Genomic DNA, 142,614 nt, shown 5'->3' with positions numbered 1-142,614 from the left:
AGCCCCCATTTTGTCACAGCCCAGGCTCAATGGACTTGACAAAAAGGGGAGACCACACGTTTCAAAATAATGCAACAAAATATTTATTATAACCTAAATAAGTAAATTATCCAAAATGAGAATAAGGGTGTAAGTCTGTAACGTCAGTAGTGAATGCATTGCCTGGGTGAGTGTGAAGTGTGGTGTGGGGGTGTTGTATGGTGAAGGAAAAGAACCAGAAAGGGGAGCATAAGCTCAAACCATCCAAAAGGGTGGAGAGGAGAAAGAGAATGAGGGAGAAAGAGCAGCCGTCTTAAATAACCTGGGATCCACCCATCCCAGGTGCCCCACATCAACATCAGGGACACTCCCAACTCTGCCTGTCAATCACCTGCAACAGAAACACAACCAGGAAGCACACAACAGAGTGGGAGGGCTGTCACAGCTATGCTCATCATATTTGCTGTACACCCATCCAGCTTGCTGGTTCCTGGCACCGTGCTCCATTACAGCGGTCCGTTCACTGACTTTGGCCGATTGTGTCGAGGTCAGACCCGGACGTCTGTTATATGTTTTAACAACGTGTAATTTACATGATAATCCTGATATACTCATAACCACTTTTGGCCAGGGACTGATGTTTGCTGGGTTATTTATATACACACATACTAAACAATCATGCAACAACTCATCGCCATTAATGCATAAACCTTAATTGTTAAGACGTCCCACCCCGACGCCAAGATCCACTTTAAAATCAGTCCCAAAATGATCCAATTAACGTCCTAGTCAGAACTGGGCGTCTATATAACGTCTTAACAATGTATCCTCTGGACCTGGGACTACTGGAATCATGACGTTTTTCTTATAATAAAAAACAAAAACATTAATCCTGACTTTTGGACAATATTTTATTTTTAATACAAACTTGCCAACAACAGCAACAACTATGAACACAGTACCAAAATATAAATAAAATAAAATAAATTCTGGTCAATGGTGAACATGTTTTATCTAATGCTCAGTATACAGTTCACACTGTTTTCACAAACTCCTTTTATGCCCACCACCCCCAGCTCTTCCTGGAGCATGTTTGAGGTGTTCCCCAATGGCTGCATCTATGTCATGCTCTGTGGCACTGGAGCTCCACCTCTTCACAGCATCTGAAGGAAGAGAAAATAAACATGTTAATACAAAACAAAAGTGAAAAAGCAAAAACACACAAAAAAAAGTGGTTATTTGCATTTGTGAGAGGTCAATTGATATTTACAAAATTGTTTATGTTTATTATTTTGGGTATTTCCTACTGTTAACTGTTTTGTGTTGTTTATCAGACCCAAAATTTATTTTTGTATAATTCTATATAATTAATAATATATAATTTAACAGGTTAATTTACAATTGCATACATATTCATTTTTATGCAGGTAATGTCTAGCCAAACATTTGGCTAGTTAGTTCAAGTCTGCATATTCGTTTTTTTCGGAAACCAATTAGAGTCAATGATAGCAAATTTTGATTGAAAACACAATACGTTAAAAGTAATCTATGCGTAATGAAGACAAACATCCACTGCATGTGCATAGATCTGACAGAGTCTTTCAAAACGACTGCTAACGGAGCATTAGCCTGCAAGCTAATGTTAGCCAAATTCAAATCCCTGTTAAGTTGCATGGTGGAAATGTTACACCGTGAAAGTTAACTAACGTTACAACTCTGGCATGTACATCAAAAATTTACCGGCCGACAGCTGTCGTGTCAGCCAATGCCTGCAGAATTTCTGTTGAGTCGGTTGAATCTCACAAAATCATACACACACACCTACGCGCCCACCATGTTCTCTCTCGTCTTCTTCAGTCTTGAGCACGAGACGAGGTGACACAAGAGGTCTCGCGAGATATGATGGTCATATCGTGTGTGTACGGTGTGTATCGCGAGATCAAAGACAGCTTGGATAAAGACTTGGCTCTTACAAACACCACAGGCTTAAAACGATGAGACAGGAATATACTTTACATGTATATACACATAAATGGCATAAACGTGTTTTTTATATTTAAAAAATGGGCGTCAAGTAATACTAGTCTTTGTATGTGGAGTGGACGTCACAGTGTGGCCGTCTGATCACAACCATTTCATAACCAAATAAATTGTCAATCAAATGTCGTATTCAACAAAAAAACAAAGACACATGCATTTGCTTTTTTCAGAGCAATAATATGATCAATATTTCTTGGTTTGTAAGAGAGGGTCTGACTGGACCATTATTGGACGTGGAAACAACGTCACCATCTGGCCGTCCGCCTCATAACCACGTTGCAGTTTTTGGTGTCCGACCGGAACCATTTTTGGCCATCATTCAAATGATGATTTACGAAACACAAGTTGAGAGGTGTTTGCGTGTGGATGGCAAAAACACATTTATGGATTATACCTACGAACACAAATTGAGAGGTTGAGAGGGTGTTTGCGTGTGGATGGTAAAAATAATTGTGGATTATACTTTTGTGTTTGTTTTTTTTGATAGAAATCTACCTCCATAAGCCTGCGACACTTGGAAGAACGAGCAAAGTTGATACTGGTAAGGAAAAAAGAATAAAGTTTGCATACTGGTCATGGATGTATTATGATACCGGTAACGTTAACGTTAGTCCAAGTATATCTGCCCTTGACTCTGGCCATAATTTCAGCACTCACGCTTGATAGCCTGCTAGCGCTAACGTTAGCATTCATCATTCAAATAACATTACGTTAACTAACGTTAGCCGTCTTGAGGTCATGGATGGGTAATGCTATCACAGTTCGCTAGCTTAGTTAACTAAGAAATGCAAGCTATCATTTCTAAAGTTATTTTGTTGGGGGAATTGACGTTAGCTACCATAAGTAACGATACAGCTAATGTTATGTTAGCATGTAATGCTATGTTAGCATGCATGCGTTAAAATGCATTTGCTCTGCTGAGTGTTTTTAACGTTAAAGTTATCTTCAACAATGGCCGCGAGGAGCCTAGCAAACATTTGTTAATGATGGCGCCTAGGGTTAGGTACCGTTTGTTAATGGTGCACGTGGCGCCTACATTACTATGCCTAGCTAACATTTGTTAATGGTGCCTCCATTATTTGGTAACGTGAAGCGTTTTGGTAACGTGGTAAGGTGTAGCCTGGCTGTTCACACCAGAAGCGCATTTCTCCGCACCAGTCAACAAGCGATTCTGCTCCTCTGCTCTTTTCTAATCACACGTAGAGCTGATGTCTGCGTGTGTGTGTGTGTGTGTGTGTGTGTGTCTGCTCGTCTCACTCACTCTCTATTTAGACACAACTGACAAATATGTGGAATAAGTACGTAATTTAAAAAAACACAATCACAAACAGCAGTGATACTATTTCTAACAAGAAATTGATATTTCAAAACATTTGTTTGTGTGGGGCATTAAATGGATGATAAAATATTGATTAACCAGTAAAATAGTTAGACGCAAGGTTGAATTTTATACATTTGTAACAGATAACATAATAAATTGTATTAAATAATCTCAACATTTGTTTGGATGATCAATTCGTGAACTAATGATAAGTATATGCCATAAAAATGTGTTAGTTAGGCCTAACTGTTTTGTGGTCCGTTTTGACCGGTGCTACATTCGTCCCCCAGTGCTACTTTTCGTTGTTGCTAAGTGGGGTCCTCCAGCATCTGGAAGCCGACCAATCTGGGGGGAACAAGGTGGCTCCAGCATGTGGAGAGAGCTCTTCCATCCCTTGTGAAGGACTACGCTGTGCAGTGTTTCCCCTAGAATTTTTTTAGCCCTGGTGGTACGCACCGAAAAAACCCTAACAGACGAGGCGTGCGGGATGGCATATTGGCGCGGTCTGCTTCGGTCAGATGGCGCAGCAGGCGATCTGCAATTTATAATTGCGTTCAAATGTTTGTTTGCTTGGTATTCAAGACTTATAACAAAGTGATCACAAGGAGAGGATGACTTAATAAGCTGCATTTATTGCATAAAAATAAGCTGTGTAACCTATGACCGGCGCGGCCGGTCTGAACGGTCAAATCGGTTAACATGGGCGCCGAAAGGAAACTGGCTGCGCTTCGCGGCGCTTCTGCATGCGGTCTGAACCCGGTGTTTAGGACGCGGTGTGATAGCAGTGGCACGCGCATCGCGTCAAGAGTTTCCAAGGCAATGATACAGAGGTTGACTCACATTTCGGAACAGCGCCGCACAGAGGCTCCCAAACGCAAATGATTATTGATTTCCGAATGAATGGGTATTTGGCGTTATTTTTGGCATTAAAAAAAATATTTTTTTGGCCTGGCGGGGGTTCTCGTTGGCCTGGCAGACCGCCAGGCCTGTACAATTATAGGGGAAACACTGCTGTGGTGTTGGCACATATGGAGAACACCATTGAAACCAGGCAAGTCATTGTTGTGGCGAAGATTCACCTGTTTTTCAATTTGCATTTGCATTACTGGGTTATATTCTCATTATTGAACAACTTTGATGTGTGTGCTTTTTCCAGATCTGCCAGCGCAGGCATGATCGGGAGAGCCAGGCAGTGTGTCTAGATCTTGAAGGACTACAGCCGCCTCCTGTTTGTGGTCCTGGTACAGGATATCCTGAAAGTTTTGAGCTGGTCAGTTTTTTTTATGTTTTTTTCCTCTGTATTATTTTGAGTGATTAGTATAGTGTAGTGTTAGTAAGTCTAATAGCAGTCTAAGTCTGAAGCTTCAGGAGGACAGTGTTACACTCCCCAAGGCCTTACAGGCCTTTGAGACCGCACTGCTCATGTTAGTGATGGGAATTCCGGCTCTTTTTGTGAGCCAGATCATTTGGCTCAGCTCAGCAATAAGAGCCGGCTCTTTCGGCTCCCAAATGGCTCTTCATTTAGTACCACTTCTGGCTTTATAATTCAGCCAAATTTAGCAATGTTTTGACCTATGATTGGTATGTGTGCACATATATCACTTAAATTATTCAATGTAATTATACTAAACCTTATAATTTCCATAATTTCCATTATGTTTGGTATAAAAACCTTAAATAATGTAAAAACATCAAACACTATTACACATGTGTATTGAACGATTTATTTATATTGAACTATCCAAAACACAAACCATTCCAAACAAATGACACTCAAAACAGAACACAGTGTGTGTGATATTTTTACCTTACAAATTCTACATTCTGCCTTTAGGTTGTCTATGTTATTAAAATGCATCCAAATGCTACTTCGTTTGCGACTGTCACTCATCTTGTTTTCTGCTGTTCTGTCTGTCATCACACGTAATTGGTCGCACACACATACACATCAACACAACCTTCAGTCAGTGATGGAGTGCGCATGGCCGAGCAGTGTGGCGAAAAGATCATCCTATTATTCTGTCTTGTATTAATTTACAAAAAAAAAAGAAAGAAAAAAAGAAATCAGCTCTCAGATGGGAGCCGGCTCCCATCGTTCACTTAAAGGAGCCGGCTCATAGAGCCGACTCGTTCGCGACCGACACATCAGCTCATGCTCACAAGCATGCACTCAACAGCTGGAGAGAGCCTTGAAGGCTCCACCAGGCTTCAGGTCTCCGCAGACGGCCAGTTCCATGCAGTGCAGCTCCAGAGCTTTAGCCAGGAGAGCAGGGATAGATTCGACAGGTAGCAAATGAAAAAGGGAAAATAAGAACATTTGTTGATATAGTTCAATTAGCTGTTGTTCATAAAAGGGCTCACTCAATCGTGTTCACTGTGTGACATGTTTTAATTGCACATTGTCCCTGCCTTTAAAACAAACTATTTAAAATTAAATTTTATGTTGATAGATTGAAGAGCCAACTCCTTGATGCAGTCATCAAAAGCATGAGGAGCCGTTTCAAGGACCTGGAGAGTGACGAGATTCTTCAGGCGGCTGCGAGGTTGGTGGACCCGAGGGAGTGGCCCGCAGAGGAGGCAGACCTGGCCAGTTACGGAGCAGACCATCTCCGTGTCATCACAGACCACTTTGCTGACATACTGGATAGGGTGGGCTGTGACAGGGGTCAGGCAAGGCACCAGGAGTGGCCAAGCACAAAAGTGGTGATCAAAGCGCTGCCCCAGGTCCAACAAAGCAAGGTATGGGCAGACTTTTTAACAGACCCTGAAAGGCTGCAGAGCTTCCCAAACCTGATGGTGGTTGAGCTGATCCTCGTGCTCCCACTATCCACCGCTGCCTGTGAGCGTGGCTTCAGTGCCATGAAGTGCATTAAAACGGATTGGCGGAGCAACCTTTCAGTTGAAATGCTGTGGAAACTGCTATACATTAGCATTGAGGGGCCAGCAGTTGCCAATTTCGATGCTGAGCGTGTTGTACAAAGATGGCTGTCAGCAGGGCAGAGAGCACATCGGGTGTAATTAAGATTTGTATTTGTATGGTTTCATTAGGTTTTTAGATGCAAAGCATCTGCTATAGCCTGTACTTTCACTCACTCACTCACTCACACATGGTTAAGCTCACTCACTCACTCACTCACTCACAGTTAACGAGTCCAACTCTGGGGAGAAGGAGGGGGGATGGGTCATACCATTTTCAATATGCAAGAATGTTTGTTGCTTCGCATCTATGACACTCTGTGTCCTTGTTCTGTTTATAAAGATTAAACATGACCATTAACTTTAGTCTTTGTTGTTATTTGATAACCGCTAATAAATAAAACAATTTGTATAGGGGCAAGTAAAAAAAAACATTAACATTGAACCCTGCATACTAAGGAAAGTTGAACACCGACCCAACCCTCTTCCCTGTCACCCAAGCAAGTCCTTTATTTGTAGAGCACATTTCATAAACGTAATAGCAGCATAAAATGCTTCATAACAAAATTTTTTTTTATTTATTTATTAGTTTATTTGTCAGGGACAATGCAAAACAAACGTTGTAACAGGTTACAATAACATGATATAGATGTGTTGCATATGGGATTTCTAGCCAAGGCTAATTTGCGACCCCTGTCCCTGGTTAGGCTTTTCTACTTAAAAATGGTCATAACATATCATCATTACCAATAGAATAGAATAGAAATAGAAATATAGAATCAGACGTGCCAAATAACATATTGTCTTCAACATTAGTACAGTCAAACAGAAATGTGCATGTGCATGGCGCATCACATCCAAAACAATCCCAGAACCAACTGGAAGGGTACTCGGAGAGCGCAGACTTCCGCCAAGGCTTGTTTGTGAGTCAGATCTGGATCCACTCCAAAATTTAATGGGTTCTTCCTTGGCCCATGCTACACCCTTCCACGAAGTTTCATGAAAATCGGGCCAGTAGTTTTTCCATAATCCTGCTGTCAAACAAACAAACAAACGGCACCGAATACATAACCTCCTTGGCGGAGGTAATAAATGTAGTGGATGGGCAGATTTAGAAATTTCATCATGTGGGGGGAAAAAAATCGGGGGAATCATTTATATCATATATAATATATCATTTATATCGTTCATAATAGATTATCAGTGTGTTTTCTTGCCAGATTCGCTCGCGGCGAGCGGAGAAAATATATGGAGGCAGATTTCTATAAAAAATAAACAAACACAAAAGTATAATCCACAATTATTTTTACCATCCACACGCAAACACCTCTCAATTTGTGTTCGTAGGTATAATCCATAAATGTGTTTTTGCCATCCACACACAAACACCTCTCAACTTGTGTTTCGTAAATCATCATTTGAATGAATGCAAAAATTATACTCACAAATGCAAATAACATTTTCAGATATGTTTCCAATGTTCACATTTACAAATCAAAAGCTTGGCTTGCGAACTGGCGAATCTACATTTGTGGATCGAAGGACACACTTGATCTGCTTGGATTTACGTACGGATTTTTGATAGGATATGAGGATAAAGTGGTAGGCTTCAGGCTAGATTTTTTTTTTATTGACCATGTGTTACATGCTAGTTAGAAGTTGATGTTAATGCTTGTTGATGCTAACTTCTTATCATATTAGCCAAGGCTAGGCTATTCATGGGTTTCAGTCACGTGACGTTTTTGTTGTGGCTGCCATCTTGAGGACCGGACGCAGCACAGCGCCGCTATCGTTTTCCCCGTGAAAATGGCTAGCAAGATCGCACATCTCACGGAACAAGAGAGGCAGCGATACCTCACAAAAATCAACACTATTGGTTGTGACCCTTATCTACTTCCTCCTGAGTTGTTCACACCGGTTAGACACGCTAAAAACCTCCCTGCCTTGTCTTTTGCTGACATTTACATTTACCTTGTGGAGAATCCCTCTCGCTACTCCGGGCAGTCTCTCAAGGCTTTCAAGAGCGCCGTTGTTGAGTGTCGTTGTTTCAAAGCAGGATGGGTTAACGACCCCAAAGTTTACCATCTCGAAATGAAAAATATGTTCCTGATTACGGGAAGGGTGAGTGAATGATAATCTTTTACAGTAGCCAGTAACATTCACAGCGAATTAGGTTAGCTAACATTAGCGTTAGCTTGTTTTATTCACTGCTTTATTTATGTTAGCATTAACGTTACCTTGTTACCCGAGTTACTTTCTTTGACAGCTAACGTTAGCTATCATTATCAGTATTGGTAATGTGACAATTAAATCATAAGGTAATTTACTGAGTATAAAATGGGTTTTAGTATCACTTTCTCAAGATTTGTAGGTAATACTGATTTGTTTATTCTGTATCTAATTAATACACCACAGTAGGCCCCATGTAGGGTCCACTAATCTCATTCTCTTCTTGGTGTTTTACAGGTGAATCACTCACAGAGCCTCAGTGTGTCCCCAACACACCCCAGGATAACTGTACAGGAGGATGGGACAGTACTTATGGCTCATTGCACCTGTATGGCAGGCTTGGGAGAAGTATGTTCTCATGCAGCAGCTCTAATGTATGCTGTATTGGCCGCTGTGGAGATTAAAGATGGACAGACTTGTACCCAGAGAGCCTGTGCTTGGGCCCAGCCAAGTACGCATTGTGTTCGGGGAGTGCCCTATGCAGAGATAAGTGACATTGATTTTCACCATGAGCCGCAGAAGGTCCGTAATGCCCCTTCTGTTCCCGACTTTACACCGTCAGAGGAAGAGTGCAAGACATTTTTTGAGATGCTGCATCAGAGTGAAGCTCTGGAGTCCAAGCCCAAGAAAAGTGCCATCCTTTCTGTTATTGAGGGTCACTCACAAAGGTATACTCCATTGATGACACGGCTCGACTTCCCATCTCCACTGTCAGCGTTGTACTCCAGCAGCAGGCTGAAGATGGACCTCCCGCCACTGCTGGTTGAACACTTGAAAGCCAAGCATATTATCATGGATGCATTCTTGTGCCGCAAATATGACTTAACCAATTCAATTTGAAGGAAGTAATAGCACCATTAAAATAAAAAACTTACTTGAGGTCCTTGACTTTGGCGGTCCATATTGGCCAGTGATCCGCAAGACTCCCGCTCCTGAGTCATGAAGGTGACGTCGTTTTCTCCTCTAGCACACCGACGGGAGGCCGGTGTGCTACACGGCTACTATTTTATGTAGCTATTATAGTAAAAGAAAAAGTACGGGTGCTGGTATATACATTAACTGTCCTTTTATTCCAAAAGTCGTATTTAATAAAGCCCCGGAGGGCGGGAGTGGATGAACCCGGTTAAACAGTAACCGCCCGTACGGGACGCTCTAAGAAGTAAAGCGAACGCGCCCGCAACGAGGCAGGGATCATTTCATTGGTCAACACTACACCTGGCATTCTATTGGTTGGGGAATTTTGACAGGGTTGTTGCACAAAAAAATCCAAGAGCAGAGCAGAAATCCGAGAGCAGAGCAGAAATCCGAGAGCAGAAGTTTCACGAGCGCACGGAAGCAGGCTGAGTGCGAGGAGAAGGGCTGAAGCTGGAGCGCAGGAAATCTGTGTGCAAGCAACATTATCTGAGTGCAAGCATACAATTTGAGCAGAAGCAGAGCAAATCTAAGTGCAAGCAGGACATATTTGAGTGCGAGGGCAAGGTTTGAAGGAAAGCATTACAAAATCTGAACGTGAAATCAATAAGTCATGCTCTCAAATTGAAAGACCACGCTCTTGCATAAAGATAGGAAAAAATCTCCATAGCCTAGGCAATTATAAAGATGTTGACGTGCACCTTTTAATGTCACAAACGAATGCTTTACATCTATGACACTTTCTGTCCTTATCTGAGGGTGGTCTTTCAAAAAATCTGAGGAGGCAGCCCTCATATTGATGGATTGCTTAATATTAATTTGACATTCATAAAAGCTGATCTTGGAGCAGTATGATCAAACCTTTGGCTCTTCTCGGAAGCTAGGTCATTTATTATAAATTCTCAAACTTCTTTCTGTATGCTCTGCTGTTTTTATTTTCTAGATCAATGCCGAGTTCCTGCGAATTACAACAATTCCCTTGGAGACAAAGTTCTTGGTGCAGTTGGACAAGCACTCCACCAAACTGCTGGAGGTCATCAGGAGCAAGGGAGGAGTTGTGAAAGAGAAAACCACCAGGACCTTGCAGGTTTTAGATGAGGTATCTATGAACAATAATAATAATAATAATAATAACCTTTATTTGTATAGCACCTTTCATACACAACATGCAGCTCAAAGTGCTTTACATCAATAGAAGGCAGATAAAAGACAGATAAAAAGATAAAATTCATATAAAAGAACAAGCAAAATGCATTGCATTAAAAGAATGAAATCAAGTAAAATAGAAAGATATTTTTACCCCCTTAAAGGAAACACAGAATCAAGCGGCATTACTTCTTGGTATTGAGTAGTCACTCTCACACTGGTGACACTGTCAACCAGTATACGATTAAGTGTGCCTTACCTCTTCAAAGATAATCACAACTTAAAAGACCTTTTGTCGGCCTCACTTTTGTCGGCCTCACTGTGTATATATAACTTTTCGGAGAGTGAACTCCCTCAATTCTTCCTTTCAAAAGGAAATCAATTTAGATGAGATCATGAAGGATTCTTAGAAGGAGCATAGATTCTTTCCGGTGGTCTTACCCCGCCGCATAGGCAGGCCCCACAGCCCTTATAGGACTTGTCAAATGTTCCTTTAGAACAATACACAGATCAGCTAAGCAATTACAATTATAAACTTCAAGCAATCCTTCAATTCTTAATATAGGTTTGTGGATCCCGTCAGAGCGGAGAAACTACTCACCAGAGTTCCTCTCAACTCCAGTTCGTGACGCCAATTGATGAATAATTTTGTAATAAAGACAAGTTCGCCGTCCGTAAACAGTTAAAGTGAAGGCTGAAACTGCAATAAATCTTTGAATTTGTGCAAAAAGTCCTGATGGAGCTTGATGGAAAAAAGATGACCCCAAAAATTAATAGACTGAGCACCCAGCTGTACAGCCCAGAGTAGGCAGAGTTGAATTGCACTGACTCACTTTATTCAACCAAGACTTTGGACCCTTTAAGAGGTTGGTGTTTGGAGGTTGCACTTACATGACTGCATGTATCACTGCAGTATTTACAAATATGTCTGCCCAAGTTCAGAGACCAGCCTCACAGGCCGAAGTAGGCCGAGTGTGCTGAAAAACTGGAGAGAATGATTGCATTTGCACTGCAGCGTTTGCACAGATTTTGTACGGCAGATAGGTTAGATTTTCAGACAAAGGGAGAGGGCCAGGAGCTTTCTCTCTTGAGAACTGAAGAGATTCATACAAGTCATCTTAAAACCCTTGAGGAAAATTCTTTGGATAACTGTTGGTGTTAAGAGAAAATGTGTTTGGTCAGAAAAACGTTCCTAATTCAGTGTTCCTAATTTGTGATTTCATCAAGTGACACTTTAAGTCACCAACTTTGTGGGCTCAAAGATTTTTTGTTTGAGCTATTGCATCCAAATTAGTTGTATTTAAATGTAGGGCTTTACAGCTCTGAATCAGAAACACTGTCATAGTGTCTTAGGAGTTGTTCCACTATTCACTGTCTATGGAGCAGCTCCAGGATTCCATTTTAGGGTGTTAAGAGGAAATGTGTTCTGTCAGAAAAACCTTCCTAATTCAATGTTACTACAAATTTGTGATGTCATCAAGTGACAATCTTTAAATACAACTCATTTGGATGTAATGGCTCAACATTTCCTGATTCAGAGGTGTGAGCCCTACGATCAACTAAACACAAGGTTCTTTTGCTGCCCTAGTGGTTGATATTTTCACCCTGCTGCACACACTGCCCCACCCCAATCTGTGATGTCGGAGTACCTTTTTTTCCATAGACAGAGTTTGTTAGTACCTCCAAAGAGACATCACAGATTGGGGTGGGGCAGTGTGTGCAGCAGGGTGAAAATATCAACCACTAGGGCAGCAAATGGACCATGTGTTTAGTTGATCGTAGGGCTCACACCTCTGAATCAGGAAATGTACCCATATCCCAGTAAAATCGCCATAGGTACTGCATGATGTCTTAGGAGTTCCACTATTCACTGTCTATGGAGCAGCTCCAGGATTTGTCTCTGGATGACATCAATAGTCTTGTCTCTGGTGTTCAGCTGAAGGAGACTGTTCATCTTTATAAATTTGAAACAGATGTACAATGTTATCAGTTTATGGAACGATAAATATGAATGTGTTCTAAAGGAATGTGTTCTGAGTAGTCATTGATCAAAATGTATTTAAAGCTTTTTTTTTTTAATTCGATTTGCTATACATACAAATAATGACAACTGTTATTTTTTATTTGAGACAACTTAAAATAATCAGTTTGCTCCAACCTTCAAAAAATGGTTTGCATGGAGTTAAAAAATACAGGTTAAACTAAATAAATTATTTACATTGAGTCAACGTCAAATATTTTGTGTGATCGATTACTTAAATTTTTTAAAGTTGATCCAATGTTTTATTTTTTTCAGTGTGGTTGAGCTCAGGTCTTTGGAGCACAAGGATGTGAGTTCATCCCTGATGAACTGTGGTCATTTTAAAGTTTCATGAAAAGTAAAAGAACACTAAATCACATAAAACTCAAAGCAGGTGTTTGACATCATCTGTCAATGGCAAAATAATGTTACCTGGCATCACTGATTGGGGTGTGGCCAGAAGTTTCAACCCATAGAGAGCAGTGCAGCAGCAGTTTTCTGGCCCATGTGATTTAGTATTGATTTATTCATTAATGGAGAGCACTACAAAGCACTATAAAGTGGTTAGCACTGTCAATCATAGCTGTGTATCACAATACTTCTCCCTTATTTAGTTTCTCCTCAGTAAACCTGTAGTAGGAGTTTGGCTCAGTAGGTAAAGCAGCAGCCTTTCATGTGGAAGGTTGTGGATTCAAATCCACGTTTGTCAGTTCCAAAGTCTTAAACCGTCAAAAACTTCAACAATGTAGTTGCAATGACATGATACACTTCACAGAAATCATGGCCCAACACAAAATTAGCCCGTAACTACTGATCTTCACAACTTGTGTTGTGTGTCTACCATCTGAAAAATTTTGTCTATCTGTGTTTTCAAATTGTCCTTGGACCCCACAATTGGTGCTTGTTTTGTTTTGGGGGGTTTTCCAGATGGGACAAAAGTAGAACACCTTTAAAAATTTGTATGGCCTAAACTCCAATATTAATGCTTCTAAAAAAATTAACTACATCATTCAGTTATAAATTAAACACAACATTGTGGGTTTTTGTGATACTCTTTGATCCTCCAAAGAAGAAATTCCTCACTCACCACCATGCTGTTCAATATTTGAATATATTAGAAGTTTATCAGAATTTATTGTAAGTCAGAATACAGAAGATTATTTACTCCTTTGTCTACTTATACCAAGCCCCTGTATCTATGGATTTATGGTCTATGGAGATTAGGGATGGGCATTTTAAGTAATTTCAATATTCGAGTACTCACATTAAATTATTATAGAGTACTCGAGTACTCACAAAAACGTAAGAATATGGTCCAAAATTAACACCCAAGCGAAAATGCGGGTAGGGGTCCGTGTCCGACTGGAAACACACAAGCAGAACCAAAGTGTGGCTAACGCTAAACAGTTAATTTCATAGGCTATAGGCCTGTAAGAATATCTATTACTATCTAATGCTTTCACATTTATGTAAATTGGCCAACAACGGAAAACAAGTGCAATTTGAAATTCATTTATTGAACAACCAGGCTACCTTGTCGGCACTTTGCAGATCAGCCCTCAATTTCACTGCGCTTTCCTCATACATCTTCTCCACTCTCGTAGCTGTTGTTCGCCGCGATGGTAGCTTGTACTCCGGCTCAACAAACGCCATCAGCTCGCGGAAGCCTTCTCCTTCCACAAAGCTTAACGGGAGCATATCTCCAGTCACCATTTTCGTGATGAGCTGGCTAATCTTCTCTGCCCTGGTGGCATCACAACCACAACGGCGTGTGCTAACACTGCTAGCAAATGAGGTGATGCGAGACTGCCTGTTATCTGTCTCCGCTGTTTTCTCCTTGTGCTTAATGCGCAAATGGTTATCATCGAACTAGTTGTTCTATGATACGCAAGTTTAACGTTACATAGTTTGCACTGCACATTCATTTCGTCTATTTTGTCGAAATATTTCCAATCATCACTCTTATGCCTGGTCGCCATTCTGCCTGTAAGTTACAGGCAGAATGGCGACCAGGCACGTTACAGGCTGTAACATTAGATCCTGTAACAATGCGTGCACAGATCTATCATTTTTGCTAGCAGTCCCGTCCAAAAAATGTAAACTTTTAATATAGAACAGGGTCAATTTACGTTTATATTTATTATATACATACATGGGTTTTTTTACAAAGCAAAAAAAAAAAATGCGAGTACTCTATATGTTGAACCGTTGAACAAATACTGACGTCCAAATCGAGTACTCTAGTACTCGAGTACTCATGCCCATCTAATGGAGATCTGCACTAGCATTGCAAATACAAAAATGGCTTTTTTGTGAAAACATGCCTAATGTGCAATCATTTGTATATATACCTTAATATACCAGTTTAATATGAGCTGTGTTCAAGACAAGTAATATGGGAGTGCAGGGGTGCTGTCAGGAATACCTACTGCTCCTACAGTATGTAGGGAGCTTCATGTCACATTCACCTATACCCATTCTAACACCAAACAAATTCAATTAGGTTGAATGTTTTCTGTTTGTAATGAGATGCCCTGTATTGTTGCGGGTCAAATTGACCTGTTTCAATTTTTTAACAAACTGGAAAAGTAGATATTTCTTTCAGTTTAATGCTCTCTCTGTTTGCCTCAATTACTGTAATGAACATGTTAAAAGGAAAAAAAGTCTCAGAGATAATGTTTGGATCAATTTGACCCGGTTAAGTGTATGGAGACTTAATAGGAGTAAAAGGGTCAAAATTAGGCCAAAACTTATTACATCTTTGCAAATGTTAGAGACAAAGTTGATTGCCCACTTCCTCCCTCCCACCCGCACACACACACACACCCTACCCACCACCTCCCACCCCTCCATTATGTAATTGCTATCGTCAGTGATTGTGAATGTTTCAACCTCTGTGTGGAAAAATCAGCTTCTTTATCATCAGACACACGTGTTTCCATAATGCCTACTACAGTACTACAGTACAGAACATTGCAGTCCTTTACCGAGCTAAGGCTGTTATGCACACAGCCTTGTACCCATGTTTTTTTCTCGCTTTTCTCAAATTTCAAAATGCAAATCCAATTTAGTTAACCATTACTCTTTCACTGTAAATCCTCTGAGCGATTGAGTGAGTGAAACCATGAGGGTCCAGCTATTTTGAAATCTGAGTGCTACAAATGAACGGCCAACACATTTCTGGAACCTTGATGATTACCTTGTGACTAGCAGCTCTATGCTTGTAGTCCATTCTGGGATTTGTAGTTCATTATCTATGTATTTATACATCAATATACAGTATATGGTGAGGTCAGTGAGATACAAATGGACAGTGAGAATGCTTGGACTGAAGAACAAAATCAGTGATGGTCTTTAAGTTTAGCCGTATCACATTTGGCAAACTATACCACTCAATAAGGCTCAATATAAACATCGACTCACATTTGTATGTGTATAATTTAGACATTTGCAACCCTCTTGACACGTCTTGAACAAAGCACAGCATCTTTTTTCATCACCTCTAATCCTGTGTACAAGGACATTGGGGAAGGCTGTCATCATGTAACTGCTTTTAAGGGTAAAAACTACTACAAAGAACATTTCAAAGTTGTGGAGCCAACAGAATCTATCTTGGATGCTGAAGAAAGAAGGACGCTGCAGTATGTTCCACTGTTGAAGTTTTGCAGCAGCTTTTAAGTCAAACACATTCTTGACAAGGCTTTAGATACTCAGCTCATATCAGAGATGGGAGAAGAACAGCTAATATACAAATCCTTTCAGGTTGGTGTGTATTTCAAGGACAACAGTTTTGTGTTGAACCCAGACTGAGAACCAAAGTCTTAGTGGAACATTTAAGTTGAACTTTAAATTTTGCAATTAAGCTGCACTTTGGCGATCACACCGAGAAGCATCGCTAGAAACACGTCGCCACCAAAACCATTGTTTTCCTATGGTACGGCACGCCTGTCGTGCGTTCTTCGTTTTTCTGGCGGTTTTTAGGCGCGCATAAAAGTTAAAATATTCTCAACTTTTCAGCGCAAGGCGCGGAGTCGCACCGCTCGTCAATGTCACATTTGGGCCAGGCAGCCAATCAAATCAAGCAGAAGGCGGGCTTTCCTTCCTGTTTTGATGTGGTTTGATGTGGTAGGATCGGTGGGACAATGGCAAACAAGTGGAAAGTGGAAAACTCTAATCACAGTATCAGTTTGACTGGCAGTATCTTCTAGGAGTGTTAGAAAATATTGATAAGCTGTGCTGATTCTGTTTTACAATACAACCTTTGACTTTTTATTTCTTTGAATGATATAGTTAAATCCATGCACTATACTGTAGAGTTTATAGAGTAGCAATTAGGGGAGTAATGTTTCAAATCTTGTAATTGATAAACAGAAAAAAAGTAAAGATGCTGGACGCGCTCAGATGAAGGTCAACTGTAACGCAGGTGCAAGAATCAAAGTATTGTTAACTAGAAAAATGGGAAAATAATTCTGCACACTGAAAATAAAAGGCAAGGACAAAAAAGCTTTTTTTAGTTCAGAAGAACTAATTTATTGCTTAAAGTGCCTAACTTAAAGGAATAGTTAGGTATTTTGAACCCTGAGCCCAAATGACATGTTTTCTGTCATGATCCCTATTAGTAGAAACCAGAACTTTGCTAGCCGCCTGCTCCGCCCATCCGGTAACACCGGGCGGCCCCCTCCTACTCTACTGCAATAGAAACCTAGGGGCATACGCGACAGTCTTTGAAAACTATGATAAACGTTGTTTTGCAAAGCACGATGCTCACAGTATAACATCAGTATGTTATCTTGAAAAAATTGAAAAAAAAAGCAAGTTTGCTGTCGGCAGCTATTTTTGGATTCTTCTGGCTCTCATGGAGCTTACACCAGCTTAGAAGGTAGTGCGTCTTTGAGTAAAAATAGTTCCTATCTAAAAAGAACACAACTACTGACAGAAAGCTGTCAGATAACATACTGACACCGGTATGATTATACTGTGTGCGTTGTGTTTTGCCATTGCAGTAGAGTGGGAGGGGGCTGCCCGGTGTTACTGGACGGGCGGAGCAGGCGGCTAGCGAAGTTATGGTTTCACTAAAAGGGATCATGACCGAAAACATGTTATTTGGGCTCAGGGTTCAAAATAGCGAACTATTCCTTTCAAGGCACAAGTGAAAAAAGAAGTATATGTACAAAAGAAGTAAGGAGCAAACGGCTGGTGGTGGTGCAAACAGCTCCTGACTCCTGTTCCTGCTACAGAGGTGCAGGGTCCCCCTCACCTGCACCACTAGAGGAAAAGAGGACAAAGAAGACGGGGCATTAACTCAATACTCTCTCACTCACAAGTTTGCTTGAAGACTCAAACAGGCCAGTTCATTGATTCCTCCTAAGCAGTGAGGGCAAAAGCCTTACCTGAGGACATAGAACAGGAGGTAAGCGGTGTCCTCTCTGTCCTTCAGGACCGTGGCCTCGTCCGTCCTCGTCACCCGGGAGTCATCTAGGGTCAGCCATTCCCCGCCGTGTCCCTCTGCGACGTCACTGATGTAGTGGCCTGTGTGGGACACAGGAAACACAATGCAGATTAAGCTTTATTTGGTGTGGTAGTGTATATATGTGTGTCTGTCCCAGATCCATATTTATGTCTGATGTGTGTGACATTAATTACCGCTGTCGATGCTCTCCCCCAGGTGAGAGACGATTGCAGAGAGGTGGTAGCTGCTCTGGACACCGTGATCCCACTGTAAAGAAACATGGTGAGTGATGAGGGGTTCATTTCCTTTTTCATAAGGCTCTTAAACTACTCTATCCATGAGTAACTTTCTTTCTCCATCTCTGCTGTCTCTCCCTATTTCTCTCTCACCACAGAAGCTCCGTGCTGAGATCTGTCTCTGTCTCCAGAGCTCTCCAGCTGATCGACTGATGCTGAGAGACACACCACAGAATCTTGTTTTACTTGGAAACTTACAAACTGAAGTTGGGTGTTTCTAGTTAGCTTAGCACTGAACAGGTTTAAAACTGCACAATTTCTCTTACCTGTGCTTGGGAGGGGTTTTGCCTGGGGTGACACGTTGCTGCCTCCTGGTGAGCTTTGAATGAAAGAGCATCCATTTTGATCAATGTGATATTCAAGACATAATGTATAGAAACTGTTTTCAGACATGACCTAAGTGTACAGTAATAGGCAGGTGCTCATTCATGCTAGTAAAGACTATAGTTTCTTAAATCCATAAGTCCTATATTAGCCAGTTGACAGACAGTCATGAGCTAATTAAAAAGAACAGCTTTTCAATCAGAGAGGTGAGTATAACCAATATAACTCCATTACATTGTTGAGAGTTGTTTTGGGTGGTATAACATGCATTTATGATTAAATCATTTCATGGTGCTATTTCTGGTTTGTTAAATTACTCAATAAATATATATATAGTATGTTTGAGGTTATTATGCGGTTGTTCCAGATGAGGTGTAATGTTTACCTCAGTACATCCTGCTGCTCTTCCAAGAGGGAGGCCAGACACAGAACTGGAGGGATGCAGACAGCATCATCCACTCTCCTCAGCTCTTCCCCATCATGGCAGAATCGCTTCATGTGAAGCACTAGCACTCTATTAAAAGAGAGAGTACCATTAAGACATACTATAGAAAGACAGTGTAGTTTACAACATCATGGGCAGGTTCATGTATGGGACTTACCTGGGTAGAGTGAAGAAAGCTCTGGACACTGTCGCCTGGTGGCCAAGGCACTGCCGGCAGGTACACTCCAGTTCTGATGCCTAAGGAACAAGACACAGAGTCAATACATTAGATGTGTGTGTGTGTGTGTGTGTGTGTGTGTGTGTGTGTGTGTGTGTGTGTGTGTGTGTGTGTGTGTGTATGGAGAACTGAACTGATCCTCTGTATACTGACTTTGAAGTAGAGTGCCAGGCTGTCGGTCAGGCAGGAGGAGAGGTCCAGAGACAGGTTGTTGTGCCCCTCCTCCTGGTAGACTTTGTCACCACAGCTTAAAAAACAAACATGGAGGACAAAAATACTTGAACTCAGATCACTGGACAGTTCTGTGATCCTCAGTGATAAGTGATGTGCTTTGTTGTTTCATGTTTAATTCTGTGATTGTTCAGATAAAACATCATGAATATAGTAAATGCAGTTTGCTGTTGAGTTACCTGGAGCAGGTGCGGACACTCTGCAGCTTGAACTCGAAGTTCAGAGTGGGACATGCGTAGTCCGGTGTTGTGGAAGCATAAGTATTTATGACTTGCTTTTAATACCAAGGGGACAATCAGTAAAGCAATGAATCACTCAGTCAACCTGTAGCCTAGTGTGTGGGGTGAAGATCTCTTGCTCTACTGTACCTCTGCAGCTTCAGGCTGGTTTTGGTCTTGGGGCTCCACAGCGCCTCCTGCCCCATGATGTCAGCACAGAAGCTGGGGAGGCTGTACAGGGCCTGGAGAGTGGTATTCAAGAAGCAGGTGTTGCCAACGTTTGGCAACCTGAGACAAAAAGCACATCAATAAAAACAGAATAACTTTATAATATGTTCTGTTACCCAAGCTGCTTTTAATGAACCTAGAACAATTCTTTGTGAAAACCAATGTGACTGAAACTATGCACAACACCTGATGAAAATTCATGGTTTGTAATGGCAGTGATATGACTGACTTATCTGAACCTCAGATATCCAAACTGTCCAGTCTACCAAATGGGCATAATGAACTAAATAGGCAGTGATGAGAAAATAAACTCTGCCAAGTCTTAGAGATGACCTCAGTCTAAAACTTTTTCCAATATGCTAATACTACCAAGTGCAATTAGAATTTGCACTGCAATTAGATTTTCCTGCTTGGATTTCGTTTTGCCTTATACTAATTGAACGGGAATTGAATGAAGAGTCAAGGTAGATCAATTTCATTTTTGTCACATACCCCAGCTTCTTCTTCAGGTCTCTCTGGGTCTTGCTTCTCCTGAACCAGCTGAAGAACGACAGCAGGCTCCTGGACTTGGAGGACTTGCCCTCTGCCTGCACTGGCCTAAAAGATGGAGAGAGAGAGAGAAGGAGAGAGAGAGGGGCTGGGTAAGAGAGAGGCAGACTAGCAGGGATGTGATCTGAGCAACACAAAAAAAGAATGGAGCCAAAGGCAGGAAAACAGGAATATTCACTGGAAATGTATCTGTAAGCAACATATCTGATCTCTAAACTGTCCTAGGTTTCCACTGCTGTATGAGAAACCTGTTTCATGGAGAAAAACAGTAATACCTCTCCAGAGATCCAGAGCAAGGCAGCTCCAAGGAGACTTATGAGGAGAAAAACATGAACTAATGAGAGAGCAGTTTTGGAGTGGCATATGGACAATAAATCTATATATATCATACATACAAACATACATATCATGACATATCTGTTATTAAATGTACCTGCTGTGGCAGCGATACCAGGAGACTCAGTCGGTGCTTCCTGGCCAAGCGCCTCAGGAACTGCTGGAATCCTAAAAAACAGTGTACCTCGTTTAGGACAAAGCAGCTACACAGGCACACTGACCATGATACTGAGGCATACATGATGCTTACAGTTTAATCTCAAAATGTTAATATCACCCCACAACATGTCTCAGCATTGCAGGAACCACTTCCATTCACTTAAAACAAGACACTTAAAGGGATACCTTGATTTTTTGACTTAAAGTGTTATTTTTCTTCTTCAGCCAATGGACTATGGAGTTTCCATAATGAATGACTGAAAGCAATGCTAACAAGCAGTATTTAGTGGGAACAAATATAGAATTCAAAACATCACAGTGTCCCTTTAAGTTGGTTTGACCAGACAAATTGAATAATGGAAGAGAATGGAGCTCTCAGTGATGGTCGGATTCCTGCTGAACAGCCACAGTAAAAAATATATCATTAGCTTTAATTAGCCTGCGTCATATTCTACCTGTCGATGGCGCTGTTCTCCACACTCAGGTCCTGGCTGTCTGGATCTGATGAGGAGTTCAAGGGGCGGATGGTGGAAGAGGGAGAAACAGTGGTGAAGAGGGAGGAGGAGGAGAGAGAAACAGTGGTGAAGAGGGAGGAGGAGGAGGGAGAAACAGTGGTGGAGGGGGAGGAGGAGGGGGAAACAGTGGTGGAGGGGGAGGAGGAGGAGGAGGAGGGAGAAACAGTGGTGGAGGGGGAGGAGGAGGGGGAAGAGGAGGGGGAAACAGTGGTGGAGGAGGAGGGGGAAACAGTGGTGGAGGGGGAGGAGGAGGGGGAAACAGTGGTGGAGGGGGAGGAGGAGGAGGGAGAAACAGTGGTGGAGGGGGAGGAGGAGGGGGAAACAGTGGTGGAGGGGGGAGAGGAGGAGGGAGAAACAGTGGTGGAGGGGGAGGAGGAGGGGGAAACAGTGGTGGAGGGGGGAGGAGGAGGAGGGAGAAATAGCGGTGGAGAAAGGAGAGATGGCAGTTTCGAGGGAAGAGACACAGGCAGAGAGGGAAGAGATAGTGGCAGAGAGGGAAGAGATGGAGGCAGAGAGGGAAGAGATGGTGGTGGAGAGGGGAGAGGAGGGAGAAAAAGTGGAGGAGGGGGAGGAGGAAGGAGAGGAGAGAGGAGAAAGGCGGAGAGAAGAGCGTCTCTTCACCACAGTGGCTGAGGCGCAGCTAGGAGTAGGCCTGCCATTGTCAACAGCCTGTTAGAAAGAACAAGGTGAATTTCAAAATACTGTAATGTATGGAGGACCGGAACTGCCAAAATCAAAAATAAATAAAGAAATAAATAAATGACTCAATAAATAAATAAATTCCCCTATTTATTTATATTTCTGTTTTAATTTGCTTCTGTATTTATTTACCTTTGTATTAATTCCCCTATTTATTTATACTTCTGTTTTAATTTGCTTTTGTATTTATATACCTTTGTATTAATTCCCCTATTTATTTATACTTCTGTTTTAATTTGCTTCTGTATTTATTTCCCCAAACGTATTTATTTCTGTGTTCTATTTTTACATTTACATTTCTTTATGCGTTTCTGCTTTTCGCCTATTGGTTGATCGACATCAGAGTGCCTAGATCGACTATACATGCCTTGCTCCCACACCGGTGGCCAGGCTCACTCACTACAGAAATGGCTACCTCCAGTCAGGAGATCGCTAGAGAAAGGAAAGTTTTTTGCTTGCGGGTTTGTCTATCGGTGACATTGCAAGGCTTTTTGGGGTTGGTGAAAGAACAATTCACCGTCGGATGGCAGAGTATGGCATAAGGTGAGTGTGCATGTGAGGTCTCGGGGTGGATTGCTGTTGCGGTAAGTTACAGGATTTTATGTATTTGTCTGTAAGAATTTAAAATTATAGCAACTGGTGTTACACTGAAATCTGTGTGCCGTCAAAACGTGTCTGCTAACGTAGCATGAGAATGAGAAATGGATACGGTAGTTTATGGTATTTCAGTCCGATTAGCATCGGGTAACGTTAGCGATTTAGCTGCAGTCCCAGTGAGAAAGTGTTTGATGTGGGCCTGTGAATACGAGGAAGCCTGTTGGCCACAACGACAACAGTTAGCAATCGTCTAGTTAACCAGGTCCCGAAAGGACAAACCTACTATGATCGAGGTTAGGGGCTAAATTAGTGCCGTTAGTGGCATGCTAATCTAGCGTTAGCGTTAGCTAAGGTTAGCTCCTCTGGCTCACTTTGCGGACACATCTCTAACGTGGCAAAACTCGAACAGTACTTTGTTTATCGGGGACTCTGCTCACCGCAAACATTTAACTTCTAACGCCAAATGAATGGAAGGGAGTTACTGGCTGATGACATGTAACATTTCATGTTCTGTCTTTGCACCTAGTCTGGTAACTCTAGTCTTGTAATCAGCTGGGGTTGTGGCAAAAAATAACTAGAAAACCTGAACAACGAGACTACAATAAACGCTACCTTTCTCGAGGTTGTAATGTCCTATTTTTTCTTGAGACTGTGTTTAGAATCAACTACATAGTAATTATTGAGGCTGTAGTTTGTGGTAATGTTACTGGATTGCAGTATATTGTAAGGCGTAGGTATTACTCATGATGCAATATCCTAAAAATTTTTTGACATAATTGGTTGCATTAAACATTGCTATTCCCTGCTATGAGGCCAGCACATCTCAGACAGTCATTAAATAAATATGCAAATGTTATAACAAAGTATAAACTATAGTATAAAATAATTTATGAATCAGAATTGCACATTTTGCTACATACCAATGTATATTCTTTTGTAATGGAACAACTGATGACTTCTGTGTTTCTGTTACTCCACAGATTACATCGATGAGTTGATGGACCTCATCTTTGATCACGTCTTCCAGGACCCTGCACCTTATGTGAGCCAGGTTTTGAAGATCCCCATCCCAGAAGACCCGTGCGCCCAGTCTGACAGGCCGTCATTGCAGCCACGTGTCTCGGTTCAATCAAGAGGCAGCCTGAACCTGACGTAGCTGGCAGCATCACGGAGCTCACAGCATTTGCACAGCACCACACACACTGGTATCACTACTCTGACCCTGCGACCTAGAAAGCCCCAGCACTAGCTGACAAAGGATCTGTAGGCTAGACACTGAGAAGAGGGTACACATACCGTCAATATATTTCATTTGAATACTTAGTCTCTTCTTTTGTTGTTTTGGTTATCTGGCATGAGGTCAGGTTGTAGTTGGGTGTTTTCCACGAATACATAACAGATAACTAAAAACATCAAATTATAAATCATTTTGGTCATTGATACTGCACTACTTTACTACACTGCAATAACTGCTACAGTGGAACACTCCCGTGTGTACACTCACAGATGTAGATTTTGTAACATAACAGCACTCCATTATGGTCCTGCATAAGCAGTGTTATGTTTTTACATGTGCCTTTTTTATGCTTTTTCTAAAATAAAATAATTGTATTCTGTATGAACAGTCAGTGTTGTGGTTACTTATTGGTTTCACATTTACTTTACATGGGTGTGTAAAGGGAAAAACGTATATAAGTCTACACTTATATGGTGCTTTATTACATTTCAATGACTGAAATGTAATAAAGCACCATGCAAGTGTAGACAGTGTGTGGGATTATATTACTTATTCAGTAACTTTTGTCCTATGCCCCTGTCACTAAAAGACTTTTAAGTGCTGAAGTTTTTTCTACATGGATGTGTAATAAAGTATAACAACACAGTCATTTTACTCAAATTTATTGTCATGTAAAGTATTATCCAAAGTCACATGTTCAAATCAATTCATGCACAGAATGCATAAAAGAAACTTACTGCTCTATACCTCTAAGCTGTAAGGGCCCATAGTCTGCTTTATAAATGTCCATTGCATTATGTAGTGAGAACACATTCAAACATACAGGCTGCAGACCAGGATGATCCACCATGCATGTAGGTGGATCCTGAAGCTGATTCATTCTTCTGGTAACCTAAGGAATGAGAAAGGGTAACTTATTGAATTTTGTAAGCTTTATAGGAACATTACACTGATAATTACGTTTATCTATATTATATGTTTATTATTTAGCACAGACAATTTAGAGTAGATGTGAGTACTGTACAAACTAATGTACAGGACAAACAAAGGTGTCAACTCTAAAAGAGGTAAGATGTTATGTACAGGGGGAATGACCAGCAGGCCTCCATGAGATGCAATGGTTGAATATTACAGCTATAGTTCTAAAACTGTTGAGCTAGCGTTATAGCTGAATAACACTGGCATAAATTACGACAGTCATATGTCCAAATGGTAGAAAGCATGGGGCATAACCATATGTTTGCCGGTGTCGTGACTATATTTGTATCCCCTGAAGAGGAGTTCTTCTTTCGCACACATCACACATCAATTTGATGTATTTGAACGTAATAACTACATAATGTCTGGTGTGTATCGCTAGCCAGTACAACGGCAATTGTAAGACACTTCATGGAATAAAATTACAGCAGCTATCCAAGTAATGTTAGCCAGCGAAAAGCTACCGACACCTACTGTGTTGACTAGACAGCCTCAAACCACCGGCACCAGTGAACGTCAGGCTAAAAATGAATCAAACAAACCATGCGGTACAGTTACCGTGCGAGACACTCCGGCAGGTAACGTTAGATATCGTTTTTATGGGATACAAATTTGTCCACTATGGCTATCCAGAAATACCACATAGCTGACGCAACCACATACACACGCACGGTGAGAAAGTATGAACAACACACTGAAATTTCAACCTACCGTTCTGAGACATCCTGCTGTAACCGTGTCTGTAAAACTTCGGCAGTTGCCTCCTCTTGTTCGGTTGACAGATTCCGCCTAAAAAATGTACGGTTTTACATGTTGTGTCACAGAGTTTTCTTCTACAAGGAGCTGCCATGTTGGTTAACACTTCTCCTTCCTAGCCTGGCCACCTGCTGGCCACCAGTGTGGGAGCAAGGCATGTATAGTCGACCTAGGCACTCTGATGTCGATCAACCAATAGGCGAAAAGTTGACCCCATGAGACACAGCCCCATCATTTGCATAATGAAGCAGAAACGCATAAAGAAATGTAAAGGTAAAAATAGAACACAGAAATAAATACCTTTGGGGAAATAAATCGGGGGAAAATGCAAAGGGAAAATATAATACAGACATAAATACAGAAATAAATAAAATGAAAAGAATTAATAAATAAAATGGAAAATTAAATGGGAAAGTAAATAAATAGGGGAATTTGGTGCATTTAATGGCATATTTATTTATTTATTGAGTCATTTATTTATTTCTTTATTTATTTTTGATTTTGGCAGTTACGGTCCTCCATAGTAACGTACCTGGGTATAATTATATGTAAAGATGAACAACAGAGAAGTAATTTGAATTTTAATGCTATTTTTGTTAAATTGAAGAAAAATTAAATCCATGGCTAATAGGCCCTTTTCACAAACATGGCTGCCGTACTTCCTCAGGATATAGCTTGGTTCTCACCATTGGCAGCAATGTTAAAAAGCCAACTTTATGTCACCTGTAACTCTGTATTTGATCACTTATTTTGTGTTTCAACATAATATATAACACAATACAGGTGTTGTCACTGACATATGTTTCTGTTTCTGTTGTCACTGCGCTAGTAACTGTGATCGAGGCTGACAAAATGCTAACTGGCTAACCAAGGCTAACGCTAATTTAGTTAGCATTTTGTGACCCTCGTTTTTCATAGTTGCGCAGAAACAGAAACATATATCAGTGACAACACCTGTATTGTGTTATACATTGTGTTGAAACACAAAATAAGTGATCACAGACAGAGTTACGGGCGACAGAAAGTTTGCTTTTTAACATTGTTGCCAATAGTGAGAACCAAGTTATAACCTGCGGAAGTACGGCAGCCATGTTTGTGAAAAGGGCCTCATAGGCTAATGAGAGACTTATTTGTTTGGCCTGGTATCATTGGCCAAAGCGGAAGGAATATGTAGATCTGTTTATGTCTCATTGGCCCAATGAATATTATCAAGGATTTAAACAAAGTATTTATAATTTCATTTGGAGGATTTTAGCTCTCTTAAATGAACAGTTCACCCAAAAATTTAAATTTTGTCATTATCTAATGACCCTCCTGTCAGCTGAAACACTGGTGAAGTTTGTAATTCAATATAACACAAACTAGCTAGCACAGCTCCATAGCAACTTTTTCCAAAACAACTGGAGTGAATAGAGATAGTTTATTTAGTTCCAAAAAGGTAAAAATGACCATAAATTAATCCAAACAGCATAATAGAAATGTTTTGAAGCTAAACCATTGCACTTGTGGGTCCAAAAGTCCAATCTTCAGGCCCATGTTACCTCATCTCCCAGATTTTCCGCACTTCTTCAGCACCGCGCCAACCGTCGTAACAGTAGCGAGCAGATGCTGCCTTCCAGTGCTGTCAGAAAAATTGTAATTACGGAAGAGCGAGCTTGAACGACCCAATAAAATGGTAAATACCAATGGGGAAAGTCAAATTTTACATGATAACCAAGAAGCCAATATGTGACATTCTCACTTTTTGTTTAACTTCTGGTGCCACGCACAATAACTTTAGTTAATACACTTCTTAAAATATCAATTACAAAACTGTTGTATGAATATTCTCCTCTTCATTCTGCTGTTGTAGCACAAAGTGTACCATGGTTTCTAAAATAGTCACCAAAAAAGCTACCTTTGTTGCAGGGTCAATTTAGTTATTTCTAAATACTTGAATATACGAGATGTATTTACGACTGGAACAATCGAAAGTACGAGCAAACGAGGAGCACTTGAAGGCAGCAAGACTCTTCCACCAGATCGCTGAGTGACAGTTGCAGCACTAATAATATATAATGGGATGCATATAATTTACTGAGCCAAAGTTTCGACCATGGTTTCGACAATATGTCTTCATCAGGGCATAATGTATAAATACACATTTTTATATATAATATTTCACTGTATTATTAAATATTTTTCTTGCAGGTACACTTAATTGGACGACTGAACAGAGGAAATGGATCCTGAAGCATTAAATTGTTACAAATTTTTAATTATATGTTAATTAAAAATTGTTTAGTCACTTTTGAAACACACAGTATTTACTAAATTGGAGTAAGAGTAGGCCTACTTCAGGACTAAATTAATAATAACAATAATAATAATAATAATAATAATAATTCATTTCATAATAAAGATACATTTTAGTTTAGGAATGGCCCCTGTTTAATAATAATGTCCAATTATGTCCCGTTTTTATGCCTGGTGTAGGATTTTGTATGTCTCATTTTTTCTATTTTCATTTGTTTTTGTTTCCTTTTTATCTACTTTTACTGTATGCTTGCTCTCTATTTAATATATTATTTGCTTTGTAAAGAACTTGTTTGGAAAAGCGCTGTATAAATGAAGTTCTTATTTATTTATTATCTAACCAGATAATATCGCTGGTCGTGGCTCATGCTGCAGAAACCATTTTTTCTTTTAAATATTGAAACATCACGTGTGTGTGTTCGCTGAGGTCAAAAGCATTCTAAAGTCAGAACAGCTGCTCGAGCTAAAGCGCGTGCTTCATTCAAACAATAACAAGTCCAGTGTCCGCGCGCTGTAGAGAAGCTTAGAGAGAAGCTCCGTGAACTAACAACGTTAGCAACACTTTGACCCCACGGACCCATAAAAATCCACAATAATTCATAATTAATGAAACAATTACTGTGTTTTACTCGGAACCATCACATCTCAGTTGACACACAACCTTTTTCTGAGCTGCATTTCACATCCTTCACAAAGTTTTTTACTTGTAGCTCAAGTTACACCGTGAAAACACACAAGAAAGACAAATTTGTTCCACTACAAAGATGAAAATGAGCCAATCTTACCGGTTTGGAGAGGGTGCTGCCCATGGTCCCAAGTCCTAACCAGGTCCGGCTTTTGGTGTGAAAATATAACAAAACAAAACAAAAAACGAAAGAAAAACCGGACAAAACACACACAAAAATTCACCTAAAAACGAAACAAATCAACGAATAAACGAATGAATTAACGAAAAATGTATAAATGAAAAAATAAATGAATTAATAAGTGCCTAAATGAATGAACAAATGAATGTAGTTAATCGATGCCAAAATGTCTCTTGAGTCGAAGCGTGCTCTCGGGTCAAGTCTGTGGGGACAAGTGATGATTCTCATTCGAAACAGCATTTAAACAGGGAATGTTGCACTGTGGCATCACATGTGACACAGCTGTTCTCTGACTCTAAGAACTAGCAGCTAGCAACATAGAACCATAAAATAACTACTGGACCTTTTTACAACAATGTCTCTTTTTCTGACATCTTTCACCTGTAAATATACTAATAATGCGCATTTGGCCGTCTGGACTCATTTCTATAGGAGAGTAAACCACCTAAAGCCAGTTTGACCAACGTTATATTTGTGGAGGAGTTTAACCATTTTTTAAGATAACAAAAATCTTTCTGATATAAATTCATAGTTGGCCTGTAAGTTGTATCAAACTTGTATGATAGGGGGAAAAAACGATTTTCTATAAGGACCGGTGATTTTTTGTTTATTGTTTGCATCACTGCTTACCTCCATCTATATATTTTACATGCTGATGATGTGACAGCATTTTCTTGATCACATTTTCTACACTGGTCACAAATCATTCATTCATTGTACTTTTGAAAATAGCTCTATGCAAATAATAAGACATCTTTCATGCTCAAAATCATTTATTTTCATGCTCAAATAATCATGATAGGGAAATATCATCTTTGTTGCTTTGTTCCTCTGTCCCTCTTCCATTCTTCTTCGTTTTACATGACATAGTGCTTCATTGTGTTTTACATGTGCCACCTTTTGTCTTATCAAAGCTGTCAGACAACTATAAAAATATACACTTCCATAAAATGACTCTTTGGAGACACTCTTTTGAGTTTGTGTGTTTTTTCCTTCTTTTCCAGATGCTGATCCATTCTTCTCTACTGTTCAGCCAAAGATTCCTCTCCTCTTTCCTGTTGAAGACACACACACACACACACACACATTAGCACCTAGCACAAAACATCATCATCAGCATCCTCTCCATCTCTCTCCCAGTCCAACTCTCTGTCTCTCTATCCGTCTCTTTCATAATGTAACACACACACACACACACACACACACACACACTCACACACACACACACACACACACACACACAGTCCCTTACCCTTTTCAGTCACAGTGTACACAGTCTCCATGCCAGCTTTGATGTGGTCAGTGACGTGACAGTGGAGCAGCCAAGTTCCAGCATACTGAGGACGCATCTTCACCGTCTGAGAACACAGTTTGATTCATTGCAAGGTGATTTTTGAGATGTTTTTGTGTTTATTTGCTGTTAAGATGCTGAAGATTGGCAATAACTTCCATCACAAACTGTGTAGATCTGCTGAGATGATAAGGTTTTACCTGGAAGGTGGCTGGAAACAGCTCAAACACATCAGTACGATGAGGACCTCCACCCAACTAGAGAGACAGAGGGGATTAGCATGCGTGTGTGTGTTTGTGCGTGCATGTGTGTGTGTGTGTGCGTGTGCATGTGCGTGTGTGTGTATGAACGCTCTTTGCTCTGTGAATACATGCCATACCCAACATGTGTTTGATTCTACAGTGTGTGTGTTACCTTCTCCACCATGCTGTGTCCTATGCAGGTGTGCTGTGTGTGTGTGTGTGTGTGTGTGTGTGTGTATGTGTGTACCTTGTATTCCACACTGTGTCCATGCCAGTGTACGGTGTGTATATCCACTTCATTGCCCATTCCCATCAGATACCAGTAAACCTTATCACCGACCTCCATGTTCAAACCAACCAGGTTACCATACAGAAGACCATTAATACCTGCACATATAGACACACACACACACACACACACAGACACACACACACACACACACACACACACACACACACACACACACATTGGAAAGAGGTTCAGGCAAATTTCTTGTGAGGTCTAGATGAAAAAACACACGCATCAAGACTGAGAAACAAAGCAGAGAACTTTTCTGATGCCAGGATGCTTTGATTGGCAGATCATGAAGTGGCTCATTGGATAAAAAAAGAAAAATCATATCATCCAGTTAATTAAAAGGCTGCAGTTCATCTGTGTGTGTGTGTGTGTGTGTGTGTGCATGTGTGTGTGTGTGTGTGTGTGTTTATCTCACCGTGCATCTTGTTACTCTCTATAAAGGTTTCGTCTTCTTTCAGGTTTCTGGCAGGGTTCCTGATGTGGGTCCTGATGTTTTCATCCAGGTACCTGGAGTAATAACAAGAAGAAGAAGAATTTTCCCCAAGTGCAATAAATGTACAGCAATTAAACTTGACAGTGAAGAGTGTGCGTGTCTGTGTCACATATGTGTCTTAGTTAACCTATAGCTGGTTAAGTAAGGGCTAAGAGGAAGAAATACGATGAAGGTGGAATTAAAACATGAGGTAGGATGCTGTGAAATGTTTGTCCCTCCTACTGAGCAGCTGTAGTTCTCATCAGAGAGCAGGAAGAGCGCTGATCCAGGGTTTGGACTACAGCTGGGGCTACGGTTAGTTTTAGGGTTTGGACTACAGGTGGGGCTAAGGTTAGTTTTAGGGTTATAGTCTTAGTCTTAGGCTTTCTCTACCTACCAGCTCTCATTCTCATCAAAGACCACGAAGAGCAGTGCAAACTCTTCTACCTCCTTCTTCAGACCTAGAGACCTGGAAGCAACACAATTTATAACACTGTACATTACTGCTGTCATTATAGATGCAACACATACAATAACAAGTTCCAGTTCCCACTGTAAGTCAGAGCACTAACTGATTCTTCACTGTAGATGTAATGGAGAAATACTCACCTGCCCCAGCTACGTCGACAGATCACCAATGGACCAATCAGACCGCTGTACAGGTCCTGGGGGGGCGGGACAACAACGTGTCAGTGTGTGAGTGTCTGTGTGCGTCTGTGTGGTGTGTTTGTGTGTGTTCGCCTACCTTGTTAACATCAACAGTAGAGTAGTACGCCCCAACAGAACACTCCTCTTGCTCTGCGGTTGGTCCCGTTGTCTTGGTAACGTACCAATAGTAGGTGTGGGTCTCACCTGGTAAAGGCACAGATGTAGTTTTCAGGATTTTGAGTCCCACATTGTATTCAGAAACTCAAGTTACACACATTCGTCTGCCTGTCTGTACCTGGTGTGGTGTGGTAGACATCAGGGGTTTCTGTCTTGACTCCATGGGCATGGATCGAGTAAGACCTGGACGCCATGTTCTTAAAAACTATCTTCACCTTATCCCCCACATCAGCATGGATCATAGGACCTGAGAGGAGAGGAGAGGAGAGAGAGGAGAGGAGAAGAGAGGAGATGAGAGAGGAGAGGAGAGGAGAGAGAAGGAGAGGGGAAGGGAGAGGAGGGGAGAGGAGAGGAGAGGAGAAGAGAGAGGAGATGAGAGGGGAGAGGAGAGGAAAGGAGGGCAGAGGAGGGGAGAGGAGAGGAGGAAAGTATATTACATTCTCTTACTACTACACTGATCAAGCTGGAGCTTGAGTTAAAACAGTATTCATTCTGAAGAAGTTGTAGAATTGCATAATGTTTAATGCATGATGTTTCACTTTTACAGTATGAATGATGGCAGTCTTTGTGAATTCCCGTACATTACCCCTGCTCTCCCAGCCTACCCATAATGCCAAGGTGTTCCATATCGGCCGCTCTTTCCACCTGCTTGGTGAACTTGTCATTGGTGAACTGGCGGTAGACCACCTTCTTGTAACGGGAGCCTATATACTTATTCTGCTGGTCTATAAAGACTGAACCAGGACTGGCGAGAGAGAGAGAGAGAGAGAGAGAAGGAGAGAGAGAGAGAGTCAGACTTATTTGTGTGTAATATGTACATACAAATGTCTCTGTGTGTCTCTCGCCCATTTAGATGTATTTGAGTGTGTATTGAGTGTGAATTTCATGCCAAAAAAATCCCCCAAATTACAAGGATTCAGTGTTTCTCCTGGAATTTTCAAAAGCCTTTGAAACATCATGTAGACCATCATAGGACACTAACACTCTCCATTGAAACCTACCAGACTACTGAAATTAGTTAGCAGCTCCTTCAGGCAGAGTGAGGCAGGTTTCAGTGCAGGTTTTACATGCCGACACCCTGAAGCTGTTCAGTAAAGTCATGTATCTTCACCTCCATCATATCGATGGTGGACGACACTGACTGGCCAATATCCGTTAACCTATAAACTGGTCTGACATTGCATGTGTGTGTGTGCTACCTGTCAGCCAGTCCGTTGAACATGTCAGTCTCCCAGGTGCGGTTTGGAGCATAGTCCCAGTCTGTTTCCATGGCAGCGATGTAGTAGGTTTTAGAGTGCAGCATGGTCTCACCCTGACGCTGAAACATGCTGCACTTCTGCACCGTGTAGTTGGCTCGCATCCCGCCATGATGGTGGTTCACTGTCGCAGACACCACTTCAAACTGACCTGGAACACACACACACACATACACACATTACATCTAACACACACAGGCTAAGCTTGACAATAACACTACTAGACACCAACCAGGTAAACAACGATGGACAGCGGAGCAGAATGGATCCACAGCTGGAAGGCCATTGAGACTCACTGGAGAGACCTGATGTGATTAGTAAATGAAATGAAGCTGAAGCTGAATGTTTCATACCCATGCTGTCCGGCTCCATGGTGACAGTGTGTGAGATGTGAGGGAACACGCTGATGCTGTCTCGTCTGTTCTGGCGGTAGAGGAAGCGGTTGCCGTGGAAATAGAGGCTGTGGATGTCCATCTCCGAACCCAGTCCTGACAGGTGCCACGTTACTTTGGCCCCCTTACACATGGTCAGGCCTGGAAGGTTCCTATACACAAAGCCATTGATGGCTGAAAGAGAGAGAGAGAGAGAGAGAGAGAGAGAGAGAGAGAGAGAGAGAGAGAGAGAGAGAGAGAGAGAGAGAGATGGGGATGATTATCTTAACATTTCACATAAAGATACAGTATAAAGAAATAAATGCATAGAAACTGACGCAGAATTTCATTCTAAGTGTTCACTGATCAGGGAGACTAATCTACAGACTCTAATATGTGTGTGTGTGTGTGTGTGTGTGTGTGCTCACCGTGCATCTTGTTGCTCTCCATAAAGCCCTCATCCTCCTTGTTAACGGTGTTGGGAGCCCTGGTGAAGGTCCTAATGTTGTCGTCCAGATACCAGCTCAAGTTCTCATCAAACACCGTAGCCAGCAGGTTGAACTCTTTATCATAGTTCTTCTATAGGGGGGGAAGAGAAAGAGAGAGAGAAGAGGGAAAGATAGAGAGAGAGAGAGAAAAGTGTCTTACAGACCAGTAATGGTCCTCTGTTGTCTCTTTGTGTCTCCCTCTCTCCTCACCTGCACTCCTTTCTTCAACGCTTTAGGTCGACAGACGAGGAGCGGTCCCACCAGTCCAGAGTTGGTGTCTTTAACAGGATCCACTCCAGAGTAGTAGAGATAGCTCAGACAGTCTCCCTCCCCTTCTACTGGCCCAGCACCCACAGGCACCACCCACTCATAACTGTACACCGTCCCTGGTTTGACCAGAGCGGCCGGGGGAGGGGTCACTACCCCTAAATAGGGAGAGATTAGGAGAATTAGTAAAAGCAGAGGTTTTAATATACAGTTTTTGATTATTTGATTTCATTCCCTGGAGGGAACTTAGGATGGAGGTGTTATGTAGGTCTTAAGGACTTCTACTGATCAACTCACTTTGTTCCCTCTTCAGCTCACGCAGTTTCTTAGCTGTGTAAGACTCTGGAGCGGAAGAGGAGAAGACAAGAAGAGGAGAAGTGGGGAGGAAGACATATCAAAGAGGGTGAAAATGCTGTTCATTGTTCAGTGTATGTGTGTGTGTGTGTGTGTGTGTGTGTGTGTGTGTGTGTATTAACCTTCCAGTTCATTGTGATAGAGCGTCCCGTCTTGTTCTATACTGTACTGCACACCATGTGGCTGGATAGTGTAGGGTCGACTGGCCTTGTTCTTAAACACCACCTTGATAGTGTCCTGCTCTTCAGCGCGCAGCACTGGACCTGCAGGCACACACACACACACACACGTACACATACACACAAAGATACAGAGTCACAGACAGACACAGGAAAAACTGAAAGAGAGTTTGTTGTTTGTCCAACAGAATGGTACAAAAACACAACTGACACAGATTGGAGTTTTAGTTCTACAAATATTTCTTGGAGGAAGAGCTACTCTGGAGGCAGAAATCTCATTGGTTGAGTTAAACCTCAATGGGTGGAGCTAAAGAACCACAGTTTTTCAGAGTGCAGGTTAGCTTGAATCGCAATGAAGGGACTGTAGTTGAAATATATTTAAAAAAATATCAATGACTTGTTGGAAGGGGAGCAGGCTAGCTAAATAGCTTATCTAGATAGATATAGGCTAGCATGGCTAGTCTGAACTTGGAAGGTCAGCTAGACTAACTAGCTAACCTAGATAACGCTGTAAGGCTAGTTTGTATTTTTTCAGTTAGTAGCAGAGCGCTAGGCTTCATAATATTAGCTTCCTCCTCTCTTACCTCTTGCCTTTTTCACTGGACTGGCGATTCTGGCGAATTCGAAGAGTGCTGAAGACTGCGGTTCATAGGGGCTGGACACCAGGCTAGTCTACAGTTACTTAGCCAGAAAAACTGTGGTTCTCTTTCAAACATTTGTTTCGGTATCTCACTATGGGACATGCCCCCCTCGGTGTGTCCCCAGAAGCTATCTCCCATTACTACCAAGCTAGCCTGTCCGGCGCAAACCCTATGATGGGGGTCACAGGATTTGACAGTGAGCTCCCAGGAACCCACTGAAGGAGTCAGCTGGGGCGACCAGCTCAACGCCGCCTCACGGCCCAACTTGGTGAAGTCGCGGACGATGAGCTCGAATCAGGGGATGAGTCTATCAGCCTCGGTTCCGAAGAGGACGAGGATGACGACGTCGCACCCTTCTGTTCTCCGCCACAAGCTGCAAAGTTTATGGCTGCGAGCGATGGGTGCAGCGCTGCTAGCGGGTCGCCGGACCCGGCAGCTAGTATGGACCTGCATGATGTCTGCAAAAGAGTGGCTGCAAATCTTGGCATCGCCTGGCCCAACGTCCTCAGGGAGACCACCACGTCTCGCTACGAGGGCAAGAGACTGCCTAAATGCTCGGCCAGACAGCTACTGCCCGTCTTCCCCGAATGCCTGGAGGAGGCTACCCGGTAATGGAGCAATCCATTCTCCGCTAAGAACCCCGTCCAGGGAGAGTCTGAGTTGGACTGGGCCGACATGGAAAGCAGTGAATTCTCCCAACTGCCTCCTGTGGAACCCCTCCTGGCATCCCACCTCCACCCTACGCACAAGTCTGCCATGACTGCGGCGGGCCCCACTCTGCCGTCCAAAGCCGACTGCTTTCAGTCTTCCATGACTGAAAAGGCTATAAAGCGGTGGGCATGTCTGTCAGGGCCCTGAATGCATCCTCGCTGCTTTTGGCAGGTAGGAGGGCATGACGACCTCACCCATGCCAGCACTGTGGGAAGAACTGTGCGTGATCACTGATCTCTGCCTGTGTCTACACAGATGTGCTGTTCAAGCCTCAGGAAGAGCTATGGCCCTGATGGTCGCCCAGGAGAGGGCAAGATGGCTAAACCTGTCTAGCCTGTCCCATAAGGAGAAGACCCAACTCCTGGACATGCCCATGGACCCCAAAGGCCTTTTCGGTCCAGCGGTGGTGACTATGCAGAAACGGTGTGAGGAAAAGAAGAGGGAGGGTGAAGCACTTAAGCTGTGTCTCCCCAGAAAAGTGCAACCCCCCGCCCTTCCACCGCGGCTGACATTTACACAGGCCGTAGCCCAATCACCGGCCTACCAGATCCCCAAACGTCAGCCTCAGCCCCAGGCTGCCACTCAGGGTCGGAACAAACCGCCGGAGCTCAAGGGTGCATGGGCTAAAAAGCCCTTAGTCCCCAACATGGAGCCAGGGGGTCAACCTTCACCTCCTCTCACCCAGATGGTGAAGAAAAAGAGACGTGCTACCTAGTGCGCCTCAGGACAGGGGAAGCGGGACCAGCCAGACGCCTGCCCCAGCCCACCAAAAAGAAGTTCTGTTCACAAGGACATGTTCCTGGCCCTACGAGAGGCGTGCAGAGGCCATGTTGGCACTCGCAGTTCACGGCCCCGTAAAAAGGGGGAGAGTTGGACACACACAGAGCTCAGTGGAGCCATAGTTGTGTCCACGCCAGTGTTCAAGCACACACTAGTGCCCCCTCCCCTCACTGAAAGCATTAATAAAAATGTTTTGTGGTGCGCATCCAAGCCCTGGGCTGAGGGCGCAACCAGATATGTTTATAAAAAATATAAAACAAAAAATATTAAAGGAACAGAACTTGCTGCTCACCCCGTGTAACGCCACAGGGGGGAGCCAAAACACCGCCTGTGGTGTTGCAGCACTCATCCATAGACCTGAAGGACGCTTACTTTCACATCCCTATTTACCCCCCTCACAGAAAATTTCTGAGATTTGCATTCCAGGGCATAACATACAAATACTTGGTGCTCCCGTTCGGGCTTTCTTTAAGCCAGTGAGTGTTTGTAAAATGCACTGAGACGGCTATTGCACCTCTGAGAGAAAAGGGAATACGTTCACATATATAGTGACGTATATAGACGACTGGCTCATAGCAGCGCAGTCTGCTCAGGAAGTGCAGGAACACACCAGGTTGCTCACAGCGCATCTGGCAACCCTGAGTTTCATGATAAACTGGGGGAAGAGTGTTCTGAGCCCAACCCAAAACATCATTTTCATAGGGCTGTCCCTGGACTCATTGCATTCAAAGCGAGCCTGTCAGCGGAAAGGGTGGAAGCCTTTTGGGCTTGTCTGGCACTTTTCCGCAGGGGGGCTACAGTGAAATTCAGAATGTGTCTCAGGCTCCAAGGTCTGATGGCATCAGTACTGGTAGCTGTTCCACTTGATTGCTTACACATGAGAGCATTTCAACAGTGGGTTGCATCACTCGGACTGAGCCCACTATGTCACAGTCACCATTACGGTTTCCATGACTTGCGTTCTCACCCTGCGCCCGTGGAGACGTCCTGTTTTTCTGACAGCAGGTGTTCCAATGGGGGCGGTCCTGACCAGGAAGGTGGTTACAACAGATGCCTCTCTAACGGACTGGGGAGCCGCGCACGAAGGCAGGACAGTGAATGGCATATGGGGTTCATAGATGCAGTCCGTTCACATAAATTGCTTGGAACTCCTCGCAGTCTCTCTTGCGCTGAAACATTTTCTGCCCTTTCTGGAGGGACGTCATGTTTTGGTCAGAACAGACAATACCACAGTAGTGGCATATATCAACAGACAGGGGGGACTGCGCTCATGTTGTCTACACATGTTGGCACACAGACTGATTTTGTGGAGCAGCTCCCATCTTTTGTCACTGAGAGCCACTCACGTACCTGGCGTGTTGAATCCGGGTGCAGAATTACTGTCCAGGGGCAATCCTCGCTATGGAGACTGGAAACTCTGCGGCGAGGTAATGAGTCAAATTTGGAGGATGTATGGACAGGCGGAAATAGTAGAGCTGATCATGCCTACTCTCGCCAGGGTGCGGAAGGGGGGGTTTGTTCTCATCCTCGTAGCTCCCTGCTGGCCGGGGAAACACTGGCTAGCAAAGATCATGCAGTTACTGTGCGGACAACCATGGCCTCTACCAGAGGCAGAGACCTCCTGTCGCAAGCGCATGGGGAGATCTTCCATCCTCACCCGCATGGCACTCTGGGCCTGGCCCGTGAAAGGTTAAATTGTGTCTGTGATCCTGACATTCCTGCAGGAGCTGTTGGATAAGGGCTTGGCCTTTTCTATGGTCAAAGTATACTTGGCTGCCATATCAGCTTGCCATGTAGGCTTCGGGGATAAACTGGTAGGCCCGCATCCTCTAATTTGCCAATTTATGCGAGGGGCGCGGTGCCTCCGGCCAGTATCCAAACCACTGGCTGCCCCGTGGGATTTATCAATGGTGCTTGATGCATTGTCTCATCCCCCATTCGAGCTGTTACGTCAGGTGGAACTAAAGGTGCTTTCCCTAAAGACAGCCTTATTACTCGCGTTGGCTTCGGCAAAGCGTGTTAGTGACATTCATGCACTGTCGGTGAATCCGTCATGTATGCAGTTCTTAATGGGGGATTCTAAGGTTTTACTGAAACCCAATCCCGCATTTGTCCCTAAGGTTCTCAACTCGGGGCTGACGTGTCACCCTATTGAGTTGTCTGCATTTTATCCTCCTCCGTTCTCCTCTGAGGAGCAGGAGCAACTTAATACACTCTGTCCGGTACGGGCGTTGCGTGTTTACATTGATAGAACAGCTGGATTCAGAAAATCGGAACAGCTGTTTGTGTCATGGGCTGTGCCTCATTCAGGTAAGCCTCTTACGAAGCAGCGCCTTTCACACTGGATCGTAGGGGCTATCGCCTTGGCTTATACGAGCAAGGGTTTTCAACCTCCTGCAGGACTGCGCGCTCATTCCACTCGTGGAATGGCAACGTCGTGGGCTCTGTTTGGAGGTGTTTCTATTGAGGAGATATGTGAGGCCGCCAGTTGGGCAACTCCCCATACCTTCGTCAGGTTTTATAAACTGGATGTTATTACTCCTACATTGGCACATTCGGTCCTGAGTGTAGGTTCAGTGGCAAATATGTCAGTTTGATCGGCTGCATTATATCAGTCCTTGAGTTGAGCTTGTCTGACAATACGGGAGTCACGATATCCCATAGTGAGATCCCGAAACGAATGTTTAAAAGAGAACTTTAGGTTAAGAAATTAACCCCGGTTCTCTGATAACATGAGGTATCTCACCAGACCACCCTCCTTGCCTGGAGCGAGGAAGAGGTGTGCTTAATGAGATTGACATTGTGTCAGGGCTTTATAGCAGGAGCCAGCCAGTCAAGACTGGCGTAGTGGGAGATAGCTTCTGGAGACACACCGAGGGGGGCGTGTCCCATAGTGAGATACCTCACTCATGTTATCAGAGTTAATTTCTTAACCTTAAGTTCTTTGGCTCCGCCCATTGAGGTTTAACTCAAGCAATGAGATTATTTCTTTCTCCAGAGTAGCTCTGCCTCCAAGAAATCTTTGTAAAAGTAAAACTCCAATCTGCAAAACCGACCATAGCCCAGCCTAGATTACCCAGAATTCCAAGATGTTGCTCCTCCGGGCTGCGTAGCATCTTGGTTAAGAAAGTGTCGTCAGTGTATTCAACGTAGCGAACCTTCTTATAGCGACTTCCAATACGGTTGGGACCTCTGGTTATGTACGTCTCAGCTTCACTACACACACACACACACATATACACACATACACACACACACACACACATACACACACACCATTTGAAATGGGTCTCTTATTTTCATCATTTACAACTTTAATTGACTATTATTTAAAGTTTTGCAAAATAATGTTTATGTCCAATCAACCCAGTGTGTGTGGTGTGTGTGTGTGTGTGGGTGTGTGTGTGTGTGTGTGTGTGCATATAAATACCCGTCAGTGGGTAGTGTAGGAGCGTAGTCCCAGACTTCTTCTTCAGCAGCGATGAAGAACTGTCTGAGCTCACCATGTGGGCGGGGCTTATGGACGTTGGGGAAACACTTCTTGATCTCAAATAAAGCCTGCATGCCCGCTGGAGGAGACCACAACATAAACACTCACAAACAATACCAAACAATAAGAAATGACAATACAAACAAGCCTACACTAAACATGTTGTTGTCTTCCTAAAATGATGCAGCATCCTCATCCTCACCCCCATTCTCATTGGATTGTGGAACACACTGCAAAAAATATCCATCTAAACAAATCCTTTAGTCTCAAGAATTTCTTGAATCAAATGACATTATCTTATTATATTAGTGGAGTGATCAGCCTTATTTAAATAGAAACTTCATTGGAGCAAGTGAAATGATCTCACCACATTGATGATTTTATGGTGATTTAGATGGACCAGTAGCCCTGTTGTGTGTTTTTTGTTTTGTGTGTGTGTGTGTGTGTGTGTCTACCCATAAGGTGGTCATTAACAGTGCAGGTCAGCAGCCAGTGTCCAGGGTTGTCAGCTACCATCTCTACTGTGGCGGTGGAGGCGGGGAAAAGGCTGACCGTGTCTGTGTGGTGGTTTTGATTGGTCAGGATCTGGCCGTGGAAGTGAACTGAATGCATGTCCACCTGTCGGGTGCAGATCAGTAACATTTAGACTGTCTGAAAGCTTTGTACTGTGTAGTCCTCACTAAAACGGTATGTACTAAGAAGACGCATACTGCCTATCTAATACTATCTAATCTAATAAAGAAACAAGGTAACTGTCAGCAGGTCACTTGGTAGGTCACTCTGCTGTTTACTAGACAATACAATGAAGATGCACTGAAACTATTAAAAGTCAAATATTTAAAAAAGTCAACAGTTACCTCGTTGCCCAAGCCAATCAAATGCCACTGGATCTTGTTGCCTTGGCACATGCTCAGTCCAGGCAGGTTACCGTACAGAAAACCGTTTATACCTGCAATACACACTCAGGGTTAAACAAGAGTGTGTGTGTGCGTGTGTGTGAGTGATTGCACATATGCACACTCTCCTCACCGTGCATCTTGTTGCTCTCGATGAAATCCTCGTCGTCCTTCAGGCCGTTGGCAGGGTTGGTGATGTGTGTCCTGATGTTGTCATCCAGGTACCAGCTGAAGTTCTCATCCGACACCATGAACAGCAGAGCATACAGATAGTCTCCTGACCGATCTCCATGTACGTCCAGAGTTCCTACAGAGGAGAAGAGAAGAGAAGAGAAGAGAAGAGAAGAGAAGAGAAGAGAAGAGAAGAGAAGAGAAGAGAAGAGTCATATTGGTGGTTGTTTTCCTTATGATGATCACCAACTGGAGGTCATAGTTTACCACCTTCTGATTGACTGGATACATGCACATTGAAATATATAATCACTGTAGGGAATGCACCTGGAACAGTTCTGCAATCCATTTTGGTATTAAAACCCAAGTTTAAGAAATACCGTGGGTCTACATGGAGGGTAGGATCTAAAGCATCTAAAGCTTCCAATACCTTTAGATACAGATGACAAACGGCCTCTACTTGATCTTTCACAACACATGCCTAGCTTGACTGGATCAGTTCTTATGACAGGATAAGTTCTTATTTGACTGGTAGAGGACAGGTAGTGGAAGTAAGTGGTATACTTTCATGTCCTAAGGCAATTACATGTGGTGTTTTCAACAACCTAAGATGAAGGTAAAGAGGTGTATGTTGAGTAATATTGCAGCGTAAAACCACTCATGGGAACTATTCAAATCTTTAGTTGATAGGGTTGAAGAGGACCCAGTATACCTCTCTTACAGGTGATGAGGGGTCCCACCAGTCCGGAGGCGATGTCGCTTGGGGGAGAGACATGGGAGTGGTAGAACCTGGTGAGGCAGTTACCGTCCTCTGCCGTGGGGCTGTGGGACGCCGGGAGGGTCCACTCGTATGTTACCGTCCTGCCAGAAGCCACTGAGTCATCATGCTTCTGCTCTGGACCAGTACCGTCTGGGTACAGTGCTCCTGGAGAGGCAGAAACAAACACACATCTATCTATCTATCCATCTATCATTCAGTCATTCATTGCATCGTTGTTTGATTCATTCCTTCCTCACCCTCATTGTCCTTGCTGTAGTTGAGTCCATGGGGGTGGATGCTGTAAGGCCTGGAGGCGATGTTCCTCAGGTGGACCACCAGAGTGTCTCCCTCCTCGGCCGACAGCATGGGCCCCAGGTAGCCCAGCCACTCCGGCTTCACCACCTCCGTCCTGTAGGTGGCGTCGCTGTACTGCTTGTACACAGCCTTCTTGTAGGTGGAGCCGATACGCTGCGGACGTTTCACTAGGAAGACCGAGGCTTCTCTACAGAGAGAGACAGGCAGTGAGAGAGAGGGAGATGCATTGGAAAAACCTTGTCTGCAGCAGAAAAATAGATTTTGCAGTATACACATAATCTCACACAACTTTACCACAATTTTATGTCTGTTTTGAAGGAAAGTAACTGAAACGGATTAGATGAAATTAGATGGGATAAGGTGACAAATGACATTAATGATCACAGTTTTCATCAAGCAGGCAGTCACTTTCCATGGAATATATTGTGAAAGTCACTTTTCAAACTCAGTGTAAGATACTATCAAAATACCAGGCTTGTCAGTTTGCATCAGGGGTGTGTGTGTACTCATGGACGAGGGCAGGAGTAAAGGAATACAGATAAATGGACTAGGAACGGAATAAGATTTCAAATATTTGTTGAATGTAATTTGTTACAGTTACTAAAAAATACAGTAATCATAGATACTTTGAAAATGGTGATTAATGGTAGTTGTAATTTGCCTGTGCCTGCTGCAGTGTCTGGTTGTTTATAAGGCTTATTTGTTTCTAATAGAGTCTGCATGCATGTGCTGTATACTTGTGTGAGTAAATATGTGGTATAAACTTATATGTGTGTGTGTGTGTGTGTGTACTCACTCGTCCTCTTGCAGTGTGCGGTTGTGAATGATGTTCATCCCAGATGGAGCGTAGTTCCACTGTACCTCCTCTATCCGGATGAAGTACTCTCTCCTCATCCCAGACACACACACTGCTGTACAACCCAGCAGCAGCAGCAGCAGCCGTAACCCCGCAGCTCCATGCATGTTGGTGGGATACCACTGGCGCTTCACCAGTCACACACGAGTACAAATCAAAACAGAATGAAACCCAATAGACAAGGAGGATGATGAAGATAGACAGTACAGACAACTGATGGCAGTCTGTCTCAGGGACTTTAGACCCTCTCTCTTTGTCTTTATACACTCTCAGTTGACTGACAGCTAGGAACAGCCAAGCAGGGCAGAGGGGTCGCTTCAGACGATCAAGCGGGGTTTGATTGACAGGTTGAGCCAGCCTATCAGAGACAAGACAGGTGCCTGACACGCCGTTCAGTCAAAAGGTTGGACTTGCATAAGAGCAGAAACTCTGATGTTTTACCCTGTCACCCAAAGTTGATTTCCCAAACGAGGATACATCAGATTCTACGTAAGTTGGACAGACATAAAGATCAGATCTGAGCTGCAAAGTGTTAGAAATCAGGCTCCATGTGGTTTCTCCCTGTTTAGATGGCAGTAGAAGACCAGTTCTGTGTCACAAAGAGTTCAAAATCAGGTCTTCTGTGCATGTGAAAGTGCACCCAGAACCTGGTGTCGGTTCCCATGTTTAGCCAGCAAAGAAAAGACCCAATCTGGGTCACGAGCGGTTTAAGCATCAGGTTTGCCAGTTGCTGTGCTGAATGTGTGTTTTGTCACCCATGCTCAGCTTCAGTTTAAATAAACAGGTGACTTTTGATCCAGTCGATACTGCTGCCCAGAGTTTACTGGAAAGGGTTGGAAAAGTGGCTTAGAAAAGCTTCTTAAAAAGGCAATCTACTGAATACTGATTGCCTGCTTAAAACTGTGATCAATACTATGCTCACTAATTACATGACACAGTAAGGTCAGCTAATTACATTCAGATCCTTTTGGCTTCAAGTTAAACAGGACAATTAATACTACTTTAAAGACTGGTTTTAAATTGTGTTATCATTATTTACACATCTCATCATCAACACCAATCAACATCAATATTTGTGTTCATAATGCCAAAATCGAAATACATGTTTTGCCTTCAAACATGTCTGAGCAATCCAACAATCACCCATTTTTTAAACAGCATCTGTAATCTGATTAGACTTTTTCCATTAACAGGGACTGCTACCAGTTTTTTTTAACTACATTTACTCAGTTTGGGTCCTTACAGTGATGTAACTTTTCAATCAATAACAGTCAACTCTGGAAACTCCAGTCTGGGAGCTGATTTCAACACTCCAAACAGGGAACACACACACACACACACACACACACACACACTGACCCTCACTGACCCTCTCCCTCTCTAGGAGAGAGTGGAGCCCAAAATCCTACAGGAGAACCCAAGAGAAGAAATCAGATGAGTTGACAAAGAACACACACAGCTCATTTACAGCAAGTTTGGAGGAGGAGGTGCAGGGGGAAGGAGGGTCACGTGCACACACACACACACACACACACACATATAATGACTCACTGGAAATTTAAAATGGAAACAGTTATTATTTTTTATTCAAGGCAGCACAAACAAACATACATTATAAAAATATGACACTAAATATATATAAAATGTCCTTAATACTGAACTAGCATCCGGAAGACATACAGAAAACAATTTACAACAATTTAATTTTTTTTCTGAAAATGAAAACAAATGTCATACAAAACATACACACAAAAATGTAAATCTGTCTGTCATAGAAAGCCCCATAATCCATCTGTGTTCCGACACACTGCGGACGTTAGAACCACAGAGATAAAAATGGAGAGAAAGGACGCTTGCTGGTGTATCGCGGTCATCTTGGCCGCCATAGAAGCTTCATAATCTTGCCATGGAAATGTGCGAGGATGGTGTTATGATTTCTACTTTCATCTTAAGAGTCTATCTTAAGTGTACGAGCGAAATGACGTTAATTTGAATGGGAGTATCATTTCTATCCATTCTAATTATGCTGTTAGAATAGAATAGTTGTGTTCATATAATAAAATCAGTAGTGTAGTCGAGGGTTTATGCAGGTATACAGAGTATTCCCATCCATCAGCCTAATTATTATTGAATTATTAATGACTGGAAAGAGTCTTTATCACTTTAAACATGCCGACTTGAAAGCTGTAAAGTACAGTGGTTACAGACATGCTGTTCAGGTGTGCGTGAGAGTGTGTGTGAGAGAGTGTGTGTCTAAGTGGTGAGGTTGTGTGTTGTGTTGCATTCACACACATACGTGTAGCGCTGGATGTTTTTTTAGGCTGCGTGTGCATGCAGACCCCCTGCGTATGCGTGTGTGTTCGCACGTGTGTATTTTTATGTGTGCACGTACACACACACACACACACACACACACACACACTCGCTAAGCGTTAAGGCTGTACTCCTGTTTGTAGCAACAGGGCCGGCAGACGGCGTTGACTAAGCCGTTCCCCAGCTGCAAGAGGCAGATGATGAACTCCAGCACGGCCAGGCCCAGCAGCACGCACAGCAGAGTCACGTTCCACTCCACGATATGGACGGGCTGGTGACACGTCGACCACGACTCCGGCTCCAACAGATACCTGGGACAGAGAGAGAGAGAGAGAGAGAGAGAGAGAGAGAGACAAACACAAGAAAGTGTAAAAGACAGTAAAAGTTGGCCATTTATACAGAAATGAGGCACCATGCACCATGAAATGCCACCACACACACACACACACACACGCACACACACGCATGCGCGCACACACACACACACACACACACACACACACACACACACACACACAGACACACACACACACCATGCTGTCTCCTCACCTGCCCCCCTTGTCTGCAAAGGGGTATGTCCATCCCAGGGAGGTGAAGCACTGGGGACCCTGCAGCAAGGCGAGCCCTGATAGGACGAAGCAGTAGCCGGACCCCACCAGGCCAACCGCAGCTGCCAGTACTGACCCACACATCTGGAGAGACAGAGAGACAGACCTTTTAAATAAGAATGTGTATGTGTTTGTCTGAGTGTCTGTATGAGTGTGTGTTCGTAAGCTACTTCATTAGGCTATCTCCATTTCAGAGATAAGACAGGGACAGCTGCTACACACACACACACACACACACACACACACACACAACACTTCACTGCAGCTGTTCATGTGGGCCACATTGTGGCGTGGGCCAAGCTTACTTTGTTGAGTGTTAATGAACAATGGGGCTCTTGTCGTAGCTGGATTAGCATTAGCATTCCACCTCATAAAGACACAGGGTTAGCTGGCTTACTGACAATTATTTACTACTGTAAACTGTTATTCTCCGAGTTGTGAGCAAAAAACAGGAAAAAATCAGGAAAATGGAAGTCTATATGAAGAGTTAATAGGTGTGAAATAGAGTTGTGGGGTCCAAAGCCTGATATCTCGATAAAAAAGAAAGAAAAATCATGAAGTAGCTGTAACGTTAGCTAACAGATGCAGCCTTCATGTTAGCTCCACCACAGCAAATCCTATGGTAGCTTCCTTGTTAGCGAGAAATTGTTTGGCTCTCAGAAGCATAAACAAGGAAATGTCTGGCAGCCCATCATTCCTCGCTTGAAAGACACAAGCTTTGTATTAACAATATAACGAGTGAACACAAGATTTAAGAAAGATTAGCTTAGCATTCCTCCCATGCGCTTCTTATGGGTCTTAGCGCGGCATTAGCTTAGCATGCCTCCTACAGATTTAGCATCCGTATTAGCATAGCTCCTTACCATTAAGCTCTCGTTCCAGCAGCAGTCACATTTCCCCAGAGTGATGAAGACCACAGCTGGAAGCAGCATCTGGAAGAACAAAAAATGACATAATTTCAATACTTATAACTTCTGAAAACAACTTTTTTTCCATTAGGAAGTGATACACATGCCAACTTTTTAGGTAAGAAAACAGCTACAGTGCCGAAGGAGGCTGCAGCTGGTTTGCTGTAAAGAAAGATAGAAAAATTAGGGAACATCTAGAGAACCTTGACCCAGTTTCTCTTTGTTGCTTGTTACTGGGAGCATTGCTCATCAGCACTGACATAGTGCATAACCAGCCTTATAGCCTGATGTGTTAAGGCAATACCGCCCATATAAGCAACCTAGAATCTATTCAGGTAATAAGCCAATTAGTCCATCTTTCAAACCAATCACCTGGGAAGTAAAGAAATCAATCCACTGTCATGCTGATGCAGACTATACTGTCTACTATGGCTGCAGTAGGTGTTCCCATGGCCTGAGACAACATCAGCAGATTGTGACCTGTTAATAGGTAAGATTACACCTGATTTATGATGGGCCTTTTCTCACACTTCCACATTCTTAACGATAAAAGCGATCAACTGACGGGTGAACACCGGCATAAACCATAAAACAGCAGAGTCCCTAAAACTTGGAGCGGCGAGACAAGCCAACCTTTCTTTTCAGGAACTCCCCGAAGCGAGTGATAAAAGGAAGGATGGCCAAGTACGAGCCATGGGCTGGTAGGTTCATTATTTTCAACCAGTCACAGATTGGGATCAGAGAAAGAGAGAGAGAAGGAAGATGACAGCCCTATACATCCCTTTGTTTGAGGGTTCCACTCCTCACTCTCTCTCCTCGTCTTTCCTGTGTTCTTGTCTCTCTGTTTCTCTCCCAGAGGTCAGGGACTTTAAATCACATCCTCACAGAGGGAGGGAAGTTCCCAAGGTTTCACACACACACATACACACACACACACACACACAGAAAGATCAAAACATCGTCACACACACATCCTGGATGTCCCCCTGAAGCACTATCCTTAACATCCTCAGCAGAGCCAGAGAGAGAGGCTGACAGTGTAAAGGGGAGGTGCAGAGAGAGAGAAGGAAAGAGGGAGAGAAAAGGGAGGAGGGTGGGAGAGCAAGACAGGAAAAAAGACGGGGGAGAGAGACAGAGAGGGAGAGGAAGGGAGAGAGCTAAAGATAGATTTCTCCCAGAGGGGTTCAGTTTGCACTTTGACTCCTGGTGTTCTGTCATTTCCAGAAAAAAAGCAACAAAAAAGGGAAAAAAGGGACAAAAACAAGTTGGTTCAGCTAAATCTCCAGAACAAACTTACATAACTCCCAATGCTCCTTGATATAAAGCTTAACAATCAATCTTTCTACTAAGCACAGATACAACATTGTTTCCTGATCTACCCAGAGCCACATATCTCATAGGGTTGTGCCAGTGAACGACACAAGGCATCGTTGCTTCTTGATTGGCCAATAAGCCGACCTTGGCTTTGTTTCCAGAAAGTATCAACTGAATGTAAACACATCTGCTTTTGACGATGTTATAAGGTGACAACCCATAGGGAATTCCCGGGTCTTGTGTGTGAACTGGGCATTTTAAGGTCCAGGTTCCCCCCATCAGAAGACAACCCCAGTGGTCTTGACAACTGACAGGACTTACTAACATCTCTGATCATCGTTTGGTTGTTCGTCTGTGCTGATCCATCACTGTTCTAGCCCTCTAGTGCATTTGAAAATGTGTATGATTTGATCTATTAAGGTATCTTGACCTGAGAATGATATAAGCCCCGAATGTCAAAAACAACTTGGGGTTGTACCTTTGTGATTTTACACAGGGAACAGTACTGCGCTGATGTTCTACTGGGCTAAACCAGCACAGAAAACAACAACCTCACCACTCTTCTGCTCCATGAGAAAAGTCAAAGATGTTATGTTTGTCCTTGTTGTAAGTCTCAGTAATACCAGCTGAGAAACCTCCTCATTCTTCACAATCAGTCAGTCAATTAAGTGACTGAAAAGAAACAAGACATTTCATTTTTGTTATTCCACTTTGTTTTAAGTTATGATTTAAGGTTATGGTATCTAATTTACTTGAGATGATCACGTTCTTGTGAGTCCCCTACTTTTTTAAAAATTTTATCTCACCTACACAAACTGCACTCTCTTTGAGTGTCATCGCTTCATATGTGTAAATAAACAAACTAAACTAAACATTTTAAAGAGTGAAGCTTTATACGCCCTCCGCCGTTCAAGAGGGTTAATCTCGTCGGAGAAAAGCACAATCTCTCCTCTGTTCGTCTTAAAAACCAAACCTAAAGGGCAGCTCCTTTCTGCTCAGTCAGAGGGTAAACCCATCAGATCAGCCACATGTAGGGCAGATGGATTAACTGCGAATTCACACAACACTCCATTGTTCCCGATGAGCAACGGCAAACAAACTGAGACTGAGAAGCTGAAGTGCTGGATGTAAAAACTTATAATATGCATGTATAAGAAAGACAGAGCTAATCCTGCACATAAAAAAACGACAACGAAACAAACCCACAAAGCAAGTGGATGAGGAAAGCAAATGAAGACCGGTGCAGCCTACATGAGTTCAGTGCAGTCCAGTTGGGATCAGCACTGGCAGTAGAGAATCAACTCAAACTGAGAGAAAGAAAGAGGCTTTGGCCAGTCTGCTGAATAGCACACACTGCCACCACTGTATATACAATACATGCACCAGTGTCTCCCCTATCGTTGAATAAGGGAGGAAGGGAGGTGGTACTGGTTTGCAATGAAAAGAATATCATTTGCATCGGTTTCAATGGAGACTTTTAGTTAAAACGCCTTTTCGAAGAATCTCATTATTATTGGTTTCGGTGGATTTCTGCCTCCGCTGAAACCAATACTGATGAATACTTTGAAACAGCCTTCAGACCACATGGCACCAGCTCCTCTTTTAAACCAGTATTAATCTGCTGGGCAGGGTGTCCCAACCTGACCATTCACTTAGGGAAGATACTGCTTCATCCCTACCACTCCTCTATTTCCTGCCTACAGACAAAGATACAAAACCTCCCCATGCTTCAACTTCACTTCTCTTTACAAACCTCTAAATCTAATAATTAAGTTAAAGTATAATAAAATTCCCCATATGAAAGGGTTAGTTATCCCACTAAACTAAACTGAGCTGTGTGGCTGAACAGATGGAGAAATGAACTGAACTACAACTTGAATACACTTAATAGGTTTTATACTAAACCTATAGAATGAATTTACCTTGCCGACTGCATCTATGACCTCTGACCCCCAAAACAGAGCAGAATAGAACAATTTCATCTCACCGGAACGCCCCAACATCCAGTTAAATTTCACTTTACTTTAGCATGATTGAGTAGAAGTTAACAAAGCAGCCCTAGCTATAAGCTACAAGTATAGAATAGAATAGAATAGAACTCATTAGTAGTTTGTACTCACCAGCAGTCCCCCACCTCCTAGTCCACCAAAGTACCAGATGTAGCTGGCCAGGCGGTACTGCTGGATGTAGGTGATTTCTCCCATAGGGAACAAGAGCAGCAGGTTGGCCAGGATACAGCACAGGGCCAGAGGCAGCAGGGCCAGGCCCAGAGACCGCGCGAAACCCACCGAACAGCACATCGCTCACCCCCGAAAAAAAACACAACCGCAAGGGACGAGAGGAGAGCGCTGGAATGGACGGAGGAGAGCAGAGAGAGAGAGAGAGGGAGAGAGAGGAGAGGAGGGGTGGGTCAAGCCAGCTGGAGCGCCAGGAAACGAACAAGTGGTGAGAGGGCCTGCTGTGTGTGAGTGTGCATGTGTGTGTGTGTGTCTGCATACGTTTTTAACGGATTCTCCTTCCTCGCAGAGAGACTTCTGGTATGACATGACGTGCCTCAGGAAGCACACACACACACACACACACACACACACACACACACACACAGACGCAGGAAGGGGGTTGACCAATCCCTGCAGAGAGCTGAGCCAGAAAAATATGACAAATCCCACAAGAGCGGAGACCGCTGTGTGTGTATGTGTGTGTGTGTGTGTTTCCCACACTCTCTTAGGCAGCAGGGCCTCACACAGCACACCAAACAAGAGAATTAATTTCCTTCAGAACTACTGAGTCACAACTGGCCTCCATGTTTCCAAGCACCTCAGTTCATTCATACTCACACTCTTATGCACAGTATATCTACCATACAGTATATTTATATATAGAAGCATATGTTAAGCATAAGCATATTTTGGCAAGGACCTCTTAATATCTGTCATTCCTCTCTCTCTCTCTCTGGGTCATCATAACTCAGCAGGTTTATCTAGGGCAATAGGACACAACATGACTTCCAATGGGTGCATGAGCCCTTAATATGTATGTGCAATGCTGTGTCAGAGCACCACACTGTGTATATAAGTGTATGTATGTATGTGTGTGTGTCTGAGGGGTCCAGGATGTTGTGAGGCGTCTGATAATCCGGCAGGAATGTGGCACATCCAGATTAAACGAGCTGTAATCTGGAGCCGGCCGCTAACGAGCTGCACTAACGAGCCCGTCTAACGAGCACTCATTAAGGCTGATTATGTAAAGCAGAGTGTGTTTGGGTGGACAGAACACATGGCTCTTTATGGCGCTGGCGGGTCGGTGCTGGAGGGGATCGGAGCTTGTAAGGAGATCAGCGTGGAGACAAAGTCCGCATCAACATCGTGTTTCTACATCAACAGGTTTGTGTTGAGCTGCCAGCATGTTTGAGCTTACAAACTGTTTCCCAAGGCGCTCGCATTCTCACATTTTTCTCACATCCAGGGGCGGGTCTAGGGGGTGGCCACCCCAGGTGCCACCCCAAAATCCTGAGTTATGATTGGCTGATGGCCAGGTTAGAGGCGGGACCATCAAGTCGGTGCATTTTGTCCCCCAAAACTACGCACCTGTGTTACAAGAAACACACCAAGGGGAGCAGAGAGAAGACCAAATTAATGTGTCTTTTAATGTGAAAAACTGACCAAACTGAACGGCAAAGATAAATGCAGCATGCACCTGAAGATAAAAACAAAGAGGTAATGTTAGTAGCCTACATTTTTCATATGCATACAGTAGACAGTTTTGCCTGATAATTCTGGTTGTTTTCAACCTGGGTCTTGTATGGAAGAGGATTAGGGCTACGAATGAATGAAAAATGTATTTGAGTTCTGAGATTAATCTCAGAATTCACTGTAGAGCTTTCATACCTCCAGATAGCCGGGAGCGCTGCTGTCCAATAGGTCGGCTATAAACACACATGGCCAACACAATCTCCAACAGCTGAATCCAAAAAGCAATCAAAATGCATCCTTTCACCACAACAACACCCACACAGCAGTGGGACCTGCCTACATCCTTCCTTAATGCCGTGTTCAGTGCCACCCCTGCTTGAATCGGTGCCCCACCTTGGCCTCCCCAGTCTAAATGACCTGGACACGCCACTGCTCACATCCTCAAAACTGACTGTGCGTGCTGCAGCTGTGCAGGCTTATCTAGTGCAATGTACCTTCTTTATTTACCCCGGCTGAGTGGTGTGTTGAGGGGCAACAAGGCGTTTCCCTACAGCTAAAAATACACTCGCAGATAAAACACACACGCGCGCGCAACACCCACTATAGTGTCTTTTTCTCACATACCACTCACTGTAGTGTCACACACATAAACACAAGCTTGGTGGGGGACACAACAACTGTGAGTGAGACACTTCAGTGGGCATTGTGTGTGTGAGTCACTTTGTAAGGGAAAATGTAAGGGAAATCAATAAGTGTCCCTAATACAGTATGTACAGTGTGTGTGTGTGTGTGTGTGTGTGTGTGTCAGAGAGACGGGTGGGTCCCCTCAGATGACACCTAGAGAGTGGTCATGGGGTGACGAAGGGGAACGCTGGGTTCCTCAGCAGCCATGACTCAGACAAGCAGGAAGTCAACATAAAAATAAATTTATTTGCCTTTGTGAAAGCTATACAAAATCATTACAAACAGATTCAGTATCACTTGTTGATCAAGATATTTGAAATACAGACTATTAAATGTTTGTTTCCAATAACAGAAACGATCATCCTCCACTTTAAAATTGGAATCTAATCAACCAACCAACACTGATGGACTTGATCGACATGAATTCTGAAGTGAATTTATTTGTCTTCATAAAATGATAATCACCCTCAGTAAAGACATAACCATAATTTATAGAAGTATTTTGGAGACTTAAGCCTGAAGTTATAGTTATAGTTTTAGTAATTTCTGACAAACAGCACATCAGAGACACACGACTCCCATATTAAATCTATTAAAGTGAGTGTTAAAAGTCAGTCTAGCTACAGTAGTGTGATAATGGTAAATAGTAAATAAAGAGATGGAAACAGATAATTGTCTATGCCAAAAATACAAAGAGAGTTGAAGAAGGGCGTCTCTGGTCTGTAATGCATCATCGCACACAAAGATGTTCAGTGTTTTGTGTTGCTCTATTTTAAGAGAGAAGGGAAGAGAAGAGAAGAGAAGAGAAGAGATGGGAAGAGAAGGGAAGAGAAGAGAAGAGAAGAAAAGAAAAGAAAAAGGAAGAGAAGAGAAGAGAAGAGAAGAGAAGAGAAGAGAAGAGAAGAAAAGAGAAGAGAGCGTCTAGTAGCCCTGAGCACATCCATCTGCTCTCGGGTCCGATCCCGCCCACAGCACCCTGGTCGGACCATCGGCTTGATTGACAGATGGGTTCCACCAATCCCCCACTGTGATGATCTGTCCCCGCCCAAACTGAGACCTCTGGTGGCCTGCGAGTGGACGAATGAATGGATAAATGAACAAAACACGCTAGGTGGCGCTAAAATCATGAGGCGGGACATAGAGGGTGGCGGGTGAGAGATGCACACGGCTTGTGTGGTTGAGCGATGAGCACTGGGTTGGGCATTTGGTGCCTTTTATTTGTTCTGTTTGTTAATTATTATCAAAACTTGACACCAAGAGAGTCATAACTCACACATCATGCAAACAGTGAAACTGTAGGTACGACGATGCCAGAAACATTTATTAGGACAGCAACACGATGGCTTCACTGATTTGGCTTTGAATAAAAGGCAGTACAACAAAATGGATGGATGGATAGATGGATGGAGGGAAAGAAGGAAGAAAGAAATTAGGAATTCTATTTTGCGTCAAGTCTTTTCATAACCCGAGCCTTTAAATATTATAAAACACATTATCAAGAATTAATTTCAAAAATTAAGAAATTCTTAATTTCCAGTTGACATTGCATATAAAGGTGCTAAACTTTTATCATCAACAAATCATTACCACATTAATTTTGAAACATTAGTATAATTACCATAAACAACAACAAACAACAACAAAACCACCGCAAAGGACATCAGTAGCCTCTACACTGCATTTTACATTGTGTGTCACCAGGTTGGATTTCATAGGAAATCTGCTTTACTTCACAAATGGAGATTGCTTTACGGCACAAAACTGGAAAATGGTCTTATTTGTTTACGGTAATTATAGCAAGGTATCAAAAATTGTTTAAAAATGTAATACCTTTAAATAGAAATGTATTACAAAATGTGTCATGAATGCGTTTGATAGCAGTCAGCTAGCAGTTGTTTATTTAAATAATAGATATTAAAAGACTACTACAAACAGTAATTGTGTAAATAAACAGGGTACCTGTGATTGGCCAGTTGACTTGGTGGCCCCGCCTTCTCAGCTCCTCAGCCACCTCCTGGTCCACCCCCTCCTCCAGATTAACCAACCACTGATCAGCTGAATAGACACACCGACCAATCAGAATAAGATATTGATAACAAGTGTGTAGGAGCCAAATAAAGAAGTATTCTGTTAGACTGTGTGGTTGGTATATGTGCCCCATGTGGCCAACCTCGGCATTGAATTGTTGATAAATTAGCATCCATTGATGGCGTCATGGTCATTAGTACCGGCTGTGCACAGTGCATGCGGCTTCAGGACGCCAAGAGCCGAAATAGTTTTTCAACGGGTTTTAAGCTAAGTTACGTGTTCAAAGTGAAAGTTTAAGGTTTTTTTTTTGTACTTTGGGTTGCCGCGGCATATCCTGTTTTGGTCACTATAGCGTAGTTTGACACACACACACACAAACACACACACGTTGCCTTTCTATCTATTCATCAATTGGACTACCGCTGGACGCCAAACCGTGTACGTTTCTTGGCGATAGAAATATGGCTTAATGGACCTTTAGAAGGAAGCCATAATAAAGTGCTTTACGTGAGCATGGGACAGAAAACTGGGTTACTCTCTCGTGACCATTATTAATAACATGAAGTAAACGTATTATTGTTAAAAGTTAACCATAAAGATTCACACCTAAGCTGTGATTTTTCAATGACTCCCAGAATCCTCTTCTCGTATGCAGCACATACTCTGGCATTATAAATCCAAGCAGCCTAACATGACTGCATTAACTGCAACTAACATTACTGTATTACTGTACTAACCTTATCCTCACAACAGGAAGTACACCACCGGACAGTAGTTTGACTAAACACACACACACACACACACACACACATATAGGTATGGGAAAACATTCAAATGATGCTGAAACATGTTTGCATTGTGTATGTATGTATGTATGTGTGTGTGTGTGTGTGTGTGTGTGTGTGTGTGTGTGTGTGTGCATGGGGGAGAGGAGGGGGGGTACCTTTGTGGTCATAGTGTATATAGACTCTTGGTGCGTCCAGAGCCTGTTGAGGGTTCATCCCAAACTCCAGCATGTTCAGCAACACCTACAACACAAGAGAAACAACAACTATCAACACATTATACTGAAGAGTCAGACTGAACCAGCTATTTTCAAGTCATTTTAGCTGCTTCTCGCTGACGTGATTTGATTCAATGCCTTTATAATCTATTAAAATTGTACCAAAATATGCAAAATATATCAAAATCTAGAATATTTTGCCTGTCTGGAACACTTTAACACACTAAACACACTAAACAGGCTCTTCTTTTGGCAGCCACACTCTAATTGTATTTGTTCTCTATTCCACTCTATTCTGCTCTAGTTTGTGTGTATCTGTGTATCTACCAGTGTGTTATGAACGCATGTGTGCTTTTGTGATCTGTATATACACTTATAAGCAGGTGTGTGTGTGTCTATAGGTGAGTGTGTCTGTACGATTTAACTGATGAGTAAAAAGTCAAGGACATATTCTGCAGACTGCCAAAAATCTAGACCAAAATAACCAATAATAATTATAATCAACAATTTATTTACAAAAAATTTACAATTTAATTTTGTGTACCTGGACATGTCCTTGCGGCTGCATAAAAGCTCCCATCACCCCGAGTGTGGCGAGGAGGCGTGGCTTGTGCGACTTGTGGGCGGAGTCGGTGAGGAGGGCAGGCATTAGGGTGTGGTACGGCCGCTTCCCCCCGGCAACACAGTTGCTATGGTTACGATGCAGAGAGAAGCTGGCACCGCGATTCTGAGAAAGAGGAAATGTAAAGAGAGAGTGTTTTGTTTATGTCATGTATTTATTTATTTATTCTTCTTTTGACCCGTTTTCTCTTAATTGTGTTTCCTATTTTGTCTCCTCATTATGAATTTTACTGTTTTTTTTCACCTTCCTTCAAAGCACTAAATTCTGCATTTTAGATAAGTGCTATTTAAAAAACATTATTATTTATTTGGATTATTATTATTTTAGCTGGCTGACTTTTATTAAAGGTCCCATATTGTGGAAAACGGGATTTCCCTTGCCTCTTTGATTATAAAGGAGTTGGATGTATTATCATTTTTGTAAGAAATAATAGACTAACAAAGTGTTTTTTTCAAAGCGGTTGAGCGGTTGTCATTGTTTATTACCGGAGAGTTTTCCCTACCTGTAGCTGCCGGGCCGCGGTGTCTCACGTTTCACTCTTAAAACGGTTAGCCAATCAGAACAGAGGGGTCGTTAATATTAATGAGCCTTAAAGACACAGAGACAGAAACAGCCTGTTCTTGGTAAGGCTCAGAGAGATGCTGGAAAATGAAGGTGTAAAAATGGATTGAGAGTGTTTTTGGTACATGACACCACACACACAGCTTTGAATGGACCTCAAGACAGAAAATAAAACACTGGAAAGTGGAGAATATGGGACCTTTAACTTTTAACATAATCTTCGGCAGAGGTGGTATTGTTCTCACTGTGGTAGCAGCTACTGAATGAATAGAGAATCACACACACACACTCTTAGACCTCTCAGACCTGTAGTGAGAATCCACAGTCTTTTGGGACCAGCCCAGTTCCAAAGCCCATATAGACGCTGTTGACAAACGAACAGGCATTCCCCTGGCTGTCAATCACACAGAAATAGACCGTGTCACTTCCTGTCATCAGGCCAGGCTCCACTCCCTCCATGGCCCTGTGGAAACACACACACACACACACACAGACAAGACAATGCTTATTTTAGTGTTAGTGATAAAGACTGACATTAGGGTTCAAATTACGGTAAAAGTTAGGGTTAGGTGTGTGTGTGTGTATGTGTGTGTCTGTGTGTGTGTGTGTTGGTTAATGTGGGCACATACAACTCATAATATCTCTAAGGTTATTAGGAAATAAAACAACAACAATTTTGGGATTGTCTCTGTGTGTGTGTGTGTGTGTGTGTGTGTGTTTGTTGAGCATCATTATGTTTTATAGGTTTATAAGTCTGGGTGTGTTTGTCTTACAGCTGATCAAAACCAAAAGTTCAAAGTCTACGGTAATGATCACTAAATACACTCGCTGTTGCCAAAACACACACACACACGCACATACACGCACACACACACACACACACACACACACACACACACACACACACACACATACACACACACAGGGTGGAGGTGGGACAAGGCATGAAGGGATGGACATTGGGGTCAGGGGAAAGTAAAAAGTCAACAGTTCTATCTAAAGTAAACAGAGAAAGACTGGTACACATTGGTATCAACACACACACATACTGAGACACACACACACACACACACACACACCTGTCCATGCTGATGCGCTGGGCTCGCTGGTGGCTGTAATCCTTATCCAATAGGCTTTCCAGAGGGATGGTGACACGGTCCGGGTCGCTAAGGTTACGCAGAGCGTCTGTTAGGGCCAGACGGACAGCCTCCACCAACACATGGATGTAGTCAGAGCTGTTGTGGCCCACAGCTGTAAACACACAGACACAAAGACGCTGAATCATCAGGGTTCCCAAAGAGTGTCGCAAATCAAATTCCATTATCCTTACCTGACTGTTTCATGTCATGTAGTGCGATTTCCAAAACCAATATTTGTCACTGTCTTTGTTCAAATGTTCCTTGTTTGACTTTGGATTATTAGGGATTTGACGTTTTTGGGGTATTTTTCCTTCAAAAGTTTAGAGAACCATTATTTGGAATGTTGTCTCCATCTTTGTTGCTCAGCCTCATTGCTGTGGTGTTTCTGCACTGCTCTTCCCAGAGATCAGCTGTCAATCAAACAGTGTATCCAGTACTGTGACTTTGTCTTTTTCCTTGGATTTTCTGTTGATGCAGTTTGAGTTTCTCTTTTCTTTGTCTGTTCAGTCATGGTGGCTATCACTGCTCATGCTAACTACCCAGTTCTTCTTCTGTTTATTCCAAATCGCTGTTGCTGCTGGTGGAAATGTAAAATGCATCACTTAATGTGCAACAGGTTTTTTCCCCAGGAAAGAGCTACCAGACACCGGGTGTTTAGAACAGCAAATGTAAATGTTTTCTTGAACTGGATATAGGCTGAATCACTATTGTGTTATATCAATCTGTGATAGAGAGTAGCAAAATGGACATTTATTTATTTGAAAATGTCAAGGATTATTACTTAACATAGATCTACCAGCAAGCAAACCTTAACTTTAGCACTTGACTCTTTACATACAATTTGTATGTAAAGTTTGTGACCCATCAGCATCACTGGACTCATAATATCTTCATTTGAGATACTGCTGCAGTGTGGCCTGTGGTTACCTTTGAGAGGGAAGTTATCCAGGATGTTGAGCACCAACAGGGCAGCCAACCCCTGACTGTTAGGAGGAGGCTCCCATAGACGCACACCCTGAACACACAAGACAGGTACAAACAGGGCAGCAGATGAATAATAAATTCATTTTTGTACACTGTACACATTATCAGGGTATTAAAATAAGTGGTAAAGGATAAGGCTGGTGTTTTTAATGCATTTCTTACTGTCAACAAATCCTATGAAAATAACAAAAGCAGCAATGAATTTGTTTTGCTAACAAGTCTCGTCCATGTAGCCGATGCCCAATAAAGTCATGTTCCAGCAGCCATAGAACTCCATTGTATTAAAAAATAAGGGTGCTCCGATCGTTCTAAATAGTTTGATCGGTGGTCTCTATAAAGGCCGATCAGAAGAGCCGATCAGATGACGCAAAACACGCGAGACAATTTCTCTACGCGCCGCTAAAATGGCTTCACCGGCCTGGCAGTTCTACCAGGTGTCTGAAAAAGACAATAAATTTGCAAAAATGTTAGGGAGAGACGAGTTGGGAAGAGATCCAAACAGAAGTAGTCTCTTTGTGCGGTCTGTCTCTCGCTCTCTCTCTCTGCCTCTCGCGCTCTCCCTCTCTCTCTCTCTCTCTCTCTGTGTGTGTGTGTCGCGCTCTCTCTCGCTCTCTGTCTCTCTGTCTCTCTCTCTGTCTCGCTCGCTCTCTCTCTCACCGGACCCGTCTGTTTGCCTCCCATTGCACACGCGGGCGGGAGGGATATTTTTTTTTCCATGCCAAGAAGACGACCGGCTGAATTCCCAAAAAGAAGAACTAAGGGTTATTAACGTTATTCGGAATACAGCTGGGTTTCCGAGACTAGGAGATTAGCTGTATATAGGCTACTGTAGGTGCTAGTCAGTATCCAGAGTGGACTGAAAACGTTAATATTTACTTTTTAACTCTGACTCTGAATGTTTGCTCCCTCAATCCAGATTAATATTGAAAAATATTTTGTTATGTTGCAGTTTTTATAGTCTCTAAAGTTGGAGTAAATTGATAAAGGCCCTGTGTTTTCCGTCTATTGGAACTGATTTTTGTTGCCTCAGTAGGCCTATATATAATTTATTGTTCTAACTTGGTGTGTTGTGCACATTTAGCTTTTATTCAAATTTTTATTTTATAAAACGTTATTTATTTTATTCCACAGGAAAGCTATATTTGTTAAGCTCTAAGCTGCTCCCAATAACCAAGCGTAGGCTGCTATGGTTTAAGTTGTGTCTCTAAGAGAGAAAGTGGAATACGTTGCACATGTTGCCTGCCAATAAACAGTTGTCAATTCATGATACTTTCTCATCTCTTAATTTTAATACTTAATATACAATGTTGTTAAGAATAGTTAAATAAATAAATAATGCTACACAATGAATAGAAGGCTTCAAATAGACCCCGTGATCGGTATCGGCCGATACTGCTTCCAGCGATCGGTGATCGATGATCAGCCCCAAAAATCCTGATCGGAGCACCCTTATTCAAAAACTATTAAAAACACGTCACAGAGCCATGCCGCTGCTCTGGCAGCATATTTCATCATCGCGATGCACCGGGTCGGCCGACTTTTTCCTCAAACAACTTAATAAGCCGACCATAAACACGTTTTCCATCTCAGGAAAGTAGTTCCGTAGCACCGAAAATAGTCCCCGGCGTAATGAAGAATTGGTTCCCATTTGAATTTGATTTGGTAATAACTACAACAGCCTGACTTTTCATGGTAACAGTTAGCGATTTTTAAAATGTAAACTATGTCTTTGTGAGCTGTATTTCAAGGTTTTTAGCTTACAATTGGAGCCAATGACTTCCGGGTTGACGGCTAAAAACAGTACGTGGGAAGTGGGAAAGTAACAGGAGTAGAGCAAATGCATTGTTGATTTTGTTATTTTCATACGATTTGTTGACGGTAAGAAATGTATTTAAAAACACCAGCGTTATCCTTTAAGTAAAATAAGTGTCTCAGTTTGCCGACCCCACCTTGTAGTCTGTGCTGATGGGAGTGATGACCTGACTGTCATGGCTGCTGAGGTCATCCAGGGTCATGACTCCCCCATGTTGGCTGATGACATCAACAATGGCTCGGGCCACTCTGCCCCGGTAAAACGCCGGCTTTCCGCACTCGCCTAGCTCCTGTCGTCACATCGGTCCATCAACACACATCAATCAACCAATTCATCAATCAAAGCTTTTATGGTTTCTGTGCGTGTCACTGATTGAAAAATAATCGTATATTTTGCTTTCCAATTTGATTTGAGGTGATGTTTTTTCTGTTGCCTCTGTCTTTCCCAAACAGAAAAGCAGGGGAAATGTGATTTTAGTGATTTGACGCTCAGCATAATGGAAAATATGCGGGTGACGTGTCGACTTTCATCGCGCATATCTACCAATCCGATCAACGTGTTCATATAACAAAGGGGGGAGTGTATGTGTGTGATTGTGTGACTGTACACAGCTAGGGAGTAACACACCCGGTCATCGCTGAGGAATGACCCTTATGATGCCATGGAAACCATCCATCAATAAGGCTGAGGTCACGGCTATTGTTTAACTGTCTCAGGAACATGTGTGTGTGTGTGTGTGTGTGTGTGTGTGTGTGTGTGTGTGGGTGGGTGGGTGTGTGGGTGGGTGGGTGTTCTTGGCATTGCTTGCATCGCTAATGACTAAGCTAATGACTGCATCAGTAAAGCAGAGCGTCAATCAGTACATGACGGATCAATACAGCTCACCTACCATCTACATACCCTAGTGGTGACACACACACACACACACACACACACACACACATAGCGGGGACAGCCATAGTTCTATTGAAGTCTCTCAGACCGGAAGCCACAGAATGAGCGTGGTGCTATGAATATCACAATGTACACACACATACACACACACACACAGAAGGGAGATGAGGACTTGGAAAAAAATGCACCCCACCTAAAATGGCTTCAATGGAGAGTTTTAGTGTCACATTCTCCATTTCTCTTCCATCCTTCCTTTTTTCCCTCTCTCTCTTTTATTTTGATAGGGTTCTTTGTTGTGATTTTAGCGGATTAGAATAACAAACCCGCTTCCTGCTCTTCCTTCTTTCTACCACTCACCCTTTCACCTCCTCCCCTCCCATCCTTCCGTGTCTCCCTCCCTTCTTTCACCTCTCCCCATCATCCGTGCTTCTCCCCCGTTCTCTCACCTCCTTCACCTTTCCTTTCCCTCCCTCTTCCCCCCTTGCCTTCCTTTTCCTCCTGTCACTCCCTCCCATCCACCCTTCCTTCTCTTCTCTTATCTTTTCCCCCCTCGCTCTCAAACCCTACTTCTCCCTCCCTCTTCCCCCGTTTTCCTCCCATAATCAGTCCCATCAGGGTTATGGAGTCAGGGTTAATTACCCAGCATGCCCCTTGGTTCATCCAAGGTCTACCCATATGGCAGGTTAAGTCAAGTTTAGTCATTTTTTGTTTATTTCCGTTTTTCGGTGCCACCGCCTACCTTCAGGGTCTGCGCCAGGGCGGGGTTTCGGAATAATTGTCCATGATTGGGCGCTCGGCCGTCAATCAGAAGGTCTCCACCCAGTTCCTTCCCGGCATGCCGCAGGGCGTCCGCCCGTTGCCCCCAGTGGTGAGCGGTTACCTCGGCGACAGGGAACCCCGCCTCCGCCAGCTCCGCTGCCCCGCCCAGCACCTCCTGCAGGGAGAGCTGGGGACACGGGCAGAGGAAGCGCACGCTCATTACCTCACAGGAAGCCTCGCTAAGCAGGAAGCGTTGAGTCACTGTTTGACAGGATATGTGTGGATATGAGACGAAAGCCAGTTTGTAATTTCCTATCAGGGTTTTCCTTGCCTGTTAAAGGACAAATCCACCCTCAGCGATAGTTTCTCCAGTTGAGAAAACGTGAGAGTCACCCCCCCTTACTTAGAATGCAAAAAGGTCTTGTAGCTGCATTGCATTCTGGTCTTTTGAGGCTACTACTGGTGGAAAAATTGGTCTCTCTGCCTCTTCTATGATGGATTTCTCCCTGTATAATTGTCAGTGTTGGGGAAAGTTACTTTTGAAACTAACTAGTTACTTTACTTCGTTACTTGCCCTAAATAGTAACTAGTTACGCTACTAAGTTAGTCTTTATTAAAAGTAACGCGTTAGAGTACTTTCACGTTACCCACTTAAAAACATGCCTTTAAAATACGTCTCTGCTGATGTCATCACTCTTAATGTACAGAAATCATCACTAATCATCACGTCTGGGTCACAGCCTGAAGAAACAATCTACTGTTGTCTAAAGAAAACATCAAGGTGCTTTCAGTCACCTGGTTCCACAGTAAATACTCAGTGGGGGCTTGGACCGACTGGATGCCTTTCTGCCGCCACTGCATCACAACCGTAGGTGATTTTGACTTTATCAACACTGTGAAACATTGGCTCTGTGTTCCTCTCTATAAAAAAAGCCTAATTTGAGAAACATTATGCTATCGACACGGAGCTATTGACGTTAAAAGGCGCATCAACCGGTGAATATCAAACTTCAAACTAACTTCACCCCGGTGATCAACGGAGCCTGAACTGATCCGGTCTGGCCTCAAAGTAAACGGCAGACTGCGCTCACAAGCTTTCAATTCAAATCTTCAGGTTAGATAGTGAAGCTAAACTTACAGGTAACAATAATGTTCTTATCCTTCTCTTTGATCAGATCAAAGTAATGTGAATATCTCCAACTTCTGCTTGTTTATTGTTGTTCATTCTGAAAGCGAGTTGTAACCTACAAGCCTCCACCGCACCGCAGCCTGCTGCAGTCTGCTTTTAATAACATGTAGCGTACAATACCTTATTTTTTTAAAATTTGCATTAACTAAACATTGAACCATTTGAAAGAAAAATAAAAGTAGCGAAATGTAACTTTGACAAAGTAACTAATAACTGATTACATACATTGAAAAACTAACGCGTTAAGTAACTCATTACCACAAAAAAGTAATCTGATTACTGTAGTGCGTTACCCCCAACACCGATGATTGTTGAACGTCTCTTGGTGCAAAATGGCGGCTCTAGAAAGAAGCCCTCGCTCTTTGATTCTGAGGGACTGACACCAAAACCTGACGTTTACCGCTGATGTTTTAGATCGCTGAAAAATCTTCTGCTATCAAAGTCCATTACAGCTTTGGCCAGTTATCCACGGGAATGACAAAAATAAAGCCCCAAATAACAAAATGGAACCAGGAATACAAGTTACATCACCTATAGTTGTCTTTAAGTGTTCAAGTGTTTTAGGGTGGATGTTTCCTTTAAACTCTTACAGGTTTCAGAAAGCCATGTTTAAGAGGTTTTTTTTTTCAAACCTTTTTAATGCTACTTGGAATTGCATTTAAGAGCAGTTTAAAAACCAAAATAAAGAAACTATTGGATTTGCCAGCCTACTTCTAAGCTAAGGAAAGAAAAATGACAACAGGAAATGAATAATGAAAAAAACATTCTGCAGGTTCACTCTTAGGGTTAGTGGTACAACATGCAGAACATGTTTTTTTCATTATTCATTTCCTGTTGTCATTTTTCTTTCCTTAGCTATGTTCAGTTCAGCTGAATTTAATACATTTTGCTACTTTTCAAATAATAATTTCGTCTTTCAGACTGTCTCAGATAGCAAAGCAAGTCCTGTTCTGACCAAATAAAGGACAGGGATAAACAGTCCATGGGCCCAGTGATGGTTTGTCCACTCCTTGTTTATCTCTCCTAGGTTCACCTTCAGCACCACTACTGGTATTCCAAACAGGACAAGCCAAAACTTCATACCTGGATCAGACAGCTGTGAACATACCAGGACAGCAATGAACACAACTGTTTACAACACACACTCAAGAGTCCTTGCTCCCAGATGTGTGTGTGTGTGTGTGTGTGTGTGTGTGTGTATTTCCCTCCTAGCCGGGGGCCGTTTACTCTTGCAGTGTTTACGTTCAAGATGTTTATGATTCCGATTGTTGCATAAAATACACACACATGCACACACAGATCTACACGCACAGACACACAAACACACATTAGGCTTGGGCCGATATTCGATATTCTCGAGTATCGTGATATTCCCGCGATATCAATTATCAAATATTATTATTATTATTAACAGCCTAGAAATTGGATGTAATTTGGAAGAAATAAAATTTTTAAAAATAAAAAAATAAAAAAGTAAAAAAAAACGACCCCCGCAATAATATTGTATATCGCGATATTTTGGCGAGACAGTATGTGATATTAAATTTTGGATATGCCCAAGCCTAAAGGCCCTGACACACCAGGCCGACGGTCGGCCGTCGGCCAATGTCGGGCCGTCGGTAAGCGTCGGTGTCCCTAGTTTTTGCGGTGTGTCCCGCACGTCGGCACTAGTCGGACCCTGTCGGCGTCTTTTCGGCCGATTGAGCATGTTGAATCAGTGTCGGAGCCCGTCGGTGAGAGAGATCACTCTGATTGGTAGTTCGTGTTTTGCCTCTGGATGATTGGACTGATAAATTCCTTCAACATGTGGAACTGAACAAGAAAGAGCCGAGCGAAATTTTTTAAATTGGAGGTTTCATTTATCTCCAGCTCTCGACACCGGTTCGGGAAAGCCCCTTGAGCCCCTTGAGCCTGTCGCTGGAGTATCCATGATTTCACCCATTTAGTGCGGTTTCTCCTTATTTTTCGCCTCCGCCTCTTCCTTTCTTCTTCCACAATCAAAAGACCAAGGGCTGACAACGCCAGTGCCATTTGCAACTTCTTATCAGACATATGGTTATTTCCCCTCACGCAGGCGCAGAACGTACGTGCTAGTTGGCCGTCGGCTGTAGTCTTTGCGGTGTGTTCAGGTGCAACTTTTTGGACCAGACGCAGGCGACGTGAGGCGACGCAACAGTCGGCCTTCGTCACCGCTGGTTCTTTGACGTCGGTTTGGTGTGTCAGGGCCTTAACACACACACACACACAGACCTGACACAACACACACACAGTCAAACCTTGTGGCTACCAAACAGCTGTACGGCATCACACCAGCATGCGGGAGCTCCTGGCACAGTCACATTTAGGGCGTGGATCGCAGGAACAGGAGCCTCAGCAGTGTAACCACGACCCTGCAGGAGGTCCAGGGTCTGGGCTGCCGGCGAACGACCACTGAGGAGGGAGGGGGAGAGAGAGAGAGAGAGAGAGAGAGAGAGAGAGAGAGAGAGAGAGAGAGAGAGAGAGAGAGAGAGAGAGAGAGAGAGAGAGAGAGAGAGAGAGAGAGAGAGAGAGAGAGATGTGGGCGCTCAAGTAAGCGCTTCATATATTAAGTGAGACAGAGTAGACAGGAGGAGTCTCTACCTGCCGTTAATTCCGCTGATCTCTCCGGTGTTTCCATTGTAGAAGAGGCAGAAGGCGTCTCCGCCGGGACCGGTGCTGCCCGGCTCTGTCACCGCCAGCGCCGCCGCTATGGCGACCGCAGCATCTGCCGCATTCCCGCCACGCTTCAGGATGTCTTGACGCAAACATTAATACACATATTTAGCACGTGATGGGTTGATTTGAATGAGTCATTATTGGCCATATCAGAACTATTAATAACAACAGAGACCGTCATTGCAGATGTTTGAAGGAGTTCACATAAACAATAATGTGTAATATGTATTCCCCTCATTAGCTTATTGAGGGTCATGAAAATAAGTCTCCCCTCTGACTCAGACAAATAGCCAGTGTTGGGGAAGCTACTTTGAAAGCATAGCTTTGCAAGCTACCAATTACTTCACACTGGAAGTAGTTGAACTACAGCAAAGCTACCCTAGGGAGAAATCTAGTTTGGTTAACTAAAGCTACTTAGAAAAAGTAGTTCAAACTACTTTGTAAAAAAAAATGATCAAATTGACAGTGTACATGTGATATGAAATTATAACAAAATATAATACAAAAAAGTCACATGCCAGCAAAAAATGCCACTCAATTGAGTTTATTGCAAAAAGTGCCCACTTGTTCACAGGTCATACATAAACCAAAAAATAAAATACCCCACTATTCATGGGAAAGTGCAAGTAATGTCAGCTTTGGTTTTGTATACAATGTCCATCAGTCAGACACCTGCCTTCCAGAAACTAGAGTCCAGGTGGGGGTATTGCAGCAAGCAGGATTACTCAGTTAGCCAGGTAACTTCTAAAATAGCATGCAACAACTTCTCTGAACATTTGTTAATAAATAGCAATAATCATTTATTGCCATGTGTAACAAGTATGGAATGCTTACTCCCCATTCACTCCCGCAGTATAAATTCTAAACATAGATTCTCACAATAAGTAAAAAGTAATGTACACAATAATTACAGTAGAAAGTAACCAAGTAAGAATTATCAATACTATGGCAGATTTTTGCACCACCCGCCATAATGTGCCATAGTAGTTTGTAGTTTCAGGAGTTAACTACACAAAAAATGGCAAAAAAGTAATTTCACTATGCAAACATGAATGTAGTTGAACTACCAGCAAGCTACTGCAAAATGTAGTTAAACTACTAGTTTAATTACATGTAGTTCACTACTCCCCAACACTGCAAATAGCTTACCTAAAGTGCACGTGCGCACACACACACACACACACACACACAGTTAGTTAGTGACTGATATTAGGGTTCAAATTACAGTTAGGTTAAGAGCAGTCATGAACAAACTTAATTCACCCTCACCCATACACTGACACCCACTCTCTATTATTCTTCATCCTGATATAGAATAATTACGGTACAACCATTTTGTCATTAAGCCTGCTCTGTTGCTGCCTGCCTTCACTATTGCGTCTGTGGACAAAACCAGTCTCTGTCTGTCTCTGTCTCGCTCAATTTTGTTTCAATTCAACGAGCTTTATTGGCATGACATACATGTAAATACTGCAAAAGCGCTCGCTCTCTCTGTGTCTGTCTCTCTTTCTTTCTCTCCCTCTCTTTCTCTCACCCAGTCCGACGCCTGTCGCCAGCGGCTGGCTGGACGCCGCACAGCCGTGTAAACACACAACAGGTGACCGGCGAGAGGAGAAGGTAAACTCGGCATCCATCCGGCTAAACTACCAGCAACTGCTAAAAACGTTAGCCTCGCTGCTAGCCGATTTATTCATCACATTAGCACACGGTAAGCCCCACAAAGAGTCTTCAGGTTGCAGTAAAGCACCAAGGAGCAAAGTTCACCCATTTAATAAATTATTTATTAATGTCGCTAGGCAAGTAGGGGAGAAAAATAAGTCGTGTTGGTTGGACCACACGCTTCTGATCGATTGGTCGGGCATTGATTGAGATGGCTGAACCAGGCTGGCAGCCAGTCGTGGATGCAAGATGACATCGATAGTTAATTATTCTCATAGTCTCAAAAAAAAAAAATCTTAACCAAGAAACAGTTGAAAATGAATGCTTTGCCATTTGCAAATGAAGCAGTTTCTATTTACATTTTCAGTTGATTAAATGAAAAGCGAATGGGCGCCAAACCTACAACCAACTTAGTGATTGTATCATGTATATATATATATATATGTAAAAAAATCCATTACTATTTTCATTCTCAGGCCTTAAGCAATTGAAGAGGGCTGATAAACATAAACGTTATGTGGGTGACCCACGAGAAATTGTCTGCAATCCAACACTTTACAACAAAATAAAAGCATTTAAGAATGTACACACACACACACACACACACACACACACACACACACACACACACACACACACACATACCCCACAAACACACAATGTCTGTTCAACGTTCAAGGTCTGCATGACGTTTCCTGTACTTTATATAATAACGTTGCTGCAATGTTGCTAAAATGTTACAATTTACAGGGTATTCTAGGTCGTTTGACAAAGTATGTGCAACTTTGTTGAAATTTCATAATAAAACAGCTAACCTACATCCTTTACAATATCTTTAACACTGTTGATATGTTAGAATACACCACACATACATTTGCACTATGCCCACATAGAGACATACCCACATGGATACACATGACATGGCAGGGATAATACAGAACATGGATACACATACACATGACAGAATTCTAATTAAAACCCACATGGATACACGTGCTAACACAAGGCTGTTTGGGTCAGCCTTGTGTTAGCATTAGCTTGGCAGCATGAGTTAACATAGTGATTCAGAACTTGTTTGGTAATATCATTCAGAGCCCGCAAAAACAGGGCCTAAGTGTCTAGTAGAATATTGAGGTAGCCTTGTGCTAGAATTTGTTTGCAGATTAAGTTGGTAGCAGCCATACCTAAAGCCCGCACAAATGGGGCCTCTGAGTAATCGTGTGACTTGGATAAACATTGAAGGTGGCTGGACAGCTGAGCGGGCCCTCCCAACTGTTGTTTTGTTAAACCTGGAGACCGTCAGATAACCAGCACCTAGAGAGATTTCAGCATCTGCCAATGAAAGAAGAACGATATGTCACATGGGACGAGGTTAAGGAGGCCCTAATAGTACATTTAGGTTTTTTCTGTTCAAAGAGGTCCCATACAGTAAATAGCCTGCTAGGAAATTCTCACATCTCCAGAAAGCCAGCTTCAACTTAGCTCGAGTCAAAAAGGAAGTTGCAGACCTTGAACATACGTAAAACGGGAATCACAAGAATTGAAGTTGCAAGGTTTTCAGACGACAGATTTATATATTTAGTCTATATATATCTCTGTAGTTACAATGTGGTCTTCCAGTGATGGCTGAAGAACAGCGCTCCAAATCACTAAGTTCCAGTTTTGGACTGTACACTTCTCTAGAACACCGCATGACAAGTGAGATCCACCCAAAGTCACACTATAGATTAGACATCAGCTAATAAAGAGCAGCCATGAGGACTCCGCTGTATCGACCAACTGTCAGTTCCTCTTCTGTCTCCATGTATACAAAACACATGGTAGAACATTAACCACTGGGTCTTCGTGTGTGTGTGTGCGCGTATGTGATCTTGCCATGTCCCTGCTGGCTGGCTGTAAAAGTGAAGCGGTGACATCATGCGGCGAGGCAGACGGGAGGGGGGGCTATAAAACCTCATCCCTAACAGCAGCCACCCCCACAGACAGGACAGCCGGGGTGGACAGGCACACCTGCGCAGGGTCACTCGACGGGAAATACAGGGAATAGAGCTTTAATATTAAATCTTTTTGAGGGTTAAGGCCGAGACAAAGAGGCGTAGAGAGAAATCCCCCAGACTCAGCTGGGAAGACCAGAAGGTGTAGCGTTACCCTCCAGTCTCTAGGTGTTTGACAGAAGTGGACGAAACTCTTAAACCGGGCTTTCACCGACTGAATCCCAACCTTCAATTTAGATTTTAGACCCAGAAACCCCACTTTTGTTAGTTGTTGGAGCAGTGGGAACTACTTTAATTGCATTTCAGAATTTGATTCTGCTGAAAAACCCCAGTGAAGTGGAGTTTTGAAGGCTGCGAGATACCTTTCTGAGGTACCTATCTGAGGTGTTATAGTTCCTATTGTATATTAGTGGTATCAGTATCAGGATGTGTTCAGGCGGGTTTGCCAAGTGTCTGGGCATCAGTCTGATGCCTCTGACGGTGGTGTGTGTGCTGTGTAACATCCTGCTGTTCTTCCCCGGCGGAAAGACCGTGGACAGTGAACACATCACACAGCAGGTCTGGTACTTCGGAGGCATTCTGGGATCCGGAGTGCTGGTGAGTATTACACCATCAGTGAAAAGTTTGTCCGGGAAATTGGGCTTTTACACAAATTGCTGCTTTTTTAATGAGACATTTGGGGTCACATCATAATCAAAGAAAAAAAGATTTTGAGAAATTGGGTCGTATCCATTGCTTGTGTCAACATTGAAGAAATTCCCTAGAGTTTCTTTTGATGTAGTTTTTCTGTAATTTTCCAATTTTGCTATAGTCTTTTAGGTGTTTTATGTAAGCAAGGAGTTGGGGTAAATCTGTTTTATGTGGCGTAGTGTTTCGTAAAGAGGAAAAAGAAATTCATCATCTGCTCACCTGTTTTATGTCTGTATCTATATCTGTGTGTGTGTGTGTGTGTGTGTGTGTGTGTGCATCAGATGATCTTCCCAGCTCTAGTCTTCCTGGGTCTGAAGAACAACGACTGCTGCGGTTGCTGTGGCAATGAAAGCTGTGGGCGGAGATTCGCGGTGAGGAGGCGTTTCGCCGCTTCAACACTAATAATCAGGAATTATTTACAGCGGCAGTTTTCAAACATTGGGTCTAGACCCAAATTTGGCTCGCAGAAAGATTAAAATGGGTCATCAAATGATTGATTATTGGCTTTCGGCTGGAAAATTCAAATTTGAATGTTAAGCGGACACAGTATTTCCATATTCCAGCAATGTACGGCTGAATAAAACACTGTAGGCAAATAAGTTAGTAGCCAATAACAGTGTCAATGTAGTCATCTTTGCTTAACAACCACTGCTTTACAGCATCATCAGCGTGGATGGATGGTATTATGTAAAGTGATCAAAGTAATTAATGCCTATCATATTATAGTCTGTTGATAGCAGACAAACTTACAAAAAACAATGTTTAGATTTGGCCCTCTAATCACCTCAAAATATGTGGTTTGGATGGGAATCTACAAGTGTGGGGTGTGTTTTTCACACTTTGCCCACCTCTACACACACACACACACGCACACACACACACACACACACACACATGCACACAAAATTTACAGTAAACAATCACTCAAAAGGAGAAAAGAGAGACAAGAGAAACACACACATCGCATGCACGCACACACACGAGGCACGCACAATCTCGCATAATCGCACAATCATACACAAACACACGCACGCACACACACAAATTGATGAGATTTCGATCACTGTGGCAAGGCATTCCTCTGATGGGAGTTTCACATGACTCTCACACAGAGCGGGCATTGTACTGGCACGCACACACACATACTGATCGATACTCCAGGAATGTGTAGGTGTGTGTGTGTGTGTGTGTGTAGTCCAAAATTCTGTCAGAACACTACTACTACACACACACACACACACACACACACCACCTCAGTAGCTGGGTGTTGGCTGCACTCTCTGCCTGACCTTCAGCCACAGAGACTCTCTGAGCTTTGAGTCTCTGCAGACAGAGCAGAATACCTTCATTGTTTTACGCTGTTAAAGTGTTTAAAAGCTAAATTGTTAAATGTATTGATTCCCTGTGTATGACTAATATCCCCCCCCCCCCCCCCCTCTCTGTAGATGCTGAGCTCCATGCTGTTTGCAGGTGTGGGTGTTTTGGGTGCCGGTTACTCAGTCGTAGTGTCTGCCGTGGCCATCAACCACGGACCGCAGTGTCTGACCAACAGCGATACAGGCAAACAGTGGACCTACCCCTTCTCTGAAGGGTGAGACAGACACACACACACACACACACACACAGGCCGACAGACTGACGCACGCTGTTTCTTTTCAAGTATTAGACTTCATTCTTATTTCTGATATAGTATTACCTGTATAACCACCAGTGTTGTGGGGCGCTCACATCTTAATTCGGCGATTCCAACGATTTCTCTTCGCTCGTCACGATGAAAAAGAAAGTGACATTATGCTTTGCGTGGTGCGGGCATTTCAAACTCACTCACTAGAAGGTAGTTGCAATGGTTTCTACAATAAATTACTTTGCGAACAACCTCGCATCAATCTTTATTCGTTGCTTAGTAGCTTGTTTTACCAGCTAACTAGCTATCCATTGACTCCGATTCTATGCTATTTGGTACATAGCTAAGTAGCAATCAGTTGACTCTGAAGCAAGCTAACGTTAACTGTAGCCTACTTTACAACAGGAAAACCATGAATGTACCATCTATATTATGTAATCCGAATTAAAACTCTCTGATATAATATTATGGATTCCTCCATGTCAGATTTTATTTCCAACCAGTGTTTCTATTTAGTCGGGGCACAAATTTGCAGGTTCGCAATGTGCAAATTTGAACTCTGGTGCAAGGTGCGAAATGGATTCACAACCGGAAGCTTTTATTTGTCCTATGTGTGGTTTTCAATTGACGTCAATGGGAAGCGAAACAAATTTCTGCGTAGGTTTGTGCTATGTGACTGCGCCTTTAGGGAGTGTTTCACTACATGTAATTAAGCTAGCGGTTTCGTTCAGCTTGGTGGTAATTCAGCTAAATTCAAATTTTGACTTTGCCTGTCTTAACTACTGCAACTCACAATTATATTTTTGGGTATAAAAGAAAAGAAGGGAATTGCATTTGTTTTCATCCTAAGATTTGCTGACTGGTTTCTGGCGGGCAGCCTGGAGTGTACATCCTGACATCCTTGGTATTTTTTCTGACATTTGATGTTGTATTATATGACATTGCAGGTGTAGATATAACCACTTTTTATAAACTACTTTTTTTTAGGTAACTTCAGGTAACAAAACTATGTTTCTCTTGAGGGAAGTTTTGCTGTAGTTCAGCTTCCTCCAGTCTGAGGTAACTGGTAACTTACCTGGTAAAACTAGACTTTCAAAATGGGTTCCCCAACACTGATAGCCACTCTACTCACTAATTAGTAATTAGCCTTCCCTCTCTCTCTCTCTCTCTCTCTCTCTCTCTCTCTCTCTCTCTCTCTCTCTCTCTCTCTCTCTCTCTCTCTCTCCACAGTGATTACCTAACCAACCGCACCTCCTGGTTGGTGTGTTTAGAGCCGGCTGGTGTCGTGTCGTGGCATCTCTCTCTGTTCTCTGTGCTGCTGGTCATGGGTATAATCCAGATGGCGCTGTGTGCGGTCCAGGTGGTGAACGGCCTGCTGGGAGCTCTCTGTGGGGACTGCTGTGGCTGCTGTGGAGAGGTCAGTATGTAGTTTAGTTTAGTTTAGTAGTTAAGTTTAGTTTAGTTTAGGTAAGTAGTTTAGTTTAGTTTAGTTGTTAAGCTAAGTTAGTTTAGCTTAATTAAGTACGGTAGTTAAGTTTAGTTTAGTTTAGTTTAGTTTAGTTAAGTAGTTAAGTTAAGTTTAGTAGTTTAGTTAAGTAGTTTAGTTTAGTTTAGTAGTTTAGTTCAGTCTGTTTTTGAGTTGAATTGGCTGGGGGTGAACTGTGACTTCAGCATACGTCACTTAATATCACTGATATCCTGGGCATGGGAGTAATGGATTTTATGTAATGGGTTTACAGTAATCTTTAAAATTAGTAGCTTTAATCCATTACAGTTGCTAAAAAATAAAGTAATCAAATTGAGATGCCAGAAACAATAGGTGATTACACAAAGGTATTTTGACCATGAGATAATAGACATGAAATTTTGTTATGTATTTTGAAATAATGTGAATCGAGGCTGCAGGCAGTAATAATGAAAAAAAAAAAAACTAAATGTGCACTAGTGACTACAAAATCCGGGAGGCCCCTGCCAGATTGTGAATTTAAATAAATTGCCCATTTAATTTCAGATTTGATCGATTTTCGGTGGCAAAATAACCCAAAGGTAGCTGAGAATAATTAAATAACTGTGTTTGAGGAATCCAGTGAATTCTATCCCTGTTTATATCTTGAAGCTTGGTATAAGTAAACTGCAGTGGATTACATTTTGCAAGTAAAAAATTGATATAATTTGTCTTTCAGAGTGATGGAGCAGTCTGAGCGCTTCCTACCGCTGTCAGATCCTTGGAGCTGCGGTTTTTCCTGTATTTATTCTGCTTTCAGAGGATGACATTTGTAGCTCTTTCTTTATCTATGCTATTGTTTTTGGATAACAACTCATTATTTACTATGTGTATACGGTCTAACAACACTGTAATTTGGGAAATGACTGAGCTCTAATTGAGAAAGTTACCCATTTGGGACCCAGATGGGACCATGAGACAGGATAGGATCATGCCATCGCTTCACATGTTTTTTATCAACTATCACAGAAAAATACAATTTTCTATATCTAAGGTGCAGTGGTTTCTCTTTTCAGACCAAGGAAAAATATTTATAATATAATATATATATATTATAATATAATATTTATATTGCATGACTGCCCCCTCTTGGGCATTTGGCTGTACTGTGTTCCGTCAGGGTGAATCTGATGGGGGAGAGGGGCAGGGAACTGTGCCTCAACTCACGCTGTATGAGGTATTACCTGTACACACAATTAATAAAATCCGAAATCGTGTGCTTCTGTGTATTCAATGTTGTAATTTGATATATGTCTTTTATTTCCTGTTTAAAACTTTTGAATATAAAAAAAATAAATCACGTAGTTCGTTGGTATCCACTTTTGGAAGTATTGTATTATATTATTATATTTTCACTATTATTACTACAGCCGCACTCGCTCATCAGTCCTGCTAATCGATGGCAGAGCGTCATCCACGATGCTAAAAATAAATAAATATATATTATTTTTTAAATCATTGCGGTAAGAGCAAAATACCATCACTGCTTATTGCTAACACCTACACTCACGCATGCAGATTTTTGTAGAAGACGTCGTAATTTCCATACAAATTATTTGAGTATACAAGTGGAACTAAAGTTCCGGGTCAAGATGCATAACACGGAAGGAATAAACTGCGTACATGTACACACTTGTTTCTAGGACAGGGTGATAGCGGTTGACCCCAGGAATTATTAACATTGTTTAACAAATTATGAGGCGTCCAACTTGAAACAAACGTAAGAATACAATTATATTTTGTAATAGTATGTGTGTGTATCTTTCTCTTAGCTGTCTGTCGGCGGTATTGTTGTGTCTGTGTAGCCTCACCTATCCAATTTGTGCAGTGCAACACTGTAAGAACAAGTGAGACACCTTATGTCAGTTACATTAAATTCATTTACTTTAATTACTTTTCTGTAGTTACGGCCTGAGCTGGACGTTGTTGTCCTGTAATATGGTATCCGGTTGAACCCTTTGACACCTGATATTCACATTTCAACGCAGCTGAAAGATGAATCTAGATTATTTCTAGATTTGAACACAAGTGTTGATGAGTGAAGGGAGGCTGGTTTGGTTCAAGACCCCATGTCAGCAAGCCTCCACCCGGCTGAAGTGTCCTTGAGCAAGACGCTGAACCCCTACCAGCTGCAGGGTCACTGCTCTGTATCTGAACCTGACCTCTGACCTCCCTGTGGAGGGGCATGAGAAAAGAGAATTTCCCTAATGGGATCTAATGGGATTTTCAAAGAAAAAATAAAATGAATACATTTAAAATACATACATACCTACATAAAATGCACATGGATGCACTTTCACTGGAGATTGACCTGTCCAATACCTGAGAAGACAAACTATAGTGGGGGGGAGTATGATAGGTTTGTACACCCTTTTTTCCATTTATTTGAATTTTGTAACTTCATAAAAATATATAGAATTTTCTTATTACTTTGGTGCAGTAGACAACATTGTACAGGTCGCAGACAAAAACTCAAGGGGTGTACAAACTTTTTTCACAGTGCTGTATATGCATTAGATTGAGAAGTCAGGTGTAAATGGGATAGTTATCCTCTGGCTAACCTGACCTCTGTTTACCTCTTTCATCAGATGCTCTCTGTTATATTTAGGAGAAACACGGTTACTGCCCGGAAGGTAAGTGCTGTTCATCTTTATGAAATTGCTTGATGTAGGCCTAGGCTTTTTTTTTGATAGGTGTAATAAATGTGTATTTGCATAATATCTATATATCTATATATAATATCACAGCTCCGATCCTTTTCTAATGGGTAATCTGTTGCTTTCCTGCTCCCCCCGTTATGCTTTTCATATTCCCAATAAAAGGGCATTTTAAATGAATTTTTCTTTTTAAGGTATGCCACTGGGCCAGTCCTCCACAAAGTTCCTGGTTATCTGCCTTGTCCCAGGCATCTGATGGTGGACCCAGCTGCCTGCAGCCCTGCTGGGCCTCCTCAGCCAGGCTGCCCTCTACAGACAGAGACGCTGGATCAGCAAAGAGCCAGACTCTTGCTTTCTTGGGTTCAGCGAGACCCGAGCTCTTAAGGAGGAGCCGGACCCAGCATCTCCACACTTCCGCTGTGAGGCCGAAGAAGCGGAATCAGCCGGAGCCTCCTCCCAGAGAGCTGGACCTGCTGCGCTACGACATGAAGGACTTGGGCAAGACCCCCAAACCGGCGCTGTACCTGGGCCTCGCCGGGCTCGTGCCCTTCGCCACCCCTCCTCTGTTCATGGCCGTGACTGAGACCTACTTCCCGGAGTTGGCCTACGCCCAGGTAGCCTACGGCGCCGCCATCGTCTCCTTCCTGGGCGGAGCGCGCTGGGGATTCGCGCTTCCCGAGAGCAGCCCGGCCAAACCCGATTGGATCAACCTGGCCAACAGCGTGGTTCCCTCCCTGCTGGCCTGGGTGGCCATGCTGCTCGGTGACAGCATCGCTCCGGCAGCCACCATGGTGATCATGGGACTGGGGATCTCGCTGCACTACGATCTCTCTCTGCTGCCCACCTACCCCAGCTGGTTCAAAGCCCTGCGCTCTGTCCTGACCGTCGTGGCTTTTTTCTCACTGGTTGGCACGCTCATAATGAACGGATTGTACCCGGAGAAGATGCTTTTCTCAGATACATAGAATCCAAAATATTTAAAACTGTCAAGGTGGACAAGGGGGGTAGTCGGTCAAAACCCCAGTCATTTCTTGAGGTTGGAGATTCCTGCCCCTTCTTTTGTGTTGTCCTGATCACAGCCCTGTCTAGTCATAATCTCTATGGCCTCAGTAAAGGGAGAATAGAATACATTTGCATTGTGGTAATGTGCTCACATAAGCAGGGTGCAATGAAATGAATTCCCTGTTTCACATTACAAGTTTTAGACGGACAAACACTAGGAAAACGGTGGACAGTTTGATCACAGATGTGATTTCACAGGTTTATTTGACACTCAACTTCCGTTCGTTTCTTCTTCATCTGCCCTTATTTTGTCCGTTGTCCTCGTCATATGGTGGCACAAGTTCATTCTGAATTACATCAAATAAATGCAGTCATACCTTTCAATGACTTGCTTTCTTTTGACCCTTAGTAAGTTTTTAGTTGTTTTGCAGAACGGGACAGCTGGAAAGTTTTTTTTCTTTTCTCTTCTTTGATTTCCTTCACTTTTGTGTCGTCCTCATCACATGCCTGACTATGTGATACTGAAAATTAGCACAGCCGTAGTTACACGCTACCACTGTGTCCTTTTAAATGGCCAGGATCAGACGGCTCAAGGCACAAGGGTTGACATCATTGGGGAACAGGAATTACATAAGATCTAAATTGGAGTAATCTGTGCTTAGGGCCTCAAGTGTCGACCGCACGGCATCAGATGACACCTGGCTTGACTGAAAGCTTAGAATAAAAAAAGGATAAAAAAAAGGCCAAGCAGATATGTAATTATTCAAGACGCTATGAGATCATGTTATAAAGTAAAATAACTCAATTCCACTCACTTGTGTATTAAAATGCTTTTATTACCGTAAACGCCAGTATCCAATTAACAAAACTTTGGAAAGAAAGGCAAGAGGTATGGGATGGTGGAGCGGTCCACAGATATCTGAGAAAAATCACATAAGGCACGTATTCCCCTGTCCACTGAAAATGTGCAAAAAAATGTCCTGTCAAAAACTGAGAATCTTCCTCGGAACCGGCGGCACTCGGGTGAAACCCAACCCTTACAGGACATATTGCACTTAGTTTCCTCAGATTTCTATATGAAACAACTCCCCACTTGCTAGGGACCTCTTATACACAATGAATAGTTTGGTAGACTGTATCAAGCTAGAGGAATATCTGGAAATAAATGAATATTGTGACATTTTTTGGGAGGTCTGTTATGGGTCTGAGTGGTTTCTTGGTTAACTGAAGTGCCAACATGAACATGTTTTTCCCATCATGTGTCAAATAAAATCTTGAAATAACCAATTAAACCTTTAAAAGTCTCTGCATTCCTTTTGATGATAAGGATAAATCAGAAATAGTTGAAACTGACATTTTACCTTTTCTTATTTGCTCATTATATATTGGGAAAAGTGCTTCTTGGTTGACTAAAGAGCTAGTAGGAGATCTTTTTACCCATGTGACCCGTCCCTGGTGAAGTGAGACAACATATTGAACATGTCAAGGTAATGGTATTTGAGGACTGACAGAAACACTGGCAGTTCTATTCAATCAAAATTAAACAACTATTTGTTTTTTTTTGCAATTGTTTTTGCTCTTCAAATAATGAAGAATATCCACTTCCTCAATTAAATTTAAAGTCAGTTGAACCCAAACCCTGCCCTAAGACTGACAGAAAGAAATGAGTGCAGTTGTCAGTGCAAAGTTTGGACAAAACACCATACAGTGGTAAACATCGTAGAAGTCCCCCTATCCTGGATCAGTCCTGTATTAGTACTGCAGGATTTACAGACCAATTCCTCTTGGGAATGGGGCAACAGTGCAGCTAAAATCCTGCAATCACATTAAAAGGTGAGACTTCTACAATGGCTCCATCTACAGCAGCCAAACTCCAGGCTTTGGAGTAAACAAGTTCTTTACATGCCAATTCCCCCGGTACATTAGAAAGGAAAAGTTTCTGAAATAAAGTTGGTGCACATTCCTCTTGCACGCTCACAGATACACGCTGTCGCAGATGACTCCACTCCCCTACTTTTGAATACCTAGGCCGGACCGCATGTATTCATACACCACGTAGCTAATGCTGACGGCCGGTATGACTTTCATGAAGTTGGGCAGGATGCCGCGGTAAAGTCCAAAGAAGCCTTCCTTTTCCACGATCTTCTTCACCATCCGGTTCATTGACAGCTGCTCTGAGCCCTCGACAGAAGCTGAGAAAACAGGGAGTTAAAAACCAGTTTTAATAAGCAAGAAGCAAGGATTTTTGTCATAAGGGGACACACCAGAAACAGGCCCATGATTTATTTGACGTGGAAAACTTTCTTGAAATTTTAAGAAAATCGCCCTCAATGACTAGGAGTTGGTTGCAGTCTCTTACCTTGAGCCTGCATCCGGGTGCGGACCAGAGCCAGAGGGTAGCTGGCCAGCTGGCCGCAGGTGCTGGAGATGGTGCCGCAGCCCAGCAGCACCAAAATCCCGGGGTTGGCTGTGTCTTTGGCATAGCGGGACAGCCAGGCATTCTTCAAGCTCTGGTGGGGATGGAGAGGAGGCGGATGGAGGGGGGGACAGGCAAACTAGAACTCTCCATTGAACCCAATACTAACTCAATCCTAATGAAATTCTTCAAGGTAAGGTGGCCACTCAATGCTTCAGATATACATTTCCCAGATGAGACTCATTGAACGTACCTCGTACACTGCCAGATCTATCCCAGCGTAGGGAATGATGCCCAGAATATTGGGAACATAGCCCTTGTAGAAAGCCTTCACTCCTTCCTTCTTGATGATTTTCTTGGCACAGTCGAACATTCCCGAGTACTGTCCGGTCTTCCTCAGGGTCAGCCTGGTTTTCATCACCTGCATTGACAGAGATCATCAGGGAGGCTGTTCCTCACCTGGCACTTTTACTAAAAGAGTCCAGGAGGAACCTTTGATGTGGCCTAACTCAGGGTTAGCAAGAAGGAAGTTGGCTCCATTGCGGACTGATTTCTGTTGTGATTCAGAGATACAACAAAACACACACGCACACAAATACAGATACACCTATATAAATGTCCCCCTCCTCTCACCTCCATGGGGTAGATGGCAGTTTGTGCCGTGGCTCCGGCCAGCGATCCAGCCATGAACCTCTCGTGGGTCTTGACCTTCCCTCCCTCACTGGACAACAGCTTCTTGTACTGTCAAGACAGAGTGAAATGGGAACATGGCATGAATACTGTGAATGACAGTCGATTCAGGATCACCCAACAGTGTTACCCAACATTCAACTAAAATCACTTCACCTTCAGCTTATTATAATGTGTTACTGACTGACAGGATAAATATGAGGCAAAAGACCAGACTGGTCAGCTTTCGATTATGGGTCTTCATTGGCTTTAGTGTGAAACCTGGATGAAACAGTGACAACAGCAAAACCTTTATTTACTCTCCAATACTTGCATACTATTAACTGTACATCCAACCCTCAACCAACTGACTGAGGTGATGAAAAGCTAGGCATTCATTACCTCAGGTGACGGCTATTTATAGCTTAGCAGCAGGTCCACCCATCTAATTGCTATGAAAACACTGGTACAGTAGGTACTCTATTCAGTATTATCACACACTGAATATTTTATGGTCTTTCGCGATAATGGAAATTTCATCAATGCATGCTCCTCAGGTGGAATGGCAGTGTATCAATGATTCACCTTGCACTGGACAGCATAAAAGACTGTCATTTGTATTTTAGTGACTTTTAGTGTCCTGCAATGTAAATGCTGACACAGAGGCCTTTCCACCCCGGCCAGAGGAAATCCTTGGTGTATACTGTAATCAGTTTAGGGAATTAGAAATGGATTTACCTGTTCGTAGGCCATGAACTTAATGGCCGTCTCAGGGGCGATCTTCAGGACGTTGATGCCGTTTCCTCTCCACAGAGAAGACAAGCCGCCTTCTTTTAACATTTGCTTGAAACCGCCAACCAGGCTGATTTTGTTGCTCTTAGAGGAATGCACCTGCAAATAAAAATGCCTTGTCATTTCAATTCATGGGGTTCAAAACAGACCATTTGCATTTTTTTTTGTCATATTATAAGGAGTATGGAAAATATCTAAATTACAATTACAACCAGGGTTATGACAGACAGACATCCGAGACAAAACACCAGTCTTGACGCACCTGCATGAAGACCTTCATTCTGTCCAGAGGGGCGGTGCCCGTGCGGGACACGGCACCCGCCATGGCGCCCGCTGACAGCTGCCTCCACCACAAACCGGTCGTCTTCTCCTCCTCTGTGAACTCGTCTGGGATGGTGAGGCTGTCACCAATGTCAAGCACCTAGGCACAAGAGAACGGCAGTTATAGAGATTTTTTAAATACACAAGCACACGTGTGAGTAGAACTGTAAGCGGTAGCTATTTCAGACAGCCCACCACCCTGCCTTTTTCCTGCATGAACGGTACTGAAGGATTTTCCAAACAATTCCTCCTGCCTTGAAAACACACTAAGCTTCAAAACTACTTGCCTCACATCCACCTTGAACTTAATCCCTGGCAGGACCTGACACTCGACATGGCCTAATCCAAAATCTTACATAACTATGAGACCTGTCCATGCTGTGAAAACAATTACATCATCGTTGCAAAGCACATCACGAAAACATCTTGCATCGTTGACATAATGTTGGGCATTATTGGGCATTCAGTGTTTTCTTTGTCACTTTGCAGCGTAGCAGCAATCTCATTTCAACAGACAGAGCAGTTAAAGAAAATGTGACCAAATCCACATGTAATATGAAGAGCTGTATTGATACGGCGATATCAGTGATCAATTTATCAAAATGTATTGCCCTGTGCACTCTGACACACTTCAGTCTCTCCTGTCATACAACTAGAAGATAGTACTACAACTACTGATACTATATACTAAGATTAATACGAATTAAGACTAATACTATAAGGAAAAAACTACTGCTGCTCATTCAAAAACTTCCTTTCATCCAGACTGCTTCCAAAACTTGGAGTCATTGAATCATGGTTTTAAAAACACTTGAACCAAGTCTGGATTCATGAACAACAGACAAACGGAACTGAGAGGCTGAAGGAGCGGACCTACCATTTCCACCTCCACCTCATAGATGCCCCCATCATCTTCAAAGTCAAGGAAAAACCAGTGCGCGTGCTGTGGCTGCTGAGGCTGCAGCAGAGCCATGGCCATCTGAAGCCTTGGATAGAGCGGTTGATCTGGGGCGATGTAGCCCCTCAGTATGAACTCACTCCTAAACTGACACACCCCAACTCGCCAACTGAGCAGGATCCTTTTCCAGCGGAGGACAGGATAATAAAGTGCCAAGTTTAAATTTTACACCGGTGATGGTCTGTAGATCCAAGCCGGCCTGAGGGCCGATACCCATCGGCTAGATGTGCTGCAGATACTGGTGGAGATTACAAGATGCCACCGGCCGCTGTTCCAGTCTCACTGATGCTTCATCCCAGCCAGTCAGCGACCTCTCTCCTGTCCCGTCCTGTCCTGCTCTAGACTCACTTCCTCCTGTCCCAAGCCACTGACGAGCTAATCCCCACCTAGGACAGTCTGAAATTAGCTTATCTCTGCCTAGTTTAGCAGCTGCAGGTTTACTTAACCTCTATAGTTGGGCCAGTGATCAGAGACGGCAAACGTCAGAGATTACCCATTGACTGGAGCTGGCTGTGGATCTGGCATGCAACAACAGTACATGTCACGAAACACGTCACAGTATATTTCAATATTGTCAGCAATCCCCATTGGAGGACTGAGTTCAAACAGTAGGGCTTTAACACACCTCAGTGTTCTTGGTTGGTTTAACTTACAGCAAAGGTTTTAGGACTGAAACATTGTGGAGGATTCTGGTCTTATTTATTGCTGTGCGTCAATATGAATTTCTGGAACAGGATCAGAACGCTCTAAATCCCATTGTCAGTGCAGTAACTGTCACCACCTATGTCTTTTAAATGTTGCTTCATTACGAGACAACAGAAGAATTAACCAAAGTACTTCCCTTATTCACTTCCCTTTGAAGTAAAGGTTGCAGCATGGAGCATTACTTCTGCTGTCTCATCGTTTCGTGGACCAGTCCTGCACTTGGAGGCTAACTTGTCTTCACACTGTATCTATCCTCCTCTCCTCTCCCTCCTTGGCTGGGACTGAATGAGTCTGATCCTTTGACGCAGTTACTGAGGTGTCGCCAAAGTCCTGGGCCAAATCCAGTATCAGCCGAGGACGCTCGTTCACAACTTTCCCCTTCAGTACAGCGGTTCTTAAACGTGGGTGCGGGTACACTCAAGGACCTTGAAGGCACCGCTTGGACGACAAGCGGGTAAATTGTTGTTTTAGCTCCTTTTCCCTCCTTTATTTTAAAATGGGGAGTGATCATTCAGCCTGATAAAATGGACCATTGCTAGAGAGCTAAATGATGGAATAATTTTATTTGGATCTGACTGACATTTATATGAAGTTACCATAACAAAGGAATGCGTACGAATTGCTATTTTCATCATAGCTTTCATTTACTTCACCGCTATCCCCCCACCGCTGATCACAGAGAATAAATGTAACTCTGTACTAAATCATATCTTTAAAAAGAATTGCTGGGACAATTTCCCCCCAGCCTGATGAGTCCCCTTCGCATGAAGGAATTTGAGAATGCATGTTTGTATCCAACCGCCTGGCAGCAAGCTAATAATGTGTGACAGATCTCTTATACAGGAAGCCAAACAAATACTCGTCCACCAAGATTATCCATTCCAGGGTAATTTTCCCTGAGCCAAGAGAGATATTTAGGCTTCCAAGATCTCAGATAAAGATGCTCTGCTTCAATGAGTAGTTAGAGCTGTACTTGGCCTGGACCGGGATAACAGATCTTTACAAGACAACACTGCCAAAAGACATATTAATTCAATCTGTTTTATTTTATTCTGTGACTTCTTCTCTCTGTATCATTAATTTGAAAGTTGCCTTTTATTTATGTCAATCAAACAGTGTGTCCAGTACTGTGACTTTGTCTTTTTCCTTGGATTTTCTGTTGATGCAGTTTGAGTTTCTCTTTTCTTTGTCTGTTCAGTCATGGTGGCTATCACTGCTCATGCTAACTACCCAGTTCTTCTTCTATTTATTCCAAACAAACTGGAAACATAAAACGCATCACTTCCTGTGCGGTAGAGGATTTTTCCCAGGAAAGGTGTTTTTAGAGCAGCAAATGGAAAAGCTTTCATGAACTGGATATAGGTTGAATTACTATTATGTTATATATATAGGAAACCAAGACTGTTCCAGCTTGCATAGACATTAACGTTGGCCTCAGATGACACTGTGAGCTTCACATCAGTGTGAACAAGAATAACAAAAGCCACAAATATGTCTCTGTTCTCTCCCTTTCACACACACACACACACATATAATTACTCACATACGCCCTCCCCTTACCGTGGAGTGCTTCCAGTAGCGGATAATCTCCTGGAGGTTGGTGGCTGGGTTGAAGAGGAAATGCTCCCTCCATTCATTCCAGTCCACAGTCATGGTGCCGTCCACATCAATACTGTACAGCAATGAGAGGAAGCAGAAATTCACACAGTGTTTTAAAATGATTTCTAATGGCATTCTATTTTCTTGGGCAAACATAAAGCCAGAAAACAAAAAAACATGTCAACAGGTCAAATAGCCAGATTGCTGGTGAGAGATATTAAGGTGAGAGTCAAATAATGAAATTCAAGAAATGATTGCTAATGCTTTATGTTTTAGTCATGTGTGAAAGGAGACAACTGGGGACATCTATCGGTGGCGCACAAACACACACCAGCGGCTGCTTGGAGTATAGAAACGGACAATTGGATTAGGAAGGACACTGATACGCCATTCCAAATCCCACTCACTTACTCACTTCCCCACATCCTGTAAGTTCTACCATACTTCCGCTCTCTGTCAGAGAGAGAGAGAGGGAGAGAGAGAGAAGCCATCCTAACCCTCAGGTTAATGACCCATGCTTTCCCCGTTCATGAGAGAGAATCGTAAAGAGTTTCTATCATAAAAACTGAAATCCTGATAAGCAGCTACAAAAAACAAAAAAAACAAAAAACAAAATTAACAAAACAAAATATACAAGAATCTGCCAAAAAAATATTTTTACAGAGATGGCATTCATTTTAAATACTTGAATGAACTGAAACCTATCTCTAAGAATATTCTGAAGTACATGTGAAATTTATTTTTTTCTCTCCCTCTTTCAGTCTCCTTTTTCTCTTACTCCTTCCCCTTCTGCCCTCCATGTGCATCTCTCTATCTTTCATTTCATTCCTCCCCGTCAGCTCAGCTGCCTTGCCAGTCTTTAATTGCTCTCTGTGGTTTTCGACCAAATCTTCCTGTCTGACTCATAGTCATACTGCCAACATACTTTACTTCTCTTTCTATAGTTCTCGCAGCCACGCTCGCCCTGGTTTGTCTGCACTAGATTAGCTCCACCAAACTTTGTTTATGCAAATGAAGATCTTTCTGCCTTAAACTGGCCTGCCTTACTGAGCAGACTAGCATGTTGTGACAGGATCCAAGTCATCATAAGCAGACGCTCAGTTGTTCATGTTTAACAAAGGGGATGGTGGTGAGGTAAAGTCAAATAAATCCCACAGTGAAATGGAGGAATGTATTTCTTCTTTTGAGCTAAAAATATGTTTCCCACTCCAGCCAGTAAGACAAATGGAAGTTGTTGTTATACAGAGGCAGAGCTCAGAACTTATATATTTGCTACAATTAGGGATGCACCGATACCGATACAGGCTACTTAGGGAGAAGGCTAGGGCAAATACAATTACAGTGGAGGGAATGATGCTTTTTAAGCAGAACAGGTCCTGGGATTGGTTGTCAAAGTTAGATAGTGATAGGAAAGCACAGGTAATGTCTGTAGCCAGAAAACCTGTGCATGAGCAAATAGCCACATTTTCTGAGAGAGCCCAGGCTATTAGAGATGAGAGAATTAGGGTGCTACAAGACACTAGGGCAAAACGGGCAGAGAGAGAAGTTAGGAATGTTGCCACAAAGCAAATATGGAGGCTTGTGGACAACAGTTGAAGAGGTAGATGACCAGCTGCAGGGTTTAGATGAGAGGATGCAACTGCTGGCTGTATCAGCTCAGTTGAGATTCAGGCATGTTGTCCTTGGAATGAAGTTGGAGTTTTTAACCTCAGTAAGGACAGGAGGAATTTACCCTTGGACACTCTGGTCAGTAATCTGAAGAGTGTATTGCTTGACAGCCAGCCGCCGGTAGAAGAGGACACTGAAGAGAGAGAATATGGTTGTGCTCCCTCTGATGTTGTTACTCTGGCTAAGGAAGAGTTTCTTCACCTGGCAGGGAAGCAGCAGGAGCGGTTTAGGGATTTAGGAAGGAAAAGAGGAGGGCTTCCACAGGTTGGAGTCCCACATGTCACTGCAGCAGAACAGTTTGTAGGAAAGTTAGTCAGACATGCATGCAGTGTAGAGGATGGCAGAAAAGTTTGGTATAGGGCCACAGTGATAGACAGGATAGAAATTAATGATAGACAGGTATTTAGCATGCATTATGATGGGGAGGAGTGGGTGAGACAGTGGGATGTATGGGAAGATTTCCAGCAGGGAAATGTAGTGATAGAGTGTGTCAGTGCTGCAGACATGATAGGTAGGAGTGTAAAGCACATGCTCATAGATGAGCAGGGAAAAGAGCAATGGCAGCCAGGTATTGTAGTTGCTGGTGGCACATGGAATTTGCTCTTACTTGAATATACATTTGAAGAAGGATGAATATGTTTGTCATAAACTTAGATTTGTGGTATAGATCTCCAGTGTTGGTGTACTGTGTTTGCACAATAGTTTGGTAGTAACACTTAGCGTCTGCATAAACGGGGCCTAAGTGTTTAGAAGAAGTGTTTAGAAGAAGTTTACTGTAGGTTGGCAAATAGTTGAACTGCTGAGCGGGCTGTTTCAAACCGCCCATTTAGTGTATGACTAGTATATGACTCTATAGTAGGTGGTTAGTAAATAGTGATGCCTGTCTAATGGTCCTGTAGATTTATGATGGCTCAGCCTGATGTCCTCTACAGAAACCATTGTTGGGTTAGTTGTGTGTAGTGAACAAGAAGTACTAGAAGAAGTACTATGTTAGGTTGGTAAATGGTTGAACTGCTGAGCGGGCCGTTTCAAGCCAGCAGTGTCAGCTGTCCATTTAGTATACGACTGTTGTTAGTTAATGCTGCTGCACTCTGATGGTCCTGTAAAACTTAGATTAAGTGGTTAGTGAATACTGCAGCTCTTTGTTGGTCCTGTAACATGTAGATTGTTTTGGTTAGTTGTGCTGTAGTGAACAGTCTGTACATAACTGTATATAGTTTGTCAAAAAAAAACAAAAACAAAAACCCAACTTGCCTTGCTGTGCAGCCTTGGGTTCCCTAGCAATTAACGTTCTCTTTCAGAGCCTTAATTCTGATGTTTTTTTTTTATTTTCCAGGTTCATGCAGAGATCCCATTGTTGTGATGATGCCATTCACTAAGGCCTGACAAGCCGTGTGAAAATAAAACTGCACCAAAGTCTTACAATTCCTATGATACTGCCATTCATTTGAACATGAGAAATAGGTGCAACACCCTTAACCAACTTAAAACTGTATTTTTTTAGCTGCGACCAGCAGCTTTATAGCTCGCTCTGTCGGTCAGTTGGTCGGTCGGTTGGTTGGTTCACAAAAATTTCCCCACGCGTGTATGCATGCGCGTACGTGGTCGCAGCTATTGCGAATTCGCGCTTGTTTTTAAGTCAGTCAATTCATGATCATGAATGAGATCATCAAATTAAAATTTACATTGTTTATGAAACATAGAAACCTTTCATCTATTTTCAGGTGAAGAATATCTTTTCAGTTCAAGCTGAAGTCCACTAGATGGCAACAAAACCCAAATAAAAGCATTTCCACTGAAAACATCTTTGTCTTAAAATGTCTTATTGAAATTAAATTGATATCATGGTGGCCTTGGCATATATCAGATATCCATTTATTTTATTTGTGCCTATATGACTAAAGTAGTATTATTTTGACCTGTTGGCATACAGTCAGACTCCATGAAAACTATACAATTTAGGCTATAATTTATAATTTTATATTATGTTGGACCATGCAAACTAACTTTGATTGTGTGGAATACTTTTTTAAGAGTACAGCTCAAGCTAGGATTATTAAACGATGTGTGATTTCGACAATTAAATATCCGCGGCAGGGTTCACCGCCGGTCCTAGCCGTCTGATGGTGTGCTGGATTCAGTCAGAATGTTACGTGAGACCCGCTAGGTCGGGAGTTTGGCCGTTTTGCGCGTACGCCGTTTTGAGAGTACACTTTACTTTTCTTGAAATGTCGCATCTCATAAAAAAATGTAGTACTAAAACTGTAAAGTAAGTTAAATTTACTGCATGAATACCAAATAGTATTGATTATTGTTGTAGTAAAAAAAAAGATAGCCCCGCCCTCAAAGTCGCACAGGCGATGATCCGTTTCCGTCGGACATGAGTGATTACACGGAAGTTGAGGGGGACTAAATTTAAAATTGAATTTAAAACAAAAAAAACGCACTTTCTAGGCAAGGAAACTTTTGATTTGTTGTTTATTGGTCATATACTAGTACATATAACGAGATAGATGCATCATATTCTGTTAAAATATGTTTTTTCAAAAAAAATCACGAAAACTGGGTATTGTCACAAATATTGCACCGCGCGTTGTTACCGTAATGTTTTTTCAAATATAGTTTCGGCTGTGTAGCGTACTTACGGTGAGCAAACCGAGAGATGAAGGTGGGTGTGACGCCTGGAGACACTTTGGTTTTTCCTGCCTGTGGCAAGTCGTTACCTAGCGAGCCAATCAGCAGCCACGTTGGGTTTTAGAACAGGTACAGGTGATTTGATTGGATGAAAGCCAAGCATGAAAGTAGGCTGCCGAACTTTGATGCCGAACATTTGTCAGTAGTCCGTAATAATGACGTTATTCGGTTGGTAGCAGCCCTATGTCCAACACAATGATATTTTCCCTTTATGACATCACATATTAAAGCCTTTGCTCTCTTGTTTCACCCTTTGAGAGACACTTGACCATGTAAACAAGCTCATAAGAATCTGTGAATTCTGTTTCACGGTCAAATTTGGCTTTAACTTCAGCATGACTAGAAACCTGTCTCTTGTCAGATATACTGCCTGCAGCTCCAGTCAGACAGTCCACTTGCTATTTTACTCGCCAGCTCTTTATCATGTGCCTTCACTCCCTGCTCCCGGCCCCAGCCAGACACTGCATTGGTTATCAGCCCCTCTGCAGGGAAGCTCTGTGGCCAGTGCATCAACACACCAGTCCCCACCTTCCACATCTGATGCATGAAGCTGCTTTCTCTCACTTGTAGCTCAGGATCATGGACTTTTTGGTCTCAGGGCTGAAGAGGGTTAAGAAACCAGACCAGAAAGGCTTCCATGAAGTGAGAGCAGCTGCAAAAATGATCAGAAATACCTTTGAAGGATCTTCTCTGCCTCTTCCTTGCTGATGTCCATTCCTAGATCGGCAAGCGACTGCTTAACCTCCATGAAGTCTATTTTGCCTGTTGAAAACAAACATGCAGGGGTTTTGACGCTTCTTATTCGTCGAGGGAGTGAAAGTAAAATACCATGTATTTAAGTTCTTGTCTAAATCCACACATCAACCTGAGGATTAGTACTAGTATTAGATCCGTACACACAATGGTTGCTAGTCAACATAATGACACCGTACCATCGTTATTCTTGTCCAGGCTCTTGAAGGTGAGTCGTAGTTTCTTCTCGTGTTCCTTCAGGTACTTGGAGAACTCACTGAAGTCGAGTCCTTCATCTTTGTCTTTGTCTCCGGAGGCGATGATTTTCTACAAACACAGAATGTCCCACAGAGTATTAACAGTCCATAATCTAGACATTGGTTTCCTCATGTCATAGAGTATCAGATACTATATAGAGAGAGAGTCAGTAGGCTGCAATAGATTTTTGTTTTGTGTAAGTAAGAGCTCTGAGGAACTGGTCCCCACTGACTGTTGTTTTGGAGAAGGCTGCTATGGAGTTGTGCTGGCAACCTCCCTGTGTGTTATATGGACAAACTTCACCTGTGTTTCAGCTGGCATGAGGGTGAGTAGATGATGACAGAATTTTCATTTTTGGGTGAACTATTCCTTTAATCAGAGAACTGCATCCAGTGGACTCACTGGGTGACAGGTAGATAAAAATGTGCTGATTCCAGATCAGTGCTTATCAAGATAAACTGAAACCTGAGCCTCAACGTTGCTGCTGAAGAGTTACAAAAGTCAAGAGGTGATTGGATATGAGTAATGTGGATGGATGCAATAAATGGACCATGCAATCAATGAAATAAAGAAAAGCTGCTTATACTGAATACCATGCCAATTCCAAGGGATCAGTGCTTGTTAATGTGTGTCTGACGTCTTGAGCTTGGAGTTATAAGGAATCATCTGGGTGGAGTGGGGCTTTGTGTTATTGAGCATCAAACATTTGATGCACTTTCTATCTTTTTAAACATTTTAACCCCAAATGTCCTTTACAAAAATAACATCACACAAGCATAAAGTAACATTCAAAGACCCTGAATATGTGGATAACTCTATTTTGATTAAAACAACAGTCAGATAGAACCTTATAATTCCCAGCTCATGCCTTGTCATGTTCACTGTGATTAATGAGGACACTATTGGCCAAACGAGGCTGTTGCGAAAGCAGCCAATGCCCGCTTTTATTGCCTTCTGTTCCACTGTACCTGATCAGCACTGCGGCCTGAGGAACTGGGCTAAAGGTGCTGAAGAATCACCTCACCTTCTTCCCTAATTCATACCTGAAACTTATCAGACTAACTGATGGGGGCGAGGAATGCAAGATTATGTAATTTACAAAAGGTGTGACCCTCCCTTTGAGCTGCAACCCACAATAAAGCCTCACCTTCCACGTTTGAACTTTGAAACAATTTCATACAATTCTGACTGATCAACTCTGACTTCTATCTTCTTTACCAGCCTGAGCTTGCTGTCCTCTTTCTTTACAAACCACATTATTCAGAGAGACATATCAGCTCCAGGTGATTGCTTGCTGTCGAGCACAAAGGCCCGAGGGCCTTAATGTTGAAAGTGGAGTTGTGAGATGCTCTTAAGGTGGTTGTAGACACGCAACCATGTAGGCAAGTTGGTGTTGCAATGGCAGTGGGAAGTTGCTGAAATGGCACACAAACAGTGAATCAGAGAATCCAGGGGTTGAAAGCCATTTGCCCCCCAAACAGGCTCGCTCTCTTTCTCCAGATGTCAGTGCAAACTCAGCTTCAATTCAATGGGCTTTACTGGCATGAAAGCAAAGAACAGCATGCCAAAAGAGTAGAAAGTTGTTTTTTGTGTGAAATCCCTCCCACCCTCTTGTATCAACAGTGTGTGTGTGTGTGTGTGCGCTTGTTGCTATTCTTGACTGGACTGAGGACATTTTCAGGCTAGTTTGGGATTAGGACTGCAGGGTTAAAATTAGAATTAGGATTAGGTTTAGATTAACATAAGGGTTACGATTAAAGTTAGTTTAGGATTGGGACTGCAGGGTTTAGGGTTAAGATTAGAATTAGGACTGGGTTTCGATTAACACAAGGGTTACGATTGAAGTTAGTTTAGGATTGGGACTTGGGTTAAGAGTTAACATTTGGATTTGGATCCAGTTTAGGTTCAGGCAAGGACTAAGGTTAGGCATGCAGTGGTGACGGAAGGTCCTAACGTGTTTCAGTGCCTGGAGGATCTGGACTGCTGCCTGTTCAGTTCCGTCCTGCACTACAAACAGTATCAGCATTACTGACTGACTGACTGTCTGACTGACTGACTGACTGACTGACTGTCTGTCTGTCTGTCTGTCTGTCTGTCTCTCTCTCTATCTCTATACATATATATATATATATATATATATATATATATATATATATATATATATATATATATATATATACATATATAATGCAATTCGCTGAGTTTATGTGGCTCTTATTGGTCTGTATGTTTTGCCTGTCTCTACCTGAGCTGCTCCCTTCCCGGTCGTGATGCCCATGGCAGCGAGGCCCGCCTTCAACTCGGCCACATCCACCTTCCCATCCTTGTTGGTGTCCAACTTGGCGAACAGCTCCTCGTATGTTTTCGACGCGTCCGCCGCACACTGACAGTCCGTCAACACAAACTTCCTCATCGCTTGATACATCGCCGCGAAATGTAACTCGAGCTCGCGGAGCTTCTTCGACACACGAGCGGGGCAATTAAACGGCTATGGAAGCAGCCGAGGAGGAGAAGAAAAAAAATAGATTCCTGCGGTTGGTACTTCTGGTTTAAAATACTAGTCGTCCTGTATGGTTTCGTCGAGGTATCCGCAGTGCAGTGCAGCGTAGAAAAGTCCGAGAAGATTCCTCACAAGTCGTTACACGGTAAAATTTGATACATAAACGATATAAATGTTCATGAAAGTAGACTGTAAACGGATAAAATAGCTTGGGAGCAGACTAGGAGGGTGGGGAGACTAGGTTGGCCTTAGAAGACCTCCTCTTTTACAGACACACCCTTCAGTAGAAACAAACACTCGCTGCTCTGCATTTTATGGGCTGTATTTTCATTTTTACACCGCCTACACAGGTGGAGGACAGACACACCTACATGCTGGAGCTATACTGTCTGTACTGTTTTGAATCCTCAGCTTCATTATGATACTTTTTTTATATGTATTATCTGTGGAAGTCCCCTCCGATACACACACAAACACACAGACCTACATACACTGCCCCCACACTGGGGTCCCTTAGGTAGTAAATGGATATGGGCAATCTTTTTCTCACTCAGTGAGTCAAACCCATAAGAATCTGACAGCTGGCCCGGGCAAAAAAATATCCCCAAAGTTTTTAATTGGGCATCCATTGTTTTGTAGGCTAGGTTGAGAGGGAGAGAGAGAGAGAGAGAGAGAGAGAGAGAGAGAGAGAGAGAGAGAGAGAGATTACACAATTTGAAGCTTTGGCAATATGACAATATTTATCATGCAATATGACAATACTTGTCATGCCAATAAAGCAAATTTGAATAAGAGAGAGACGTGCTTACCGCTGCATAGAAAGCCACAACAATGCGGAGATGTTGACATGTTGGAAAACTGCAAATGTGATTAACCGTCTTTAACATAATTGTAATAAAAAGTATAATACAAAAAAAGAAAGCTACAGCAGTGCCTAAATTATACCAGGAGGTGGCGACAAATGCATGCAGCAACAGTCAACTACAATCTCTTGTGTTTTGGTTTCATCCTGTCTTGTCCTGCTGTTGTCTTGACTGGCCGCCAGGGGGCGACGGAGAAAGGGGGCGGGTTCCTTGAACATCCGTCAAGTTAATAGATGTTGACCACCACTCTACTTCCGTTTTAGCACCGTTTTCTTTAAAGTAAAAGTACAGTAAAATTTTTTTAACTATCATTATCAATCAAAGTAAGCAGTATTTCAGGCTGCTACATTAGAATTTTGTGCTTGACGCATGAACTCATCTGCTCTTAAACCACACACCGATCTAGGCACAAGAATACAATGAATGAAGCATCAAACATCATGACACCCAGTATGTTTCATAGTAGTTCAATCAGACCATCTTCATGTTGTCTCTTAAAAAATGTATGTTCCATACTGACCAAGTAGTAGCTTTTCATGTTATTCTGATGTGGTTTATTTAGCAGCAGAGCAAGCAAAGGCAAACTTACAGATGTTAATTGGGCAGCAGTTGGATGTTTTTGTATTCATTTATTAATTCCACCAGACAATCAGAGATGAGAGAAAGCATAGTCTAGTAGTCTAACAGCCTCATGAGCTGCCCAGCCCGTTTCCTTAGTTTGTCACACTTGTGCAAATCATGACACAACTGCACCAAGACAGATCTTGAAGTGTTTGATGCAGTTTGTTGAAATGAAATATTTTGCAACACAATGCTTGGTTCTATCGGCCAACAAAAATCTGTCCAAATGTTAGGCAAATATAGATGTAGGTCATTTGATCTCATATGAATTCATACATGGCATAAGTATGGTGTAAAATTACAATTAAAGGCTGATAATAGTTTGGTGCATAGCCTTCATCATCAGGGTAGACCTACATGAACAAACTCATTTACAAGCACAGAAGGCATCAGCATACATTCAATGATCGAGGCCTATTTGTAATGATCTGACGGTTTTCACTTTTAACACAAGCATTTATAATAGTGTTAATGTAGGTGTACTTCTGGAAACAGAAATCTGTACCATATGCTTGTTTTGAATATGCCACCCCAGAAAGCCTCATTCACCACGAACAAAAGCCTTTATTTTGAAAAGAATGTACCGGAAGTAGCTCCGCTGTAGACCTTCAGGCAGGTTTGAGAGTGACTGTTGTCACCAGCTTCATCATCCTCAACACAACACTAGACTACACTAACACAATGGGGTTGTAATGTCAACGACAGTCGAGATTGGAGCATCCTCTCAAGAGTACTAAAACTGTGTATGGATTTCATGATGATGAAAAAGAAGAAGTTTAAGTTCAAGGTGGATTTTGAGCTGGACGAGCTCTCGTCGGTCCCTTTTGTCAACGGTGTACTCTTCTGTAAAGTCAGACTCCTGGACGGGGGTTTCTCCGAGGAGTCCTCTCGGTGAGGATGTTTGGTTTTCATTCAATAAGAACACACTGGACCAATTTTCTCTGCTAGCAGGCTAACGTCGGCTAGCTAGCTCAGTAGCATTAGCCTCCTAGCTACGTTTCTAGCTATCTACTTGTCTATATACTAACGTTAGTCAGTCGTAATGTGAATTGTGCTCATGTCCAAGCTTCACGTCGTACCAGCGAGACGGTAACCAGCTGGTATTAATTATTAATTAATGAGACCTGTGTGTAGGTAGCAAGGTAAGCGAGGTAGTATTTGCAGTGCCAACAGTAACTGGAGAAAAACAACATTAGCCTATATGTAACAGCTTTATAGCAACGATGAACTGCAATTGAATATCCGTGGAAAAATGTACAGTTTAGTTTGCATGTATTCCTGTTCAAAGCGAAATGGCTGCATTTCGCTTCATAGTTCATAGTTAGGTTTCTTGGGGCCAGACTAATATTCAAAAAGGTTGTGGAATCGATTCTTTGTGCCTAGGCATCCAGCTGATATTAAACATAACTGGTTACTATCTCTATTTGATACTTCGTCAGTGGTGTTAGTCATCTCCAGGGTTGTCACTGACACCTGGTAGGTGGTAAAGTTACTAATGAAGTAGGTGGAAGGTGTCTGGAGACTCATTTGAGGATTCAACATTTTTTATTGACTAAAATCATTAATTTAAACCCATTCTGAAGTCCTAATGCAAGGACACGACAATAACCATTCACATGTCATCATGACATGTGAATGGTTTCATTTATTGTCCCTTGGGGATAATTAAAGTTTTATTGAATTGAAATAGAATAGTACAAAATATTTAGTATCTCGTAATTGAAATGTTCTGCGTAGCTCTATGGGCAGAGCATGACACTAACACTGTCAGGGTTAACTTCGGGGTTTATCTCACTGAGGCCATCTTTGCTGAAAATGTATGCACTCATAGTACTGTTAGGTGCTTTGGATAAAAGCGTCCACTGGTGGCTCAGGTAACTAAATGTTCTTTAGGGGTGTTCAAGGAAACTGGAAGATGAGCTGCCAAAAAGGTTAAAATGCAAAGAGTAAAGCTGATTAATTTGGCTGTGGCTGGTATTTTATGCTGTTGCATCAGGCACAGTTGGAAATTGCTTTGCTAATCTTACAATCAACTTGGCTGGAAATATAGTAAAAGCGGCTGGTTAATTTGTGGAATGTACTATCTTAATTTCCTGCCCCTCAATGCTTCTCCTAATATGTATTAGTAGTGGAGGAGTGGTGAGGAATTACTTGGATTTAAACTGTATCCACTTTATTTTACTTTTATTTAACCAGATGAGTTATAAACACATTCTTGTGAAAAACAGATACAGGAATGTACTTAGTTATAAGGGATATAATAATATGCAAAGGAGGAAAAAATGATCTCAAGCTGCATTTCACTGATTATTTATTTTGCACAGAGCTTCAGGAGAAACAAACATCCATTCCAACAACGACTTGTCTGTCTGAGTCATCGGGATGATTCTGCATCTTTCTGTGCCAGGAATACTGGAGTCAGGACTTTGCACAACTAGGTTCAAATTACCCAGCATTTATAGTCTGTGGCCTTATGTCGGGCATCCTTCGATGGGTCACACAATGGGAAATGCATTGTCTTTGAGCAAGACTGCGAATATTGTCCAGTATTTACGGCCTATGTTGTTGACATGAGTTTGACATATAGACTATTGCTGTAGACCCGATCCAAGTTGCAACCCTCCAATGTCTACAGACTCAACCTTTTTCTGTCCAAGAAACCAAAAATTGAGTCAATATTAGCCCGGTCTCACCCTGGGATCCACAGCAGTGTAATGGCAATGCTGTAACTCTTGTCACGTTGGGACCTAGCAGAGACGATCCTCTCTAATCCATTTTGGGTTCTGACTGGCCTCTGTCATTGGCATCCTCATAGATTACAAAGGGAAAAGCATTGTCTTGGAACAAGGCTGCAGATGGATGGTTTCTCCCTGATTATTTAACAAGCTCTTTTTGTTCTAGAAAGAGCAGTTAATTTAACTCAGCTGAATAGAAAGCCCCTGTGTTTGCTGGATCTTCTGAATCAGGACACTTCTACGGTTATGGCAATAGGGCTATTTCATTGTATTTAGCCTACATTTTTCTAGCTGCGGAGGCAAATTTCCAGCTGTGGGCAGCCACCGCAGCTAAATGACTGTAAAGGAATCCCTGGCAGGTTCTTTCATCCCGAGACCCAAACGATAAACTTAGCCTGGTTCTGAGTCTAATCAAAATATCCTAGTATAGGCTACTTGTCTTTAGGGATCCACCAGAAATGGGGACCCACAATACATAGTGTCAGATACTAGGTTGTATAGAATCGGTTTCAAGTTTTTGAATGAGATGATCAATTGAAGGGTTTGTTGACCAGTGAAATGCTTGATGAATACAGGCCCCTTTGTGTTTTGGGTTAGGTTCCAGCCTATACATTTTAGGTAGAGGAGGAAACAATGGTCACGAGTCTTGGCCTAATGCTTGTCTTGAAAATGTCATTTTTCTACAGCAATTTGATTGGTTAGGCTCCCAAACCAGATAATTTCCTCTGACACATCCCATCTGAGTCATCCCGATTCTGAGTTTAGGGGAAGTGTGGGCTGTTCTTTTATGTTCCTTTCTTTTCCTTTGGCATGGCTTTTAATAGAGACTGGGTCATTGTTTCTGCCCGAGACAAATTGTCTTTGTTACCAAGGGTTATGTTGGGTTTTTTTTTAAACAAAGCAACATTTATTGGCTGAATTCAGCTCTGATCTTTTAATTGCTGCTAAGACAAGGGAAAACCATGAGTCAGATCCAGGTCAAACAGAGTTGGAAATTGTTTTGCGTATGTGACAAAGCAGAAAATTTCAGACTTATTCCCAATGGCAGACCCGAACAATGGCCTTTATAGTTTTGGCAATGACATTCGTGTGCATGACAACCACCATGCACAGTAATCATTACTCCCCAGTGTGCAGGTGGCATGTCATGTACAAAGTAGGCTAATAGTGTTTGGACAATGGTAGGTGAAGAAGGTCTACAGAGGCCTCACTGCACAAGTCAAAAACGAGATCATTCCAATCAGCAAATATGAACATGTAAACAGCTGATCGCACGCTCTCTCATGCATGTAAACAGTTGGCCCCTGATTACTTTTTAGTCGGTTTAGACAGATAATCCTTTTCAAGCCTGCTTGTAAGCGTAGCCAATGTGGGGCATTGAAAGAATATTTGTCAGTGCGTGTATTAATGCATCCCTTGAAGTCAGACCGCAGCTGCCTTTGAACAGAGAGCAGCTGTACTTTAAAAAGGTATCTGACCCATCCAGAGAGTTGAGAGAGGCAAACGAGCCTTCTTCTTACTTCTGTTTTTGCTTAAAACCAGGCTCGCTCACACCCACTAATAGGATTTTGCCGTGCTGAGAAGTACCGCGGGCTACATGTAATCAAGTCAGAATCCCCCCGGCACACAGTGTCCAGCTGGCTGGGAGTTCCCTCTCTGACTCTGGGAGTTCACTCTTTGAAAATATGAACTCCAGGATGATGTCAGGGTTTGTGAATTGGTCACGCATCTGCTGCCTTTTCATTTATAGTGAAGCAGGCATGCACTGCACAACATAGGCCTGTATATTCAGTTCCTATTTGTAACCTAGTCCTAACAAGAGCAATCCCCAAGGCCTATTAACCCGTCCAGTCTTATGTCATCAACATTACAGGGTTAGGTTATTACACAAGACATGACTTGGAGTTTGACAACATTTATTTCTGTCTGTCTCTTTCTTTCTCTGTCTATCCATCTCTCTCTGTTTCTTTTTGTTATTATTTTGGATGCAAATGCATCATTTTTTCTGACTCGTTTCATCATCATCAGTTGTTCAGTTATTAGAGAGGAAAATTGACATGGCGAGGTCAATCAGAATTAATGGAGTGTGGGTTGTCTTAGAGAGAGGATGCCAGTGAATGAGAAGCCATCTGGGGTGTCATAGTGCTACCCACGCATACAGACGTTTTCTCTTTCACTCCACCTCTGCCTTTCTCTGCGAGTAGACTACATCCCACTCTGTTTAACCTTAGTTACTGGCAGAGATTGTGTGTGCATGTGCGAGAGTAAAATATTGTGTTTCTCTGTCGCCGTCATGCCAACACACACAAAGACAGGCCACACACGCTGTCCTAACCTATGGATTCATCGGACAAATTAATCATTGAGTTGAAACAGGATGAGCTACTTTATTAAGTGCTCAGGAAGACCTGAGGCTAAGCACTCTGTTGTATTAGTCTCTCTTGATTCAGTAGCCTTAAGTAGAGAAGAGATGTGAGGAGCATTAATTCAGTAGTATCAAATTCACCCTAAGCATTTTCCATTGTTATGTAATTCACTGAAATGAAATTGTTCCTCTGTATGATTTAAAGCAGGGATGTGATCAGGAAAGCAAAAAGCAAGGCAGGAAAATGGTAAAATGTCCATTTAGAAATCAGTGGGAAAAATACTAATCCAATCCCTGTTTGTGAATCCAGTCTGTCGGCTTGTGGCTACACTTAATATTATTTTGAGGCTTTTGACATGCAAGAGCAGTTGTACAGCTGGCTCTGAACGACTACACATTGCGAGTGCATGGTATTTGCCTGTGCCGACTGCTTGCTTAAGCCACAAAAACGCCCTAACTCTTTGTGATTTCCCCATACAGGGAGCCAGTGCAGGCCAACTGTGTTCGCTGGAGGAAGAGGTTCTCCTTCCCCTGTAAGATGAGCGCCAGCGCAGGAACAGGCATACTGGACCCCTGCGTGTGTCGAGTCTCTGTCAGAAAGGTACACTATGGCTCTATTTAGCTGCCCGTTATACAGTGAGCTCCTCCAAATCTTGGGACATTAACACACATTTTAATGTTCTAGCTCCATACTCTTACACTTCGGAGGTGAACAAACAAAATCAGTGGGAGGTTAAAGCTACACAGGGAAAGGTTTTTATTTAAAAATATACTGGTATTGTCAGTCTCATCATGGGGCTGCAATAGAGAAGAGCGTCCCATCCCCACTTATTGAGACCTTGTAGATTCACCAGGTTAGCTCAAATAAAATTGTGGTGTCGGGTATGAGGAGAAAGTGGCAAATTGAAACTTGAGAGCGAAATCCAAACTGTCTCCGAAACAGCAGTGAGCAGCGCTCTGTCCAGAGAAAACTGGACTCGCCAACGTTAGATCTTTTTCCCCTCTTGTCCCTTTGTTATCCTTTGGTATAAAGCATCACATACCGGCCGGATTGGTAAACATGACCGTGCTGTGTGCAGTTTACTGACATTACATTACATTATTTCCGGGTATTGAAGGTCATATTTTACTTACCTCCTCCCAATTGGAGCCGCCGCCACGCAAAGTTGCCTAGTGCAGCTTTAAAGTACAGACTGAGAGTTTTCAATTGAAGTCATTTAGCTTTCATTTGTAATATGAAATCATTTCATTTTTAATATTGTCAAACATAATCTTAAATTCAACTTAACTTCTATAAGGCCACACATAAAACCAGGACTGTAGTATTCGAGTCTGATCTCCTCATTGAAGCAGTACGGAGATAAACATTTACATTTTTTTTTCCGAGGTTAATGTAGCCTAAATCTCAAAAAAACACATGATGGGAAGATGGTGATCACTTTTCTCAGCTTTTCTAGCTGGGAACATTTTTGAATTCAACATTGAATTAGCTTATGCTACTCTTTTGCAGGAGCTGAAGGGTGGGAAGGCATATGCAAAGGTAATTTCTCAGACGTTTGTTACCCACACACACACACACACACACACACACACACTTCAGGTAGCCTAGATTTACAGTAATCAGTGGTGTTTATGTAGATGACCTTATGAGCCCATAGCAAACACATGGCTTCCACTGCCTGCAGGTCGGCTCATTATGTCATGTGGGCTCACTTTCCATGTTTAAAAGTAATTGTTTACTGAGCATGCTAAACCTGTTCTTGTGCACTTTAGTAAAGAGATGACTTTCAACATTTTTTTCAGAATATCAAAAGTGCAGATTTAGAATGACCAGATAGTTACTGATGAACATTGAATTGAGTTTCTCTCGTAGTCAAAAGCTGTCTTCTAATGATTGCATTAGAGATGTGATGGAAAGAGATGTTAATATTTTCCTGTTAAATTAAATTAAGGTTGTCTTGCGTCCAGAGCACTGCTCTTTACATCTAGAGGTTGTCAAAATAATGATGCGAAAATAGACAAGCAGCAGATCCATCACTTGAGACAGAGATAGAAGGTCACCCAGTGTCATTCTCTTTCCTATAGCTTGGTTTTACAGACCTGAATTTGGCAGAGTTTGCTGGCTCAGGGAATACAACCCGCAGATGTCTGCTGGAAGGCTACGATACCAAAAATACTCGTCAGGATAACTCCATTCTCAAGGTACCATTCCAGGACAGCACTCCAATTTCTCTTCTTCGAGGGGATGCCTTCGACGGCATTTTGAATTCAAGTCTGTATAACTGTAACATTCCTCATTAAAACCAATGGGTATGACTAGGTGTAAGCTTGCCCATTAAATTGCAGCTAGAAACATCCATTGAATAAGAAGAGCAGTAGCTGTCATTTGAAGTGAAAATGTAAAAAAAAAAATGTCTCTTCATATTGTCCTACCTCACTACTGGCAGTGTCTGTTGCTTTTAATGAGGAATTCTTCCAATGCTAATAAACAGTATGACAAACCCCTGGTGAAAAAAAATCATCGGTTAATCTGCATTCAGGTTTCTCTAATGAGTTTTGAAGTCTTAATATTCCATTCCATTCCAACCTTTCTTGTTTTTGTCTTTGATATCTTGTAATCCATGCTAATTCAAAGCACCTGAAAAGCTTGGGTTTCAGTCAAAACTGAATCAATTAACAAATCTTTCCTCTGCAATAGGTTATCATCAGTACACAGCTCATGTCAGGGGACCCCTGTTTTAAAACGTAAGTGTTACCTTTAGGCGATATTTTCCCACCTTTCATTTACTAATGATAGTGTATTCATTATTTATTATCTGATAAAGATTGGATTGAGGAACCTTTTCATTGCAAAAGTCACCTTTGTGTTTTGACTAAAAAAAAACAATAATGAATTCACCCTGACACTCAAATCCACCATTCTCAGGTTCATGTGCTCTACAGTGAAACACTGCACAGTTGCTTGAAATTTCCCTTTGAAACCAAAGCCAACCCATTGACCTTAACTGTACTGTAATCCAGAGGGATGCTGATGTTTCAATGTAGTTGTGAGGATCTTTTAGCGTTTGCTTCAGTTGAGGTTTTATATAAAGTAAAAGAAATAAACTTAGGACACTTTTGAGGCCAATAACAAAATAATGTAGTCTGTTAGTAGGAAAATTAACACTTTTAATGGGGCGGTGCAGGCAGCAAGGTATCTAATATCAGCTCCATGCTGGACTCTGAAATATATTAAGCACCAAAGTTAAGACGGCAAAGCTGCTTTCGTAATCTGCTACTGGTTCCATTTGTGTGGGAATTGTTCCAAGAATGCCAGCTGTGGGCTTGGGTGTGGTACTGACAGTTGTCGGCATTGGCATTCAGCTTAGCTTAAACTAATATTATGCTCTGTCTGACATGGGAAAGTTGCATGGGAACAACAATAGTGATTAATGTCAATCATCTCTTTGATCTACATATTACTCAATAATTGAAATGTGGGAGATTGCATGAAAATTGGAAGGTTATGACTTGTATGTACCATGTAAAAATATGGACTTAGTCAACTTCCCTGGTTAAAATAAGGGTTAAAAAAAAGTATTTCACCTCCCTGCGAGTTTGGCCTGGATACCGTTAGACACTAATTTTCAGTTAACAAGTGATAGGCCATAGCTTGCCAAAGTAGTTCTTCCTCAGTCTGGTAGAGCACTGAAAAAGGGAATGTAGGGTACAAATGTGCTTTTCGGTTAAAATATGTGTCAGAACAGGGAGCAAAATGCTACTTTACCCAAGGGCAAAATATGACCTAAAAATTATACAGTAGCCTGTATGTTTGTGCCAAAAGCCATCTTCTGTTTTTTTCCAACCAGAATTTAAATACTTAGAATATATATATTCGCTGTTAGACTTAGTTCAATGGTAATATTTTATATGACTTTCTTCTTTATTTTATTTATCCTCATTCTCCTCATTTATCCTCATGCTCCAGTTTTTCTCTTTCTCACTCCCCTCTGTATTTTTTCTTCAGAATTATTTACATAATTGACACATTGAAATAAAAGATAGGCAGTGCAGCTTCAGTGTCTTTTCTCTGTCACCAGGCCTCCCTCCACAGCCACTGTGATCGGGATCCAGGGCGATGGAGAGAGCCTGCTGGAGGAGAGGAGAGGAGGGGATTCGCAGAAAGCCTGTCCAGGTGTCTCTGCCTACTGAGCCCATTACATTTATATACACAACTGGATGTTGGGCACCTTTCTTGGCCGGTCTAGTTGACAACCATCTACTTGATAGTCGTCATTGGCCATTAAAGTTTTGGCTAATTCTATCTGTATTCATATAGCTACATATTTTACATATCCATATGAAAATATGAAATTGGGGTGGCAGGAACATTGACAAGTTTACACAGTTGCATCAAAAGAGTATTTGTCAGATTTGTGTTTATTCATTTTGATCATGATGAAGCGGGATCACAAAATCCTACCAGCTTCATGCTAGCTGAAACATGCACAAACAACTTCAGGGCTTGTATTCATAAGGTTTTTCATAACATACTACTGATCTGAGCAAAGTTTCCCCCGTAAAGGTCCCATATTGTGGAAAACGGGATTTCCCTTGCCTCTTCGATTATAAAGGAGTTGGATGTGCTATCTAAACATGGTGAAAGTATCAAAACGCACGGTCAGCAACTAAATCCACACAATCCATATTAGTGTCACAAAGGTTCGCTCAGTATCATTTTTGTAAGAAATAATAGACTAACAAAGTGTTTTTTTCAAAGCGGTTGAGCGGTTGTTTATTACCGGAGAGTTTTCCCTACCTGTAGCTGCCGGGCTGCGTTGTCTCACGTTTCACTCTTGAAACGGTTAGCCAATCAGAACAGAGGGGTCGTTAATATTAATGAGCCTTAAAGACACAGCGACAGAAACAGCCTGTTCTTGGCGAAATTAAGGTGTAAAAATGGTTTGAGAGTGTTTTTGGTACATGACACCACACAAATGGCTTTGAATGGACCTCAAGACATAAAATGAAACACTGGAAAGTGGAGAATATGGGACCTATAAGTCACAGTGAGGTAAAAATGGTCATGTTACCTGACCAGTGATCATTAATCAGTGTTGTCAATCGTAGACATTCTGTGAGTATGGCACCAGAGGTGGAGCTAGACGGGACTTCTATTTATTGGCATAAATCATTAATCATCAGTTACTTGTCTTCACTTTTCAATTCAGAGGAGGGTTAATGATGCACAAGCTTCAGTGCAACTAGATTATCACCTGTCTTAGCCATACAAGATATTTTTATTGGCAGGCTAGCTAGTTAAGCTGCAAATATTGATCTTTTAAATTGTGTCTAATTGATTCTTCTTGTGTGTGTGCTTGGGTGTTTGTGTATGTATATACAATGTACTCTTGCTTCATTTAACTGCTATGTAGGCTATGTCTCATCCAGTGTTGTGAAAAGACTTCTCTTCCAGCTGTCCCTTTCTGCTACATCTCTCTCCCCTCACTCCATCCCCCTCTCTCCTCTCTATCCTTCTCTTCCTTGTTCTGTGTGTGTGTGTGTGTGTGTTTTCATGTGTGTACACATTGGAGTGTTGTATGCCTGTTCCTCCTGGAAGCTTCAGAGAGTAGTGCTGCTCTTTCATGTATAATTTAAACTAGCTCTCTCTTAGATTCGCTACAATCTGCTCCGACCCCTGTGGGTACGCTCTCAAATGGTTAAAAATAGGATTGTGTGTGCGCGTGCAAGCGTGTGTGTGTGCTTTAGATTATGTTGTCTTCTAGCATTTGAACTATGGACCCTTTGCAAGGAGATTATCCTGGCTGTGCGTGTTTGCTGCGTATGTGCACGTATAGTGTGAGCTGTATATTTCAGTTCATGTGGTAGGTTTGGTGAATAAGCAGTTTTTAGGACGATGTTGGAAGTCGAGTTATTTGGTGGACAGACAGTTATCACATCATCTCTACATGTCTTCTGCCTCGATTATTTGTCGGCCCTTGTTCCTTTCCGACTATATTAGGGCTGGAATATTACAGGACTCTCAGGGGTAAATTTGTTTCCATGAAAGGTAACCCATGTAGGATTTTTTCTTAATACTCAAAAGCATTGTCAGATGATAGCAAATAACTTTTTTGCAATAGAACAGACTGATTGCTTCCAGGCCTTTGTCAACCCCTGCCTCTCCTTTCTTCTGTTCTCCAACCTGGCAGAGAGTCGAGAAGGGAAGTGCGCCGTGGTTCCTGATGAGCTTGGGGGCTGCGGCCACTCTCGAACCTCCAGCTACGCCAGCCAGCAGTCCAAACTCTCAGGTAGACTCTCTCTCCCCTAAGTACATTTGAAGGTTTCATTCTCATTTTCTGGTATTAAACTTGTCCCTGGCCTACCTGGCGCAACAGGCACTCATGCATACTATTTTTACAAACCTACCTTGTATTTTGAGTAGTTTTCTTTAACTTTTTCCAATAATGGACCTCTGTAGAACTAGACACGTCTGCTCTCAAAGGTTCACAAAAATGCAACTCCAACACAAGGAAACAAGTTTAATAGCCCAAAAAAAATTGAACCCTCTAAAACAGCCGTGACATACTTAACTATCAACATAGCGCAGTATATGTTGAGCATGTAAACCATGCTTACATGCCACAGCTTGTAGAGAATGCATTAGAGATGCATTCACTGTTTTTCTGCTCCGTCAACTCCCAGTGTGCACCATGTTATGTTCACCAAACTGTTGAGCATAACAGGCAGCATTATGGTCATTTTTCACAATTACTTCCACCTGTTTGCATCATACAGGGAGCAGCTAAATTTCCACTTTTCCATATTAATGTTTTCCTTTTTGTCTGTCCAGTATGTTTTAGGGCACATGCAAACGGTAAGCTCTCTTAACAATGCCTTGAATCAGTTGAGGCCAAGTTGCTACAGGGAGAAATCTGAGAAAATCGGGGTACTGTGAGAAAGCCTGGGAAAAATCGGGTTTTTTTCCCCCCGTTTATCCTTTAGTTTATATGGGGTGGCAAAATTGGGGCTAAATAATGTCAAAAACTTAAGTGTGCACCCATTTTCTGTTTTCCTGTCTCCTTTTATGATTTAAAAGGGATTGACCTTACCTTGAACATCTCTGTGCATGCCATGTGTAAGCACTTCAGCCACTGCCCTCATAAGCCCCGCAGGAAGGCTTTTTCCTCTACATCCTCTACATACCAGGCACATATCCTGGCTCTTTGGGTGGTTACCTTAATCATATTGTCTGTGAAAAAAAAAATCTCTCACTTTTCCACTTCCACTTAGGACTGATTTACACAAGTGAAAAATGTGACTTTTTGCATGTATTCAAAAAGAGCTCTCATCAAAGCAAGGTTTTTTGGTTTGTTAGTGAGAATCTGGCTTTGAAACTGACTGCCACGTCCAAGCAGGCTTGGTGAGTGAGTGTCAGAGTCAAAACTAGATGCTACCACTTTAAACTAAAAAAAAATAGTCCTCGGCTCTTCTCAAAACCTGCGTGAAAAGCTACATTTTCCACTGCAGAAAATGGGCCTGGAAGCTTGAAACGAGGAAAGCTTTCAACTGAGAGGAGGGGAGAGATGGAGCTATTTTTCAATGACACTCCACCAGAACCATTTAGACCTTAGGCTTGAGCTTCCATTACAGGCGGATCAGATAACGGTAATAAAAGATCTGAGAGGAAGTGGACAGATGCACTAAGAACAGCCCTAATGGCAAACTCATTCTGAAAATGTATTTTCTGACATTGCCAAGGAGGGATCATGTATGAGAGTGATCATCAGTGCTAGGCCGCTGACGTAAGGCGACGATGTATCAATAAAAATCTGAGACATCGTACCTGTAGAATGGCCATATTGCCTCATCCAGGGTTGTATTTGAAGCGAACCGGTTGTTAGTGTGTGGGAGGTTTTTCTCTCTCTCGTGGCTGTAGTATGACGCCCTGAGATGTCTCTTGCTTTTAACAGCTAGCTGCAGATATGAATAGCACGTGAGTGTGTGGGCGCTGCTGTAGCTCTACTCAGATGCTAAATCATTGAACACACTGCAAGTCTAAAATCTACTCAACAGCACAGCAAATTAGGTTTCAACAGCAAAAAGCTAACAAAATGATTTTTATCATTTCTTAAGAATCAGTGAATCTTGATTGAATGAACTCTGTTGATTCTGATATTAGGCAATATAACTGCATCTTCATTAACATTTGTCTCCCATTAGCTAATCATGAAGACGTTTGTGTGTATATGACATCATAGTGACCCTATCTTTTGCATTAGTGGTTGAATGCAGACTATTAGTGCTATAACCGCATAGATTGTAACATTATTGATATATCTCCATAGCAGTGGGCCTCAATCTCACACTAATGCAGTGCCGCACAGGGCAAAGCTTTCCATCACTGATAGATGTGTCCCATTAACCTAGTGTGATCACAGGAGCACAGATAGCAACATATTAAGAGCTGCTGGTCAAAGAGCAAATGGTTCTGTCTTTGAGAGAGGAAAAGTACGCTCATAGCTTGAATTAATTTGAACATGGTAAGAAGCGCCGCTGTACGGTTCTAAATACATCATTGCCCATCCCTTCCAGGCTACAGCACCGGTCACTCCCGCTCCTCCAGCCTGTCGGAGTTCAGCCACCGTAGGAACCATTCGGTGGGCAGCGCCTCCACGGGCATCGGCAGCATCCCGGAGCCCAGCGAGGACCGGGACAGGGAGGCCAGGCCCTGCCCTGCGCTGCCCGAACACCCCCTCCCCACGCCCAGCACCTCCACCACTAGCAACCCAGCAGGCACACCGGTCCGGAGCGCCTCGTCCTGCGAACGCCTCAACAGGTGAGCAAGTCCGTTTATTCGCCAAGTAAGGAAGGATAGAAACATAATGAATGAAAAGTACCTACAAATGCAGCCAGTGTCGAAGTCCTGTTTTTTTTAGATGCTTGCTGCTTTACCACTGCAGTTTTTCCAAGTGGAATTTGCTTGAAAATCTACTGCAATGCATAAACACTGTGCACAAAAGATTATGAATAAAGTCACAATATCCTAGAAGTCAGTAAGTCAAGCAAACAGTTGACCTCTTTTTATTGTGCACTCTGTGCAAAGGATGTAATTCAAGGTGCGACATTAGCAAAGTTATATTAGGAAGTAAAAACAAATTTTAGAGCGTTCAGAGGAAATCACACACCTGAGTCATATGTCACATTTCAGAAGGCAGCTGTCGTGGTAAAAAGCTGTGGGGCAGAGCAGAGGAAGAGTGTCTGTGGCTTCGTTATGCAGTGTCTGTGGAAGCTCTTAAAGAAAAAAACATTCACATTCATTCTGTTTTCTGGATCTAATATTAAACGGGACCTGTGTCCATCTGTGGATCAGGTGGAGCATGTTCCTCAAACTCATGGCTGGGGATAAAACCTGGGCAAAAATACACTTGAATATGGTTTGAAGTATTTTAATTGCTTGAGATGCAATAGGTTTTCAACGTATCCGAAAATGTTACTTACACACCTCAAAAACCCCACAAAATCATGTATTTGCCATGGTAAACTCAGTAGTTCATGACATCTGATGACTTTTGTGGGTTTTCAAAGTAGTCTAAATTCCATGGAACACTATGACACTGATGAGTCAGCACAAAATGGACACCAAATGTATCTGTAAGGACATTTTCAGCCGCCTCAATCGAGTCCCTAGAATCATTCACTGACTACGCCCCTTTTTAACAGAAATGCAAATTCAGCACGAGCATCAGACAATATTTTCAGATTAAACTGGAAGCCAGTAGCAGTGGTGAAATGGACACAAAATGACTCCACCCCCTCCCTCCCTCCCTCCCTCCCTCAGACACCCAGTGAAGCAGGACTCCATGGAGTCCCAGCTGAAGAGAATGGACGACACGCGGGTAGATGCTGACGACGTCGTGGAAAAGATCCTCCAGAGTCAAGACTTCACACCCAGCCTACTGGACTCCAGCGCTGAGGGTGAGACACACACACACACACACTGCCACAATAGTCATTAGTTTGGATTCTTTGTGTAGTCTAGATGAAGCCCTGACGAAGGCCTTTTTCTGTGAGCAGATGTTCCCAAACAGATTTTTCCCATCTCGTATTGTCTCTTGGGAAAATGATAAAGTCATAAAATGCAACCATATCATCATACTCTGGAGTGCTGTATGTGATAAGTGCCTGGTGGCTTTGCATAACACAATAATTATATTGAAAATGTCATCGTACCCCTCGAGTCAATCTGTGTGCTTGAAGGAGTAGGGCACCGTTTATTCTCTCCAAGGTCTCACCCAGCTAACAGCTGAGAAAAGAAAGCTGCTGTCAATACATGATTATTTTTAGATTGCCTAGCAACTAGCTGCTCCTGATGACAGGAATTTTACAGGAGGATGCTGGTGTCCTCTCTACTAAATGGATGTTACTAAAAGCGTGTCTGTCCGTTTCAGAGGAAGGCCTGCGTTTGTTTGTTGGCCCCGGGGGAAGCACGGCCCTCGGAAGCCATCACCTTCCCACCAGGTGAGTCTTGCAACCAGTGCATGATCTTCTCAAAATTTGTAATTTTCAACTGTAAGATAAAGGTTATCATCAGCACTGCAGTCTGTCCTACTATAGGCCGCTTTGTGTCTGTATTATTTCACTATTCCCTCTACCAGCTGCATTTAATACCCATGTTACCAGTCTGCCAGAAGGGGTTTTCTTCATATCTCATTGCTTAAATCAACCCCGAGAACTGAAATCTGGAACTCAAATGAAAACCTGCAGCAGATCATTGCGGCTGCTGTTTGTCAGATAGAGCAGTATGAGAAAACTTTACATGCAGCATCCTTAGTTAAAACAATATTCTTCTCAGTCTGTTTTGTTTAAACCTGCACCAGGCAACTTCACACTTTGGCGGCCCCAAGTGGCAGCAGGAGATAAGTGTCAAAGTAAAAAAGTTAAAGTACCATCTTCTTAACAGTAGAGAGAGAGGGGGTGACACGCATCTTAAGTTGTGAGTTGTGAGCCATCAGGACACACCAAAGAGAACTTGTGTCTTCTCTTGTCGTCCCAGGGTTGGTGCAGGAGCGTACGAGCAGGTGGTGATAAAGCGTTAGACCCGCAGCCTCTCAGAGATGGACCCAGGAACACCAGGAATGAGGCTGTGTCCATTTCAATCTCTGTCCCAGCAGCAGCACACACGTCCGATCCACACCGTGTCTATCCAGGCCACTCAGCGAAGGGTAGACGTTACAACAGTGCCACCTTGTGTTCATTTCTGCTACATGCACTGTAGCTCCCTGAATAGATTTTTAGAGCGAGAGGTGGACAGTCATCTCAGTCAGGACTTAGGTGTATAAACGCAGTCAGTGGCATGTTTTACCCACTGCAAATGAAACACATTGATTGTTTAAAAAGTTCTCCATGCATGAGTGGAACCCCTTCATTTCTGGCTCCCTGTCCACTCCTCGTTTTCCTCCTCGGTGTAGATTAGATTTCGAGGTCAAGTTTATCACCCAGCCTCCAACTCCAACCAATTTGAAACGGTTAGAAACTGGAAGAAAACGATTAACCTTTCCTCTCTAACAGAGGACAGGTGGGTCAGGTTCTGTGTGTGCGCACCATCAGAATGAACTGAAATCTGCGCTGAAGAGGAATATGCCATGCTTTTTCGATACATTCCGTAGTGATCCGTTTTTGTCTTCTGGCGACGACGTCTTTGTTTTGACTGCCTTTTACGATATGTTCTATTTTATGTTCACCAGTAAGCTGCTAAAAAGCCGTAGTCGTTAGCCCTCTGACACCCGCCGGTGCTTTGAGGGTGATGAAGATATTTTGCTACAAAGATAAAGGCATCAGACTTGAGCTGACTGTGTGTGTGCGTGTGCGATTGTGTTTGCTATGTGGTAAGACCACTTTTTTTTTTAATTATGGGATGAATGATATGAAATGACCTCTTATAAGGGATGGCATTCTGTTTAACTGTATAGAGAAAATGGGAGAGCATGACAATTTGCCTACCTGTAATTGTAGAAGTCCCACTTCTTATTTGTTTGGTACACTGCTTCACCATCTGAGGATTTTTTTTTTTTTTAGAAAATCCTGCAGTACTAATGCCGAATAGGGTAGAGGCGACTTCTATGACGACTACCACTGTAGAAGGGTATACACTATATGTCCAGGGTTCGAGGTGGGTATACACTGTATACCTACGCATTGCAACTCAACTATATGAGTCTTCTGAAGCTGGGCTGTTGAGACCTACAGCAGCGAACAAATGGATGATCCTGTGACTTGCAAGAATTTGATTCTTGACCAACTGATGCATACTGTAGTTTTCTCACGTCAGCATTGTACAATGGACAAGTTAAGTAATCCACTGCCATGAAGAAAAGACAACGCTGCCTGTGTTAAAAAAAATACGAGTAATACTGTGAGATGCGTGTGTATATCTCCTAGCAGCATATCAACTTTTAGAATTGAGAAGTGTCTTTTGATAGTGTCAAATACAAGAATAATCCGAGCTACAGACAGAAATCTCATCTGTGATTCAAAGGCTAATGACTCCGCCTAGTTTGCCTGTAAAGTGCAACAACACAACAGTAGAAAACTGCTGTGAATTTTGCACTCCTAATAGTGTCACGCTTGTTGAATTATCTGCATTTCTAGGCTAATAGGAAACTAAGTGTCCAATTTATCAGACTGACAGCAAATTAGCACAAGTACACAACTTACTATTATTACCTGGAACCTCGTCAGGCCTATGCATACACAGTAATGAGAATGAATATTCAAAAACATTAACTAGTGACAACAGACTGTACATTACGTGTAATCTTGTGTCTCCTGTCATAAGCCATAGTAGAGGTAGCTATACTCGCCTCTTTAAGATAAACTATACATGTTATAAGCCAATATCTGCACAAGTGTCATCAATGTACGGTATTTTAACTGTAAAATCAGTGTTCTCAGTTTGTGTTTGTTTTTGTGTTTGTATGTTCTGCATGATTTAGATGTCCTTTGTTAGTTGAATAGCTTTGACTCTATATTGCCATCACGTTTGTAGGATATCACTTTGTGTTAAGAGAATTCTCCATTGTTCATTTATTGATATTGTGCCATCTTTTATTCAGAATATTTCCATATTGAAGGAACTCGCCTATCTAGCGTGTAGGAGTTGGAGTTTTATTCTCACTACTTCATTAAGACAGTCAGTGTGTAGTATAAGAATCTTTGCTACCAAATATCAACTCTTGGAGTTCTCTATTGAAAAATAGAAAAATAGTTAATTGTATTTTTTTGTTGTTGATAAAAAAATCACTTGTTTTACCTGTGTGAGGCAGGTATGTTCATTTTGGTACCTAACATGTTGTTACAAACATGGTTGCTTCTTCTCTTCTGTGAAGCTGTGCTTATATGGAGCTGTAAAATGTATTCTCCTGTAAAGTGATGTTCTTCTTCGCTGTCTTCGACAGTGTCCAGTGTTTCCTGTTGCAGACCTGTCCTTTTGACCAACATTTTGCTTCCTTAACAAGTGTACTGTATGCTTTAAATGTGTACCTTGCACTGTTGAATAAAATATACAGTTCAAAATATTCTCCAGGTATTTGTTTCCCTCTGTCAACCAGAGTAATCATGATGCAAACATTTACCCATGTTATGGATTTTATTGGGTCTACAACTGAACACCATCAGTGAACATGCTCTTACATTTTAGAGGCCAAAGGTTATTTTGTTTTCACTGACCTGTCTATAAAGAAATTTCTTACTGTCACAAATTTCCTAGAATGCTGATCTAACAGAAATAAAACAAACTTAGGATGTGGGATCTTCCCAGCTGTGACCCTTGCAAATTTGAAGGAAAGTGTGAGAGGGAAGAATAACTTGCCTGCTCATTAGTCCCCCTCTTAAATTTGAACAAATCACCCAATGGCCATGACAGCATAGTCCTCCATCTTTCTCCTTGGGATCAAAGATCGACCTCCCAGTCCTCCTGCTGCACAGCACTGAGGGAGCACTGGCTAGCCTCTGTACATCCAGTATCTTCCAAATCATCGTATTCTTCCTCCTCCTGGTCTAGGAGCATAAAGCAAAGAGCAGATAGCGTCAAATGTACTGAAATTCATTGGACCAGCAGAACAGTGGGAAATAAACATTGGGAGTTAGCGCTAAGGAGAAAAAAAAGACCGCTACTTGTCAGTGAACCATTTTGCTAACTCATTCTTATAGCTTAGGTCATATATTCTTCCCTTTACAAATGCTGACATTTTACACTTTGGGTAGAAGTCAATGAAACTGAGATGGAACACGTGATGTCAAACGGCAACAATACCTTCTTCCATTTAATTACCTTGTTCCTGGTCATCTACCAGTACAGCGGAGCCGTCCTGGGTCAGTTTAACTAAGGGGTCGTCCAGTAGGAATCGACTGAGGTGACTGACGCTTCCGCTCATGGCTTGGACCCTGGGACAGCAGGACCACAGCTTGGCCAGGGGAACACACACACACCTGCCAGCACAGACAAGGGTGGTTCAAATTCAGCAAAAAGGGAAGGTGATGGTCGAATATAGAAATGTGCACTGCCTAGAGGAGAAGGCTGTGCCATGCTTCAATACCACCATTAAACCCCTTTAATACTTCAAAATTACAGTGATTGGTTTTGAGGGGCGTTGCATCATCTGTTTTGCTGTCTGTCCTGTGACATTGCAGTCACTGCTATTTCAATAGCAAGCTTAGTTTCAATCAGACTTCTGGTGTACAAGAGCCTTTCAAAGCACTGCTATCAGGTCAATTAGTGTCATTTTTTAAACGTTGGAACTGTGAAAATGCATCATCCCTCCAGTTATTAGTCAGTCAACAGTATTCCTTGCATTTCCTGCATTCTGACTGGCCGTGGCTATACTGTCCCCTCCTTGTCTTCCTCCTTGAAACACACCGGCCCTGTCTGTAGGACTCCTGCTGTCCCCCGCAGTCTGTCCGAAACGCCTCTTCATGCTCTCCCTCCTCACACTCTGAAGCACCTCTCCCACGCTGCTCCATCGGATCCTTCAGCTCTTCTCCACCTGTTGTAGGAGTTAGGTTTGATTTGTAAAAAAAACAACAACAACAACAACAACAGACACAAGGTTTGCTCAGGATACTGACAGCATAGATCTGTTGTGGTTGTTTACCCGTCTGCTTCTCCTCCATCTCCGCCTGTCGCTCCGAGAGACGTTCTCCTCCTCCTCCCTGGGTCTGACAGAGTGCAGAGGCCTCCTCCCCCTCACCAGTCTTCTCCTCCATCCATCCCCTCTTCAGCTGTTCTGCCCAGTACAGCACCTCGCTTACCAGGATCCTTCGTAAGACGTTGTTGTCGCGCAGACTGGGATAGGCTATGCTGTACAGCTAATGTGGAAACGGATTGAAAATATATCAGAAACCTGTTACTGATCTTTGAGACATGTTTACCAATTAAAACGGACAATAAGTAAGATTCTTACTGCCCCATAGCACAAAATGACCATCATCTGTGGGGGTTTGATAGGGTTGTTGAATGACTCAATGATTACTTGGCCAGGTGCTGAGATTTCTGGCTTTCAAAACTCCATTTTGGCCAGTACTTTTGGAACAAAAACTCCCCACCCACTGGCATTTCAACACAGTCCCAATCTAAATCCCCATTCCCAGAGACTTGTATAGGAGGAGGTAAAGTCTACCAATGTTGCAATTCCTACCAGTCGCCAGCAGAGGTTGATAAAGATCATACTGAATTACTCATACTGATTACTGAATGCCCCTTTAAAAGCACTCCACTGTGCTTCCATGTTCTAGAACTGTTTAATTTATATTATCCTTATAACCAGAATTGAGAGAAGAGTTTTTTTTCCCTCAAATCTTTGATGTCAGCTCCATTGACAACGACCAAGAAAAATGCAATAAGGCCCAGGCGGATTCTCCAGGAATATGGTTCTGGTTTGGCTGGTATGGCAGTTTCAGAGCTTGACCTATAATATGAAACTGATCTCGATCTAGATCTTGAGAGTCTACTTCAGGACTTAATAGTGTATACCAGGGTTTCTCAGCCTGTGGTTAGAGCCTTCCAAGGTGTCACAACTTCATTTTGGAGATTCACAATGTGATTCAGAAAATGTTAGTCTTTTTAAGTTTACACAATTTGCCCAATAGCGTCATTTGCAGCCTCTACACTTCCTCTAATGACCAACTGAGATAGCATGATCCTTCAGTGTCACAGTTCACCATTTTCGTATGTCAATGTCGGCTGTTCCAAGCCCAAAACGTTGAGAGCCACCGGTCAACATCACGGCAATCCGCTCACCAGTGTATATGAAAAGATCTCATGCGCATCGTCGCCGGGCAGCAGGCGGGCGTCATCTCTTCCGCTGAGCCTGTGAAACACACCGATCTGGGAGCAGAAGCCGACTCTCTCCCGCTGGCCCGGCGGTGCCAGTCCAACACCAGTGAACTGCACCTCATAACCGTGCTCCAAACACACCTGCAGAGCCCTGGGGACAGACAGAACACAGGCAAAATTCAGTTCAAATCTTAACTGCAAGACAAGGGGACACTGATTTTGCTGTTTTTGCAGTTAGAGTCAGAGTTAACTTTCCTTCTTTCTCCCATCTATCTTGCAATCCTCCACTGTGTGTCGTCTATTAAAACCCAAAATGCCTTAAACCGATCCTTAAAAATGACGTACCAGGATTGGAACTCAGCTCTGGTCCACTCAAACTTGTGGTCGCTGTGCCTGAAGCCCGTCAGTCCAGGAAGAAGGGGGTTGAACTCAGAGTTTGGGGTGCTGACGATAACCGACACTGGGGCCATGTAACCAAACAGCACCTCAGAGAACCGCTCCACATCAGCAAGATGGAGGTGCTCTATGCTGGAGAGCGCCAGGGAGGAAAAAGGGGTGAGGAACAAAGACACAGAGGCAGACGGAAAGAGACAGAAAGAGATACACAGAGAGATGGAAAGGAAGACAAAGCGAGAGAGAGAGAAAGAGAGAGAGGGCAAGAGATAGAGAGGCAAGAGAATAAGAAAAGTGAGGGAAAGGGGAATGAGAAAATGAGAGATAGAGACAGTAAGAAAGAGAACACAGAAATACAAGTGAAAGATTTAGACTAACGCTGATGAACCCCAAAACATCCATACTGGAAGACAGTGGAAGCAGCCACTTACAGCTCTATACTGGTCACCAGATCGAATCCTCTAAGGCGGCCGTCTTTCTGTGTGACCGAGCCCTGGTACAGCTCAATGCTCAGTTGATCATAACTTGGCAGCAGATACTCAGTTGAGATAGGGGCTAATTCATACCTGGAAAAAATTAAAGCAAAGTCTGCACTATTGCACTAGCTTAGAAACCCCTTTCTGTAGGTCATGCTTGTACACATTAAGAAGTGTCACATGTGATACACTACTCTAGAAAAACCTAAGATCTCAAGTCAATGAACTAATTTAATGGCAATGCATTCAGTCACACCTATAATATCTTTGTTTTCAAACGTACATCTTTTTCGTCATTGCGGCACTGTTGATGTCCACTCCAACCAGCAGTTCAATTTCACGGTGGAACTTCAACTTCCTGAGGAGGGTGCACTCGTTGCACCCCAAGTCCACCACCTAATGTGAAGGAGGACAAGTAGATGTGACTGATGTGAGGAAAACTAAAGTGAAAACAGTAGAATGATGAGTAGATGGTTAATGTAGCCTAACTTACATAGCCTAAAAAACAGTTTTGGCTGTGGTTCCTGTTATCTAGCTCAGGGGTTCCCAAACCCTATCATGTCAAAGCCAATTCATAGTATTCTGTTGCATCATCACAGGCCATCTTGGTAGGAAAATTAACTGGTGATTGTAATAAATTAACAGGTGATTATAATCAAACACAGCCACAGCCAATGAACTGTCTATATTGTAAGGCACCATATTGGTATGCATGTGACATCATGGGAATATTATGAATAGATACAGTAGAGACCATAGACCCTCTTTGATGCAGGTTTTGTCACAGGCCCCCCACTTGAGAAGACTTTTGTTCTTTCTATATTGTAGATGAGACGATAACAGTAAACTGTCATAAATTCTTATACATTTTCTCATTGTGCTAACTTCAATGAATGCAATAAAACAGAAATGAATCATCATTTTACTGGGTATATCCTTCCCCGATACGTGATGCTCTCTCTTGGGTTGAGGGAAGGGCAGGCCAACTTCCTTTCAAAAATCTGGCAGTTTATTATCGCCTTGCTCATCGGCATATGTGCACACCTCATAAAACGTGACCCACAATAAGTCAAATAGCATTTCAATAAAGTCTCGGTTGCTCCACAGACCGTGTGCGAGTAACAGCCAAACCAGTTCTAAAAGCTTTTCACACAAGTGCTGCCTGGTGTATTGCCGAATTGGAGAATAGGTCATAATGATTATTAATAGGTCTTAAGTCATTTTCTACGATGTGTGTATCTTTACCAATAAGCAACGCAACATGAAGTTGGCAGAATGTAAAATTGAGTTTGGCTTGACATTCCCCCTCAGACAACTCAGTTATAGAGAGCCCTCAAGAAATGTAACGCGCTGGACTAACTAGCGTTAGCTAATCGGTATGCTAGCTAGACTAAATGGCTTCATCGCAATTAAAAACACCGTCAACCAAATATTTTGTATATACAAACGTTGGCGACTAACCAAACAGCTATTTTTCCAATCGTGCTACCTTTTTGGGCTTGTTCCTCTTGATAAAATCGATGACAAATTGATGTCTCTGTCTGTGTAGCGGCGGACTGAACAGTAGAACCATGTTAGCCTCATTCAGTTTCCTTAGCAAGTGCAGGCCAAGGTATTTGGAGCTTTCTTCACCCGAAGCACTTGCGTTTTTATCTGCTGGAAGTTGCAGGTTGGTTGCTCAACAATATTTGTCTAAACTTCAGTAAAACAGAACGCACACCCAGCCAGGTCGAGGTGCAGACAAAGCATTCGCCCACTCTTCTCTTATTTTTTTTTTTTTTAGTTTCGTGGTTTATTCATCCCACCAATGTTTTCGGCTATGGTGGGATAAATAAAGCAACAGAGGAGAAGACCGTGCGACTTGAATTTCTTTATAAGTTAAAAAAAATATAAATGCCAAAACAATTTCTACATTGTGTTTTTTTTTATCTGCAAAGCGACGTTTTCTGACCACTAGAGGGCGACAGAAACTGCAACATATTTGGAAACAAGCTCGCAACGGCAACATAGCCGGCCTACTTGTAGATATTGGATTATGTCTCAATGAAATCTCCACATAACACACATTAGGTTCAGGATTGGGTAGGTCTTTAAAAGGTCTTTAAAACCGGCTATGTGCCTGTTGCCGGCTATGTTTCTTATTTCACTTCTTTTCTAAACCTTGTTGTCAAATTCTGGTCCAGAACGGAGCTCCTCCCAGAGCATCCAGCTATCCTTTTTTTTGCTGCACCGCAAACCCATATCTTTGGTGAACCCTGACACCTAATGGTGAAAATTAGGTTGAACTGGCCATCTGCTATTGGCTGGTCTTTGTGCCAGGTGATGTCACCTTCTATAGAGTACAACAGGTGGTGAAATCACATGGCACAAAGAGGCTTCACCAAAGATATCCGGGGTTCACTGTTTAAAAGCGGCCCTCACAAGAACATTTTCAGGAAAGGGAGGGGCCCTTTCCTGAAAATGTTCTTGTACGGTTTCAGTTATCACTTTTAATCCTTTTAAGATTAGATTAGGTTTAGTTTATATAATACCAGTTTTATTAAAGTAAAGTTTATTGTTCAGAGGACCTTGTGAAGCCACCAACTGGCATCGGAACAGAGGAGGGGGAGGAAACTGTGGCTGGAAATGGTTCCCCATCATGGATGAAATCCTAGGAAATAAACCATCAATCAGACCTAAATATGTAAGAGCCAGTCTTGGGGCCAGTAACAGACTGTTGTGCTCATTCGATACAAAATGATAGCAAGAAACATAAGCTATGAGGGTATCAACTTCATATTAACTTCATCTGGTTTTTTAACCACTGTTTCATGTGTTCAGTGTGAGCAAAATAATTCTGTGCAACAGTTTAACAATCTCGGAGAGATTTGTTATTTTTGAGATTGAGAACTTAGTCCATTAAAATATGAAATGTAAATCTATGGCACCTGGAACAAATGTTAGCAATTAATTTCATTCCAACTCTGAAACATGTTGCAACAAATGTGTGGTGATTGGTGAGGTTTGATTTTGATATGAACTCTCTGTGGCCATTCCAAACATTTCATTGTACTAACATTGTATTTGACCTAACTCTTAAACTGCTCAATCTAGAGAAAACTGCATTCAGATTTTCAAACAATTAATTTACTTTATTATACTAATACTCTTATCTGCATCTCACTAATGCATGCTGATTAATGGCCTTCAAAGACTTTCACTAATCTTACACAGCTTTTTAAGATGTATTCCTCTCAAAGAAGGTTTAAACATACTGATTATACTTTTTAAATTTCATTACTTGCACTATTCAGTAATAAATGCTATTAAACTTTTCTAACTTTCAGCTGCTTCATAGTCTTCATTACAACCTAATCAATAAAACCATCTTACAATGGTCATCAGCATAATCAGGAGGCACCATCATAGGCTGGTCACCAGCTAAAACCATCTTACATTGATCACCAGCAAACACCAACAGGCAGCACCATCTTAAGCTGGTCACCAGCTAAACCATCAAAACAATAACCAGAAAGAACCAGCGAGACTTACCATTATAAACTGGTCAATCAGGGAAACCTTCAAAATCAAAATGAAAACATACCCAAAGCTCGTCTCCATGAAGACCAGCTTAAGCTAGTCTCAGCATGACCATGTTAAGATAGTCACCAGCTTGACCGGTTTATGATGGTTAAGGTATTTCTTTTCAGCAGGGTAATGTTAGCCTAAAAAGGTGGAGAAACATTATTGTATTTATATGTATGCATTTGTGTATGTAGGCCTATATTTTTTCACATTCTTATTAACTATGGATCCAAAGCATCAGACATGTTTCACTGTCAGCATTCATTATCACATTTTCCATTTGATTTTATATTGACATCTGTGTTTCACAAAAACTGAAGTTTCACTACATGTTAAATATAATGGACAATAATATCATATAATAATATAATATCATGATGGCTGTGTGGTTACAGTGTTAAGCCCCCATGCTGTACTTTTACAAACATGTAAAATTACTGTTGGTCACAATTACTGGCAAAATGACCAATGGCACATAATATTGCCTGTGTATAATTAGCCTTTAGGGTGTAATGGCTCTTCATACAGGTGTGGGCATACATCACACACACACTCGCACACACACACACACACACACACACACACACACACACACACACACACACACACACATGGTCAGCCTGCCTGACCTATGCCGAAGAGAATATAAGATTCCCAAAACTTAGCAACACAAACATGTCAAATAAAAAAAAACATTTATTTTGCAAAGGAGGCTGTTCACACCTCCTTCACAAATGAGTTCTCAAACCACAGAGGTATTGCTCCAATCAGAGGTGTTAAAAACATGCCTTCAAACATAAACACATGATGCAGCCTCTTCTCATCAACAATGTGTCAACATATGCACCATATGTTGCATCAACATATGATGCAACCACGGTTTGGGAGCAGAGGGACGTATCCCTCGGGGGTTGTTTGGCTGCCATGCTTGAAGTGGATTTCAGTAAAACAGTATGAGGTTGTTTTGCCTTTCAGTTATTTATTCTAAAATTGGATTACAATTCCAAAGATCAAGGCACAGGAAGTGGACAATGGACCATGGTGAACATGATCAGGGATGGGGACTCGAGTTTCACACACTCAAGTTACATTTAAATCCCATACAAATTGACTTCAGACTTGACTTAGACTTGTCCTCAAATGACTTCAGACTTGACTCAGAGTCTAGATTAGTGGCATGTGAAAAATTAGCATCTGTAAAAGAATGGTATTGTTGCATTGTATGAATAACTTCAATTGAACACGCACATTTGAAAGGTTTGAACTACAAGTGCTGGGCAGAGATAAGATCAAGCTTAAGCACTGTATCCAAAATACCCCTCAAATTTTAATCTATGGAAGAACAGAAATTGAACAGAATGTCAAGTCAGTGTCCCCCTTATTTAAATATGGGTATAACAACTGCCTTTTGAGGGCCTCTTTACATTAAATTATGGCAGAAAGGAACCACTTTTGATAAGATTAAAACTGCAATGATTGTGGCATTGTGAAGTGCATGTTAGAAAAAAATACAATCCTGGCCCACCAACACCAGGACTGGTAATTTATCGATCACTCTGGCCGTGACAACGAAGTGTCCTCATGTGGTGTGGATACAAATGCAGGAGGTGGGATAGCTCTGGACGTCTCCATGTGTGCAGCAGACCTGAATAGGTAGCCTGAAGGGCTTTGGGTGAATTTAGGTCTAATGAGAGTTACCATATTACCGGATGAGCTTGCGGACAGTATCAGTTCTTCCTTCATTGGGCAGTTCCAGGTGAAGTGACCCTCCTGACCACAAAAGTAGCATTTCCATTGGTTTGGGGGATGAAGGGCGGCTGGTGGGGCAGTGAATTGGGTTTGGCCATGTAGGAGGCTGCGGGGCATGGTCTGGTTTCTACATCGTTACGACGGGGCTGCAGTGTCTCTAGCTTGACATTGGGCTGGGTAGGTTGCGGGTTGCCTAGTCTTTCTGCTTTTAGACAAGACGTGACAGCTGCCTGGTAAAGTAATCATTAATTTTCCATGAGAGGCAAGTGGCAAAGAGGAGCGGGCAATCTGCCAGGCGTAGCGGCTCAATCCTGTGATACTATCATGTTCATGTTCATCTACCGAACATGCACACCTGCTGTGCCAGAGTTGAATTGTTTTGAACTTTTTGACACCACAATGCAGAGTTTCACTACACAACTGATTAATCAGTGGATGCCATGTTGCCTGAATGGGCCTCATTGACCAGAACTGAGCTGCTTTGGCTTGTGAGACACTTGGCGATGTCAAGTAAGGCCCTCTATCAGGCATCTATCTATATCGATGGCCAGGGGCCTCTCCCCACTGGTCAGCCAATTGTGGGTTAAGCGGATCAATTCATCTGTTTCAGGTGGAACCGATGTGGAGGGGTCACAGGCCCATTGGGGTTTGTTCTGGAGGCTATGGCCGTAATGGGTGAGAATTGCTGCCTTCACTAAAGGATAGATGTCGGCCTCTGCGCAGCATGCCCCTTTTCGCCCTCTGGCCTGTGGCTTAGCTGTGTGATTGCTTCTTGTAATGCACTGTGCTTTCTGGGCCTCGGCCTGTAACAACTGGAGCAGGGTGTCCTCCATGCTTCCGGACCTTGTGGTTCTGATTTTAGAACAAATTGTCAGTGGCTAACCGAATTGTCTGCATTCTCTGTCTATCACATTGCCATGCTTGAAGTAGATTTCAACAAAACAACATCAGGTTGTTTTACATTTCAATTATTTATTCCAAAATTTGGTTACAATTCCAAAGTCTTGAGTCAAGGCAAAGTAAGTGAACTAAAGGCCATGGTGAACATGAGCCAGGAAGGGGCACGTATGTTTGCAGCTCACACTCAAGTTGCATTTAAGTTGCCTACATGTAGTTACATACATTGACAAATTGAATTGGACTTGTGATACATTAACATTTAGCATCTGTAAAAGAACGACATTGTTGCATTATATAAAGTGTTTTTTTATTTAGGTTGTATATGACTTTGATGTGTATAAATGTCATTCTGATCATTTAAGCATCTTTGAGTATTTAGAAAAGCGCTATACAAATAAAATGTATTATTATTATTATTATTATTATTATTATTATTGATGTGTGGTTCCGGAACACAACAGAAAAACAGGACATTGGCATTGAAAACAAAACGTAAACTGACAAAAAAAAACATTGGCATTGAAAAACTTTAACTGAAATAATATTTTTTGGAATTGAAAAAAAATTATCTTGGCATTGAAAAAAAATTATTGAAAAATAAAACATTGGCATCAAAAAATAAAAACTTGGCATAAAAAATGAACTGGATGTAACACACTTGCTCATTTTTTAAACTTAAAGGCGGGAGTGTCTAGTTTGGAATGTTGGGAGTGAATCATTTATCTTGGACATGCGCAATTCTGTCTTTTCTTCCCTAAGCAATTCATAAGCATGGCAAACCGAGACACTACCTACTCAAAAATAACTATGGCGCGGACCACTGAACAACCTGGAGCTACCCAATTGGACTGCGCAGAGCTGTCCAAATAGATAGCGTGTGCTCTATCCTGCTCTATCCGGTTCGGCAGCATGCGCAGAACAATTATTATTGAGAGGATCCTAAATAACGACATCCTAACATCAATAGACACAGCGTTATCATCATCATCATCATCATTAGCAGCTGAAGTCTGCATCCACAGCAAATCTAATAACCTAATGTAGCCTGCAAACACCATACTTCAAAACTTCATGTTTGGAATAAAAACAACACCACCATATCAGCGTCTGTGTATTTATTTCTAAAATACAATATATACAGGGGAAACGGGAGCATATACATTGTGAATTTACTGCATGGAATTCTTTTTGGAATAGCGCATTCTTTTTGGAATGCGCTTTTACGCACACACTCATCTCATATTTCCAATAACCTACCTAACAGGAAACCTTCCTAACTGGAAATAACCAGTATTCATAACATTTTCTAAAATGGCCTCTCTTCCTTGTACCTTGTGGGTTCCAGGACAAGCCTTGGCAAGTGATGTTGGTGTGGGGTTTTCGGAGGGTGTGACGATCCAATTCCACCTCCACCTTAGAACCTCTTCCTCCACTGGGACCTGTCCAGTTCTTCTCCACAGGTCCATGTTACTAACCCGGTCCCTCCAGCTCAGGTGTAGGATTCTCCGTAGGCATTTGTTTATGAATGTCTGTGTCTTCTTCATGTCCGTCTTTGTCTCTCTCCATGTCTCAGAGCCATATAGAAGCACCGGCTTCACCATGGAGTTGAACAGCCGCAGCTTTGTTTTGATTGTGCTGTTTTTGGAGCCCCAGACATTTCTTAGTGTGATGAATGCTGTTCTAGCCTTTTGGATTCTTGCCCTGATGTCTTCACCCGTGCCACCCTGTTTGTTTATTATGCTTCCCAGGTAAGTGAATGCGAGTGATCGGGGTGTTGTTGTTTGTATTGAGCCTTAGAACCTTTGTTTTCCTGATATTAATGTTGAGTCCGGTTTTGAATGAAATGGAGTCCAGGTCGGTTGTTTTCTCCTGCATTTGCTTGTGGTTGTGTGACAGGAGGGCCAAGTCATCCACAAAGTCAAGGTCGTCTAGCTGCGTCCACATTGTCCACTGGATTCCATTTCTCTTGTTTTTCGTTGTTTTCAGGATCCAGTCAATTGCAAGTAGGAACAATAATGGGGACAGGAGACAACCCTGCCTCACTCCTGACTTCACCATGAAGGGGTTTGATAACTTGCCAGCATGCACGACTGTGCATGCTGTGCCGTCGTAGATGTTGTGGATTAGTGTGACAAGCTTCATGGGGAGTCCATAGTGTCTCAGGAGCTTCCATAGTGTCTGCCTGTCCAGACTATCGAATGCCTTCTCGTAGTCCACAAAGTTGACATACAGGGATGAGTTCCACTCGATTGACTGCTCCACAATGATCCGGAGGGTGACAATTTGGTCGGTACACGATCTGTCTTTGCGGAAGCCTGCTTGGTGGTCTCTGAGCTTGGCGTCTATTGCAGATGCAGAGTCTCTCGAGGATGATTCTGTTGAGAACTTTTGCAGGCACTGATAGTAGTGTTATTCCCCTGTAATTTCCACAGTCCCGAAGATCTCCTTTTTTGGGGAGCTTGATGAGGTGACCTGTTTTCTAGTCTTCTGGTATCACTTCCTCCTGCCAGATGGATCCAAACAGCTTGTATAGCATGTTTGTAGAGATGTTAACATCTGCCTTTATGGCTTCGGCAGGGACCCCATCTGGGCTGGCAGCTTTTCCATTCTTGAGGAGACGGATGGCCTTTTTGATCTCTTCTTTGCTGGGTTTATTGCAGTTTATTGGTAAATCAGCCTCTGCTGGTGGGATATCTGGAGTGTCTGGAGGTATTGGCATGTTGAGGAGCTCCTCGAAGTGTTCAACCCATCTTTCCAGTTGTTTTTCTAGGTTTGTGAGTATTGCTCCATCTTTTGCCTTGACTGGTTTCTCCATTTGTTGGTATTTCCCTGCCAGCTTCCTTGTTATGTCATACAATTGTTTCATGTTTATGTTGCTGCTGCCTCTTCTGCATCCTTAGCTATGTTATCTAGGTGTGTCTTTTTGTTCTTCCTGATGCTTTTCCTGACTGCCTTGTGTGCTTTAGTCTTGTCTCTCTCTTCTCTTATTCCTCCGACCCACAGTCAACACACTCACAGGATTTCTCTGAATTGGGTCCTTGGAAGGGTTTGTCTGAGAAAAGTGTTTCTGATGAGTAGCTGTCGATATACATGTTTGAATATTCCATGTAAATACAGAAGCACAACACTGGAGTTTTGATGGCGATCACTTGATGGAAATACGGTCTCATCCTTCCATGACTATCCATATATTTGGGCTTTAAAGACCTGCGTTTTCAGAATTCTAAAAAAACAAGGATAGACAGGTGTGAAAGTCTCCCTCTCCTCCTTTTTTCCATTGACCAAGTCAGCGCCATCAAAACTCCATGTAAAATAATTTCACACATTACTCACATAGAACAACAGTGTGATGAGATCTTGGACATGAGCTCCTGGACATGAAATAGTCTATGGCTATGTACACACTGCAGCTAAATACGGTTGTCACTCCTCATTGGAGTGCTTAATCCTGTTAAGTTACTAAATCCTGTTAACTCATTACCTGAAAATTTAGGAAGGCTATTGACAACCGAATTTGAAGGCGGATTCGGTTAGTCTGAGTAGTGTGTACCAAAATCGGACTGGACAACTGGTTGTTATGTGACGTAAGGCACAACACTCGTTATGTTACATAACATTGTCACCGTTAATTTGAAAGAGACGGAGGTAAGTCTTGTGAGACATTCTCAAATTTTCTATCCAGTCTGTTTCCTCAACATTGCAGTTGGGGTGCCCCGGTGGCTCACCGAGTGGAGTGCGTACCATAAGGCTCAGTCCTTCCCGTAGTGACCCAGGGTTCGAATCCGGCCCGCGGTCATTTGCTGCATGTCCTCCCCTCTCTCTCTCCCATGCCTTCCTGTCTCTCTCTCTCTCACTAACTCTGTCAAATAAAGCATAAAAATGCCAACAATAGATCTTTAAAAAAAACATTGCAGTTGTTCCTACCAGTTCTGTGGTCTTGGCCAGGCCCAAATGTTGCGGTTAAAAGTCCATATCAAGTCCATCCGGTGGAAAAAGAGAATATGACACCGCTGTGGCGGTTTATTAAGATCTCATGGATAAATTCATGCCTCTGGTTACTGGTGTTACTGGTGTCAAGTAAACTGAAAACACAGGCAGTGATAGCCGCCATATTGGTCTGAAGTAAACGTTACTATGGTTACAGACATTCTTTACAACCATCGCGAGATCCGAGGACTGGAGTGACTGCTGTTACCTAGTCTGGTAATTTTACTCCGCTCTGCTCCAGTGTGAACGATACATATGCAAGTTCATAAATTCGGTTGTCACTACGGAATTCTGGCAGTGTGTACGTAGCCTATGCCTCCAAGGGATAGCCTGTCTGTACATAAACTGAAAGATTTATTACTATGGCTTTAGATAAAAACAATAACAGTTCACATTATTGCTTACAGTCCTGAAGAACACCCATACTAACACTAGTAGTTGGTGACCAACCAACATCTGTTACTGCCCCCCACCAGGCCGGGCTCAAGCTCTGATGTATCTGCCAACCAGCCCAGCTGAGAGCGGAGCTCGCCGACAAGTTGCCGCTGTGCGTTAGACAGCTAGCAAACATTAGCAGTTGGCTAGCTGTCTCCCTGAAGCCCCTCTCCACCGGTCAAGTGAGAGCAGCCCGCTCTCTCATAGCCTCCAGGTTGTTAACAGTCACTTGGCAAAGCTACAATGCATCTATTGACCAGCCAGCGGAGAGCGGAGCTTGTCGAATAGTCATCGCCAGTCAGGCTTGTTTCTCGGTCATCTTCCCCAAACACAAACTCTAGCATTCTTCTTCTTCTCATCAGTTTCCGGTAGCCAGAGTTCTTGCCAAAATATGCAGATTAGATGCAAATCACACCCCTCCTCCCCCCAACTGAAAACCCCTCCCCTCGACGCCAAAAGAGTGACAAGGAAACTGTAATTGAAAAAAATAAACTTTGAATGAAAAAGAAACTTTGAACGAAAAAAAAAGATAAGATTGTGCATTGTGCATGCATTCAGTTCATTTTTTAGGCCAATGTTTTATTTTTCAAAACATCTTTCCCACGGCGCAGCCAAGGGCATCACACGGCAAATTCAGGTCAGGCAGTCAGTCAGTCAGGTAACACTTAGTGAGATGTCACTTCATGATATGGCCTCTAGAGGGCGTCTTGTTTTCATATTGCAGGGTAGTATAATGTATTAAGTGATTATGTACACTTGTGGTTCCTATCTATACCTTTATTTAGGTTACATTATCATTTTATTTAACTGTAATTGCCTGATATACAAACAGCTACATAAGAGCTACAGCTAGCTGTACATTTGACAGAATACAACCATGTTGTGGTTTAAGCAGGCTGTCTGTGACTTGACTAAGACCTGTGAGACTTGGCTGAGATTTGTTCCTCAAACATTTTTGACTTGAGTCATACTTGTCCCTCAAAAACTTGGAATGGGGGAGTGTAAGCTGAAATGGGAGGGAGAGGAAAAGTTGATGAGTAGGAGGGCCTAGGAAAGAGGACAAGGAGAAGGGAGGGCAACAGAGAGCGTGATGTAAATGAAGACAAGAACGAGATAAATACACCGTCCTCTGAAGAAGTTAGTCAGAGGGCTGCCAGACCTCAACAGCTCTCCTTTTTGCTCTCTAGCTCACTTCCTCTGATGGTGATGGAGACACAGGAAGTAGCTGAGCTCTGCTTCCCTCTCAACACCTCCTGCAGGCCGATGCCTCTGACCTCCAAGGCTGCGCTCATCAACACGCTGCTGTCCGCCATCGCTCTGCTCACTGTGACTCTCAACTTGCTGGTCATCATCTCCATCTCCCACTTCAGGTACCAGTTCATTTATTCAAATATATTAAATAATAGTGTCAGGTTTTTTTAAAATTCTGCTTTCTTTGGCCTCTGTTTTAAATGACCAACTTTGGCTCACAGTCCGCCCTCCATTCTGGTAAGAGCTTCTCATGGGGTTCTCTTGTAAACCTCATTCTCAGTGAGGTTTTCCTGTATTAAGTGTCACATATTGTAATAATCATCATAATCTTCCACTTCACATCCCCACTAACCTTTCCCTTCTTGTGTCATTGCACATCTTAATTAGTTAAAAAATAGTGTTGAGCTGAAACATAGTGTGGAGCTATATTTGTGATATAGTCTACAGTTTATTGTTAATATTTCCATTTCTATAGAGTTATAATTTCACTGTCCTGTATTCTCACAATATTTGCTGTGATCTAAACTCATTTACAGTGTGACATGGATTTCTCATCAGGAGCTGAATACGCAGCACAAGAACAAATTATCAATAATCACCGTAATCATAATCTCCCACTCCAGGCAGCTCCACACCCCCACCAATGTCGTCCTCCTCTCTCTGGCTGTGTCGGACTTGCTTGTGGGCCTCCTGGTGATGCCAGTGGTAATCTCCTCCCTGCATTGCTGCTGGTATCTGGGTAACCTCATATGTGCTCTTTTTCAGTTTGTGAGCTTCATCCTCACCTCTGCCTCTGTTGGGAACATGGTACTCATATCAGTCGACCGCTACGCGGCTATTTGTTACCCTCTGCGTTATTCGTCCTTGATAACGAACAGCAGAGTTAAAATCTGTGTGAGCTTGTGTTGGATGTGTTCTGTTTTCTTCAACTGTATAATTCTGAAAGATCACTTGTCACAGCCAGATGTGTTTCACTCCTGCTACGAAGAATGTGTGGTTTTCATGACCTATGTTTCAGCTACTGTTGACCTCATTTTAACCTTTATCGGCCCTGTTACTGTAATCGTATTTCTCTATATGAGAGTATTTGTGGTTGCTGTGTCGCAGGCACGCATCATGCGGTCTCAAATTGCTGCTGTCAAACCTAGTACTGTGACTGGAATTGTTAAGAAATCGGAGATAAAGGCAGCTAGAACTCTTGGTATTGTCCTGCTTGTGTTTTTACTGTGTGTCCTTCCGTATTACTGTCCCTCTATCACAGGACAGGACACCTCAACCGCCGCATCATCTGTTGAAAGCTGGCTGTTCTATTTCAACTCCTGTGTGAATCCTCTGATCTATGCCTTTTTCTACCCCTGGTTTAGAAAAGCTATTAAACTCATTATCAACCTTCAGATACTGCAGCCGGGCTCCTATGAGGCCAGGCTGATGTAGATGTATATGAAATGCGACTTGTCTGTGCAGGACTGTACAGGACTGTATATCAATGCAATATCATTTTCAAAATTCTAGTTTGAGAAGTTGCTCATGTGTGTAGAAGCACTTTTTTATGAATTGAGATGCTGTGTGCCCCATGCAGAACACTCATCGTGTGACAGTTGTATGTCACACCTTCAATGGTAATAGCACATTGATTATTAAATCCTTCTATAGGACAGACAGGATTGTCTTGTGCAATGTGGAACGCTGCTGTTATACATGTAGTGACAGCTTTTGCAGTCTAACAGTGAAAGAATAAAAAGAGAACAGCATTGTGTCATTCAGATCTGTGATTGATGTAGTAAAGATGTTGCTTTACTGTTTATTATTGGTGCTGGAATATAATGCTGTAAAATTGGTGCTGTAATGTCAAATATGAAAGGAACAGTAAAAGTACATGCAAACTAGGATGCTGTCGGGGGCCGACAGCAAGAGTATAGCCCCGATATTCCCCAATCCTCGAAGGCCCCATTAAGTCAAATGTAATAAAAAGCCATTCAATTCATTCCCCAATAATAAAGGGTATGTACCTTAACTATTTTTTTAACGCTCAATAATAAATTTAACTACTAATTAAATATAGCCGCTAGCAGCGATGGCTGGGTTCATGCCAGTACAGCAGCCAGAGCTGAAACATGGAAGTTTGCATTAAGATTACTGTCAGTTTTGTCATATTAGGCTGTTGAGCCATCAGGCCCCAAGCTATCAAGTTCTGATACTGAAGAATGTAATAGCAAGTTAAAATGTGTCAATATCCAACTTAGTTTAGTTTAGTTTAGTTTATTTGCACATTTTTTAAAAGAAAAGTCAGACAGAGAAAAAGTAAATAGAAATAAAGTTACATGTGCAGGTGAGGTAGAAACCCACTACGGGCTTATCTAAAAACCTCACCTAAAAGAGAGAAAAAAAAAAATATATAGATAAATAAAATAAAAAAATAACGATACAAAATAAAATATCAATTAACATGCATATATTTTACATGCCTAATCACATTGTAAAAATTAAAATAATATAGGCTGCTATAAATAACGGCAAAAAAGGTTAAAAACAAAAATCAAGATTATTCAATACAAAATCTTTTTGACATCAAAGCACTTTTGAGTCTCATTTTGTATATAGACAAAGACAAAGAATCAGTCAATAAGTACAAGTTCGTATTCCATAATTGGCCTCCACTGTATTTTAACGAGTACTGTCCTCGAGATGTATGATACATTGATAGGTAAAGGTTATTGATTTGTCTAGTTGTATGAAAATGAACTTGAGATTTACAAATAAAAAACTTTTTAAAGCTTTCTGGCGAGTCTGTACCCATGTACTTCACTTTAAAAATAAAGGTACATATTTGAAGAATGTTAATATCAGAAATATCCAATAAATTTCAGTTCAAGAAAAGTGGAGAGGTTGCAGAGGTTGACTTGGAGAAAGTTGCTATTCTGACAAAACGTTTCTGCAGCAGTAGAATTTTATGAAGATATGTGGGGAAAGTGCTTGCCCATACAATATTACAGTAAGTAAGGTATGGGTATATTAGGCTGTAATATAATGTTATAAGACAAGAAGAATGTAATAAAGCACTAATTTTTCTAATAATCCCCAAAGATTTTGTAACCTTGTTGCAAACAAAACTGATATGATCTTTCCAAGTGAGTTTCTCATCAATTAAGATCCCTAGAAATCTTGTTGATGTAAATTTAATCATTTCTTCACCGTCGATATACAATTTCACTAGTTCCAAATTATAATTCATCTTCCTTGCAAATATCATAAAATTAGATTTTTTCACATTTAATGCCAATTTATTTGTCTGAAACCATTTTGAATATGCGAGAAGGCCATTGTTTACTTCATTGATGAGTACTGTCAAATTTTTATTGGAGATAAGTAGATTAGTATCATCTGCGAATAATATTGGAAATATAGTGTTTGACACTGCTGCAAGATCGTTTATGTAGATAAGGAACAGTAAGGGTCCTAAAATGGAACCTTGTGGTACCCCACACTGTATCATAGCTCTCTTAGACTCTATACCACTGATGTTAACATATTGCTCTCTATTATAAACATAATTACTAAGCCACTTCAAGACATGGCCATGAAATCCATATCTATAGAATTTTGCAAGCAAAATGTCATGATCAACAGCATCAAACGCTTTAGAGAGATCCAGGAAAATACCACCTGCAAACTCTTTCTTTTCTAAGGCAGTATGAATCTTGTCCACTAGTTGTAAAAGGGCCATATAGGCCGAATGATTTTTGCGGAATCCATACTGGTGTTTATACAATATTTTATACATGTTCAAATGTTTAAGAATGCGTTTATATACTAGTTTCTCCAAAATTTTTGAAGAGCATGGAAGAACTGAAATAGGACGGTAATTTGTAAAAGATCCTGGATCACCTGATTTAAAAAGTGGAATGACCTTTGCAAGTTTGAGATCAGAAGGAACAATACCAGTTTCCATGGACACTGCAAAAATATGTATTAATGGTTTCATAATTGAGCTTGTTACCTCCTTGACAAGGGATGCACTAATTTCATCATGACCCGGGGCAGAATTTTTTAGCTCCATTATAATATCATTTATCTCTTTGTTGTCAGGAGGTTCAAAATAACAAACGGATGGAAAGCAACCTCTTATATAATCAGTTGGACTATCATTGGTATTACCAATATTTTTAGAAATGGAGACTCCCACATTCACAAAGAACTCATTGAACTTGCAAGCAATATCAAAGGGATTTGTGATGGATGTTTTCCCATTGTTGATGCTTTTTTCTTTTGTAGTAATTGATTTATAATTTTCCATGTAGCTTTGATATTACTTGCAGAGTTCTTGAACTGATCACTGAAAAACTTTTTTTTGGCTGCTCTAAGAAGATGATTATATTTATTTTTATACATCTTATAATTTGCAAGATTTAGGGGTGTAGGACATAAAATATATTTTTTATAAAGTTTTTTGGGTTTTTTTGGATGAATTTTGTAAGCCAGCAGTAAACCAAGCATTATTATTATCTTTATCCAATCTTTTTGAGCAAGTTACTAGTGGAAAACTTTTAGAGAATGCTGAATTAAATGATTTCATAAATACTTTGTAAGCTGAATTTGCATCACTCTCCACAAATACCTTTTCAAAAGATACCTTCTCCAACATGTTTTTAACTTTACATTTGTTACTTGCATTGAATTTTCTATACGTTTCTGTGACATCTTTATTTTTTATCTTATTTCCATCAATCATGGTAAGTTGGAAGATTGGAAAGTGATCTGAAATATCTGTGTATAGTATTCCTGAAGTTGACATATTCTGAATAGAATTTGTCAATATATTATCAATTAAAGTTGCAGATTTATTTGACACCCTTGTTGGTTTACTAATGGTTGGATAAAAATAATTTGCATATAAATTATTCAAAAATTCTTCAGTTGGAGAGTGATTTTCATCTCTAAAAAGGTTGATATTAAAGTCCCCAAGAATGTAGCATGTTTTTCCCTCCTTATTTATTAGCTCCAGTGTATTGTTCAAACTATCATTAAAACTATTTATGTCTGTGTCTGGTGGTCTGTATATACAGCCTACAATCACATTTTTCCCAGTGTTGACAGGAAATTTCAATAAACACTGATTCTGTATCAATTTTATCAGAAGTGAGGGAGAGATCAAATCTATTCACAAAGTGATGTTTTTTATGCACGAAAACTGAAACACCACCTCCTATTTTACGTTCCCTAACAAAGTGAACAGAGTTATACGATGACATTCCATATAATTCCTTAGTTTCTTCAGTAAGCCATGTTTCCGTTAAAGCAACTACTGAAAAGTCATGTTCTAAGAGTGATAAATAATGCATAAGCTGGTTGTTTTTATATCAATTGCAGTAACCTGTTCCAACCAGCTGCCCAAGGCTGGACACCTTATGTCGTTACCTCATTTCTTCTTGGCCTGTGTGATGGTGGGTGCACGACAAGCTTGTCATATCTTAGGTAAGCTATGTCACCTCTCTCTCGTGCAGCTTTCATCTCTGGCAAAAGTTCTCTCCGCTTCTGACGAACAGTATTGGAGAAGTCCTCATTTATATAGATGTTCGACCCCTTAAGGATTTTTGCCTCGGCCAGAATAGAAAGTTTGTCCTTATGCCTTAGGAGCTTCATTGCAATTGGTCGTGGTTTATTACCCATTGAAACAGGTTTTCCCGAACGATGAGCGTGTTCTATTTCAATCTGCCGGTGATCTATTTTCATCTTTTCTGAAAGAAGGCTCCTAAATTTCTCTTCCGTCTCAGTCCATTTTTCATTGGGAGATTCATCAACGCCATCTATGATGATGTTGTTTTGTCTTGATTGATTCTCAATATAATCCATTTTGGTAGATATATTAAGAGCAGTCTCCTGCAGTGAAGTGAGGTCAGCCTTTAAGCAATGAAGATGTTCAGATGTTCGGACCTGTGCTTGTTTAAGCCCATCCACCTCATTCTATGTAAACTGTAGGCTTGTTTTTAAATCCTGCACTTCTCTTGTCAAACCATCCAGTCGCTTGTTTGATGAGTCCAGAATCATCTGGACAAAGTCTTTGAAGTGATTTTCTTGATGGCTAATCAAATCTTTGTAGAATGTCTTTTGTTGTTCCAAGAGTTCATGCACCACCGTAAGTGATACATTGTCTTCATCTGGTTGTTTTTTCGGAGGCATCCCCGTTCCCCAGATAGTTTAGCTCAGTGCTCGGTGTGTTACTGTTGCAGTGGTTCACTGTCAGCAAGAGAATAAAGTCCACTCAACTCCAACTTGATGGGTAGTTTTGTTAAATACAACAAGTAATTTCCAAATCCTGGACCGATGAAACCGCCTCTTTGTGGGTTTAATGTGGCTAGTCTCCTGCTTAGCATGGAAGTCCTCCGTCCCAGACAGACAGCAGGCTCGTATTGGCTTTACTGTGTCTAGCTGTACACTCAAAATGCTGCTGTTGATCTGTATGGAAATTGGTGTGCATGTTCCACATAAAGGTTGGAACATGAATGCCAAGTTTCATAGTGATTAGTGAAATTCTGTTTGAGTTATAAGCCAAAAAGTCATAGGCCAGGCCCACTTTCACTAATGACGACCAAACTTCAGATTTTGACTAGGACATGGTCCTAGAGCATGTGTAGTGAATTTCGTGCAGTTTCACCTATTGGATTAGGAGATACAGTTTTCTGGCCTTTGTGGCGCCCCCTATTGGTCAATATTTGAATGGCTTTGCACACATGTTCATTATATGTGCAAATTTAGTTATAACAAGTTATAACAATTTAGCTTATAGGCCACGCCTCCTTCACAACTTTAAGTGTTAATATCTTCAAAACTACAGTAGATATTAACAATCTATGAACAATATTGAAAGAGTGTAGGACCATAGATGCTGCTGACCGATTTTGGTAGTAATCGGTCAAACGGTGTAGGAGGAGATGTTAAAAATGTGTTTTTCAAATAATTCAAAATATCTCAAATATTTTCCAGGCGGACCTTGAGGGTCCTTATAGCAAATGTGTAGAGTACGGTTAGGTGGACATGTGTACCAAGTTTCATGTAAATCAGACAAACGGTGTGGGAGATGCAGCCCTTTAAACTTTTTATTTTTGACCTTTAATTATAGCGCCACCATCAGGCTGATTATAATCATAAACACATCAAAATCAATACAGTTCTTCCTCTAGGGGTCATCAATGTCTATACCAAATTTGAAAAGATTCTTATAAAACCTGTTCAAGTTATCGCGTTCACACGAAGGATCTGTGGCGGACAAGACGGCGGACACGGCGGACGCGGCGGTGGGTGGGGTGAATCCATAATATCCCTGAAACTCATTTCGGGGATATAATAACACTAAGTGATGAAGACAGATAACATTTTATGCAAATGTGTATGCCGAGGTAACAGCATCAGAATTGCTTCTGAATTCATTACAAAACAAGGATGCTGTCGGGGGCCGACAGCTAGGTATATCCCCGAAATTCCCCAATCCTCGAGGCCCCATTAAGTCAAATGTAAAAAAAAGCCATTCAATAATCACACAATAAGACTCCAGGGTTAATCTTCCCAATTATATTGGTTGTAGGTCCCAACTATTTTTTATTTTGCCAAATAATAAAAATTTTCCTTCTGGGCTATCCATGATGATTGGACCATCTATCACAAAGTTATAACAATTTCGCTTATAGGCCACGCCTCCTTTACAACTTTAAGAGTTAATATCTTCAAAACTGCAGTAGATATCAACAATCTATGAACAAAACTTAAAGAGCGTAGGACCATAGATGCTACTGACCGATTTTGGTGGCAATAGGAGTAGCCTACACAAACAGTGTAGGAGGAGATGTTAAAAATGTGTTTTTCAAATAATTCAAAATATCTCAAATATTTTCCAGGCGGACCTAGAGGGTCCTTATAGCAAATGTGTAGAGTACGGTTAGGTGGACATGTATACAAAGTTTCATGTAAATCAGACAAACGGTGTGGGAGATACAGCCCTTTAAATGTTTTATTTTTGACCTTTAATTATAGCGCCACCATCAGGCTGATGGGGGTCATATTTCTTGTGGGTCTAATTGAAGCCATACTAGACCATGGTGCAAAGTTTCATGTCTCTAGCATGTACGATCTCACGGGAAATTGAGCCCAAAGAGAAAAACAATAATAATAAAAAAAAGTAACAGTACAAAAATTAATTGATTAATTTATTAATAATAATAATCACAGAAAGTGCAAACTTCATACAAATCTCCTGAACAATTCTCTTGACAAATTACAATACAATATAATGCACCGTTGGTGAGATATGGGTCCAAATAGTATGGAGATTAATTTAATCAGTTAATTAATAATAGTTATTATAATCATAAACACATCAAAATCAATTGAGTTCTTCCTCTAGGGGTCATCAATGTCCATACCAAATTTGAAAAGATTCTTATAAAAACTGTTAAAGTTATCGCGTTCACACGAAGGATTTGCGGCGGACGACACGGCGGACACGGCAGACACGGCGGACGCGGCGGCGGGTGGGGTCCATAATCCATAATCCATAATATCCCCGAAACTCATTTCGGGGATATAATAATGATATAGTAGAGACCGAGTATAATTTTTTCGGATTGGTAATTTGGATGTTTTTCTCGAAAAGAATACAATTGAAATTGAAGGAATATGTGGTCCTCTAAGGGTTGAGCAAAATCACACACACACACACACACACACACACACACACACACACACACACACACACACACAGTCGAGCTATTAGTCTTCAAAAAGTTAAATTTCTCAACACTGGTGTTTATACAGGGGGGGTATTTTAATGTTTCACAGACTTTTTATTCCTTAATTTCGGGGCTTGATAAAAAAAAGATCTCACAGTATGAGAAAAGACATAGTACATCAGATAGAAAATTTACATTTCTATACATTGTATGGTTTAATAAAATATTGCTTGATAAATTACCATTGTATTTGCTTCCACTATATCTAATTTCAGTCATTTGGACTTCTGTAACTCACAAAGGTTCGCTCAGTATCATTTTTGTAAGAAATAATAGCCTAACGAAGTGTTTTTTTCAAAGCAGTTGAGCGGTTGATATTGTTTATTTACCGGAGAGCTTTCCCTACCTGTAGCTGCCGGGCTGTGGTGTCTCTTGTTTCACTCTTGAAACGTTTCTTTTTGGAATGCGCTTTTACGCACACACTAATCTCATAGCCTACCTAACAGTGTTATATAGTTTAAAATAATAGGAAATAACCAGTATTCATAACATTTTCTAAATGTCAAATATTTATACATATATAATGAGCTCTGTCCATTAAATCTGTTTGGGAAAGTGCTTTTCGCACGTCTTGTCTCTCTCCTCTCCTCTTATTCCTCCGACCCACAGTCAACACACTCACAGGATTTCACTGAATTGGTTCCTTGGAAGGGTTTGTCTGAAAAATGTGTTTCTGATGAGTAGCTGTCAATATACATGTTTGAATATTCCATGTAAATACAGAAGCTGGAGTTTTGATGGCAATCACTTGCTGGAAATGCTACACATGTCTCATCCTTCCATGACTATCCATATATTTGGGCTTTAAAGACCTGCGTTTTCAGAATTCTAAAAACGAGGATAGACAGGTGTGAAAGTCTTTCCCTCTCCTCCTTTTTTCCATTGACCAAGTCAGCGCAATCAAACCTCCATGTAAAATAATTTCACACATTAATCACATAGAACAACAGTGTGATGAGATCTTGGACATGAGCTCCTGGACATGAAATAGTCTACCGAACTCACCACCTGAAAATTCAGGTATTGACAACCGAATTTGAATGCAGATTCGTTTAGTCCGAGTAGTGTGTACCAGAACCGGACTGGACAACTGGTTGTTACGTGACGTAAGGCGCAACACTCGTTACGTTACATAACATTATGACCGTTATTTTGAAAGAAACAGAGGTAAGTATCGTGAGACATTCTCAAATTTTCCATCCAGTCTGTTTCCTCAACATTGTGGTCGTTCCTACCTGTGGTCGTTCTGCAGTCTTGGGTCCAAATGTTGCGGTTAAAAGTATCAAGTCTATGTGGTGGAAAAAGAGAATATGACGCTGCTGTCAGTGGCGGTTTATTAACATCTTATGGATAAATTCATGCCTCTGGTTACTGGTGTTACTGGTGTCAAGTAAACTGAAAACACAGGCAATGGTAGCCACCATATTGGTTTGAAGTAAACATTACTATGGTTACAGACATTCGTAACAACCATCGCGAGATCGAAGGAGTGGAGTGACTCCTGTTACCCGTACATGTACAGTCTGGTAATTTTACTCCGCTCTGCTCTAGTGTGTACCATACATATGCAAATTCACTCTCATGCATAAATTCGGTTGTCGCTACGGAATTCTGGCAGTGTGTACGTAGCCTATGCCTCCAAGGGATAGCCTGTCTGTACATAAACTGAAAGATTCATTACTATGGCTTTAGATAAAAACATTAACAGTTCACATCATTGCTTACAGTCCTGAAGAACACCCATACTAACACTAGTAGTTGGTGACCAACCAACATCTGTTACTGCCCCCCACCGGGCCAGGCTCAAGGTCCTTATAGATTGTACTTGGCGAATAAAAGTTTCTGATTCTGATTCTGATGTATCTGCCTGAGAGCGGAGCTCGCCGACAAGTTACCGCTGTGTGCTAGACAGCTAGCAAACATTAGCAGTTGGCTAGCTGTCTCCTTGAAGCCCCTCTCCACCGGTCAAGTGAGAGCAGCCCGGTCTCTCATAGCCTCCAGGTTGTTACCAGTCACTTAGCTACAATGCATCTATTGACCGGCTAGCAAAGAGCGGAGCTTGTCGAATAGTTGTTACCCTATGGTCATTGAAGATATGTTTGCAAATTGCTTCCCATATGAACGAAATATGAGAGCAACTCAAAGGACAATTGTGGTACTTGTTGCGGTTGGTGTCTCTCTCTCTCTCTCCCGCTGTCTCTCTCTCTCTCCCTCACCTGATGGCCCTCATGAGCTACACCTGCTGTCAGAGGAAGGGATGGACTTAAGACCAGTGAGACCGGGTGCCGGGGGCAGAGGAAAACGGCGAAGCGATGAGCAGACCAGGAGCGAAACCGGCACAGCCAGACGGAGAACGAGAGGGACGACTGCAGCAATCCCCCAAGTTGCAGCTGGAGTGGAGGCCAAGCTGCAGATACGGAAAACGTTGGTTGCCACCGCAGCCAGATCGCTGGGACCAGGGTTGGAGCAGATAAAAGTTCAACGCTCGCTAAACTCCTAACAAAGGGATGGGTGATATCTGCTCCCTCATTGCCTTTTAGAGCCATACCAGCACGTTCCTTTGATTGCTTACACTGCCCTTCGTTTGGTTTCTCCCATCTAGCCTGCTGCAACGCGTGTCGTGAGGAGGGCCCCTGGCAGCATCTACACGGACCTTCGGCCAGGACTGGTCTCCATTACAGCAGTTCCCGGGACTTAAGGACAGAGTGGCCGGGACTAATGTGCATGAACAAGTGACATTTTTATGTATTTTCTTCTTTTTTTTTTGTCTCAGTCAGCTGGACTCCAACCGAGACCGATGACATTTCTTTCCCCTTTCCCCTTTCTAGTTGTTTGTATTATCGTCTGTTGGAATAGGAATCCGTGGGTGGGGTTGCCAGTGCAGGAAGTTAGACTGGGACTATTACTGATCGAAAGAGGGTTAGACCCTCATGAGACTCTTATCCTGTACCAGGCTCGTTTGGGTGTGCTGGGGAATTACATGTAGAAGAGGGGGGGTTACTTTGCATTGTGGTTTGCATGTTATATGCCCTTGTGGGATGCGGTGTTACTGCCGTTCTATATGAAATGTGTGAACTGTGTTGAGTTTTATATCTGTCTGACCAGGAGGGGATTATGAGAAGTCTGACCCACTGTTAGTAGTCTCAGCCCTTGTCTGTCATATATGCCCCCCAGGAACTGTTCAGATTGTATTTTATTTCTGTGTTGAATAAAGGCTGTTTTTTTGTAGAAAACTAGTGTGTGCTGTGTGTTCTGGGACCTGTTGGAAGCGAGGTGTCACTGTGTGGAAAGAAAGTTGCTCTTTTTTGGCATGTCTTGCTTTTGTGACACCTTCGGCTTGTCTGGCGTAGTCGGCAGGATCTCCCCCAACACACAACCAACATGTCAGCTCCACAACTGCTAACAGGGGAGAGTAGTAGGGCTGAGACAGCATCACAGCAGTTTCAGGGGGAGGAGAGGAACATGCAGGTTAATGCAGTAGTAATGCCTTGGTTCATGGGGGGCACAGGGTTTGGGCACAGTCCAAAAGGTAGACTTTGTATTGAATGTGCTAGATGGAGATGCTAAGAGGGAGGTTTTACTTCTACCACGTGCTGATAGGGACACAGACGCTAAAATACTACATTTTCTTGCTAGTCTATATCCCCCCCCCCCCCCCCCCATCTATAGCTTGAATTGATTGAAATGAGTTTCTTCAGTTGTAGACAGGGGGCCAAAGAAGGGGTTGGGGCATTTACGCGTCTACGAGTCTCACCACAGGTGGAGGTCTGTAGATCCACCTGAGGCAAACCCTGATGATGAGGCCCTGCGGGATCAATTTGCCTTGGCATTGCGGCCATGACCAGTGCAGAGTGAACTTCAGCGCCAACTACGCCGAATGCCTACACTAACCATTACCAATGCTTGTGCGGAGGCAAAAGCCCTGGAGAGGGAGCCACTGCGATACGGTAATGTGGGAGTCCACCGGATCTATGAAGCTGCCCTGTCGGGTCGGTCAGTCCATGCACCCATAGCCCCAATGGAATCACCAAATGTGTCAGTCCAGGATTTGCAACAGTTAAAGGATACACTGCGAGCTGAGATCCAACAGGAGGTTAATACCCAGATGTCCGCGCTGGGGAAAACCCTGGTCAAGGAGCTGAAGGGACAACTCTCTGCGGCAAATGGACTTGCTCCGCAGCCCGCCCTGCCAGTAGAGGCCCCACCACCACCTTGGCCTTGGAGGTCAACTGCCACCACTCCCCGTGAGGCCCGTGGCTACCAGTGGGATGCGCATGGCAGGCCAATCTGCAGAGACTGCGGTGAGTCCGGTATTGAGTAAGGTATTGCACACGACGCCGCTCTGGCCCATCGTGTTTTCGGGCAGGGCAGGTGACCGAGGAAGTGACTCAATCAGCTCCCTCTTCCAAGCACATATTTATTGGGGAGTGCCCTGAGGTAGAAGTCGAGATCAGAGGTAAGAAGATTCCATTCATACTGGATACAGGTTCCCCTGTAACATTGCTCAGTCGTTCCCTGTTTCAGAAGATTCTCGAAGTTGAGCAGATGGGTGCTGTTAATGACATTCCCTGGCTGTCCCTCAGGGCAGCCAATGGCTTGAAGATTCCTTATGTGGGGTATGCAATTTTGGATTATGACATTGGGAAGATTCAGGTCATTGGAAAGAGGGCAGTTGTAGTAGATTATGACTGTGTGAACCCAGGCTATGGAATACTGGGCATGAATGTAATTAACGATCTGTGGAACACAGTTTTTCAGGGTCCCCACGCTGGGGTGGCTGCTTCCAAGTCCACCATTCACTCAGCAGCAGCAGCAGCAGCATGGGAGAAAGTGTTTTCCTTCTGCCGGAGAATCAGCGCAGTGACAGCCCCCACAGAGTTCCAGGGGGTTGCTAAGCTCCAAAAACAACCCCCAG

At 42.4% G+C, this 142,614-nt stretch overlaps 9 protein-coding genes across 11 annotated transcripts; 4 read left to right on the top strand and 5 right to left on the bottom strand.

Moving 5' to 3' along the window:
• Positions 1-29,856: 29,856 nt before the first annotated feature.
• Positions 29,857-43,728, bottom strand: cp (ceruloplasmin). Its single transcript, XM_078285868.1, is given in 24 exon segments — positions 29,857-30,013; positions 30,211-30,316; positions 30,450-30,506; positions 30,739-30,878; positions 31,205-31,296; positions 31,659-31,730; positions 31,871-31,926; positions 32,007-32,113; positions 32,205-32,333; positions 32,692-32,831; positions 33,286-33,493; positions 33,696-33,908; positions 34,142-34,292; positions 34,412-34,640; positions 34,642-34,810; positions 34,945-35,085; positions 40,210-40,349; positions 40,564-40,702; positions 41,079-41,241; positions 41,481-41,572; positions 41,653-41,826; positions 42,403-42,615; positions 42,708-42,952; positions 43,562-43,728. Coding segments are annotated over 24 exon segments (3,369 nt in total). The 3' UTR covers positions 29,857-29,987.
• A 1,490-nt stretch (positions 43,729-45,218) lies between these two features.
• Positions 45,219-51,280, bottom strand: tm4sf1 (transmembrane 4 L six family member 1). Of its 2 annotated transcripts, XM_071925226.2 has the most exons (5): positions 51,263-51,280; positions 50,885-51,112; positions 47,406-47,474; positions 46,484-46,626; positions 45,219-46,245 (listed from the first exon to the last, which is right to left on the bottom strand). In XM_071925226.2, exons 2-5 carry the CDS (start codon positions 51,062-51,064, stop codon positions 46,047-46,049), a joined length of 591 nt encoding a protein of 196 aa, XP_071781327.1. In that variant the 5' UTR covers positions 51,065-51,112; positions 51,263-51,280; the 3' UTR covers positions 45,219-46,046. The 2 variants fall into 2 exon arrangements, with proteins under 2 accessions (XP_071781327.1, XP_078141857.1); XM_078285731.1 differs by lacking the exons at positions 50,885-51,112; positions 51,263-51,280 and adding an exon at positions 48,084-48,170.
• A 2,166-nt stretch (positions 51,281-53,446) lies between these two features.
• Positions 53,447-68,460, bottom strand: LOC139931664 (glutathione hydrolase-like YwrD proenzyme). The gene is made up of 12 exons (XM_071925229.2): positions 68,361-68,460; positions 66,752-66,905; positions 66,409-66,562; positions 62,924-63,130; positions 61,427-61,579; positions 59,421-59,508; positions 58,434-58,605; positions 57,661-57,817; positions 56,716-56,898; positions 56,112-56,196; positions 55,100-55,195; positions 53,447-54,207 (listed from the first exon to the last, which is right to left on the bottom strand). Exons 1-12 carry the CDS (start codon positions 68,458-68,460, stop codon positions 54,062-54,064), a joined length of 1,695 nt encoding a protein of 564 aa, XP_071781330.1. The 3' UTR covers positions 53,447-54,061.
• Positions 68,461-70,905: 2,445 nt separating this feature from the next.
• On the top strand, positions 70,906-75,047 carry tm4sf4 (transmembrane 4 L six family member 4). Its single transcript, XM_071925225.2, has 5 exons — positions 70,906-71,076; positions 71,451-71,540; positions 72,615-72,760; positions 74,024-74,210; positions 74,977-75,047. The coding sequence occupies exons 1-5, from the start codon at positions 70,906-70,908 to the stop codon at positions 74,992-74,994; spliced, it is 612 nt and encodes a 203-aa protein (XP_071781326.2). The 3' UTR covers positions 74,995-75,047.
• Positions 75,048-75,905: 858 nt separating this feature from the next.
• On the top strand, positions 75,906-78,003 carry LOC139931663 (transmembrane protein 69-like). The gene is made up of 3 exons (XM_071925227.2): positions 75,906-76,017; positions 76,886-76,930; positions 77,149-78,003. Exons 2-3 carry the CDS (start codon positions 76,886-76,888, stop codon positions 77,917-77,919), a joined length of 816 nt encoding a protein of 271 aa, XP_071781328.2. The 5' UTR covers positions 75,906-76,017; the 3' UTR covers positions 77,920-78,003.
• A 768-nt stretch (positions 78,004-78,771) lies between these two features.
• Positions 78,772-93,463, bottom strand: LOC139931658 (mitochondrial adenyl nucleotide antiporter SLC25A24). Its single transcript, XM_071925216.2, has 10 exons — positions 93,014-93,463; positions 90,711-90,837; positions 90,453-90,540; positions 85,378-85,489; positions 82,096-82,254; positions 81,780-81,932; positions 81,006-81,113; positions 80,626-80,793; positions 80,316-80,466; positions 78,772-80,148 (listed from the first exon to the last, which is right to left on the bottom strand). Exons 1-10 carry the CDS (start codon positions 93,191-93,193, stop codon positions 79,967-79,969), a joined length of 1,428 nt encoding a protein of 475 aa, XP_071781317.1. The 5' UTR covers positions 93,194-93,463; the 3' UTR covers positions 78,772-79,966.
• Positions 93,464-95,443: 1,980 nt separating this feature from the next.
• Positions 95,444-112,212, top strand: fam102bb (family with sequence similarity 102 member Bb). Of its 2 annotated transcripts, XM_071925218.2 has the most exons (12): positions 95,444-95,643; positions 100,333-100,453; positions 101,363-101,392; positions 101,938-102,054; positions 102,551-102,597; positions 103,932-104,026; positions 106,044-106,142; positions 106,685-106,708; positions 108,427-108,670; positions 109,673-109,809; positions 110,283-110,352; positions 110,888-112,212. In XM_071925218.2, exons 1-12 carry the CDS (start codon positions 95,498-95,500, stop codon positions 110,928-110,930), a joined length of 1,173 nt encoding a protein of 390 aa, XP_071781319.1. In that variant the 5' UTR covers positions 95,444-95,497; the 3' UTR covers positions 110,931-112,212. The 2 variants fall into 2 exon arrangements, with proteins under 2 accessions (XP_071781319.1, XP_071781320.1); XM_071925219.2 differs by lacking the exon at positions 106,685-106,708.
• Positions 112,213-113,782: 1,570 nt separating this feature from the next.
• Positions 113,783-118,606, bottom strand: henmt1 (HEN methyltransferase 1). Its single transcript, XM_071925230.1, has 8 exons — positions 118,523-118,606; positions 117,317-117,429; positions 116,989-117,123; positions 116,510-116,692; positions 116,129-116,315; positions 114,981-115,197; positions 114,164-114,331; positions 113,783-113,889 (listed from the first exon to the last, which is right to left on the bottom strand). Exons 1-8 carry the CDS (start codon positions 118,604-118,606, stop codon positions 113,783-113,785), a joined length of 1,194 nt encoding a protein of 397 aa, XP_071781331.1.
• Positions 118,607-128,868: 10,262 nt separating this feature from the next.
• LOC139931666 (trace amine-associated receptor 13c-like) lies at positions 128,869-130,353 on the top strand. The gene is made up of 2 exons (XM_071925231.1): positions 128,869-129,038; positions 129,543-130,353. Exons 1-2 carry the CDS (start codon positions 128,869-128,871, stop codon positions 130,351-130,353), a joined length of 981 nt encoding a protein of 326 aa, XP_071781332.1.
• The last annotated feature ends 12,261 nt before the right edge of the window (positions 130,354-142,614 follow it).

This window comes from Centroberyx gerrardi, chromosome 9 (assembly GCF_048128805.1).
Source record: "Centroberyx gerrardi isolate f3 chromosome 9, fCenGer3.hap1.cur.20231027, whole genome shotgun sequence".
Taxonomy (NCBI): Eukaryota; Metazoa; Chordata; class Actinopteri; order Beryciformes; family Berycidae; genus Centroberyx; species Centroberyx gerrardi.
The sequence above is the reverse complement of the archived record's forward strand: the minus strand, read 5'-3'. Positions and strand labels throughout refer to the sequence as shown.

What these genes read in the sequence shown, in the direction of transcription:
- tm4sf1 (XM_071925226.2), bottom strand. Translation starts at nt 51,064, where the DNA reads ATGTGCTGTTCGGTGGGTTTCGCGCGGTCTCTGGGCCTGGCCCTGCTG. An exon ending in TAGGAGGTGGGGGACTGCTG is followed by an intron (nt 47,475 to 50,884) that starts GTGAGTACAAAC and finishes TTGTTCTTCCAG; the next exon opens with ATGCTGCTTCCAGCTGTGGT. An exon ending in TTTGCAGACAAGGGGGGCAG is followed by an intron (nt 46,246 to 46,483) that starts GTGAGGAGACAG and finishes TCTCTGTCCCAG; the next exon opens with GTATCTGTTGGAGCCGGAGT.
- LOC139931664 (XM_071925229.2), bottom strand. Translation starts at nt 68,460, where the DNA reads ATGGATGCCGAGTTTACCTTCTCCTCTCGCCGGTCACCTGTTGTGTGT. An exon ending in CCATCAGCACAGACTACAAG is followed by an intron (nt 59,509 to 61,426) that starts GTGGGGTCGGCA and finishes TTGTGTGTTCAG; the next exon opens with GGTGTGCGTCTATGGGAGCC. An exon ending in CAGCGCATCAGCATGGACAG is followed by an intron (nt 57,818 to 58,433) that starts GTGTGTGTGTGT and finishes GTGTTTCCACAG; the next exon opens with GGCCATGGAGGGAGTGGAGC.
- tm4sf4 (XM_071925225.2), top strand. Translation starts at nt 70,906, where the DNA reads ATGTGTTCAGGCGGGTTTGCCAAGTGTCTGGGCATCAGTCTGATGCCT. An exon ending in TTCTGGGATCCGGAGTGCTG is followed by an intron (nt 71,077 to 71,450) that starts GTGAGTATTACA and finishes TGTGTGCATCAG; the next exon opens with ATGATCTTCCCAGCTCTAGT. An exon ending in GCTGTGGGCGGAGATTCGCG is followed by an intron (nt 71,541 to 72,614) that starts GTGAGGAGGCGT and finishes CCCTCTCTGTAG; the next exon opens with ATGCTGAGCTCCATGCTGTT.
- LOC139931663 (XM_071925227.2), top strand. Translation starts at nt 76,886, where the DNA reads ATGCTCTCTGTTATATTTAGGAGAAACACGGTTACTGCCCGGAAG. An exon ending in ACACGGTTACTGCCCGGAAG is followed by an intron (nt 76,931 to 77,148) that starts GTAAGTGCTGTT and finishes TTTCTTTTTAAG; the next exon opens with GTATGCCACTGGGCCAGTCC.
- LOC139931658 (XM_071925216.2), bottom strand. Translation starts at nt 93,193, where the DNA reads ATGTATCAAGCGATGAGGAAGTTTGTGTTGACGGACTGTCAGTGTGCG. An exon ending in GCAGAGAAGATCCTTCAAAG is followed by an intron (nt 85,490 to 90,452) that starts GTATTTCTGATC and finishes ATTGCTGTACAG; the next exon opens with TATTGATGTGGACGGCACCA. An exon ending in AGTTCATGGCCTACGAACAG is followed by an intron (nt 81,114 to 81,779) that starts GTAAATCCATTT and finishes CTGTCTTGACAG; the next exon opens with TACAAGAAGCTGTTGTCCAG.
- fam102bb (XM_071925218.2), top strand. Translation starts at nt 95,498, where the DNA reads ATGGATTTCATGATGATGAAAAAGAAGAAGTTTAAGTTCAAGGTGGAT. An exon ending in GTCGAGTCTCTGTCAGAAAG is followed by an intron (nt 100,454 to 101,362) that starts GTACACTATGGC and finishes ACTCTTTTGCAG; the next exon opens with GAGCTGAAGGGTGGGAAGGC. An exon ending in CCAGCAGTCCAAACTCTCAG is followed by an intron (nt 106,143 to 106,684) that starts GTAGACTCTCTC and finishes TTGTCTGTCCAG; the next exon opens with TATGTTTTAGGGCACATGCA.
- henmt1 (XM_071925230.1), bottom strand. Translation starts at nt 118,606, where the DNA reads ATGGTTCTACTGTTCAGTCCGCCGCTACACAGACAGAGACATCAATTT. An exon ending in GCCGCAATGACGAAAAAGAT is followed by an intron (nt 117,124 to 117,316) that starts GTACGTTTGAAA and finishes AATTTTTTCCAG; the next exon opens with GTATGAATTAGCCCCTATCT. An exon ending in CTGGTGACCAGTATAGAGCT is followed by an intron (nt 116,693 to 116,988) that starts GTAAGTGGCTGC and finishes GGCGCTCTCCAG; the next exon opens with CATAGAGCACCTCCATCTTG.
- LOC139931666 (XM_071925231.1), top strand. Translation starts at nt 128,869, where the DNA reads ATGGTGATGGAGACACAGGAAGTAGCTGAGCTCTGCTTCCCTCTCAAC. An exon ending in ATCTCCATCTCCCACTTCAG is followed by an intron (nt 129,039 to 129,542) that starts GTACCAGTTCAT and finishes CTCCCACTCCAG; the next exon opens with GCAGCTCCACACCCCCACCA.